Here is a 115,278-nt window from a genome sequence, read left to right on the forward strand (position 1 = left end):
TAGTAAAGTAGCAATTGAGATAAATAAAGTTGCAATAACAAGAAATAAAGATGCAAATGTGAGATAAAATCCTGCATTTGCGAGATACATGGCCAAAGTTGCAATTACGAGAAATAAATTTGCAATTGTTAGATTTGTAAAGCTGTAATTACGAGAGAAAAAAGGAAACACGAGATAAAAACTCGTAATTGCAAGATATATTGTCGATAAAGTCGCAATTATGAGAATTACATTTTCAGTTGCAAGATATAAATTCACAATTCTGAAAAATATCACAATTGCGAGAAAAATTAGCAATTTCTAGAAATGAAGTTACAGTTGAGATATATAAAGTTGCAATAACAAGAAAAAAGTGGCAATTGCGAGATATATAAAGTTGCAAATACGAGAAATATAGTTGCAATTGTGAGATATATAGATGCAATTACAAGAAATAAAGTCGCAATTACGAAAAAAGTTGAAAATGTCAGATGTAAACTCACTATCGCAAGATATATGGCTAAAGTCGCAATTATGAGAGATACATTTTCAATTGCAAGATATAAAGTCACAATTATAAAAAAATAGTCACAATTGTGAAAACAAAATGCAATTACTATAAATAAAGTTGCAATTAAGATATATATAGTTGCAATAACAAGAAAAAAGTGGCAATTGCGAGATATATAAAGTTGCAAATATGAGAAATAAAGTTGCAAATGTGAGATATGTAAAGCTGCAATTACGAGAAATAAAAATGCAAACAGGAGATATAAACTCATAATTGCAAGATATATAATCGCTAAAGTCACATTTATGAGAAATACATTTTCAGTTGCAAGCTATAGTCACAATTCTAAAATAAATGTCACTTTTGCAAGATATAAAGTCACAATTATGAGAGAGAGCCTCAAATGCGATAAGAAAATTACTAGAAATAAAGTTGCAATTGAGATATAAAGTTGCAATTACGAGAAATATAGTTGCAATTGCAAGATATATAAAGTTGCAAACGTGAGATATAATCCTGCAATTGTGAGATATATAAAGTTGCAATTACGAGAAATACATTTGCAATTGCAAGACATGTTAAGTTGCAATTGCAAGATATATAAGTTGGAATAATGAGAAAATAAAGTTACAAATGCGAGATATAATCCTGGAATTGCGAGATACATGGCCAAAATTTTATAATAAGGAGAAATAAAGTAGCAATTGAGAGATATAAAGTTGCAGTTACAAAAAATAAAGTTGCAAGTGTGAGATAAAGTTGCAATTACGATAAATACGTTTGCAAATGCGAGATGTAAACTTGCTATTGCGAGAAATATGGTTAAAGTTGCAATTACTAGAAATAAAGTTGCAATTGCCAGATATATAAAGTTGCAAATGCTAGATATAATCCCGCAATTGTGAGAGACATGGCCAAAGTTGGAATTCCGAGATATAAATTTGCAATTGCGAGAAATGTAAAGTTGTGATTGCGAGTGTGATGAGGAGGAGGGCGGGGCCGTGACTACGCACGCCCGGCCCCCAATCGGGCTTATCAGCCGAGGGGAGGGATAAATACAGCCGGATGCGGCAGTTCGGGAGAGAGAGAGCCACACGCATCTACCGTGTGTGTTAATGTTTGTGTCTTTTCAAGTTTTCATTAAACATTATTTTGACTGTTCAGCCAGTTCCCGCCTACTCCTTGCCCATTTTATCAGTGTTACATTGGTGCCGAAACCCGGGAAGGAGGAGGGATACACTGTCGTGGAGTCCTCGCCACTACCATCCGCCCAAAGGAGCAGCCGCCGGACGCGAGGGGAGGAGGGGCTCGCTGCCGTCCGCCTGGAGTGGTGGAGCCGCTGCCAGGGGCGGAGGGGCTCGCTACTGGCTGCCAGAACGCAGAGGGGCATTCCATCCGCCAGGGTTCGGAGGACTCGCTCCGGTCCACCCGGGGAGGAGAGGCTGTCAACCACCAGAGGGTGGAGGAGTGGTCGAGGACCAGGCGATGGCGTGTCGGGGAACCGGCGGGCAATTTTCTCTCTCTCTCTCTCTCTCTCTCTCTCTCTCACTGCCACTCCACCTTGCCCTTTCCCTCTCCTCTTTTTTTTTTCCCTCTCCTTGTCCCCCTCCCAGCTCAAGAGAGGCAGGGAAAAGCCTGCCGGCAGGCACAGCCAGAAGGGCGACGCAAAAAAACACCCATAGAATTACATTGAAGGTGGGACCCGAGCTATTTCTAGAGACCAGAATATCATAGAGTCTTGACTTAAGGGTGAACTCTTTTTACTGTAAGCAGTAAACACCTTGCAACCACCCAGAACACCCCTGTGGCGGCAGGTTTTGCACTGGCAAGCGCCACTCACATTTTCTTAAGAAAAGGGGAAAATCTATATAATTTAATTGATGGACAGGGCAATATTATCTTCACTTTGTCTACAGCAGCATAAAATGATAATTCCAAGAAAATCCAGCCTTGAAGCAACATGTTTGATCTTTTAGCGTGTCTCAACAACCACCAAAGAAGATCAGATATAATGAGCGAATGAACCACAAATAGAATTTTCATTTATAGAATGTTTATCAAACATCTGAATTCCTTGGCGATAAACAACACAATGCTGTACGATTGTTCTCTAAAAACTCACCAGTCTGGCACCAAACTCTACATTCACCCCAAGTTATAAGATAATGTGTTAGAGAAGAGCTTTTGAATTGTACAGCATTCAGCAGCATTTATCTGCCCTGAGGGTAAACAACAAAGCTTGGTGTAATCGGAGGAAACAAGTGCGACACATTGACACCATGTTAGCCTGAGGAACATATGGAAGACATCTTTCATGACACATAGTTAGCCATACTAACACTGAGTCATTGTGTAGACTGTCTTCATTGCAAATGGTGCAGTCTCTAGTTCTAAGGAAATGATTCAATGCCGGCAGACCCCACCATGTTTATCTTTTCTGGGAAATAAAAACTAGGAACAAAGCACTGGGATGGTGATTGTTATAACAGCAAGGGAGGTTTTTCCTTAAACACAAGACCAGACACATGTGGACTTTTGTTACTAGCAATAGCATTTCAGAATTGAGCCTTATTTGGGGAATATACCCATTAGAAGTTGCATAATGGTGACATAATAGATCAATAAATAATATGTCAAATGTTTCTCCTAGGAATAAATGACAAACAAATGAGATCATTTTTCATAGCTCAGATCATTTTCTCACAACAGGGTGAGTAAATTGACAGAATTTTTATTTTTTGGTGAACTGTCCCTATACATTCAGTCTAATTTTCAGTTCAACCACCACCCCCATTGTTTTATCGAATATCTCGGCCTCTGAGTGGACTACAAGCTCAATCTAGGTGTCATTAGAAAGCTGAGATCACATTTCATCATTAATAGTCGATAACATATATTACTGGTAATTTGTTTAGCATGCTTTTCCCGCAGGACTGCATATTTTGTTCTGGACATCTAAGATACAACATTGGATTATTCACACAAGCAAGCTCACAGACAAGGTAAAAGCTGATATAAAGTTTTTAGCTATTTAAGGCTTACAGCAGCAGTTATCGGTGCATAAAGAGATGTTTGTATTTGATGTCTTACAAATATCATATTTCACTTTGTGATTCTTTTGAAAAAAAAAAATTAAACTGTCATATTATTGCAACAAAATAAACTATACAGTCACATTCCAGAGACAGAGAGCTCTCATTTGATATATGATTTGTCTATTTAAGTGCTATTTTAAAGACTTTTATATTGATAGTAATATTTCTACCACATAACCACTAGGTAGCGCTTATTTTGTTATTTTATTTCAGAAGTGCTGGTTATCTATGCAAAGTTCAGATTCTAAGCTTTTAAACTATACCACATATGCCTGACTTATGTACAAGTGGACTTGAGCATTTTAAACGTAAACATTTTTTGTAATATAGCGCCACCTTTTGGACCCGCCGGCGGGTCCACAGAGTTGAAGAGGTTGGCAAAAGTCTCCAACTGAGAGATTAAATATATCTCATTGGTGATTTCTCTTTTCTATGGGTATTTAATAGATTATTTGTGTTTAGCAATGGTGTGTAGTGTCCACTTACCCTGAGTTCGTCACCAATTCGCATTCAGGACAAGTCCCTTGTGAGCGAAATTATATTTGTTCCTGTACTGGATTGTGCATGTGACATTTGTGAGTCTATATGTTTTTCTCTATGGGTGTATTTGTCTGTGTGTTGTCCTCTTTGCTAATGGTAGGATTTCTGGGCAGACGACTTAGTTTCGTCCATTTAAACTATGGTGGTGGAGAACATCTTAGGTTTTCCTGGGTAGGGGGATGTTCTTATTTTGACCTCTCCATTTTGGGGGTACGGTGGAGGTCGCTGGGTTTTATTTGAAGGAGGTCTGTAGTTTTCCAGTTGCCCTTTGTGATTTTCGGGTTTGACTTTATCTGTTCGGTGTGGAAGGCAGGTGCCGTTGGCCGTGCTCTTTATCTTTTGCATTTCTGAGTTCTGTTTACCATTCCTGTCTTTATCCTCAACGGTAGCCAATCGCTGCTGATTAGGGGACAGATTCACATGGTTTCTCATTGGCGGAGGACTGTTAGTGTGAACTACATCCACAGAAACAGGGCTGTGTGTGATAGAGGAAGAGGAAGTGCTTGTTTTAGTATCATTGTGCACTCCATTCCTCTGCAACACTTCCTGTTCATTATTTGAGTTGTGAACTAAAGCCACATCACTAGTCCGACTGCTGTTGTGTCCATTGGATGGACTTGGTTCCCCTTCACTAAGGTCGATGTTGGACGTCAGAATATCGATCTGTTGGACTACCTACACAGACACAGAGTCTTATGTTAAATTAAATGAATAGTTTGCCAAAAAAAACATTAAAATTCTTGCTTTGTTTTGGAGGGAATGATGTAGACAAGTTGATGACACAAGCAATAAGTTTGAACAAAAAAGCTTTGCTGAAAGACAGATGTTTCGTCATTCATTAACTAAAAGAGCAGAAAGCCCAGCACCCAGTTTTGAGATGCTTTTATTAAAGTTGATGTTTTTTTAAAGGAATAGTGTGCCCAAAAATAAAATTTCTCTCATTTAAAATAGTAAAAAAGGTCTTAAATATTGATCTGTTTCTCACCCACACCTATCACTTCTGAAGATATGGATTAAACCACAGGAGTTGTATGGATTACTTTTATATGCTTTTTTGAGCTTCAAGGTTTTGGAACGCTTTGACTTGCATTGTATGGACTTACTGAGCTGAGATAGTGTTTTAAAAATCTTCGTTTGTGTTCAGCAGAAGAAAGAAAGTCATACATTTCTGGGATGGCATGAGGGTGAGTAAATGGGCAAACTATTCCTTTAAATTTGACTAAGAGATAGTACAATGAAACATGTCACCTTTAAAGTTTGTCATAACCAGTCTTCACAGGTCAACAGAAATTTCTGGCAAAGAAAAATATATCCACTGACATTATCCACTTTTTGCATAGCTGTCATTTACAAGACTTCCAGTGGGGGCCTTGATGCATCCATTGATATCTAAATAATTCAATTTATGTGTTTTGTCCAGCACAGTCCATTATTACTAATGTCAATCTACATTTTTTAAACTCTCTTCAGATATTGATTTAAAGATCTCTACACACTTTTTAATGACCCTTTCCCTTTCAGAACATATAATATTGCTCTCCACATGAACATTTCCAATTCCACTAAATGAACATGCAATTTCATTTTTCTCAGATGTGTATTTTGGGTCAGCGTTGTTGGGTTCTGGAGGGATTCGGCAGATGCTTGCTTTAGCTGTTTGTCAAAATGGATTTATTGCGAAGATGTTTGCTAAGAACACACAGATATTATATTTCAACTTTCCAATCCAGAATCTCCCTCTTTAGAGTCCCAACATTTATTAAAATCCCATCTCAAATACATGAAACCCCAAATCACTGACAAACCTTGTTATATTAAAGTTTCCTTATGTCTCATTTGTTTATACCTCCTCAAATAGAAAAGTACAGCACCAAGAAAACTCATTTACCCAGTGGGCAGCACTGTTGTCAATTAGCCTTAATTTTAGATCTTGGTTTACAACAAACACTACTGGGTTATTGCATGTCAAATCAACCAAATTTCAGAAACTTCCCAGGCTGAAATTTGAACACTTTTCTTAAGAAAGAAACATACATTATAATGAAAGCCAAAATATTAAATGCCGTGGATTAACATTTACTGAGAAATCCATTATTTTGTAGAGGGGGTTAATATGATCATTTCCGCCTATGATTTTGGAGCAAAACTACAGGTAAATTTTTTTTTACAAATACCCTTAGAAAGGTGGCAAGGTCATTATTTTGGTTATACACAGAGATAGGTAGGTCTATTACTCAAATCAGTTGACTTCAGCACCCCTTGTGTCATTATAAGCCAATGGTGAGAGTCCAAAAATGGGAAAAAGCTCTTTTTTTTAGTTGTTTTTCCAAAGTTGGGGTGCTTATAACCCCAGAAGTATTAAAGATATCTAAATATCCTTTTATATTCTGGTTTAGAACAAACTTTTATTTTCGTATCTTAATTTTCAAGGCCCAATATGGTTAAATCCCAGAGATAAGAGGCTCTCAATGTGACTCCATTCATATGGTCAGTAAAAATAATTATCCAAAACTACATTTTGAGCTCCAGTTGAGTTGACATGGAATGATGTAATTTGACGCGTTTAGCGTTTCAGAATCTCATCTGACCATCCTCACCTCTTTCATCTCCAACTGGACCTGTTTGAGACCACCCAGCACGTCCTCGAGCTCGGTAACCACTTGCTTGATCTGTTCTCGTACTGTTCCTTGGCTTTTCCTCTGGTTGCTATGGTTCTCCGGACCTCCGCCCACCTCAGATGTCCCTGTTTCCCGCTCTGGTTTGTTTACCTTCAGTGTGGGCCCATGAGCCCTGGAGCACTCTACTTTGCTTGGGGGCACCTCTGTTGGGAAAAAAGCTGCCTGACCAGAGTTTGGTCCATTATAGTGAGCCTTATCTGGTCTCGATTGTCTACTGGTCTCAGGAGAGTTAAAACCATGGCGCTCGTCGTGATGCTGGAAAGACACTTGTCTCCTTGGACAATGTCCGTTGTATGTGGATAACTTAATGTTGTCCCATTGGGGCTGCTGTTGTTCCGAGACATACAATCTGTCCCTGTAGTGACCTCTGACCTTCAGGTGTGGCGGAACATGGCTTCCATTGAATTGGTGCGGCGGCAACTCCGGGTAATACCACCGTTGGACGCACCCGCATTCTTGTCGTATCTCACGCACACTCGCGCAAGAGGTGTGCGGAGAGTCCAACGGCCAGTCCCACCAGGAGAGGCATGGATGCCGAATGTCCTCGATGTAAACCTGGCGTGGCGGAGACATGCCGCGAGATCCTGTCCTCTCCGATCTGTTGTCAGCAATCCCCATCTCCTTCAGGAACGGGGCTGTCCGCTGAGCTACGCCAGGCTCCATACGCAGACATGATCTGTTCGCGGGGCCCCGTGTGTGTTGGGGCCCCTTCTGCAAGCAGAGGTGACAGGAAGCTGGTTGGAATGAAAGTCTTGCTGCCGTGTTCTCAGAGTGCATACCAGTCTGAAAACCGCCTGTCCAAAACAACTGGTTTTTATTCTCGTCGTCTCTCCACCTAGGCCATCCACAACGCCTGCTTTTCTCATCTGCGCAACTCTAGTCTAGTCATTTCTCACACATACTGTCTCTCACTTTGACTTCCCCTCTTCAACTTTTTATTCTCCCTCTGAATCACCTCCCCCTTCCTTCCTCTTACTCCAACTTACCCTTGTTTTCCTACTTCTCCTTCTTGTTCTTCTCGAACGCAGCTTGTTGCCCTTTCTTCAACGGTGGGCCTCAACTTCTCCCTCCCTCCTGTTCTTTTTTCTCTCTCCAACTCTCCTTCTAATTATTGTGCTCACTTGCAGGCTTTACTGTATCACTCTTTCTTACTTCACTCTTTCTCCTCCACTATACCTTTCTTAAAACCCTTCTTCCAAGCTCTGTTTTTCCCACTGCATTGAAGAATTTCTCTTCTGACTCAACTCACACTTTCCCAAACTCCTAACACTTCCTCTCTACACCTCTCTCTCGCGCTCTCTCAGGGTCGGGGCTCGTAAAGTGTTGACAGACGCGGCGGCTCCATGTGATTCCCGATCTTTCCCTCAGATGTTGCGCCTGGCTGCCACACTGCAATTAAATACAGGCAGGATTCCACGCCGCCTCAGATGGGGTGGAGAGAGCGAGAGACAAACGGGTAGAGAGTAGGTGGGGTTGTAGACGTTGCTGAAGCAGACAGGAGCTAACATGAGCCAGAGATGGATCGGTAGGGAGAGAGAGAGAGACAGAGAGAGGTGGGGAGGAGTGAGAGAGAGGCTCTGGCTCAAAAAAAGGGGGATTTTCAGCATAACTCGTTTCCCGCAAGCCCACGTGAGTATGTGTGTTTGGGAAAATTGAAAGCACGCACCTTTTTTTCGTGTGAATCAGCATGCTTGTGCATTCGCTTATCTGATTAAAGTCAGCTGAGATACATGCACAGTGTTTGTCATTTTTGGTGTCTTGTGACAAGTTTAATGAACAACAAACAGCTCGGTTTTGGGCTTTTAACTTTTATTTTCCCAACTAAAAATTCCTGTTGCAAAGCAAAATCACAAATTAGATCTTTTTAATATCTCAATTTCTTTTTCCTGGACAGCCATAGAGAGCAAATGGAAACTTTCAATATGGAGATCTCAGTATGAGCTCAAACATTTCTCGGCAAAATCAGTGGAAATGTCCATTGTGTGGCGCTAAAAGCGAGTTAAATGTTCTCTCAAACAGATGAGGTTTTTAAGGTTGATACTCTATCGAGTTTTAAATCAACAAAACCGACCTCCCTACCCTAAACCTAAAAGCAAATGTGAGATGAAAAACACAATTGCCATTGCCAGTTGCCACAGTCATTTTGTGGTGCTTCTATGAAACTTTCGGCTCATGTGTGGACTCGTGTGCTCTTCAGGACTTGTACGCCAGACTTGTGCAACGCTCTCAGTTGAGCTACCATGCAATTTGATCGCATTCGAACATGCTTGTAAATGTAGTTGGTTATGGAATGAAAATGTTAAAATTAGTCATGTGCTATGGTAAAAGTGTTTAGATGTCATAAGATAGCATTGTGTGAAGAACAGGCCGAAAAGTAAGTGTTTATGAACTTTTTGTTTTTGTTGTTGTAGCACCTCTAGTGTACATTTCACCAGCAAACGAGCCACGTAAAAATAATTTTGCAAAATGTAGGTATAGCAACGTGATTATATGAAACCAGGTTGATTTTTATTTCTCCTGAAACAACAATGATACTTGTATCTGAGAACTCCACATCTTCTGAGCGATGACAGAGCAACCGCTAAGCAATATAATTTTCCTCTTGGTTCCGCTGATGTTGGTTTGGAGACAATACGCTGTGAATGCCACAAAGATAAACAGGGCCGTACCGAGTAATTCTGACCAGCTGTCTCGACTGTAAAGCAGGCGATGTACAACAGTGTAAGCATTTCCTCACATTCATGGATTATGTCACATTCGTTGTGTCTTGAAATAGCTTCGTTAAATAGAGTATAAAGAACCACATGCAGAAATCACTGCAAACCTCAGTCTAAAGATCCTAAAGGAATGTGTACAGGATTCCTATTGGAAAATAGTACAAGCAGAGTTCTTCTAAAGATTATACAAAATCCAATAGGACATAGTAAAGTCAAATACTGTAAGAATAATAAAAACAAATGTGTAGGAATTTCAGTTAATCTAGGAGAATCTCATTTAATCCCATTAGGATCCTTTAAGATTGGGTTCATGATAGAAATTCCAGTAGGAATCCTGTACACATTCCTTTCGTATTCTTGACTAGAAAAGGTGTGTGTGTGTGTGTGTGTGTGTGAGAGAGAGAGAGAGAGAGCAGGTTTAAGTGGTTACGAGGACTTTTTTTAGGTTACAAACTGGTAATTACAAGGGTATTATGCTATAAATGTGGTTTATGAGGACATTTCTAGTGTCCCCATAATTCAAATCACTTAAAAAACATACTAAACAATGTTTTATTGAAAATGTTTTTTGTGAGGGTTAGGTTTAGGGGTAGGGTTAGGGTTAGGGGATATAATCTATAGTTTGTACAGTATAAAAATCATTATGTCTGTGAAGAGTCCTCATAAGGATAGCTAAACCAACATGTGTGTGTGTGTGGTGTGTGTGTGTGTGTGTGTGTGTGTGTGTGTGTGTGTGTGTGTGATTTCTTAAAATATCCCCAGAACTGACCCAAAAATGAAAATTCAGTTATTATTTACAGTACTCACCCTCATGTTGTTCCAAATCCGCATGACTTTCTTTCTTATGTGAAAACTCAAAAGGAGATGTGAAAGCAGAAAGTTCGAGCTGCTCTTTTCCATACTCTCCTGAGACCTGAGTGTGACTGCTGTGTGCATGCTCCATTTCACTTTTTGATCTGTAACTAGTAGCACATAATAAACATCCAAAAAAATGATAATATTCTGGAGGAAATAATTGTCCTAAAAATGTAGGTCCACATCGGGAATAAGTTGAAATCTTAAATAATACCAAGCTACAGAAAGTCCGAATTTTTTTTCATCAAATAGTTTATTATGTTTCCAGGAGTGTTGGTTATTCATGTTTTTAGACGTTACAGACATTACATCAGAAATTATCATAATTAATTCTGATACTAAGTAATGTCCAGCATCATCCAATCACTGTCAATCATGTTAAAATAAAATGATACATGATAAATTCTGAATCTATGTACTGATTATCATTGTCACATGTCTGTCAAACATGTTGAGTGATCCAAACATCATCTGCAGCCTGAAACTGAACTTTTGGTCAGATTTTAGGATTTAATGCACTTAGCTGCATAGAGAGATATAGGATGCTCCCTTGCTCCCTATTTAGTGAATGACTTAACCTCCAGTGTGCTGTCTGTCAAATTTAGTCCTGCTGTTGTGGCTTGTTCCACTGGCCATTATAATTATAAGTGTTGCTGATATTTCACAGAATTATGTTCCTATGGAAACCATCTATTGGGGAAAGAATACGTGATGAGTGGTTTTGTGTGCTGTGTCGATATCCTCCTCTGTCCATTCAGGTACTTTGACCAAAAGAATGTCAGCAAGAAAGGCCAATTAGAGAAAGTGTCCTTCTGTCACTGAAAATAATGAATCATTCTGAGAACTGCATTTTGTTTTTGCTTCAGTGAAAGCACTAGAACAGCCATTATTTGCAGTGGTCTGACCCCGCGGATAACATGCTGTACATTTACATGTTCTCACTCCCAACGTGTCACATACTGTATACTGAGGTTTATATATTTATTTATTTGGTACATTTGAAGAGGGATGATGGAAGAACAGGTTGGACTATCTTTTAACCCTCCTATTGTGTTCAAAATCTGAATACACCTTTTGCATTTGCAGGTCAGTTTTGACCCGGTAAAATTCAATCTTATAAATCATTCATAACCAGATGGTTTTCAGCAAAAACTATATTGTAAGTCATTAATAGGCTCTTAACTGTTCATACATGTAAAAAGAGTGATTTTTTTTTATATTTATTGATATTTATTTTTAAAAATAATAACATAATTGACATTTCAAAATATACATTAACTACAACAAAACCAGTGTGATTCATGTGAAGACACAGGGGTGCCGGAATCAGGGGGGCTGGGGGGATAACACCCCCAAACAGATGTACCTCATTAATTATGCAATGACAACAGTCAATAGCAAGTCCTCAAGCATAAACAACAACAGACGTTAAAGTATATTACTGAGATGTAGTGCCATTTTGCCCTATGCATCAAGAAAAGTGAAAAAATGCAGACGTCTGATCAGTCCATAACCCCTGCTCTACAAATGTCCCGGAAGGGTGAGGGCGCGCTGGCTGTCACTGCCATTCTGTGTTTTTTGTAGACCCGTGTTGAACCATATGTTCCGGTATACAAAAGTCCATTATGTAAGTGGTTATAACTTTCATGATATAACTTATATGATAGTCGTAGAATGATCATATACTGTTTGCACAATGTTATCAAGATTAACAAGTAAAATAACTGTGTTTTAAAACCTATGTTGGTTTCGTGTTATTCTTCTTTCAAGAGGGAAATTTGTCTTAATTCACAGTAAGACAAGATTGATATCGAAGATAAGTCATAAAGTCAGCAGAATTAGACAAAGTAGGATAATGAACAAATATTGCTTTGTATCCTATTATGGGGATGAGGAAATAACTTTAACCCTTACCTCTTCAAGTCACACAATATCGAATGCAATAAGCTGCTTTAAAAAAGGGATAAAACACAGGGCATATTGTGCTTGTGTAACCTTGTTGAATGTCACTTTTTTAATGAGATAAACACTGACAGAGACAAATAAAGATTTTTGATGAAAATTTCAGAGGTGCTTGTCGCCACAAAGCTGGAATTGTCCTTACAAATTTCCCATGCTATAGTGTTCCGTGATGTTTCAACAGCATTGCTAGGTTGTTTCTAAGCGGTTGCTAAAGTGTTGCAATTGGTTATTAGTTTGTTGCATGGAAGTTGCTTATATCTAGAGACCAGAATAACAACATGCTAGTATTGAGTAGCTACATGCTAAAACATGCTAGCATTACCTAGCAACATGCTAACAACATGCTAAAAATGCCTAGCAACATGCTAGCAACACCTAGCTTCATGCTAAACATGCTAGCAACATGCTAGCAATTCCTGGCTACATGCTAAAACATGCTAACAATGCCTAGCAACATGCTACCATCACCTAGCTACATGCTAAACATGATAACAACATGCTAGCAATGCCTGGCTACATGCTAAAACATGCTAACCATGCCTAGTAACATGCTAGCATCACCTAAGTACATGCTAAAACATGCTAGTAACCTACTAGCAATGTCTAGCCACTTGCTAAAACATCTTAGCAGTGCCTAGCTACATCCTAGCTATGCCTAGCTACCTGCCAGAAACACCTATTTGCATGCTAAAAAATCTATCTATCAATCTGTAAAACTCCAAGCTTTTAAACTTTTTTTCAACATTCAGACAAGGCTTTTTCATTTTCTCATATTTTGTATTTTAAATAGGTAACGCCGTTACATGTATGCCGTTACTCCCGAATCCTGAATATATCTACAGACCAGAATTATAAAAAAAATAATAAAAAAAACAAGGCTCTTTTGACTTGGGCTAGTAAGTAAACATCTAGCAACCACCAAAAACACCTTAGCAACTACACAGTAATGTGTTAGACACCACTCAGAACATCTTAGCAACTACATAGCAACGCCCTGGCAACCTCTCAGAACACCATAGCAACCACATAGCAACATATTAGAAACCACCCAGAACACCCTAGCAACCATTTAACCTCCTGAGACCCAAACGTGACTGCTGTGTGCATTTTCCATTCCCCTTTTTGATTTGTAAAAAGTAGCACCTAATCAACAAGTAAAAAAAAAAAAAAAACACGTGGACAGCGGGACTAAGTTGTGAAATTTTAAATAATACCAAGCTCAAGAAGATATATGTTTCCAGGAGTGTTGGTTATTCATGTTTTTGAGATGTTACAGACAATACATCAGAAATTATCATAATTAATTCTGATTGAAAGTAATGTCCAGCATCATCCAATCACTGTCAACCATGTTAAAATAAAATTATAGATTATAAATTCTGAATCTATGTACTGATTATCATTATCACATGTCTGTCAAACATGTTGAGTGATCCAAACATCATCTGCAGCCTGAAACTGAACTTTTGGTCAGATTTTAGGATTTAATGCACTTAGCTGCATGGAGAGCTATAGGATGCTCCCTTGCTCCCTATTTAGTGAATGACTTAACCTCCAGTGTGCTGTCTGTCTGCACTGGTCTCAGAACAGTTTGAAATGCTTCTTATTTTCATCCTAACCCCATATAAAGCCTCTGAAAGCAAATTTTTTCAGTTTTTAGGTGAACTCATTGATTCTCAATGTGATATACACTGTGAATATAGGACAGTCCACGAATGTGGTCATTGTGTTTAACAGTGTGGCATTTCACAATAAATCACTCAAATGTTTAAAATGACATATCATTAAGTTTCTTACCAGATGTAGTTTTATTGGCATTTCTTCCAAAGACAAACTCCGCTGTGGTCTGTGCCATGTTGTTGTATCACATGACTCCGTACGCTGAAAGTTTAACCCTTTACTGACAGCACAGAGTCCCCTGAACTGAGATCAGTCAGTTAAATGAAATTAAATTATGCGGTGCGTATAGCGAAGCCGGGGTCGCAAGAGGATAACAAAGTTCTTGAAACCACTCAAAACATCTTAGCAACTGCATAGTGGCACCATGAAAATCACCTAGAACATCCGAGCAACCACATACAGTGCTGGGTAGTAATGGATTACATGTAATCTGAATGACATAATCAGACTACAAAAATCAGGTACATGTAACTGGACTAAGTTACATTTTAAAATACTCAAAATTGGACTACAGTTACTTTTTATAGATTACATGATTACATATTAACAAGGCAACGGCAGTAAATTGTTATTGATCATTTTCATATCAATATGACAATATCATCATATTCTTACCCCGAAGCACAATAGTCTGACAGATGAACATTTTGAGCATGTTCATCTGTTGGTTTACGTTACAACAGTAGATGGGTTAGTAAGGGTTAAGTAAATGTGTCAGAGTTTTGAGCTGTTACCTTTGACCTAGCAATGTCATTGTGTCTAAGGGTACACAATTGTTCAACTTCAAAATGTGCAGCAGTATGGAACAAAGCCCATCACTCTTCTGTTGCTGCTGATGAAGTGGAGTCCACTGCATGAAACTTGACACAATCGTTCCTTGTGTGACTCAGTGGAACTCTGCTGTTTAAAATATTCTGCTCTTTTAGAATATTCTTGCTGTTCAAAAGATAACATCTCGAACCTCAGCTTTAGAATAGCCAATGGACTATCAGTAAGCAGTAAGGGTTAAAAGTGTTTCAGTGTTTTTAGAGGAAATCTTTGACCTAGGCAACATTGTTGCTGTTGATTTTATGGTCGAGTTTGAATCCAGGGTGTGCTGAGTGACTCCAGCCAGGTCTCCTATGCAACCAAATTGGTCCGGTTGCTAGGGAAGGTAGAGTCAAATGGGGTAACCTCCTCGTGGTCGCTATAATGTGGTTCACCCTCAGTGGGGCGCATGGTGAGTTGTGCGTGGATGCCACGGAGAATAACATGAAGCCTCCATACTCACTATGTCTCCGAGGTAACGTGCTCAACATGCCACGTGATAAGATGCGTGGATTGACGGTCTCAGACGTGGAGGCAACTCGTTCTCCGCCACCCGGACTAAGGCGTGTCACTACGCCACCACGATGACTTAGAGCGCATTGGGAATTGAGCATTCCAAATTGGGGAGAAAAAGGGGAGAAAATCGAGAAGAAAAAAAAATATATTATCCTACTCAAATGCATGTGGCATAAAATAAAATAGCATTAGGTTGAAAGTAATCCAAAAGTCATCGATTTAGATTACCCCAAAAATGTAATCTATGAGATTACGTTACTGATTCCTTTTTTTGTCATGTAATTTGTAATCACCACCTGATTACAATTCACAAGTAATCTGCCCAGCACTGACCACATAGCAACATGCTAGAAACTACTCAGAACATCTAAGCAACTACTGTACATAGCAGTGCCCTGGCAACCACCCTTAACATCATAGCAACCACAATGTTTCTGAAACCACTCAGAACATCCTAGCATTGTGGCACAGGAACATTTTCACTAAATAATACATTAGATTTCAGTTTGTTTCTCACCAAATCTTATCGTATGCTTTCATAACAATCATGAGTCTCATGGAATAATTTATTAGACTTCTGAATTAAACTTTTGTGTTCTTTTGAAGCTTGAAGAGGTGGTCACCATGAGCACAACATTTCTTCACAATCCCTTTGTGTTAAGAAAAAAAAGAAAGTCATATAGGGTTACAACCAAGGGCGTAGATTTGGCTTGAACATTGCAAGGGGGTTACCTCTCTCCATCCCCTCTGGAATCTACTCCACTGGTTACAACAACACAGGGGTGAGTAAACAATGACTGAATTTTCATTTTTGGATGATCCTTTAAGCACATAATGCACTGAGCATCAGAGCTCCTGCCAGCATTTCTGAACATTTCAGCTTATTTATCACAGCAAATCTGTTCCTTACCTCTGGTGGAATTCTCCCCAAAATGTGTATAGGCAGGAAAACCAAATATAATGGTGTTGATCTCCCCCTGTTGGACAAAGAACATATTATACAGAGCTTTAAAGGGGCAGGGTAATTTTCAAAAAGGCCAAATGCTTGTTTTCTCTAGCAGTGGAGTAAATTGAAAGTATACATTATTCATATTAGCACCATATTGGATTTTTGACAGGGATGAAAACAAGGCTTCAATACAAGTTATGCTCAATCGGCAGCATTTGTAGCATAATGCTAATTACCACAAAAATGTATTTTGACTTGTCCCTCCTTTTCTTTCAAAAAAAGCTAAAATCTGGGTTACAGTGAAGCACTTACAATGGAAGTCAATGGGCCCAAATCTGTAAACATTAGATGCAAGACATGAACAATATGTGTGTTAACATGATTTAAGTGTGATAAAATCACTTACTAACATTTCTGTGTAAAGCTAAAGCCAATTTGACAACTTTGTTGCCATTACGATGTAATATCAATAAACCCTAAAATTACGATTTAAACAACTTTACAGCTCAAATAATACAGAAGAATGAATTCACTTCGCCCCATTGACTTTCATTGTAAGTGCTTCACTTTATATTTTTGTAGTCATCAACATTATGCCAAAAATGCTGCTGATTGAACTTAACTTTTATTAAACCACAAATATTCCTTTAAATTATATTATCAGCTTATTCAATAGTAATGTTACAGTTTTGTAACCATTTTGATGCCATACCATATTCTACCTTTAGATGGCACAGTTTCATACTTACATGCTGAAGTGTGAGTTAATTCCCACCCCCATTTTGTTCTAAATCTGTATGACTTTCTTTCTATCCACAGAACACAAAAGGAAATGTTTGGCACAATGTTAGGGACTGACAGCCTCACTTACCAACTTAGATTGCATCTGTCTGCCATTCAATGAAATTGAATGGTGATTCGGGCTAACATTCCGCCTAAAATATGCTTTTGATCTCCACAGAAGAAGGCCATACAGGTTTGGAATAACTGGGGGGTGAGCAAATGATGACAGAATTTGGGTGAACTATCCCCTTAAGTCAATTTCCCCAATGTATAATGGGCAACAACCTTCTCTACAAAACGCCAAGGCTACTTCTTAAAGAAGTAGGCAATTCAAATAGGACGTGCTTTGTATGTATCTACTTGGAAAGCTACAAAATTACCAATAAACACAGTTATGTCAATTGAACAGGTTTTAATGATGCTTCATCGCACTGGAAACATATAAAGGCGGCACACAACACGTGACAGGTGAAAAGTTTACATCACAACACACATAAATTCCACAGAACATAAAAGAAGACATAGTGAATAGTTGTATATAAAATAGATACAGTCATTGATTAATAAGTGCTTATTGTCAAATAAGGCCTTAGACATGAAGCGTACATGCATGACATCTTTGTTGTGTTTGGTAGCACTCATGTTGAGCTTGTCTCGGGCATGCAAAGGCAAAATACAGCTGCAATGAGATCAAATTATGACGCACAGCTGCAGTTGTCTTCCAATGCAATTGGGCACACTTTAAGTCCATTTGCTACAAAATGTTGTAAACATGTTATACCATTCGTCTTCTTTTTATATTTTACATCAGCACCTGAAGTGTCCTTTACAACAGTCCAAAAGAGAATGACTGGTCACTGGAAGGGTGGTTTAGACCTCCATACATCAGTAAATGGGAAGATGACATGATATGTCAAGAGGTGTTTCCTGCTGAATGGCATGATTAAAATGAATGCAGCTTTGAATAATATTTGAAAATAATGAAGAAAATAATTTCAAATGAATAATAAATTAATAATATGTTCTATGATAAAAACAAGGCAAAGAACGATCAAGCCTGGCGTTTTGCCAAGCAATGCACGGACTTAGCCAATCGGCTACTACGTTATCACAGACCAGTGGAGGGATACAAACAATGAATCGTTCCTGCGCCGTTTTTTCCAAATATCAGAGCTCTTGAAATTGAAACGCCACTTGTCCTAGCAAATTAGTCGAACGGAACAGAGCACAAAAGCCTGGTTCCAGAAGTAAAAATCCCATTCATTTATCCCATAGACTAATTGATTTTCAACGATAACTTATAAACCTTTAAAGACAGACCTACCGTGAGCTACGAGGTTGTTCATCGATGGTATATGCTTCAGTAGAAGCCACCTGTCTGCGTTATTTCAACTTCATGATAGCGGAATTCACGGTAAACAACTACATTACCCATGGTACAGCAGAGAAAGATCCACCAATCAGAGAACCGCGGGCAACAAAATCCAGGAAACGTGCCTCAGAGCGACCACGGGCTCCCATGACGCACTGTGAATGACGTAATCATGTCGGTCTCCCTTATATATTTGTACATATCTGAATATTTTGTAATAAATGTGAAATATATTGTTTCTATGCTTATAATCAACAACCTAAAATCAATAGTTTTGTATATTCCCATCGTTTTTATTCAATGACATCATTCGCAATGCTTCATGGGATTGTAGTCCGTGCCCTCATGAAAGACGGTAAGTGCACAGTCTTGTATCTTTGTCTTTAAATCTGATTTTCAAATACTTTTTTGCCTCAAAACAAAGTTTGTGTTGTTGCGATTCACGTCGGAGCTGGTTGGTTTGGTTCATGGCTCACAACTCTTTTATGAAGGATATTCTAAAAAGTCTATGGAAGAAATGAATGGGGAAAATACTTCCAGAACCAAGACGGCTGAAAAGGTGGGCGGGCTTAGTATTCCACTAGATGGCAGTAAATAGCAATTTTAGCCGTTCTGGAACTTCCACAAGACTGAGCCCTTAAATTGGACACGCCCCCTCTTTCCAAAACATCGCCCTCAAAAGATAGCGTTGAGACGTTATTGAACATAGAGCAGCATTGCTCTTCTCACAGTTGTCAAACACAAAAGTAGTTTAATAGCGCTCTCAGCTGACAACTGTTATGAATCTGAATATGGTAGTAAATCTGAATGATCCGCTCACAACTTGATCAACAGGCAGAAAGCACAGCAAAAACTTCAGACTGGCTGATCATAGAGTGTGACCGCGGATGCTTGTTTGATATCTGATATCTCTGATTTTTCAGTGATATGTTTCACAGATATCTTAAAATGTTTTTAAATATAGACACGTTTTTAAAACGGAGATTCCCGGTCAAAACACACGATATAATAACGGCTATAATGTGAAACACCGGTTCACCTGCAGGGACTATATCGTCTAGCGGAAGGATTGTGTATAATGAATTTGCTGGATAAACTCAGTGTTGGGTAAGTTACTCTAAAAAAGTAATTAATTACTAACTACTAATTACATCTTCTACAGTGTAGAATTAGATTACTGTACTAACTACTTTCTAAAACCCTGATCAACCTCGACCAGATGAAAAATACAAGGACAGACATGAAACTGTTCTTTTAATTCTTTCAAATAAATCATATCAAATCAAATAAATTATTCATGAACTGGCCAAAGAATTTAAAGGGGCAGCGTGAAATTAAAAAAACATAAGATTTTAAATATAAAATTGTTTTATATAGAATTGTTCTATAGTCTATACAGTATTTAACGCAATTACATCAGAAGTAACTGTAATTAAATTACTGGAAAATTAAAGAGTAATCCCTTACTTTACTTTTTTCACTGAAAAAGTATTTTAATTACAGTAATTAATTACTTAGTAATGCATTACACCCAACACTGCTCATAACTTATTAATTAGTTTGTAATTTGTGTTGAAAAACCTACATGTCAACCATCCAAATACTGATGTCTAGAGATAGGTGTTCTCTAATAAGCTTGAACTTGATTAGGCAGTAATTGGCACCCGTTATTGACATGGTTCATCACTCTCTGTTTTAACTGTGCCACTTGTTCTCTCAGCACACTGGCCGTGGACGCCAGCTCCGTGTTTTGTGTCTTCAGGCTCTTTACTTTGTCTTCCAGTCGTGATATCCGCTCCAGTTTCCTCTTGCGGCATTTGGAAGCGGCGATCCGGTTGCGCAGTTTCTTCCTCTCGGCTTTAATGCGCTCTTGCGTGTCCATATCAATGGGGGAGAGCGGCGGACTGTCGCCGAAGCTCTGCATGTCCGGCACGGTCTGCGGTTCGTCCTTGGGCGGCTGCTGCTGCTGTTGCGCGGCCATGGGGTGCGCGGGCGGCGGCGGTGGGAAGGGAATGGTGTCCGTGGAATAGTTCACGCTGGTACTTCCATACGCGCTCAAGTTCGTGTACACGGGGAGATCCGTGGGCAGAGCGAGGGTGGCGCCGGTGGTGAGTCTGTTGAGCGTCGGGGGAACGCACGGTCCTCCGTTTAGCTGGTTCTGCTTGTGGAGATCCTCCAGTGCTTTGACGAAACCCTCTGCGAACTCCTGCTCGTCGCTCACCGACTTCGGGTAGACGAACCTGGAGGTCGGCGTGGTGGTCACCATCCCATTGGACTGGATGATCAGCCTCTCCAGCTCTGGAGAAGCCAGCTTTAGGAGACCCAAGTCGGGTGAATTAAGTATTCCCTCGGCATCCCGCAAGTCTGGCTTTAGACTGGAGCTGTTCTGGTCGTCGAGGTTTAAGCTCATGTCTTTCTTCATCATTATGGTTGATATTCCTTGGATAGTTTTCTTCCTCTTCTGGATAGAAGCTTGTTCCCATACTACACCCTATGGAAGGATGAGCTGGGTTTGGTGTCCGAAAGACCCATTCTTTCGCGCAAAAGTATTCTTTTTTTTTTTTCACCCTTGTACTGTTATACAACGTAGTATCTTCACTTGATCGATGTATGTTATTGTTGTTTATTAAAACATCCCTGTTGTTTCTTCGCCAGGCGCGTAAAATGTTATCTATGGGCGTCAATACGCATTTGCAAGTTTTCTATTCCTAAAAATTCCATTATGTCACTCCAGAGCGCTCAGATTGGTCAAAGATGACGTTTTCTTCCGGTTTCATTTGCATAAGGGGCGGTGCTCGCCGCTGTCGCCATGGTTACACCGAGTAAACGGTAAACAGTACGGTGCATTGTGGGTTGATGTCATAGAAAGCGTAGAGCACGCGAGGGTGGGGACAGAAACAGGGCTGTCTGGTAGAATATGTTCCCTTATTTTTGAACATGTGAACGTCTGTGGTTGTTTGATACAATGTTTGCACTCTTTTCCACTTTTTATATAATTGAACTGCATTGTAAGACATAATGTAGGCATGTAAAGTGAAAGATCCACTTTTATCATGGTGGGTGGGATATGTGTCAGCAAAAATCTGACTTAAAAAACTCTGGTGCATTTTTGGGCTGCCGCCCACAATATTTCACACTCAAATTTAAAAGCTCACCATTCACACATACTGTGGACTAATTGCAAAAAATTGATCAAATTTTTCAGAGAACCCCCCCCCCCCCCCCCCAAATAAAATTAAAAAGACTGTTCATTAATATTATTCATAAATAATGTTGTATATGTTTATAATCTTATGATAAACAGAATTTTTTTTGGGGAAAAAAAAAAAAGTTTTTTTTTGTCCTAAGTTTGTAAACATTTAATTCTGGTTCTGTTCACTCTACCTCACTTTGAAAAGTTTCATTTTATTCCACTAGATGGCAGTAAGCACTAGAAAAAAGATTTTTTTCTCCATCACAATATACAGATCTGAAATGTAGGTGGCACTCTAACGCATTTTAGCTCTCACAGATGTGCTCGTCCATAGACATTCAGTCTAATTTTCAGTTCAAGCACCACCCTTGTTGTTTCATTGAATATCTCGGCCTCTGAGTGGACTAGAAGCTCAATCTAGGTGTCATTAAAAAGCTAGGATCCTCCCCATTTTATCATAGTCTAAAACATTTTTCTGATGATTTATTTTGCCATCTTTTCCTTCTGGATGGCATATTTTGTTCTGGACATCTAAGATATAACATTTGATTATTCAGCCAAGCAAAAAATGGCTCACTTTTTAGAGAACTTCCTAAGGTAAAAGCAGATATAAATTTTTTGGCTATTTGGGGCTTACAGCAGCAGTTATCGGAGCATTAAAGAGATGTTTGTATTTGATGACTTACAGAAATCATATTTCACTTTGTGATTCTTTTGAAAATCTTTTGAACTGTGGTATTAGGGGAGCAAAATTAACTGCACAGTCATATTCCTGAGAATGAGATCTTTCATTTGCTATATGACTTGTCCATTTACTGTAGGTGCTACATGAAGGACTTTAATTTTGATGTAAATATTTCTACCCCATGATCTCTAGGGGCGCTAATTTTCAATGCGAATGATTTGAAGCCTTATTTTGTTATTTTATGTAACATAAATGCAGAAGTGATGGTTAACTCTGACAAGTTCAGATTCTAAGCTTTCAAATGATACCTCATATGCCTGACTTATGTATACGAGGACTTTAACGTTTTAAGCGTAAACTTTTTTCACAATATAGCAAGTTTAAGGGGTTAAATTTTACTTAATTATATGATATACACAGATATGCATTGCTACAATACTGTATTTTTCTCTCTGGTATTATGCAATACAGCTGTACAGTATAAATTTAGATAGTTTAATACACAAACCCAGTTTGCACTCTCATGTACATAAGTTTTTTGTTTATTATTGTTATCTACTTGTGTACATACAGTATAGGCTATTATACAGTATGTAAGTGCTGTAAGTCCTTGTGAGCACACATGGGTCTTTCTGATTTTGATTTCGCTCTGAACTGGTTCACCCTTAGATGTGAAAGAAGATATTTGGAACTATTTGCATTGATATGCATGATTGACAAATGTAAAAAATGTAACTTAAAAAAACAACTAAAATGGGTGATCAAAATTACACTCTCAATATGAGATGAAATGTAGTTTTGTTAGTGTAGCCTATCTATTTTGCAGGTCATGTTTTTTGTTTGGATATCCCCCCAAAAAAAATTTTCTTTGAGCATATAGTGTTAGTGACCATTTGTTTATTATTTATCTTTTACTGCAAAATATTGTGTATATATTGTATACAAAATATAAACAATACCTACTTGAAACTACAGTTATTATAAAACATTTTGCATATGTCTGTAATATGCCATTTTATTTTTTATTTTTGACCTTTCAAATAAAACCTTTGAATGGGACATAACTGTATTCAGAACACTTAATCCTCAGGGGTGTGATGATGCTTTGAAGTTAAATTGAATTAATTCATGAATTGATTTAGTTGCTTTGGCAAGCTGTCTGATTTCTATTAATAACTCCTCAGGCAAAATGGCACAGAGAGAATATATACACACATTTAAATGGGAGGTGATGACGTCTGTAGACGTCTGCATCAGAGAATAGAAACAGCATCATCCGTTGCTATGGCAACACTGACATGGGGTCTGACGCAGAGGCAGGTGAATGAAGCGGGGTGATGATGAACAGAGCTGCAGCAGATGCAGCGCGTGAGTGGGTGGATGAAGACAGCGATTTTGTTGTAATTTTTGGAAATTGCAGTCTATCACAGGAGGAGAAAAACAAGAGTGCAACAGACGGTTATCCCACACAGGAAACCATTACAATTTTAGCCAAAAATATATGCTTAGGATGATGCAGTTCCCTTATACTTAGCTTTTAGTTGTTGTTTTTTTTTTTTTTTCTTGTATTCAGATTATGATTCCTATTATTCTGTATTGTCTGACAACAAAGTCAAACACATTTAATTCATGTAACATGAATTTGACCAGTCGAGCCCTTTGATTCTTGGTAAAATACATAATTTTCTTCAGCATTTAAATGTCACTTTGTATAATCGCATTTGGATTATCTCAATTGTTAGTCACTTTGAATAAAAGCAAATGAATAAACATCATAAATGTAAAAGTGTGAATGGTTAAAAAAAAATAATAATAATTTTGCCATTAAAATATCAGTTTTTCCGGAGCAAACATTTATCCAACAGGGCAATCTAAAACACTTTATTATAGTTAGTCAAAACATATAAGTATGATGTTGTTACAAGTCATTGAGTTTTGCATTCAGATTGATTCATATTATTCAAATCTACTACATAATCTTATTGTAAATAGATAGATAGACAGACAGACAAATAGATAGACAGACAGACAGACAGATAGATAGATAGATACACAGACAGACAAATAGATAGACAGACTGACAGGACAGATAGATAGACAGATAGATAGACAGACAGACAGACAGATAGATAGATAGATAGATAGATAGATAGACAGACAGACAGAGAGACAGACAGACAGACAGATAGATAGATAGATAGATAGATAGATAGATAGATAGATTGACAGACAGACAGACAGATAGATAGATAGATAGATAGATAGATAGATAGATAGATAGATAGATAGATAGATGTTTTAGCATGCAGATATGTGTTTCTGGCAGGTAGCTAGGCGCTGCTAATATGTATTAGCAAGTGGCTAGGCATTGCTAGTAGGTTATTAGCATGTTTTAGCATGTAGCTAGGTGATGCTAGCATGTTACTAGGCATTGTTAGCATGTTTTAGCATGTAGCCAAGCATTGCTAGCATGTTAAGCATGTGTTGCTAGTATGTTGCTAGGCATTGTTAGCATGTTTTAGCATGTTGCTAGGTAATGCTAGCATGTTTTAGCATGTAGCTACTCAATACTAGCATGTTATTATTCTGGTCTCTAGATATAAGCAACTGCCATGCAACAATCTAACAACCAATTGCAACACTTTAGCAACCGCATAGATAGACAGATAGACAGACAGACAGACAGACAGATAGATAGATAGATAGATAGATAGATAGATAGATAGATAGATAGATAGATAGATAGATTGACAGACAGACAGACAGACAGACAGACAGAGTGACAGACAGAGAGAGTGAGTGAGTGAGTGAGTGAGTGGGTGACTGGCAGACAGACAGACTGATTGATAGAATGATAGATAGATAGACAGACAGACAGATAGGTAGACAGACAGGCAGACAGGCAGATAGATAGATAGATAGATAGATAGATAGATAGACAGACAGACAGGCAGACAGACAGGCAGATAGATAGATAGATAGATAGATAGATGCTCCAAATATCACATAAAGGCAGCACAAAAGTAATCTAAACGACTCCAGTGATTACATCCATGTCTTCAGAAGTTATTTGATAGGTGTGGGTGAGAAACACAACAAATTTTATTTTCATTCTGAAAGTGAAAGCGGAAGCGGAGATTTATATTAAAAAAGGACCTTAATTTGCATTGTGGTGACCTACAGAGCTGAGATTCTTCAGCAGAAGATAGAAAGCCAAACACATCTTGGATGAGAGTGAGGAAATAATGAGAGGATTTTTAATTTCAGGCGAACCATTCCTTTAAACATGTGAATGTGTCTCCACCTCATTTCCTGTGTTTAGCATGACTCATAGATATACACCTGTTTAGGGCTGCTAGGAAGAGTGCTAATTAAGTTTGAGCACCACAATGGGACATCATTCTTTAAGTATACAGGCCCCAGACTAGCTTACAATAACAGGTCTGAACCAGATCTCAGCTATGGGTGTTGGCACACATGTCGAAACCACCATATGCTCTACAACAAACCAGCATGCATAGAAATAAAAACAGCCTGCCAAGAACAAGGACAGGTCATATTCCACTGCATAAAGAAAATGAAGTCTATTATTTAGGACTATATATATATATATTACAAATATAATCACTAAATCAGCATACATTTAAGGCAGTCTCCACATGATATTTAGGCAGAAATAAGAATGTGAATTGTATTTATTCAGAGAAAGAGGATAAGAGTTACCATCACCAGAGCAGCAAGTGTCGCCAATGAGCACTTTCACATCTGATCTCAGTTTAAACATGAGAGGAAGAGCAATACAGGAAGAATCCTGGGACATGTTGTGTTTATGTCAGTGGACTCGATCGTGTTTAGATCTCATCTGATGAAAGATTGTCACATTCCTGATTGAAGCTCATAACAGCAGTGATGGACCACAAGAAGACTGTTGTTGTGACAGGTAAACAGTGTGAAGTCTGAATATTACAAGACAAAGAATGTTTTGTTGACTCTTATGTGAGTCATAGCACTTAAGAGACTTTTTAATCTTGTGAAAGCTGTCTGTGTAGTCAGAATAATGTAACAATTGTCATGTCGCACAACCGATTAATGTTAGAAATTAAAAGCAAACCTACATGGGAGTAAATACAGCTGCCATATAGGTTTGTCTCGAACCAGTAAGTACCAAGGAAGTAGCGTGTGTTTTTGGACAGGGAACTGTGGTAAAAACACCTATATTTGGTCATTTACCATGGCATTACCATGTGTTTGGGGGGCATGTACCATGGTACTCACTTTTTTAAACACTTGCCATAGTAATACCATGAGAAACATGTTTTTCTCGAACTACCAGAAAGGGTAGAAAAGTACCATGATGGTATTAGTAATTTATTTATTTATTTATTTATTTATTTATTTATTTATTTATTTTATTTTTAGAACATGATAACATGGTAATACCATGGATTTCTGGACATTTACCATTGTACTACAATTATTATTATTATATTATTACTGTAGAAGATATTGGCATCTCATTCCACCACTATACCTGGTTTTTCATTTAATCTATTTTTTTTTCAAGATTTATTAAATGTATATAGATATATAGAAAAGAATAGCTATCCATCATCCTAGAGATTAAAATGATTAGTTCTCCTCCACACTTGGTTTTATATATAATACACAATTGTCTAAAATTTGTCTCATCTGATCACATGTGAGAGTTACTGATTACACTCGGTTTAAAGTGTGATATATCTTAGACTCTGGACTACAGCGACTTCTCTGAGTTTAAAGGGTGTAAAAGAGATAAGTAAAGGAGAAATGTACTGTCAGCTGTTTTTTTTGTTTTTTTTTTTTGTTTGCTAAATAAACCCTGACAGGGTGATTGGACACAAAAAATAGGAGTCTTGTATTGCCCTTAAGGGGTTTATTTTGGAATAACATCCAACTTACTGTATATTATCTCGCTTATTACGTAGCTACTTACCAAAGAAATAAATCATAATAGACATTTATTATTGATTTGAGTGTAAATTAGAGACTAGGGATGCATTGATATAAAACGTTTTGACCGATACCGATTTAAACAAAAAACTAGTAGTTAGATACTAGATACCGATATTTTTCCAATTAGCTTATTTTGTCATCAGATCACGGTTTTACTTAGAAATGCTTAAAAAATATATATATAAAAAGGTATAAAAGCTTTTTTTTTACTGTTCTAACAATATATAATTCCTGGAGGTAGACCGATATAATGGTTTTACCTATAAATTGGTGCCGATAGTTGCTTTTTGGAACTATCGGTTATCGGCGTTTCGTCATTTCAAAATAAGAGTCCCTGGTGCGTTTTAGGGATACACCGATACCAATTTTCCTCTGTATCTCAGTATCGGCCGATACCGATCCCGATCCGATACCAGTGCTGTTTTTTTATAATCAGTTTAGAATATCTATACCTCACTGTGTGGAACTAATTGGAGGTACTCTAATTGGAGGTAATGTAGCAGCAAAATTTACATTAATTCTTCAGTAGAAAAGAAGCCAGATTTCTTTGCACCATTTTTTCAACTTGTATCTGGAATTTTAAAGGATTTAAAAGATCTCTCTTTTTTTTTTTTTTTTTTTTCATTTAGTTGTAAGATATCAGTCCAATTTTTATTCAGTTATTTTTTTGGAGTCCATTAAACAAAAATATTGTTCTAATTTGTAAACAAAGAATAATTATGATAATAATAAACTATTATTATTATTATTATTATTATTGACCTTTAGAATTTTAAAATACAACAGTAACATATTTCAGTCATGCACATTTAACTTTAAAACCCTCACGCTTGGAGGCCTGGGTAGCTCAGTGAGTAAAGACGCTGACTATCACACCTGGAGCCACGAGTTCGAATCCAGGGCGTGCTGAGTGACTCCAGTCATGTCTCCTAAGCAACCAAATTGGCCCGGTTGCTAGGGAGGGTAGAGTTACATGGGGTAACCTCCTCGTGGTCGCTATAATGTGGTTTTCGCTCTCGGTGGGGCGCGTGGTGAGTTGTGCGTGGATGCCGCGGAGAATAGCGTGGGACTCGGTTATGAAAATAACCATGAGCTCTGAGGGCTGAAAACAGCCGCGACCGCCTCACCAGCCTATTATGAGCTATACAGCGCGTGTTATGTATGTGTCAACAGAGCAGCGCCATTCACTAAAATGCGCTGCGCATGCATACTGTGTATTTACTTATTAAACACAGCCTTTTGCAATTCACAAAGCTATCGCATGTCTTCAAGTGCCTTTGAATAAACTGCATGAGTCATATGGACTACTTTAGGCTAATGGTGCTTTTATGTCATTTTTTGAGCTTGACAGTAACGAACATGAATAACACACAGTGTCGTATTTGTATCGTGCTCATTGGACCGTTACCCGATCCATCTGAAAACATCAGTATCGGAGCCGAGACTGTTCCATGTATCGGATTGGTGCATCCCTAGTATTTTCGAGCTTGTTTATACTTAAAAGTCCCCTTTATGCACTAAATCGTAATTTTTTTCTGGTTATTTTGGGGATTTTGGTTGAACAAAAAAAACTGCATCTGGGATTTTATTCATTTTGGACTCTGTGTCTTTTCCAGCAAGTAAAGAAAGTATTTTTTATTGTTATTTTTTTTTGATGTTCTATAAATTGATTTTAAAACCTATCGTCTGAATAATCGGTTATCGGCCTTTCCCAGCACTTTAATTATCGGTATCGGCAAAATCCACTGTTGGTCGACCTCTAATAATTTCCGATATAAATAATTTCCGATATCTCAGAAGTCAAAGTCTGCAGGTTTCAAAGCATTTGAATGGTTTCCTTCATAACCTATAGGTAAGTTCCGCTTTCACAACTGTCATGTCCATTTATGGCATTTTTTCTGCATTAACATGAGAACGAGAAAGAATAAAAATGCAATATAACATGTTCTCAGGAGTGCCAACCTTTCTACATATTGTGGCTATTATTATTTCTGGATTGTGCATTTAAATTCAGAGAGTTTTTACAAGATGTGTTACTAATTAATTATAAATAAACCATTTGTTTTACATATCGCATTTTCATGCTTATTACTGATATGTCGTTGGTTTTAATTTGGTCAATAATTGGCCAATATTTACATATATATATCGTTGTCACGATACCAAAATGTAAGTTTTTTTAAGTAGGACCCTTTGAAATCAGTTTTATTTGTTCAGTTTTCCATTTTTTCTCAGTTTTCCATTCCATGTTTTAAAGTTTAATAAATTTCATCATCAAAATAGTTTCTAATCAAATTAATAATAAAACTTGAATCAAATAAAAATAGAACAAAATTACCATTGCATATTTTTATCAAAGGTTTTTAACTTAATTAAAAGGATAGTTCACCCAAAAATGTAAATTCAGTCATTGTTTACTCACCCCTGTGTTGTTATAACCCTATATGTTTCTTTCTTTTTCTGAACACAAAGGGAGAAATTGTGAACAAATGTTGTGCTCAGTGATGTCATACAATGGCAGTTTATGGTGACCACCTCTTCAAGCTTCAAAAGAACACAAAAGTATAATTCAGAAGTCTAATAAATTATTAATGAGACTCATGATTGTTATGAAAGCATACGATAAGATTTGGAGAGAAACAAACTGAAATCGAATGTATTATTTAGTGAAAATGTTCACTGACTGTTGATCTCCTGTGTGCGTTCATGATAGGACACGAGAGCAACAGTTCACACTGCCCCCTCGTGACATTGGGGCGTTCAAGTGAAAACGCGTTTCGTTTATCTAAAAACAGGTCCTCCGCAGCAATAATGACAACAGAACACAACACAGCTGCACACAAAACAGAGAACAGAACTTACTAAACATGTCTGAAGAGTTTGTAGCCCAAGAATTGATGCATTTCTATGCCCAGCCTTATTTTTTTGAACCGGAGTACTCAATCAAAAAGAGAGATTTAGTAGGCAGGAATGTCTGTCACCTCTTCTCCATTCTGAACCAGTGAGTATTTGTGACAGACCTGAAGAGAGTGAGACCTTTGCAAAAACATTTGGTAGGTGAAACATTCTCGGCCAAAATCAAGTAGTTTTAACTGGCTCATGCTAGCTTTAATAAACTGTTATGAGAAAGTTTTTGGACCATTGCCAGTTCACAGTGGACGGAATTTCCCACACGATGCCGATCAATAGAATGTACCGTCGCTCGTCACGGCTGGTTATGACAAAAACTCTGATGAACATAGAAAATATACCTTTTATCACATGTCGTTTGCCGTCAGGTTAGGACACGGTGTGACTGTGGTGTCCTGTAGCCTCCTCTGTGTTTCTGTTTGATTTCAGAGTACTCCGTTCAATAAAATAAGTCTGGGCATAGAAATGCATCAATTCTTGGACTACAAACTCTTCAGACATGTTTAGTAAGTTCTGTTCTCAGTTTTGTGTGCAGCTGTGTTGTGTTCTGTTGTCACTATCGCTGTGGAGGACCTGTTTTTAGATAAACAAACGAGTTTTCGCTTGAATGCACCAAAGTCACAAGGGGGCTGCATGAACTTTTGCTCTCGTGCCCTGTCATGAATGCACACAGGATATCAACGTCCAGTGAACATTTTCACTAAATAATACATTCGATTTCAGTTTGTTTCTCACCAAATCTTATCGTATGCTTTCATAACATGGAGTAGTGGTGGTGTAGTGGGCTAAAGCACATAACTGGTAATCAGAAGGTTGCTGGTTCAATCCCCACAGGCATCACCATCGTGTCCTTGAGCAAGACACTTAACTCCAGGTTGCTCCAGGGGGATTGTCGCTGTAATAAGTGCACTGTAAGTCGCTTTGGATAAAAGCATCTGCTAAATGCATAAATGTAAATGTAAAAATAACAATCGTGAGTCTCATGGAATAATTTATTAGACTTCTGAATTATACTTTTGTGTTCTTTTGAAGTTTGAAGAGGTGGTCACCATAAACTGCCATTGTATGACATCATTGAGCACAACATTTGTTCACAATTTCTCCCTTTGTGTTCAGAAAAAGTAAGAAAGTCATATAGGGTTATAACAACACAGGGGTGAGTAAACAATGACTGAATTTTCATTTTTGGGTGAACTAATCCTTTAATGAAGTGCTTCAGTAAAGATCCTTAAAACATAATTGTAAAAGAGGAGGCGAGAAGCAGCTTTCCTTGTTAAGGTAAGGATTTATTTTTCCCTCTTCGCAGCACAAATTTACAGTTTCACTTTAAGCACTAAGTTAAAGAACTATCACACACTGCTTCACAAATAAACTCTCATTACTAAAAATCTTTGCTCTGGCTTGGCTCTGTCATGTCCAGTCTCTCTCCAACTTCAAGCTCCGGAAGAGTTGACGACTTTCCTCCGGAGTGCAACCAACCCGTTGCAAGATGGCTCTTTTTAAATCTCCGTAGGCCAGGAGGCTCGTCGCTGGCAGTTGTTGAGCCGCGAGCTGGGCTTCCCCGGACAATAGTGGGATCAGTCGGGCTGCCCATTGGCCGAGCGGTCAGCCCCAGATCTCGGCAGTCCGCTCAAACAAATCCAGGAAGGCCTCAGGGTCGTCTGCCGCCCCCATTTTCTGTAATACTGGCGGGGGTAACGGCGTGGGAGTGTCTGGGGTCGCGGCTGAGGACGCCTCCTGGCTGAGGAGGCTCCGGATCGCCTGCCGGTCCTCGGCTTGAGCATGCAGGAGCTTGACAAACCGGCGGTCTTGATCTTGTCGGAGCTCAAGTAGCGTCTGTTGGTGGCTCTGATGTAGGCTGGCTGAGGGCTTGGAGGATCTCCGCCAACTGGGAGGACTCTACGGGACGACCTCCATCCATCTTCGACCCAAACTTCAATCCCGTGTTTCGGCACCAGTGTAAAAGAGGAGGCGAGAACCGGCTTGACAACTTAAATAATAATTTAATAAACAACTTAAACAAACACACAACCAAAAACCACACAGTACAGCTGCCTGCAATTCTCTCTCTCTCGAACTGTCGTCCCCGGCCACCTTTATCCCTCGCGCGCCCAATCAGGCTGATTAGGGACCGGGTGTGTCTCATTCCAGCCCGGCCCCGCCCTCCTCGGCTCTACAATAATTTAACCACAACATTGGTTTTATGAGAGCATCACTTTATGATGGAAAACATTGATGAAAAGTCCTATTCAGTACAGCAGCACTCTTGCTTGTGAGATATTTCTTAAATATAATTATTATTATTGTTACAGTAAATACTACATTCTTCTGTCTTCATTTTTTGAATTGAACTTTTATTTTGACAAAGACTTTTCTGTTCTGTGTTTTTGTTGGTAGTTTCACGCCTCTGGTTAAGACATTGGTCCAGTGTGATTATTAAAGCGCAAAATGTTGCGATTTAATTATATAAGTAAATATATAGTCTGCAGATGCTTTACAGTAAATCTGCACTCTTCTTTCATCTACTATGTTTATAAAATGTGGTGTTTTGATCAGTCTGATCAGATCAGCTTATACAGCGGTTTCACACGTTCACTGAAGCGTGCAGCACATGCAGACTTTATTTATTTAATTAAATCAGTGGGATAATAATCACACGGTTTAATAATCACACTAGGACACATCACTATTGCAGTTTGATTCATGGTCCATTTTAGTGTAAAAGAAGTAATGGCACATGCTCATAAGCGTGTGAGCATTTGAAAGCAGCCGTCTGTCAGTCAGACCGAATTGATTTGTTGTTCTGTACTACCGGTATTGCAGAAAAACTGGTGTCGTTACATCTTTTTTATTTTAGTATAGACTTGGTAGCAAAGTATGGGTACTTTTGACATCACTACAAGAGGCATGAAGGTATATAGCACATCTTTGTAGGAAATTGTTTGCCTGGGACAATGGTTAATTATACATTTTAATGGCCAATCAGACAGACAGCTGTGTAATAACAAACATATACACTACAGCTGCCAGGAAGTTTTCTATGAATATGAATTTATTTGTGTTTCCTCGTGTTTCTTCAGGTTTTGAGCCTTTTGGTGACCATACTGTTAATGCCAGCTGGGTGGCAGTACAGGTATGAGATTTGAACCTAACTGTTATCAGAGACCAACTGTGAACTTATTGTTTGCTCTCATCAAATTCTTCCAAGAGCAAATAATCTCAGCTATGCTGTCCACACTAGTTGTATAGCTCTGTACTCTTACTGCATGTCAACAACTGACTCATTTGTGTCCATTTGTGCTTATTTTAGAAGAACAATCTGAACTCCAGTGAGTCTCTTGAGCTATAACAGAGCAACCTCTGAGCAATTACCTTTTTCCCCTGGTAAATTTAGGAGCTGGAGAAACTGGGTTTGGGTGACGATATAAACCTTCATGTTGCTGAAGTTCCAGTGGAGTATCAGGCGGTCCAGAGTCTTCTGCCGACTCTATGGAAACAGCACCTCCCACAAGTAGCGTAACAATACATATCTCCGCAAAGAGATATTGTTACATGTTTCTAAAATCTTTTGGGAAACTTTAGTGCAAGTTGAACCATTTGTATCAATGTTGTAAATCTGAAAGCTGAAATGTGTCATTTTTATTTGGAACATCTGATGTATTTCTTAATTTTCTATTCTAGACCTAGTTATACGTATAATGGCATAAAATATAAGTTGATGTTGATTTAATTTTATGGGTAACACCTTGTCTACACCGGGCGCGTCCATTGACGTCTTGAGGTGGTCTACGGTGAACATTTTAAATGACGTGCAGAAAGCACAGACCAATCTTCTGTGAGCTCGAGAAAACTTCAGCAAGGGTTAAACATGGAAAATAACCTTTAATTTCAACTGACATTCACTGGTATAAACATATACGTATTATATAATTAATATTGTAATGTTTCTGTTGCTAAAGCTGCGTAAACGTGGTTAGAAACAAAATATTATTTAAATAAGTAGACCAGAAACAGTACGAGCAGGCTTTAAAGGTGCACTCAGTCATTTTTTCCTCATTTAAAAAGTTTAACTCCTTAAGACAAGAATTGTAATTTTGTAATATATGTAAGACATCATGAGCACTCACATTATAATATAGACTCCAGCCATGTCAGTAACCTTATAAAAGCTGTTTTATTCTACATGGAGAGGGTCCGCACATGGGGGCGGCCATGTTAGAATCACATGACCAGCCGAATACTACTCATTTAATCTCAGTAACCGTCCTGTTATTGGACACTTTCACTCATTGATTAAAGTAATCATGGCTGACTGTGAATACTCAATTTCTACAATAACATCTAAAACTGAAAACTAATGATTTTAAATGATGCTGCATCCACGCCACTAGGTGTCAGTGTAAGTCCAAGATGACACAAAGACAACAGTTACTGAGTGCACCTTAAATGTAGCAGTCAGATGTTATTAAAATATATGACAAACAAAATTAATAGCAAAAATATGAAAACGTATTATATTTGGTATGTATAATCATTTTATTTTAGATGGATGGGATGATAAAGTTTCTGGAGTTGCTCTGCAGCGCTTCAGCAATAGAACGGGTCATCCGTTTACTGTCGGCGCAGCGTGACGTGACGCACCGCACGGACACTTCCAGTGTAGACAGCTTTATTAATTATAATGGGATCTATTTGCATTTGACAAGATGCCGACGACACTGGCTTTAATATATCACGATATATTATTGAAATTTTATTCTATTAAATGTTAGAATACAAATGTATAAATAAATTAAATAATAATCAATTATAATATAAACCATTTAATATAATTTAAAGTATAATGTTGTATCTTATCATTTATCAATATAAAATCTTGATAAATTTGATTACATAAAAAAATGTATTCAAATTTGTTTTTATTCTTTTTGTTTTTCTAAAGTTAGTGGTCCATGTTGGAGTTTCTGGAATGGCCACCACGGTAACGCTTGAACAGTGTGGTCATAACAACGGTTACATGCGCCTGGACAACTGCAGGTTTTGTCCTGAATCCCGGTGCTGTATGGAGGGAGGGCCGGACTGCATTCATTCTGTTATAAACATGGACACTGTGTGTGAGAGGGTCAACGCCTCTGAACTCGGGGTCACTGTGTCTGTGTCAAAGGATGCTGGAAGGCATGAATGTTTATGTGATTTATATGCTCTCACTGGATTTTTATAGATATATAGTGGGCCTAAAAGTATTTGGACACTGAGGCTGCACTTAAAAATGTCTGGATATCGTTACATTAGATATGAAAATATGACAAGTGGCATTTATTTTAAAGAAAATTGCACAAGGACACTTTTCAAGGAAAACATCTGAGAAAAAGAACGGACTTCATACATCCACTAAAAATCACCAAGATACTAGTTGATTAAAATTCAAAAAGCGCCCAGAAAAGTGAAGTGTCATTTGCATTGCAGCTGCCACTTGCTTTGATATTTTGTATCCAATGACATTTTAAAAAGTGATGTGAGCATCCAAATACTTAAATTCTTCTAGATTAGTTCACCCCAAAATGTAAATTCTGTCATTGTTTACTCACCCCTGTGTTGTTATAACCTTATATGACTTTCTTTCATTTTCTGAACACAAAGGGAGAAATTGTTAAAAATGTTGTGCTCAGTGATGTCATACAATGGCAGTTTATGGTGACCACCTCTTCAAACTTCAAAAGAACACAAAAGTATAATTCAGAAGTCTAATAAATTATTCCATGAGACTCATGATTGTTATGAAAGCATACGATAAGATTTGGTGAGAAACAAACTGAAATCTAATGTATTATTTATAGACTGATGTTCACTGGCCGTTGTTCTCATGTGTGTGTTCATGATAGGACACAAGAGCAAAAGTTCATGCAGCCCCCTCGTGACATTGGGCCGTTCAAGCGAAAACTTGTTTTGTTTATCTAAAAACAGGTCCAACACAGCGATAGTGACAACAGAACACAACACAGCTGCACACAAAACTGAGAACAGAACTTATTAAACATGTCTGAAGAGTTTGTAGTTGAAGAATTGATGCATTTCTATGCCCAGCCTTATTTTTTTTAACGGAATATTCGGAAATCAAACAGAAACATAGAGGAGGCTACAGGACACCACAGTCACACCGTGTCCTAATCTGACAGCAAACGACATGTGATGAAAGGTATCTTTTCTATGGTAATCAGAGTTTTTGTCCTAACCAGCAGTGATGAGCGACGGTACATTCTATCGATCGCTTGTTTTCTATTTTTGGCATTGCGCAGCTAACTCTGTCCGCTGTGATCTGGCACTGGTCCAAAAAATAAAAAATAAGGCTGGGCATAGAAATGCATCAATTCTTGGACTACAAACTCTTCAGACATGTTTAGTAAGTTCTGTTCTCTGTTTTGTGTGCAGCTGTGTTGTGTTCTGTTGTCACTATCGCTATGTTGGACCTGTTTTTAAATAAACAAAACAAGTTTTCGCTTGAACGCACCAATGTCACGAGGGGGCAGTGTGAACTGTTGCTCTCGTGTCCTATCATGAACACACACATGAGAACAACGGCCAGTGAACATCAGTCTATAAATAATACATTAGATTTCAGTTTGTTTCTTACCAAATCTTATCATATGCTTTCATAACAATCATGAGTCTCATGGAATAATTTATTAGACTTCTGAATTATACTTTTGTGTCCTTTTGAAGCTTGAAGAGGTGGTCACCATAAACTGCTATTATATGACATCATTGAGCACAACATTTTTTTCCACAGTTTTTCATTTGTGTTGAAAAAAAAGAAAGAAAGTCAAATAGAGTTATAACAACACAGGGGTGAGTAAACAATGACTGAATTTTCATTTTTGGGTGAACTAATCATTTAAGTGTCAATGTATTCTTTATGTAGAACTCTCATTCGTCTTTCCCCAGATATCTATGTGACTATACCTACTACACATCGCTGTCCCTGGGTGATGGCAGATCTGCATTTGTCCATGTTCCTCCCCTGGGGAATCCTTACAGCGCAGTAGAGCTCGCTCGTGCCCTCAGGGCCGTCGTCCTGGAGATGCTGGAACTGATGGAGCACAACAATGGGAGGAAACACTGCCTGCACGACCAATGAGAGCACAGGGGCGGGCCTCAGATGGCTCACTCACTCGTCGTGTAGCATTGGTTTGAATTCAGAGCTTCGTACATATTCAAAGACATCAGTGTCTTGACTTCTGTGCTACATACTTAAAGGAGCATTTAGCTGGTTTGAGGTGCAACCTGTATGCTAAACTCAACTCTGCAGCTGTGCTTGAATAGGAAAGAAATCACTTTTATGGGGTATACTTGAAAAATGTCAAGATAAAAAAAGTCAGAATTTGGATGCATTGTTCTAATGTAAAAATACTCCTAAAATTGCACTTGTTGGTCTTTCATCATCCTTTTAAAATGAAAATTCTGTAATTTACTTTAGAGGTCGACCGATAGTGGAATTTGTCGATACAGATAACTAAATTATTTTTTTCTTAGTCTTTCCTTAATGTGGCGGGCACAGACATGGAGACTACAAGAGTCCAAAATGAATAAAATCCCACACTGCAAAAAAACGATTTGTTGGCTCAACAACCATAACATATCAAAATAAATAGCTTCTACTCAAAAACGTACAAATGTATCACATTTTTAGCATTACTTTATTTGCATGAGCGTGGACAACACAAAATATAAATGATAAGTTGAACTTAGAGTGATATATAAAGTAAATGAATTGTTGTGTGTACCTTGAACTGTTTCATCTTAAAAATCCGTAAAATTAAAATTTTTAAGTACTACTCCGAAAATTTAGATATGGAACTGAGGTTGTTGCACTTAAATAATTTAGGCATGTTTGTTTTATCAAAAAGAACTTATGTGGCATTTCATTTGGAACAAAAGGATTTTGAATATTGTAAATTAGCGGTCGACTGATATGTTGCTAGGCATTGCTAGCATGTTTTAGCATGTAGCTAGGCATTGCTAGCATGCTTTAGCATTTTGCTAGGCATTGCTTGCATGTTTTAGCATGTAGCTAGGCATTGCTTGCATGTTTTAGCATGTAGCTAGGCATTACTAATATGTTGCTAGTGTTATTAGCGTGTTGGTACCATGTTTTAGCATTTTGCTAGGTGTTACTAATATGTTGCTAGTATGTTTTAGCATGTTGCTAGGCATTGCTAGCATGTTTTAACATGTAGCTAGGCATTGCTAGCATGTTACTATGTGTTTCTAGCATGTAAGTCTTGTCTGAAAGTTACAAAAATAAGTTTAAAAGCTTGGAGTTTTACAGACCAACAGATAGAACAACAGACAGATGATAGATAGATGATAGATTAGCATTGCTAACATGTCGCTAGGCATTGTTAGCATGTTTTAACATGTAGCTAGGCATTGCTAGCATGTTGTAGCATGTTTCTAGCATGTTTCTAGGCATTGTAAGCATATTTTAGCATGTAGCTAGGTGTTACTAGCATGTTGGTACCATGTTTTAACATTTTGCTAGGTGTTACTAATATGTTGCTAGCATGTTTTAGCATGTTGCTAGGCATTGCTAGCATGTTTTAGCATGTTGCTAGGCATTGCTGGCATGTTTTAGCATGTAGCTAGGCCTTGCTGGCATGTTTTAGCATGTAGCTAGGCCTTGCTGGCATGTTTTAGCATGTGGCTAGGCATTGCTGGCATGTTTTAGCACGTAGCTAGGCATTAGTAGCATGTTACTAAGTGTTTCTAGCATGTAAGTGTCTAAAATTTTGGTCTCAGAAGAAGTCAGAATAATAATACATTTATTTAGTAGAACAGTATGTTGGCTTTTTCAAGCCAACATAATAATAAAAATTAAAAAAACATAACTATCGCCATCTATACTTGTAGATAACTGATAGTTCCAAAAAGCAACTGTCGGCACCGAGTAATAGGTAAAACTGATATATTGGTCGACCTCTAATTTACCATATTCAAAATCCTGTTGTTCCAAACTTGTATGACTTTATTTCTTTCGGGATACATAAATGTGAATTTTTAAAGAATATTTTTTTCCTTGTAATGAAAGTGAGTATGGACTGGAGCTGTCACTTCATTCACTTTCATTATATGGAATAGAGCAGACAGGATATTCTTCAAACATTTTGTGTTACACAGAAGAAAGTAAGTCTTACAGGTTTGGAACAACACAAGGGTGAGTAAATGGTGACAGAATTTTCATTTTGGGTGAACTATTCCTTAAAGAAATCATAAATTATACCAGTAAATTTAGTACCAGTGTTTTCTATTGTTTTCTATATACATAATTCACTCGGTCAGGCATTTCTGTGGTATAAAGTGTTTCAAATGTGGTTCCCTCATCTGCAGTTTTCAAATATACCCCAAAAACTTTGCACAGTTTTTACTCTCAAAAGACCAAAAGGTTTTATTTGTAAAGGAGACCTGAAATTAAAGGGATAGTTCACCCAGAAATGAAAATTCTCTCATAATTTACTCACCCTCAAGCCATCCCAGATGTGTATGACTTTCTTTGCTTCTGCTGAACACAAATGAAGAGTTTCAGAAGAATATCTCAGCTCTGTAGGTCAGTACAATGCAAGTGAATGGTGACCAAAACTTGAAGCTCCAAAAAGCATATAAAGGCAGCATAAAACTCCTTTTTCAATATAAATCTTGTCATTGCAGTCTCTAAGCTCTTGACGCATTCGTAGAGCACTAGATGGCGCTAGGAATTGTAATCGAGCTTGAAATCATGATCGTTAAGAAGACTGTTGATGTCAAGATTTAGAGTAAAAAAGGAGAATTATGCTGCCTTTATGTGCTTTTTGAAGCTTCAAAGTTTTGGTCACCTTCAGAGCTGAGATATTCTTCTAAAAATCTTCGTTTGTGTTCTGCAGAATAAAGAAAATCATACACATCTGGGATGGCATGAGGGTGAGGAAATGATGAGAGAATGTTCATTTTTGGGTGAACTATCCCTTTAAGAAATTAAAGTGTGTGATTTTATAGTGGAAGTAATGATCTGCCTGTTGGACCATGTTAAAAAGAGATGATAACTATGGTTGTCTGGAAGTGCCAAAGTGCGTATATAAGATCACTACCATTAAAAACTATTAGCCGTATCTAGTCTAGAGGTAGACCGATATATCGGTTTTACTGATTAATCAGTGCCGATAGTTGATTTTTGGAACTGTCGATATCTGCTAATCTATGTCTATAGTTGCAGATAGTTTGTTCATCATTTCAAAATAAGAGTCCCCGTTGTGTTTTGGGCTTGTTTGCACTAAATCTTCATTTTTTCTGGTTATTATTTGGAATTTGGTTGAACAAAAAAAATGCATATGGGATTTTATTCATTTTGGACTCTTTGTCTTTGCCCGCCATAGTAAAGAAAGAATAAGAAGATTTTTTGACATTGTATAAATCGAATTAAAAAACTATCATCCAATTGATCGGTTATCGGCCTTTCCCCACTACCTTAGTTATCGGTATCGGCAAAATCCACTATCGGTCGACCCCTAATCTAGTCTAAATATGGTTGTCATCGTTTCATGGAATTCATGCAAAGGATCGCATACAAACACAAAGACACTTAAAACCTCACGCCTTTATGAGTAACTCAAGGTCTACTTTTACTATCAGTGCTAACTGTCAAGACATCCAAGGTGCTGTTATTCTCCACCAGCTATTCAGGTTTGCTTTTGCTTATTATACGAAACATGAAATTGTGAGATGATTATAAAGTGATGTCTGTTTTTTCTCGGATGACATTGTTCCAGAGTTCGTCCTTATATTTCATTCATACTTTCTGTGAAAAACTGGAAATTTGGGCTGTGAATTACAATAACTCTTTTAACTGTCAATGAACAGTTAATATGATATTATATTATATATTTTGAGCTTTTTGACAGTTTTTACTGGAATTGTACAGTTATAAACACTATGGACCAAACTGATGATGCTGTGAACCTTGATGTTGCCTAAAACACAATCTTTTCAGGATCACATCATTATCACTGATCCTTTTCATTGTATTAAATGTTTTGACAGTATCCAGTTGCAGTTACGGTGCGTTCAACTCAATGATGTGCACATATTCATTGGAAACAGTTGCAGATTGTCTTTGGTTTGTCTCCTCTTTCCACTGTGTTTTTACAAACTTGTCAATAAATAATTCCTGCCTTATTTAGTTGTATGTTTTTTTATGTAACCATGCTAATTTGGCAGTATTTTAAAATGATCTCCAGTTTATAACTGTGTTAATATTTGACAAATAACATGGACCAAGGAACTTTTTTAAAATAAAGATTTTAGGTTCAAATGTGTAAGGGCAAGTGTATATTATAAATGCTGTAACTGGTCGCAGTTTCATAACTTTTTGCTTTCTTACAATTTACCAAAATATTCCTGCATGTGGTGTGATATAGTAAATAGCAAATATTGCCTACCATGTAGTCGCTCAATTAATATGAGGTCAAAAACTTAATTTTAATTATTGAAGAATTAGAAAATTTGGTTTAAACTAGTCTTAGATTAATTTTAGTATGGTACACTGAGGGTAATTTCATGTCAACTACCCATATACACTGAAAAAAATGATTTTGTGGTGAAGTAAATATAGCAGAAAAGATTAAAGGTGCTGTAAGCGATTTCAGCCGTTCTACTTCCACAAGATTGAGCCACTGGATTAGACACGCCCCCTCTTTCCAAAACCCCGCCCTCCAAAGTTACCAAATGAGCTTTTTTGAGACCGACATCGTGCAGAAACAGTTGTCAAAAACAACAGTAGCAAAACAGCGCCCTCAACTGACAACTGTTATGAACCACATGGCATAAAAATGGCATTAAGCCTCAATAATTCGCTGTAGAGTTGGGGTACTCGAGTTCGGACTCGAGTCTGAGTCACGAGTCCAATTTGAATGGACTTGGACTTGTCACGGACTTGGGTGGATTTTAACTCGGACTTGACTCGGACTCGAGCCTTTCGGATTTGGGATTTTTTTCAGAGTCCGGCCGAGTCCATGGCATTTGTGATGAAATGAAAAACAAATTTAACATAGGGTGACCATACGTCCTCTTTTCCCCAGACATGTCCTCTTTTTCAGACCTGAAAAAAGCGTCCGGCCGGGATTTCAAAATTGCCTCTAAATGTCCCGGATTTAGCTTTGTCTTCATATTGATGTATGTGTGTGCGGGAAAGAGATCGCCATTCGCCAGACGTGCTCTGCCGCTCTCATCCAGAAACATCAATAACGTAAGTACATTTTTAAAAGTATGTTCCCCAACTCTGCAAATTATTAAATAGAACACATTTTATCAGACTCACGCTTACTACGTAAAGTCATTTCTAACTGAAGATGTTGACTATATCGAGACAAAATTACTACGTATCAGCTACATATTTAAAATTATATGACGGATGAAATAGACAATGATGGAAATTGTACAACTCAGTCCATCGCATATTTGTAGCGCAGCCTCTGTGTGTTTCCTGTAAAGCTGGCAATTGCGTTTCAATGGCAAACAAGTCCAAATACAATGAAGAACACAAGTGAGGGGAGAAGTCTCTATTCACCTATTATCCATACTAAATATAATGTGAAAAGAAACGTCAGCCTAAGGTGATCTTGAATTTGTTCAACAGGATACCAATCAACTGTTTGTTTTTTGTTTTTTTTTGCATTAATATTGACAAATTGTTTTTCTTAGTTGTGAAGGTTAAAATAAGCTTAAAATATTAATGTTGAGTTTATGGTTACAATTTGAATTCAGATTCATGAACAGATTCATTCGGACTCGGCCTGTTACGGACTCAGTCTTGAGTCCGACTCGGCCCCTTTTGGACTCGATTGTTTAAAGACTTGGACTTGACTCGGACTCGACTAAGGTGGAAAAAAGTAAATTCTACACTTGTACTCAGTTCAAACATAAAAATTAATGCACTATCTTATAAATATTATTTACAGTATGATTGGTTGTATCTTTACAATGCACCATCATGTTTCAATCCTAAAGTAGAAAGCTAATCTGAGTAAATTTCACAGGTAAATAAAAAGTTTTCTACTCAAAATTACCTGTTCATGATCAAAAAAATTATCAGTTGTTTGTGACCGTTATCGTGTTTTATGCTCTAAGTATTGAGGTCTGTGTGCGCAGGTCTGTATCTTGTTTCTATCACTAAATGCAAATTGATGTTGTTTAATAAACTACATGCATTAAGCTTTCCTGTGGAAGGCTTCGGTATGTCATGTGGTACTGCATGATGAAACAAGTCTTTATAAGTTTATAAGTTCAAAAAGTGAAATGTTTTAATAAAATGTTAATTTAAATGTTACTAAGCTTATTTCAGTACCTTGTAGATCTGATTGTAAGTAAAATTACGGTATTAACTGAAATGTTTAAGTTACTCGTTTTAATCAATAATATGTGATGAAGTTAAAAGTGCTGTAAGCGATTTTTCATGGAAAGTTATGCAAAAAAATTCACACTCCCTGAAAGATATTAATGAAATAAGTGTGGTGAGATATCTCACCGGTCTCTGTGACAGCTCTAGACTCTGTAAACAGAAAAAAAAAAATGTGTCCGCGGGCCACAGACAATGACGCTTTCCGCCTGTCAATCATTTTGTGCGTTCTCATAGTATTGTAGTTGCAACGAATTATTGAGGCTTAATGCCATTTTTATGCCATGTTGCTCACAATAGTTGCCAGCTGAGGGCGCTGTTTTGCTGCTGTTGTTTTTAACAACCGTTTCTGCTCGATGTCGGTCTCAATAAAGCTCATTTGGTATCTTTGGAGTGCGGGGTTTTGGAAAGAGGGGGCGTGGCTAATTCAACAGCTTGTTTACAGCACTTTTAAGTAGATTTTACGTAATTTTATACCATTACGATTTACTTAGAAAAACTGAGTGAAAAACTTGCGAAATAAAAATTTAGTAAATGTAACTAGTATTGTTTTTTTCAGAGTATACCATGGTAAGGAATAATTATCATATTTGTGTACTGTGATATTTACATGTACTTCAAAGAATAACCGTGGTATTACCATGGTACATGTCCAAAAAATATTGTAGCACAGTGCAATGGTACTTTATAGTAGCACCTTCCTATTTTGTAGTGTGCATAGTATGTTATGTAAATAACTTTTCAAAGGTTCACTGACAAGTAAGGTTGTCTTCTCATGTCATGGTTGTTAATTGATATTTACCCAGATACTTCACACAGAGTCTTGTGGGTCTGTTTTATGATTTTTGTCACATGAAAACAAATTTCTACCTACATGTTGATTTCACCAGATGACTTTGATTTGATGGACATTTTTTTTTTCTTTCAAATATTAATCATATTATAAAATAAAATCGTTGCACTACATTAAAAAAAAATTAATAATAATTAAAGATTTTCCAGCACAACTCATGCCAACATTTCTTTTTTATTTCAGATTTAATGAGACTTTCAATTGTTTTACTGTCTCTGGGCTGTTACACCACATGACGTTTTATTTTAACCCCCTAAAAAAAAAAAAAAGAAAAAGCAAAATAACTTTGAACTCAGTAATTGAAAACATGTTCATCATAGAAGAGGTGTATTCAAGTCATTGTGTGAATTGCATTTGTAATGTATTTTGAATAATTTATTAGACGCTGACAAAAAATATTACACCAAAACCAAATTTGGTTTATTTTGAAAAAATACTTATTTAAACACACCTCAAAACAGGAATTATTTTAATTAATAGAACCCCTAAAGTGGACTGCTTTTTAAAAACAGCTAAATGTGTACAGTAGCTCTCTCTTCCTGTCCAATACTTGCGTACACGTCAGCGCCTTTGTGCGCTCTACGTCCGTTACGTTCGCCCATGACGTCACGCGCGTCGCTCGCTCGAGTGGGAGTCGAATCTTCTGCGGAATCGTTTGCTTTTATTTCTGCACGAGCCTTCGCGTGCCGTTTCTTCCGCTTCAAACCAAAACAAACGTCGCTCGGTTCATTTCCCGCATCTCTGAGGGATTATTCGGTGTTTTCTGAGGAAAGGCGGCGAAAAAGGTCAAGGAAAATATGAGTGTTGAGGCGTATGGGCCGAGCTCACAGACGCTCACCTTCCTGGACACGGAGGAAACGGAGCTGCTCGGGGCCGACACGCAGGGCTCGGAGTTCGAGTTCACCGACTTCACGCTTCCCAGTCAAACCCAGACGCAGGGCCAGACTCAAAGCCAGCTGGACAATCAGGTACAGAAACACATAAAACCACACAAACTAGCGCTCTGTCATGCCGCCTGGACGCGTTTGATTCAAAATATGGCGAGCTAGCAGGAGTTAGCCGCGCGGTAGTGTTAGCAACACAGAGCAGGCCTTGTGTGTATGTGTGTGTGTGTGAGAGAGAGAGAGAGAGAGAGAGAGAGAGAGAGAGTGTGTGTGTGTGTGTTTGTGTGTTTATGAGAGTGTGTGTTTGTGAGTGTGACTGTTTGTGTGAGTGTGTGTATGTGTGTGTGTGTGATAGAGAGAGTGAGTGAGTGAGTGTGTGTGTAAATGTGAGTGTGACTGTAAGTGTATATATATATATGAGTGAGAGTGTGTGTAAATGTGAGTGTGACTGTAAGTGTATGTGTGTGTGTGTGTGTGAGTGTGTAAATGTGGGTGAGAGTGTGTAAATGTGTGTATGTGAGTATTTATGAGAGTGTGTGTTTATGTGAGTATTTATGAGAGTGTGTGTTTGTGAGATTGAGTGTGTGTGTAAATGTGAGTGTGACTGTAAGTGTATATATATATATGAGTGAGAGTGTGTGTAAATGTGAGTGTGACTGTAAGTGTATGTGTGTGTGTGTGTGTGAGTGTGTAAATGTGGGTGAGAGTGTGTAAATGTGTGTATGTGAGTATTTATGAGAGTGTGTGTTTATGTGAGTATTTATGAGAGTGTGTGTTTATGTGAGTATTTATGAGAGTGTGTGTTTGTGAGATTGAGTGTGTGTGTAAATGTGAGAGTGTGTGTGTATGTGAGTATTTATGAGTGTGTGAGTGAGTGTTTGTGTAAATGTGAGTGTGACTAAGTGTATATGTATGTGAGTGAGAGTGTGTGTAAATGTGAGTGTGACTGTAAGTGTATATGTATGTGAGTGAGAGTGTGTGTAAATGTGAGTGAGAGTGTGTAAATGTGTGTGTATGAGTGTGACTGTGTGAGAGTGTGTGTATGTGAGTGTGACTGTGACTGTGAGAGTGTGTGTCTGTATATGTGAGTGAGAGTGTGTGTGACTGTGTATGTGTTTGTGAGAGTGTGTGTAAGTGTGAGAGTGTGACTGTGTGAGTTTATATTTGTGTGTGTATGTGAGAGTGTGTGTATGTGAGTGTGACTGAGAGTGTGTGTAAATGTGAGAGTGTGAGTGTATATGTTTGTGTGTGTGTTTGTGTGTATATATATATGTGAGTGTGAGTGTGTGTGTTTATATGTGAGTGTGTAAATGTGTGTATGTGAGAGTGTGTGTGAGAAAGAGTGTGTGTGTTTGTTTTAATCACAGATGTATAGGCTGCAGAGTTGTGTTCACAGTGAACTGCTCTGTGGAAATAAAGCGAACTGAACTCAAAACACCTCCTGAGCTGAGATGTCTGAGGTCATTTGCAGCACTCATAGACAATACTGTTCTTGCAAAAAAAAAAATTCGGAAGACAGAAACAAAGAAAGAGTGAGAACCTTTTACATGCGTGTGTTCCACGAGACTGCACGCCTCCGTACAAACAGCATGTTATACATGTGCATAGACGGCTTTTCTGTCATCTGTTCTTAATAATATAATACATTGTGTTTCTTCAAGCGCGTGTCTGTGTGTCTATGGGTAAATTATTTTTAATATTAATTTGATAATAATAATAGCCTAATAATAATAAAAATATATTAATGGGAAAACGAGCCAAATATCATCTTGACATCGTCAAAGGCATCAGCTATTGATCACTCTGACCATCTTTGATCCCTGAGATCATCGTCTGTCGGCACAACCCTAGTATATACTATAGGAAATTGTTTGAAGTCTTATTTGAGCCTTGTCAAAGAGATGAGGTGTATCAGAGGGCTTGTTTTTGTAAGTTAGCTGCTGCTTCCAGATCTTTGTGTATTTTTAGAGGGACTTTTGTGAGCTGCATGAGGCTTAAGGAAGAAATATGGTATATCAGGGCTTGTTTGTTTGTGAATTAGCTGCTACTTTCAGGTGTTTTAATTGTGTGTTTGTTTTCAGAAGATTTTTTTTGTTTCAGCCTTTTAAATAGTGTTATATCAGATTATTTTTGTAGCTATTTCAGATGCAGCTTCCAGGTGCTTGTATGTTTTTAGAGGAACTTGATGAACTGAATAATATTCTGCCTTCAAATTTAGGCTTGAGGAAGAGATGTAATTTCAGAAGAAATTATTTTGTGAGTTAGCTATTGCTTGCAGGTGTTTTTGTGGATTTGCTTGATGCGTTTGTTAAGAGGGCTTGTCTTCCTGTTTTCTGCAGGCGCAAGTTGCAGGTCTTTGTGTTGTGAGGTTAAATGTGCACTGGATCGAAATGTAGGGTTGTTTTCATTCTCATGCTGTTGGGTGGCTGAAATAAGACATTTTTCTCCTGTAAATGTACTTGAGGGTTGGTGTTGAGGTGGAATGTTGTGTGTGCAGGTGAACGGGCCTGATGGAGTTCTGCCAAACGGAGAGGATGCAGTGGTGAAGACCAGTCAACTTCTGGCCGAGCTGAACTTTGAAGAAGATGAGGAAGATACTTACTACACTAAAGACCTGCCAGTGCACGCCTGCAGGTACTGATGACACACCTGTCACAAATACAGCATCTCACTGCTAGAATTAACCCTTGTGTCGTTTCTTTTTGTGCTAAGACATTTTGTGTTCCCGGTCAAAAATGACCGGCCCACTAAGATTGTGTGTGTGTGCATGCACATGTCCGAAGTCTTTGTGTGTGCAAACACACATCCACATATGTGCTCATCTAAAGGATTAGGATGCTATAAACAATTCATATTTCTGTATTTTGTTGTCTAATCCATTCATTTCCAATGGCTGGTCATTTTTGACCGGGAACACAACAAGTGTAACAAAGTGAAATAAAACCAAATAAATGTAAAGAAAATGGTCCAATTTTCTGGGGTGTTTTACCATATGTGAACAAAATCAAGGAATTTTAAGTAAAAAAAAAAAAAAAAAGTACAAAAATCGTAAGAAAAAAGTAATCTGGGTCAAAATGCCTGGAACCCAACATAAGGGTTAAAGGGGTCATGACGTACTCCTTTTATATAATTTTATTATCTTCCCTGAGGTCCACTGACAATGTTAATAAAGTGTTTTTGTTTTGTTTTTTGCACCAAAACAGTCACGATTTAGTAATATATGATCAATTTCCACTCTGTGTCTGGCCCTCTGTCGGAAACACTTTGTTTTGGCCTAAGCGACTTCTTAAAACTTCAACGTAAATGCCCACTGTTATGATTGGCTAACATCGTGCAGCCCCTCGAATGTAGCCATGTTTGAAACTCAATCGGAAGAGAACGAACAAGCTCCAAAATATTATAGAACTACATTTCAGGGTTTACACACAACGCACATCCAACACATTGCATCCGAATATATTAAACTGTTCATCTCAAGCACAACTGTTAACACTCAGCACCATAAACTATCAAACAGTCATGACATTTGAAATATTCATAAATGAAACTGGTTACTTACGGTTTTGCGATCGGGTCCAATAGTGTTTTTAACTGCCCCATCCTTCAATAACAGTTCCTTTGTAATGCTTGAATCGTATTATAACTAAGCCGGAAAAAAACGCACATACATAGTCCAGAGCATAGTGCACTAGACTCACAAGCATACAGTATCATCCTGCATGGAAGCACACGTCGCCGGAAATGCATCAAATAGGTCAAAGACTTCCATCTAGTGCATGTTAAATACACCAACAATTAAAAAAAATATATTTTTATTATTAAGAATTATTAAAAAAGTGTGTATGTATGTGTGTGTGTGTGTGTGTATATATATATATATATATATATATATATATAAATTTTATTTAAGGATAGTGATCATATGAAGCCATTTATTATCACATAGTTGTTTGGCTCCTTTTTAAATCATAATGATAACAGAAATCACCCAAATGGCCCTGATCAAAAGTTTACATACCCTTGAATGTTTGGCCTTGTTACAGACACACAAGGTGACACACACAGGTTTAAATGACAATTAAAGGTTAATTTCCCACACCTGTGGCTTTTTAAATTGCAATTAGTGTCTGTGTATAAATAGTCAATGAGTTTGTTAGCTCTCACATGGATGCACTGAGCAGGCTAGATACTGAGCCATGGGGAGCAGAAAAGAACTGTCAAAAGACCTGCGTAACAAGGTAATGGAACTTTATAAAGATGGAAAAGGATATAAAAAGATATCCAAAGCCTTGAAAATGCCAGTCAGTACTGTTCAATCACTTATTAAGAAGTGGAAAATTCAGGGATCTCTTGATACCAAGCCAAGGTCAGGTAGACCAAGAAAGATTTAATGTTCGGGATGCAAAGAAAAACCCACAGGTAACCTCAGGAGAAATACAGGCTGCTCTGGAAAAAGATGGTGTGGTTGTTTCAAGGAGCACAATACGACGGTACTTGAACAAAAATGAGCTGCATGGTCAAGTTGCCAGAAAGTAGCCTTTACTGCGCCAATGCCACAAAAAATCCCGGTTACAATATGCCCGACAACACCTTGACACACCTCACAGCTTCTGGCACACTGTAATTTGGAGTGACGAGACCAAAATCGAGCTTTATGGTCACAACCATAAGCGCTATGTTTGGAGAGGGGTCAACAAGTATTGTGCTCCTTGAAACAACCACACCATCTTTTTCCAGAGCAGGTAAATTCCATTACCTTGTTACGCAGGTCTTTTGACATTTCTTTTCTGCTCCCCATGGCTCAGTATCTAGCCTGCTCAGTGCATCCATGTGAGAGCTAACAAACTCATTGACTATTTATACACAGGCACTAATTGCAATTTAAAAAGCCACAGGTGTGGGAAATTAACCTTTGCCATTTCAACCTGTGTGTGTCACCTTGTGTGTCTGTAACAAGGCCAAACATTCAAGGGTAAATTTCACAATTTCTGCCAGGGTATGCAAACTTTTGAGCACAACAATTTATATATATATATATATATATATATATATATATATATATATATATATATCACACACACACAGTGCTGTGGAAAAGTATTTGCCCCATCCTGATTTCTTCTGTTTTTGTGTATATCTCATAATAAATTGTTTCAAATATTCAAACAAAATCTAACATAAAACAAAGGCATTCTGAGTAAACACAAAATACAGTTTTTAAATGATAATGTTATTTATTGAAGCAAAAAGTTATCCAGTACCAACTGGGCCTGTGTGAAAAAGTTTTTGCTCTTAGTTTCTAAATCCCCAAATCTATGAAACTGCATTCTTTATGGGGTTCAGCTGGATTAGACACACCCAGACCTGATTACTGCCAGCCCTGTTCAATCAAATCAACACATAAATACAACTTTTTCAGCAGCATGAAGTTGGCTAAAAGGTCTCACCCAGTAGGGCACTATGCCAAGGTTGAAAGAAATTCCAGAAATGAGGAAAAAAGGTGATTGAAATACATCAGTCTGGGAAGGGTTGCAAAGAACCACAGTGAGAGCCATTATCTCCAAATGGAGAAAACTTGGCACAGTAGTGAACCTTCCCAGAATTGGCCGACCTTCCAAAATTCCTCCAAGAGCACAGCGACGACTCATCCAGGAAGTCACAAAAAAGCCAAGGACAACATCCAAGGAACTGCAGGCCTCTCTCGCATCACTAAAGATCACTGTTCATGACTCCACTATCAGAAAGACACTGGCCAAAAATGCCATCCATGGAAGAGTGGCGAGGCGGAAACCACTGCTAACCTAGAAGAACATTAAGGCTCATCTGAATTTTGCCAAAACACACCTTGATGATCCTCAAACCTTTTGGGAGAATGTTCTGTGGACTGATGAGTTGAAAGTGGAACTGTTTGGAAGGCAGGGGTCCCGTTACATCTGGCAGTAAATCAAACACTGAATTCCACAAAAAGAACATCATACCTACAGTCAAGCATGGTGGTGATAGTGTGATGGGGTTGGGAAGCTTTGCTGCTTCAGGGCGACTTGCAATAATTGAGGGAAACATGAATTCTGCTCTCTACCAGAAAATCCTAAAGGAGAACGTCCGGTCATCACTCCATGAGTTGAAGCTCAAGTGCAACTGGATTATGCAGCAAGATAATGATCCAAAGCACAGGAGTAAGTCCACCTCTGAATGGCTCAAAAGAAGCAAAATTAAAGTTTTGGAGTGGCCTAATCAAAGTCCAAAATCTCCCCATTGAGATGCTGTGGCAGGACCTTAAACAGGCAGTTCATGCTCTCAAACCCTCCAGTGTGGCTAGATGTTTAGGGGTTAAACTTTCATCCTCCACAATATTAATCTGCAGGTAGACTGTGGCAATTGTGATTCGCACCAGGGCGGCAACGCCAGCGTCAAGCACCGCTTTGAACTTGCCATGAAAAGCGCTCGCAGACAAAAGCGTCTTATTCTGCGTTTTGGTGATAGGTAAGACTTATGTGGTAATTAAAATGTGCCTTACATAGGCTGAAAAATACTTTATTTCTGTCACAAGTCCCATCTGGGCTTGTTTTTTACATCAAATAGCGCTAAGAGCTCCTTTCTCCATAATTTGATCACTGACATGGAAGCTTCAGGATTTGTTTATTTATCGAGATAACCACCTCTATCATAGGAGAGAGCGTAACAGTCAACTAGCGTGTTATGACCATATTTTAGAGCTCCTTTGTTAAAACAGTACCGCCCATAAAATGTCTATGGGACCACCGCGTTATGGTATTTTATGCTGAGCTTGTAGGCTTATCTTGGGAGAAGGGCTCTGGCACTGTTATGTGTTTGCGGCGTGTGCGTCAGTGTAATGACTCCAGGCGGACACATTACAAATGTTCCGCCCTTCACACCAGTGTTTATGTTGTATTAACGGGAAATGCGTTAATTGCGATTACGAAAAATTAACGCGTTAAACTTTTTAAATTAATTGCATGTGTTAACGCGTTAATTCTGACAGCTCTAAAAATTGCATAACGTGAATGGATTGTTCATCTTTTCATTTCAAGAGAGTAATATTACAACCTGTTGTATTTTGCCCAATATTACAATAAATATCTTCTAATATTACCATTATTTGCTCAAGTTTAATATTTTCTCCATAATTAATCAGCACAGCTAAATACATTTCCTGAAAGAGTAATAGTGTGAAACGGCAGTGTAAATGCGGTCAACACATCTATTGACATCGCTTATCCAGTGTGAATTGACGATTGACATTACAGACGTCCGCTGTAAAATGTCCTGAGAAGTAAACTAAACTAATAATTTCTAAACTTAATAATTTTGTAATTGACAAGTGTTTTTTGTGTGTGTGTGTGTGTGTGTTTTAGTGTTGTCACGGTACCAAAATTTCAATAGTCGGTACCGATACCAGTGAAATTTCACGGTTCTCGATACCAATTCTGATACCACAGAAATATGATAATTGATAAACGGTTCACTACATGGCTCAGTGTGATCGTTTAAGCACAAATGCTGTGATTTAATTATATAAATTATATAAAAATATTCAGAGTGGATTAGTGCTCTGTTCTGTCATCTCTCATACAACACGAATGAATGCTGGAGTTTCCAGTGTGTGAGCGGTCTGCTTCACACATTCATTTAAAGTTCATACAGATCAAACGCAGACTAAGATTGCTGCATTTCACGGTTTACTAATCACACTAGGACATATCACGATTTTAATGTAATAAGTTGTGCATTTCAGTGTAAAAGGAGGAACAGAGCTCACGCTCATAAGCGTGTGAGCATTTGAAAGCAGTCGTTTGTCAGTAAGACAGTGTGCGGGTCCGAATTAAGTCGGTGCTCGGTACTGTAGAATCACTGGTATTGTTACATCTTTTTTATTTTAGTGCCGACTTTGTATCGAAGTACCGTACTTTTGACAACACTAGTGTGTTTATTTTATTTATTTTATTTATTAAATGTTATTTTTTTCAATCCTAAGACCAAGGAGTCTGCCTTTTTTATTTGAATTTATTTATTTATTCCCAAATAGCAAAAAATTTAATTTCAGGCCCAGAATTCTATTGGCACTTTTACACTGCACGTTACGGTTCGACTCGACTCTGCTCGCTTTACTTTTCTGAGCTTGCTTTCCCACTGCAGTTTAGTGCAGCCTCAACGTGGGTGGGATTATAGGCTGATCGTCATAGTTGCGTCGACCCATCCAGCATTCCTTGGATCCACTCCTCGGCTACTAACGAGAGGAACATCTGCACCTCGTTTATTGACCTCGGCATGGTTTTGCGCACAGCCATTTCTTTTTACAATTCGAAAGTCACGTGAACAAATGATACTGCTATCGCTGTTGCTAACTTTAAAACTAGCAGGCTGATGTCCCGTGTCGCAAATCCAGTGATGCTGGTAGGGACTATTCTCTCTGAACAATCAGTGATCTGCAGGGTTGTGACATCACATTTAGTATCGGCTCGGCTTGCTTGGAACCTCGACTGAGGTGGTACTAAAAAAAGTACCAGGTACTGTCCACAGTGGAAAACCCCCAAAAAGTGAGCAGAGTCGAGCCGTACCGTGCAGTGGAAAAGATCCATATTAAACACAAGTAAGAATTTGAGATGTGCTGGAAATGACTTCTACACTTTCTAGAAGTCTACATTACTGAAAGTGCCGGAAGTTGAAGAAACACCCAAATATACTAGCAAAATGACTGTGCTGTTTTCTCATCTGTTTTTTCAGCTATTGTGGCATTCATGACCCAGCGTGTGTGGTCTATTGCAACACCAGCAAGAAATGGTTCTGCAACGGCCGTGGAAACACCTCTGGCAGGTGAGTCAGAAACTTTCAACAAAAATTAGATAGTTCATGTTGTTAAGTGTGAACTAATACTATTTTTTTTTTTTTTTTTTTAATTTGTCTCCTCTCCACATTTGTCTTTCCAGTCATATTGTGAACCACTTGGTGAGGGCCAAATGTAAGGAGGTGACCCTGCATAAAGACGGCCCACTGGGCGAGACCGTTCTGGAGTGCTATAACTGCGGATGCCGCAACGTCTTCCTGCTTGGCTTCATCCCGGCTAAAGCCGATTCTGTAGTTGTGCTTCTGTGCAGGTAAAGTCCACCTTTATATGTAGATTTCTTACCATTTACCCCATTTCAGAAATGAAAAGTATGTCATTGTTTACTCATTCTTATGATGTTCCAAACCCATATGACTTTCTTTCTTCTTTGTAACACAAAATTAGATGTAAGGCAGCAAATTAGGGCCTAATTGAATCATTTACCAGCATATCTGAACTGGGTTATTATAGTTTTGGATTTCTTTTATTAGGGGGCCAAGAACCGAAGGTGCTGGAACCATATTTTATTTGTTAGGGTTTTCTTCTTCTGTCCTAAAAGTATCAGGGTGTCAGAGACCGTAAGTCGTAGAGATCCCAAACTTGGCAGGATGGTTCCAAATGCGCACCGCTACTCGCACACACCTCCATATGACTCTAGTTGGCGCTATAATAAGTATTTGCGTTTTCGCTAATAACTCTGGAACCATAAGGGCTAGAATCAAGATTACTTGAGTCAAGCACCACAAAGCGTGTATTTCCGATCATTTCTGTCTATAAAAATGTACTTTCATTTCTGTCTATATAACCTACTTTTTCAAACTCCTCCTAGGCCGTTTGTCCGATTCGCTCAACAATTTGTATACATCATCTACAGACCATCCTGACAAAGTTATCAAAATAATTTTGATACGTCAAATCGTTCTGGAGATATTAGCGATACAGTTTCATCAGTAGAATGCAGTTTGATTCATTGATCAATATCTACTCAATGCAAAGTCCAAACGTAACGAAACTCACTACACATCGTCAACGAGCCATATTGAGGATGCACACAAGTTCTGCCCATAGGAGGCGCTACAACTAAAAAACTTTAAAAACTCCGCAGTCGTTTGATCGACAAAGTTCAAATTAGATATGCACCTTCTTTGGTTCATGTGCTTACATATCGATAACATAAGATGCGTCCCAAACCACACACTTCTGCACTGTTTTACGTCATTTTGAAGTGTAAGTAGTGCGAGTAGTATGTTTACACAGAAAATGCAACAAAAAGAAGTGTACTACGAGTACCCGGATGATGCACTTTAACTGTCAAAAATGAGTGTGGAATGTTGGACTCTTCGTGCACTCAGCGCACATGGCTTGCCGTATATAGCAGAAGGGGTGGAATTACCGGCAGCAATGGTGATCTGGCAAAACAATCGTAAATAATGGAGAATATGACAACTAGTGAAACTTCTGTGAAGACAGCACCTTACAAAAGTGAGTTAAATGCTTTACCATCATACCATGCTGTGTGAATATCATATTATTGAGATAAGTGTTGAACTGAGGGTGGATAGCATGCTAAAGCTAGCGGCAACATAACGCTTGGGTTTGAAACGTCACTTCCGGCAGCTGTTAAATGGCGGATTTAACATCCATCTAGAGACCCTCCTGACAAAAAGTTATCAAAAGTAATTAGTTTGGAAGATATAAGCAAATACGTTTTTGGGTGTGGCCTATAATGACTAATTGGCTTGTATAGTCTCACTATACAGTGACATTTTTCCTCCCCAATTTGGAATGCCCAATTCCCAATGCGCTCTAAGTCCTCGTGATGGCGTAGTGACTCAATCCGGGTGTCGAAGGACGAATCTCAGTTGCCTCCGCGTCTGAGACCGTCAATCCGCGCATCTTATCATATGGCTTGTTGAGCGCGTTACCGCGTAGACGTAGTGTGTGTGAAGGCCCATGCTATTCTCCGCAGCATCCACGCACAACTCACCACGCGCCCCACCGAGAGCGAGAACCACATTTTAGTGCCCACGAGAAGGTTATCCCATGTGACTCTACCCTCCCTAGCAACCGGGCCAATTTGGTTGCTTAGGAGACCTGGCTGGAGTCACTCAGAACACCCTGGATTCGAACTCGCGACTCCAGGTGTGGTAGTCAGCGTCAATACTCACTAAGCTACCCAGGCCCCCTACAGTGACATTTTAATGTTTAATTAAAGTGGATTGTAAATATTAAAATTTTATAATATACTGTTTATCACAAACTTAATTCAAGGTCGTTTTTATTATTTTATTTTATTTTAAAGTTAAGAAATTATTTGTTTAGTTTCAGTTTTTCCTTATCTCAGTTTTTATTATTTTGTTAACGATAATAACACAGCATCTGAATTGATGCTTTTTTTGTATAAATAAAAATAAATTCATAGAGGAGATTAAAATGATATTTATAAAAAAATAATAATATATATTTTTTAATAATAAATAAAAAAATAATAAGCATGCTTATTCCAGAGGTCAGATGTCTAGTCTATTTATTTTACAAGGTTATTTTATGGCTTTTAAACTATTAATATTAAACCTCAAAACTCTTTTGTATGAGCAGTGGAACATGTGTTGCAAAGTCCCTTACTTTGCCTGCATTTTCATTTTCACACAGTGAAACTGGGTGTGAGATAAACAAACTGGGATTGTATTGGGGGTTTTTTAAAGCAGGGATGAAGTTATTTTAAATAAAATGATATAAATGATATTAAAATATATAATTTTAAGACTCCTTAACTGGTTTTAAGAAGTTCTGGAATTGTTTATAAAACAAATCACACAGAAGCAAAGACAGAACTATGAAACCGCATCAATCGCAAGTATATTTGTAGTCAGTGTTGTAGTGTGGTACTGGTTTTATCAGTAGTCTTCAACTATCATTTTTGCTTGTTATCAAGCTCATGCACTGCCTCTGTCTCATGTGTGTTTGTGTGTGTTTAGGCAGCCATGTGCGAGTCAGAGCAGTCTGAAGGACATTAATTGGGACAGCTCTCAGTGGCAGCCCCTGATTCAGGACCGCTGTTTCCTGTCCTGGCTGGTAAAGATCCCGTCTGAGCAGGAGCAGCTGAGAGCCCGTCAGATCACCGCTCAGCAGATCAACAAACTTGAGGAGCTCTGGAAGGTACTGAACTTCTATGATGATGAACATGTTTTAAAAAGATTTCTGGTGGTATGGTGAAAAAAGTCATTTGGAATAATTATTTTATTACTATTTCTAAAGCAGCAAAACAATTTTGTTTTGAACAATTATATTTGAAAAAATAAAAATAAAAAAATTTGAGAGGACCCATTTAGACAGTGTGTGAAAAGTTTAAAAAAAAATTCAGATATTTGGTGATTTTTATGAAATAACCCTAAGGAAACTTCTTGATATTCGTGACTTAAAAATTCATGATATATGTAAAAAAAAAAAAAAAAAAAAAATATATATATATATATATATATAAATATACAGTGCATCCGGAAAGTATTCACAGCGCTTCACTTTTTCCACATTTGTTATGTTACAGCCTTATTCCAAAATGGATTCAATTCATTATTTTCCTTAAAATTCTACAAACAATACCCCATAATGACAGCATGAAAGAAGTTTGTTTGAAATCTTTGCAAATTTATTAAAAATAAAAAACGAAAAAAATCACATGTACGTAAGTATTCACAGCCTTTGCTCAATACTTTGTTGAAGCACCTTTGGCACCAATTACAGCCTCAAGTCTTTTTGAGTATGATGCTACAAGTTTGGCACACCTATTTTTGGGCAGTTTCTCCCATTCTTCTTTGCAGGACCTCTCAAGCTCCATCAGGTTGGATGGGGAGCGTCGGTGCACAGCCATTTTCAGATCTCTCCAGAGATGTTCAATCGGGTTCAAGTCTGGGCTCTGGCTGGGCCACTCAAGGACATTCACAGAGTTGTCCCGTAGCCACTCCTTTGTTATCTTGGCTGTGTGCTTAGGGTCGTTGTCCTGTTGGAAGATGAACCTTCGCCCCAGTCTGAGGTCCAGAGCGCTCTGGAGCAGGTTTTCATCAAGGATGTCTCTGTACATTGCTGCATTCATCTTTCCCTCGATCCTGACTAGTCTCCCAGTTCCTGCCGCTGAAAAACATCCCCACAGCATGATGCTGCCACCACCATGCTTCACTGTAGGGATGGTATTGGCCAGGTGATGAGCGGTGCCTGGTTTCCTCCAGACATGACACTTGCCATTCAGGCCAAAGAGTTCAATCTTTGTTTCTCATGGTCTGAGAGTCCTTGAGGTGCCTTTTGGCAAACTCCAGGCGGGCTGTCATGTGCCTTTTACTGAGGAGTGGCTTCCGTCTGGCCACTCTACCATACAGGCCTGATTGGTGGAGTGCTGCAGAGATGGTTGTTCTTCTGGAAGGTTCTCCTCTCTCCACAGAGAAATGCTGGAGCTCTGTCAGAGTGACCATCGGGTTCTTGGTCACCTCCCTGACTAAGGCCCTTCTCCCCCGATCACTCAGTTTGGCCAGACGGCCAGCTCTAGGAAGAGTCCTGGTGGTTCCAAACTTCTTCCATTTATGGATGATGGAGGCCACTGTGCTCACTGGGACCTTCAATGCTGCAGAAATTTTTCTGTACCGTTCCATAGATCTGTGCCTCGATACAATCCTGTCTCGGAGGTCTACAGACAATTCCTTGGACTTCATGGCTTGGTTTGTGCTCTGACATGCACTGTTAACTGTGGGACCTTATATAGACAGGTGTGTGCCTTTCCAAATCATGTCCAATCAACTGAATTTACCACAGGTGGACTCTAATCAAGTTGTAGTGAGCTCAATTTTGAGTGTCATGGCAAAGACTGTGAATACTTACAGTATGTACATGTGATTTTTTTCGTTTTTTATTTTTAATAAATTTGCAAAGATTTCAAACAAACTTCTTTCACGTTGTCATTATGGGGTATTGTTTGTAGAATTTTGAGAAAAATAATGAATTTAATCCATTTTGGAATAAGGCTGTAACATAACAAAATGTGGAAAAAGTGAAGCGCTGTGAATACCTTACGGATGCACTGTGTATATATATATATATATATATATACAGGTGCATCTCAATAAATTAGAATGTTGTGGAAAAGTTCATTTATTTCAGTAATTCAACTCAAATTGTGAAACTCGTGTATTAAATAAATTCAATGCACACAGACTGAAGTAGTTTAAGTCTTTGGTTCTTTTAATTATGATGACTTTGGCTCACATTTAACAAAAACCCACCAATTCACTATCTCAACAAATTAGAATACATCATAAGACCAATAAAAAAAAACATTTTTTGTGAATTGTTGGCCTTCTGGAAAGTATGTTCATTTACTGTATATGTACTCAATACTTGGTAGGGGCTCCTTTTGCTTTAATTACTGCCTCAATTCGGCGTGGCATGGAGGTGATCAGTTTGTTGCACTGCTGAGGTGGTATGGAAGCCCAGGTTTCTTTGACAGTGGCCTTCAGCTCATCTGCATTTTTTGGTCTCTTGTTTCTCATTTTCCTCTTGACAATACCCCATAGATTCTCTATGGGGTTCAGGTCTGGTGAGTTTGCTGGCCAGTCAAGCACACCAACACCATGGTCATTTAACCAACTTTTGGTGCTTTTGGCAGTGTGGGCAGGTGCCAAATCCTGCTGGAAAATGAAATCAGCATCTTTAAAAAGCTGGTCAGCAGAAGGAAGCATGAAGTGCTCCAAAATTTCTTGGTAAATGGGTGCAGTGACTTTGGTTTTCAAAAAACACAATGGACCAACACCAGCAGATGACATTGCACCCCAAATCATCACAGACTGTGGAACCTTAACACTGGACTTCAAGCAACTTGGGCTATGAGCTTCTCCACCCTTCCTCCAGACTCTAGGACCTTGGTTTCCAAATGAAATACAAAACTTGCTCTCATCTGAAAAGAAGACTTTGGACCACTGGGCAACAGTCCAGTTCTTCTTCTCCTTAGCCCAGGTAAGACGCCTCTGACGTTGTCTGTGGTTCAGGAGTGGCTTAACAAGAGGAATACGACAACTGTAGCCAAATTCCTTGACATGTCTGTGTGTGGTGGCTCTTGATGCCTTGACCCCAGCCTCAGTCCATTCCTTGTGAAGTTCACCCAAATTCTTGAATCGATTTTGCTTGACTATCATAAGGCTGCGGTTCTCTCGGTTGGTTGTGCATCTTTTTCTTCCACACTTTTTCCTTCCACTCAACTTTCTGTTAACATGCTTGGATATAGCACTCTGTGAACAGCCAGCTTCTTTGGCAATGAATGTTTGTGGCTTACCCTCCTTGTGAAGGGTGTCAGTGATTGTCTTCTGGACAACTGTCAGATCAGCAGTCTTCCCCATGATTGTGTAGCCTAGTGAACCAAACTGAGAGACCATTTTGAAGGCTCAGGAAACCTTTGCAGGTGTTTTGAGTTGATTAGCTGATTGGCATGTCACCATATTCTAATTTGTTGAGATAGTGAATTGGTGGGTTTTTGTTAAATGTGAGCCAAAATCATCACAATTAAAAGAACCAAAGACTTAAACTACTTCAGTCTGTGTGCATTGAATTTATTTAATACACGAGTTTCACAATTTGAGTTGAATTACTGAAATAAATGAACTTTTCTACGACATTCTAATTTATTGAGATGCACCTGTGTGTGTGTATATATATATATATATATATATATATATATATAATACATACACACACACACACACACACACACAGTTGAAGTCTGAAGTTTACATACACCTTAGCCAAATACATTTAAACTCTGTTTTTCCCAATTCCTGACATTTAATCGTAGAAATCATTCCCTGTCTTAGGTCAGTTAGGATCACTACTTTATTTTAAGAATGTGAAATGTCAGAATAATAGTAGAGAGAATGATTTATTTCAGCTTTTATTTCTTTCATCACATTCCCAGTGAGTCAGAAGTTTACATACACTTTGTTAGTATTTGGTAGCATTGCCTTTAAATTGTTTATCTTGGGTCAAATGTTTTGGGTAGCCTTCCACAAGCTTCTCACAATAAGTTGCTGGAATTTTGTCCCATTCCTCCAGACAGAACTGGTGTAACTGAGTCAGGTTTGTAGGCCTCCTTGCTCGCACATGCTTTTTCAGTTCTGCCCACAAATCTTCTATCGCACTGAGGTCAGGGCTTTGTGATGGCCACTCCAATACCTTGACTTTGTTGTCCTTAAGCCATTTTGCCACAACTTTGGAGGTTGGGGTTATTGTCCATTTGGAAGACCCATTTGTGACCGAGCTTTAACTTCCTGGCTGAGTCTTGAGATGTTGCTTCAATATATCCACATAATTTTCCTTCCTCATGATGCCATCTATTTTGTGAAGTGCACCAGTCCCTCCTGCAGCAAAGCACCCCCACAACATGATGCTGCCACCCCCATGCTTCACGGTTGGGATGGTGTTCTTCGGCTTACAAGCCTCACCCTTTTTCCTCCAAGCATAACGATGGTCATTATGGCCAAACAGTTCAATTTTTGTTTCATCAGACCAGAGGACATTTCTCCAAAAAGTAAGATCTTTGTCCCCATGTGCACTTGCAAACTGTAGTCTGGCTTTTTTTATGGCAGTTTTGGAGCAGTGGCTTCTTCCTTACTGAGCAGCCTTTCAGGTTTTGTTGATATAGGACTCGTTTTACTGTGGATATAGATACTTGTCTACCTGTTTCCTCCAGCATCTTCACAAGGTCGTTTGCTGTTGTTCTGGGATTGATTTGCACTTTTCACACCAAACTACGTTCATCTCTAGGAGACAGGATGCATCTCCTTCCTGAGCGATATGATGGCTGCGTGGTCCCATGGTGTTTATACTTGCGTACTATTGTTTGTACAGATGAACATGGTACCATCGGGCATTTGAATATTGCTCCCAAGGATGAACCAGACCTGTGGAGGCCCACAAATGTTTGTTTCTGAGGTCTTGTCTGATTTCTTTTGATTTTCCCATGATGCCAAGCAAAGAGGCACTGAGTTTGAAGGTAGGCCTTAAAATACATCTACAGGTACACCTCCAATTCAGTACACCTCCTATCAGAAGCTAATTGTCTCAAGGCTTGACATAATTTTCTGGAATTTTCCAAGCTGCCTAAAGGCACAGTTAACTTTGTTTATGTAAACTTCTGACCCACTGGAATTGTGATATGATCAGTTAAAAGTGAAACAATTTGTCTGTAAACAATTGTTGGAATAATACTTGTCATGTGTGAAGTCCTAAATGACTTGCCAGAACTATAGTTTGCCAATATTATATCTGTGGATTGGTTAAAAAATTATTTTGAATGACTTCAACCTAAGTGTATGTAAACTTCAGACTTCAACTGTAAATATACTGTGTGTGTGTGTGTGTGTGTGTGTGTATGTGTATGTGTATGTACATACACTACCGGTCAAAAGTTTTGAAACACTTACTCATTCTTTATTAAAAAAATTTCTTCACATTTTAGAATAATAGTAATGTCATCAAAACTATGGAATAACATAAATGGAACTATGGGAATTATGTTGTGACTAAACAAAATCCAAAATAAATCAAAACTGTGTAATATTTTAGCATCTTCAAAGTAGTCACCCTTTGTCTAGAATTTGCAGACATGTACTCTTGACATTTTCTCAACCAACGTCTTGAGGTATCACCCTGGGATGCTTTTTAAACAGTATTGAAGGAGTTCCTATCAATTTCAAAAACATTATTTTTTTTTGTTAAATTTTAGTTTTGTAATGAAATAAATTAATATGTTGGTACAATTATATTTTTGTCTACAAAACTAATTTCAAACATTTAAGCATACGCCTTCAGATCAAAAAATTTTTAAGATCATGAGAAACATTTCAGTCAAGTGTTGCAAACTTTTGACTGGTTGTGTGTGTGTGTGTGTGTGTATATATATATATATATATATATATATAAATAAAATAATATATCTTTTTTTTTACATGGAAAAATATTTGAAACCTTTTTTTGTGTTCAGTTAAGTGAAGGTGCAATGGAAGTATTTATTTATTTTATGGGTATAGTGCTTTCAACGTCAGTGTTTTTCTAACATTTATGAAACCAGCATCGACACAAAGATTACATTTCTACAAATTTTTTAAATATTTCTCATCTCGGACAACTTTGTGTTAATGCCCCATATATCTTGAAGATTGTGCATCTGCACTGAAATGGCTTTAAAGAGTGAATTGAAAGTTGATTGAAAATATTTAAAGCACGTAAATAAAAAATATAGCAAGCAAAACACAGTAAAAATGTACTTAAAAATACATTTTAAACACCTAATGTTTTCTACCAAATGAACACACAAATGCAGGGCTCCAGACTGCGACTAAATGGTCGCATTTTGCAACAGTTTTTCCCGCCGGTGCGACTAAGTTCTGTTACACATCGCACTGGTGTGATTAGTGTTGGCCAACTCTCCCTCTTTCTCTCTCTCCGTTTATGCGCTGCCTATTTCTATTAAGTGTTATCAAATGCGGAATGAAACCGTTCAATCCTCTACCCGGTCCAATTATCAGCACAGCTCAATGGACAGAGCAGTGTGATCACAGAACAGGTGTGTTCACCCGCAGTGCGTAAATAATTGCAGCACTGCCAGAACCAGTGAGAAGCACAATGTGAGCACTGGTCTCGAGCTCTTGGGGCACACCACTGATCATTACAGCACTGCCTGCGGGAACCAGTGAAGCTCGGCATGAGTCGCAGAAAACATTTGAAATCAGCACAATTCTCAGGTGCAGACCTCTGTGAAAACTCTCGGTGAGTAAAGTAGTTTAAAACCACAAAACGACCTGACATTCAAAAGAGTAGGCTAATGACAACAGATATAAACAAGACTTTTCACACATCAGCACCCTTAGAGAATTACCATATATTTGCTATAGTAACTAACTGTATTAGCTAGTATTTTAGACAGAAATAGATTCATAATATCATTTATAATGGGCTACGTTAGGGAGTGTTTAGAGAACTGTTTTTCATTACAAAAATGCCATAGTTTGTTTTAAAATAAAATCATGTTACATCAAACCATGGTATTAAAGATGTCCTTTGTTTTACCTTGGGTTACCGTGGTCTTGTTAACCACTTTTAAAACTATAAAAAAACTATGGTAAATTTTCATAAGGGCAAATGCAAAATATAATCATGGGCTTTAAAGCCTGGACCTTTGTGATTTATGGACAAAGTTAGTTTTCCTTCTGTGTAAAAATCTGTTCTCTTCAAATGCTCTATGATTGTAGAAAAATATAATTGGTTTTGTTTGCCTTCAAATTTCCAAGAATCAACAAAAACCTGATGAAAGGAGTCCCAATTTAGTCGCACTGTCAGAATAATTTAGCCCTATATAAATTAGGTGTATGTTATAGATGACCCTCTTGTTGTTAATACCAGAAAATTAACATCTGGAATGCGTCCTAACTCAACATCAGTGCCTTGCTGTCGAATGAGCATTTCAGTGGGGCAAAGTATTCAATATTATTGGTAACTAGGGTTGCGCGGTATACCCGTAATGTGCCAAAAATTTTTAAATGGTACGATATCATCTTGTTAATTTCGATACCATATTATTATTATTTTTTTTTTTTTGTGGATTTTTCCCCTTTTTCTCCCAATTCCCAATGTGCTTTTTAAGTTCTCGTGGTCGCGTAGTGACTTGCCTCAGTCCGGGTGGCGGAGGATGGATCTCAGTTGCCTCCGCATCCGAGACCATCAACCCGCGCATCTTATCACGTGGCTTGTTGATTGCATTGCCATGGAGACATAGCGCATGTGGAGGCTTCACGCCATCCACCGCAGCAACAATGCTCAACTCACCACACGCCCCACTGAGAACGAACCACATTATAGCGACCACGAGGAGGTTACCTCATGTGACTCTACCCTCCCTAGCAACCGGGCCAATTTGGTTGCTTAGGGGACCTGGCTGGAGTCACTCAGCAACAAAGTATGCTGCAGTTAGCAAAATGTAATGTGAGAGTTTTGAGATTAAATCAAAGACCATAAGAAAATTATAAAAAAAAAAAAAAAAAAAAGTCTCGATATGGCTAAGTGTGATCATTAAACATCAGAAGGATGTAATTTAATGAAATAATATAGTCAAATGTGTGCCACAGAACGAATGAGAGGCTCCACTCTGCTCTGTCATCTCCTCCACACACACACAAGCAGGCCTGCACACAAACGCAACACACACTACTAATGCTTGATTTTCATGCAGTGTGTCCAATAGTATCCATCTGCAGAGCCGCAGAGCAGTGTGTTTAGTGTATAATCGGCTGTGAACACTCAAATTACCGTTTTCACCATTGCAGCTCGGAAATTTCAGCTCGCGAGTCACGGAAAGCTTGATATAACGAACCCTTCAGAAACAGGAAGAACTTCAAAGGTATTTCAAAATAAAAGTCCCTCTGAAATAAGAGCTCAATTCAACCGCTTGATATTGAAGATATTACTACTGTATAAAAGTGTAATATTCAAAGTAGTCGCAATAATACTTATAATAACATTAATATATTATTAAATGTTTATGTTATTAGTATTATTATTATGTGTAAGCAATACCACTGAATATCAGCATGTTGTGATTCAGCCATGGCAGACTTTTGCCTCAGGTAATCAGATTGTTTTCATTTAATGTTGTCATTAATACTGTAAAGCTCTGTTGTGCATCTTTTTTTATTTTTACCAGAAATAATATATATATTATTGTTGAAATATTATTATTGGCTCTGTATTGTTGAAAATTAGTATATTTTCATTTGATTAAAACTGTACAGTATGTATATGATTAAACACAATTTGATCATAACATTTAATTAAAACATTTAACATGGAATACAGAAAAATTAAAAAAGGCATAATTTATATCTATAAGACTTTATGCTGTTCTTTTAGTCAAGTAATTTTCTGTGTAGTATCATCAAAAATCTGAGGGGTTTTTTTTCCCTCTCTTTTTTTACATTTGTAAAGTATTGACTTAGTATCAATACTGAGGTACCAGGGCTGGTATCGTATCGAAACCATAATTTTGGTATCTGAGCAACCCTATTGGTAATTGTAATAAAATAATAATGTCACTTTTATTATTAGTTTCTGTCTTTAAACTTTTCATTTTATAGTCTTCTTAAAATTATATTAAATATTTTTTATTTATACACCAAAATAATATAACAAAAAAAGAATAAAAATCAACATGTTAATATTTTTAACCTGATTTGTATTTTACTGGAGCATTATAATGCATGTAAAATGCCACACGGGGACTGTGAACATTTTCAATTAAATTAGTTTCGACAGTTTAAAAGCATGTGAAATTGTGGAAATAAATTAAGCTTCTTAAATCTATTTTTCCTACTAAAGTTTAAATGAAAGACACTATAAAATGTTTTAATGTCTTTATGGTCACATATTTGTGAGTTAATTAGTCTAATGACATGGTCCTCTTTAGGAAACCTAATGGCCAAACAAAAAGCACATTAGAAGCACTGCAGTATTAACACGGTTGTTTAATTTTATTTCACCAAGAAAGGCATTGCAAATGTATGATAAATATTCAGTATCTCCAAGCATAAGGTGTTTTGCTGTTCAATTGTTTATCAAGTGGTCAGTGTATTTGTAGGTAAAGAAGAATTTAACCTAGTTTACAGTCTTAATGTTTTCTCTCTTATGTCTCATGTTTGCAGGAAAACCCGACAGCAACCCTGGAGGATTTGGAGAAACCTGGAGTGGATGAGGAACCTCAGCATGTTCTACTTCGCTATGAAGATGCATACCAGTACCAGAACATTTTTGGCCCACTCGTGAAACTAGAGGCTGACTACGACAAGAAACTCAAAGAGTCCCAAGTATGAAATTAGTCAAATATGTCTTTGGTTAACTACTAATTAGAGAAGCATCAGTGATATTACTCATGTAAAAGTTATATGATTTTAATGTAAATGTGTCACTTCTGGTAAAACATTTGGTGCACAAAAGGTGCTTTCATTTTTCATTTCCTGCTTGGACTATTTTTAAATACAGAATCACTTCAAATGGGGCTTTTCCACTGCACGGTACGGCAGCCGATACTAAACGTGACCTCAAAACCCCAGTATCATTTGTTCAAGCGACTTTCGAATTGTAAAAAGAAATGGATGTGGGCAAAACCACACCGTGGTCAATAAACGAGGTGCAGATGTTCCTCTCGTTAGTAGCCGAGGAGAGGATCCAACGAGAGCTGGATGGGTCGATGCAACTATGACGATCAGCCTATAATCCCACCCACGTTGAGGCTGCACTAAACTGCAGTGGGAAAGCAAGCTCAGAAAAGTAAAGCGAGCAGAGTCGAGTTGAGTCGAACCGTAACGTGCAGTGGAAAAGTGCCATAATATGCCCCATCCTGAAAATAATGGTTTCTCTCTGAATTTCTCCCTTGTTCTTGTTCAGACTCAAGACAATATAACAGTAAGGTGGGACTTGGGACTGAATAAAAAGCGGATAGCTTATTTCACTCTGCCCAAGACGGATTCAGGTGGTAATATTTACTTTCAACATCTTCTATGTCTACCAGTGGTTCATACCCATCCCATTCCTAACACCGTGTCCCATGCATCCCTCATCGATGTATGCACGGACCTGTCCACCCGAGTGTGTGTGTCTGTGTGCGTGCTCATGTATTTGTGGTGTTGTACTGTGTATGTGATGGATATATGGCTATGTTTTTGATATTGGAATATAAATCACCACAGAGTTTGTCTGATGGTGTCTCGTGTGTGTGATGTTTATCAGACATGCGACTGATGCAGGGAGATGAGATCTGTTTGCGCTATAAAGGAGACTTGGCTCCACTCTGGAAAGGCATTGGACACGTCATCAAAGTTCCAGACAGTATCCTTTCACAGCTAATGTGTTGCTCTTGCCTTTAATGTGTCACTTCTGGTTTCATGTTGTCTTGAAAAACTTTTTAGACCTTTTGGGATATTTTAATTTGTAATGCACAACTTAAAGTATGTAGGATGCTGTAGTGTGGTTGATTCTTTAACACAGATTTTCTTAGATTATGGAGATGAGATTGCTATTGAGCTGCGCAGCAGTGCAGGCGCACCTGTGGAGGTGCCACATAACTTCCAGGTGGATTTTGTCTGGAAATCCACATCTTTTGACCGGTTAGTGCGAGTTCATTTTCTGCCATCAGTCAATTCAAGGTCAAACATTTGTGAGATCATTTTTTGCCACATTAATTCTAGCAAGGCTGATAAAAAATAAGATTCAAAAAATTATGTACCAAGGGAATGTTGATGACAAAACGGGCAGTTTGGAAAAGATCTTTTCATCTGAATAATTGATGATTTGGGGGCCTGGGTAGCTCAGTGGTAAAAGACACTGGCTACCACCCCTGGAGTCGCTAGTTCAAATCCCAGGGCATGCTGAGTGACTCCAGCCAGGTCTCCTAAGCAACCAAATTGGCCCAGTTGCTAGGGAGGGTAGAGTCACATGGGGTAACCTCCTCGTGGTCGCTATAATGTGGTTCGCTCTCGGTGGGGCGCGTGGTGAGTTGAGCGTGGATGCCGCGGTGAATGGCGTGAAGCCTCCACACGCGCTATGTCTCCGTGGCAACTCGCTCAACAAGCCACATGATAAGATGCGCAGGTTGATGGTCTCAGACGCGGAGGCAACTGGGATTCGTCGTCCGCCACCCGGATTGAGGCGAATCACAACACCACCACGAGGACTTAAAAGTGCATTCTCCAAATTGTGGAGAAAAGGGAAGAAAAAAATAAAAATAATAATTTGAGTTGGGTTTCCAGTGGCTGTGGTAAGATTAACCCTAACAACCTTCTGTTTAGTATCAGATTGCAAAAGTTTGAAGTCCTTACTGAATAAAATTCCAATTTAAAAAGGTTTACTGAAAAGCTACAATATTTTATCATACTGTTTGAAGACCGCACAGACATTTAACCAGTTTTGTTTGTTTTGCTGAATTTCTGGGATGCTTATTTTATTAATTAAACCCATTGTACACTATATAAAAAAATGTTTGTTTATCCTGTTATGTAGAATGCAGAGTGCCCTGAAGACGTTTGCTGTTGACGAGACCTCCGTATCTGGTTACATCTATCATAAGTTGTTGGGTCACGAAGTGGAGGATGTTATCATTAAATGCCAGCTGCCCAAACGCTTCACTGCACAGGGTCTGCCAGATCTCAACCACTCACAGGTACAGAAATGTCCATACGTTGCTTATCTTGTCTGATCGAGCTCTTCGTTGTTTTAATTCTGAAGTTCAATGTTTTGGTTGTGTTGTAGGTCTATGCTGTGAAGACGGTACTCCAGAGACCTCTTAGTCTAATCCAAGGACCTCCAGGAACTGGCAAGACTGTCACCTCTGCCACCATTGTCTACCATCTGGCCAGACAGGGCAATGGGTAAGACACGCCCCTTCGTGACCATATTAGGCATGAACACCACAGAGGTGTACCACAAGTGGATTCGACAATGTTTAGTCAACTTGAATTGGTTTTGCTGTGAAAAACAGGATATTGAACAAGACAAAATGATACAAGACAACATGTAAAACAAAGGGTTCGCACAAGATCCTTAAAGTGCTTGAATTTAGCTTTTAGAAATTTAAGTTCTGGAATACCTCTGACTACCACCCCTGGAGTCGCGAGTTCGAATCCAGGGCATGCTGAGTGACTCCAGCCAGGTCTCCTAAGCAACCAAATTGGCCCGGTTGCTAGGGAGGGTAGAGTCACATGGGGTAACCTCCTCGTGGTCGCGATTAGTGGTTCTCGCTCTCAATGGGGCACGTGGTGAGTTGTGCGTGGATCGTGGAGAGTAGCATGAGCCTCCACATGCTGTGAGTCTCCGCGGTGTCATGCACAACGAGTCACGTGATAAGATGCACGGATTGACGGTCTCAGAAGTGGAGGCATCTGAGACTCGTCCTTTGCCACCCGGATTGAGGTAACCGCACCACCACGAGGACCTACTAAGTAGTGGGAATTGGGCATTACAAATTGGGAGAAAAGGGGATAAAAAAGCGCAGTCAGCGCAAGTTAGAAATTCCCAAATAAAAATGCGTTTTCAACAACGAGCTGAAAGAACCACATCCATTATTTTTTTCGTGACACGTGAAAATGTACACGAGATGTTTTCTGTCACTATGAATGTTCATTTTCCAACAACCACAGAAGTAAATCAGACAATGTCACATCCACTACACTGCACTTTTTTCAGAGTAGAAGCACTTAAATGTTTAGATTTGTATTTTTAATTTTAGGTTCCAATATTGTGAATTTTGTGTTAAAATTTGTTCCTGGCATGACAAGTCATTTCATAATTACACATGCAATATGACATCATGGATAGAATAGGCTGCATGGAATTAAAACATTTAATATACATTTTCACAAACTACTATATGTAAATAGTTAAGTGCAGAAGTTTGCATTCCCCTTTTGTTTTATGTTTTCACACCCCTTTCAGAATGCATACAAATATAAGAGATACAAGATCATATTTTTTATGTAGTATGCCCTTCAGAAGCTTCATTACACAACATTTACTCTAATTTACACAAATCGTCCTGTTCAAAAGTTTGCATCCCCTTGGCTCTTGTTTTTTTTTTTTTTTTTTGCCTTCTTGAGCATCAAAGTTTGCACCTTTTAAAATAGTTGTGTATGAGTCCCTCAATTGTCCTTAGTGTGAAAAGCTGGATGTCAGTATTATATCGCCACTGTAGAACTCAAATGTGCAGAAGATGCTGGGAAACCAAAAAATGTACAGTAGTTGTGGGATTTTTCTTAAAAGTGGGCAGCTTCACTGCTCAGGACAAAGAAGGGACTCATCAAGAAAGCAACACACCATATTAAGAACCAAGGGAAAGTAAACTTTTGAATAGGATAATTTGTGTACATTCAGTTTATATTTATATTATATGTCTTATGGAATATATGTGAGTATCTGTTATGTCAAATAGCTTCTTCAGGGCAGTAATAAAAAACAAAATGCAATTTTTATGATCACTCTTATTTTTTTAAACGATAATATCACTATTCCACCCCACAGCTCATCATTAATAAGATAAACAATTTCATTACATCATGTTAATTGATCAAATTTAGAATTTATTTTTTAAAAGCTAAAATGTGTTAATAATAATGATGACAATTTCTAAATATAAAAATATTCACATACTAGACATAGTGTTAATTTTCCTGGCCGATTACCTCCTATACATTTGTTAATGGTCCATTCATGCCATGTCGGAATTACTTTAATTTCAAGTTTCCGACTTGCAAATGTTGTATATGTCACTCGTAATACAAGTTGTGAACTCTGAATTATTTGAAAGCTCTGAGTTTGTACTTCTGTGAAGTCTTTAAATATGAAAAATTGATGCTGGAAAAAGTACTTGAAAGTCCTTGTTTTTCATTCAATAATGCGTGTATAAACATTCAGATGTGTTATAAATGACTTCACAGCTCATTCTATGAGTAGAACTCATGCAAGATCTGTACAAGAAGCTGTTTTAACCACTCTATGATTCAAAGTAATATATATGCAGTAGATATTGTGTAATTTGTCATGTTTACATTCTGCATTCATGGCGCTAACACGCTATACGCGGCTATAATATGTACCAATTACACTCTGCTATTGTAATTTATGATGACACTGATACTACTGCAAAGATGGGTGTATAAAAGAGTGTTATGAGAAGCCTTTTATTTTGTCACACTTTAAACATTTGCACATATACAGTGAAATTCATTATTTATTTATTTATTTATTTATTTCACATATCCCAGCTAAGCTGGGGTCAGAGCGCAGGGTCAGCCATGATATGGCGCCTCTAGAGCAGATAGGGTCAAGGGTCTTGCTCAAGGGAATTAATTAATGGACAGAATACAGATAAAAAATGATAAAAGGAATGCCGGTGTATATAGTGGGGTGTAACAATTCACTTGTTTTCTCACTGCATCAATTACTAATCCTGCCAATTCATATGCATCGATCTTGAAAAATTATTTTTGAATCTACATTCGTTAATGTTGGTCAGTAATCGATTTTAAAATGAATCTCGATTCAGCAATCTTTAGCACGCGGCTTCAATCTCTAGCGCATCCCAGAGTGCGTGCCCTCACAGCTCTCCCCACACAGATGTGCACTGCACTCTTCCATCGCCCTTCACGGGATCGCTCCTACTCTCCGTTCTATCTGTAACTCTAACTTCAACTTTTTCTGAGCAGCTTTCCTAGTCTTTCAAGCACCTTATGTCTGATATCTCCTCCGGATGGCCACTGTCTCACAAGCAAATGACCGCTCGCAATAGCATTGTTGCGACTCAAAGGGCTCAAATCTTTTGAATCAGCTGCCAACTCGCTGCGTGGCCACTATATGGTCTGAAATTAAGGGGAGCTTGGGGCAAAAATGGCATTACAAATCATAAACATTTTCTATGTTTTATTTGTAACCTGTGGTATAGTTGATGTTGATGTATTTTTAGGGTAAAATGTAATACATTCTAAGACTTATTTAATTGACATTTTGACATAAACGGATTAAGATTAAGTTTTAAATTGTTCGAAAAATAATTATGCCTTCATAAAGGTAATTGATGCCCCTGAAAATCAAATACAGGGGCAAATATTGACCCTAAATGTAAAAGTTAATTTCTGGGTGGCCTGGGTAGCTCAGCAAGTAAAGACGCTGACTACCACACCTGCAGTCGCGAGTTCAAATCCAAGGCATGCTGAGTGACTCCAGTCAGGCTTCCTAAGCAACCAATTGGCCCGGTTGCTAGGGTGGATAGTCACGTTGGGTTAACCTTCTCGTGGTCGCTATAATGTGGTTCGCTCTCGGTGGGGTGCGTGGTGAGTTGTGCGTTGATGCTGCGGAGAATAGCGTGAAGCCTCCACACGCGCTAGGTCTCCGCGGTAACGCGCTCAACAAGATTCGTCCTCCGCCACCACGAGGACCTTTTGAATCAAATCGATTTGCTTTCAACCCAAAGATTCACACCACTAATACTGTAGATGTGTGACTGCACATGAGTGAAGCAGCAAATCAAAACAGAGTGAATAGATTTGATTCCTTTTGTGGACTGATTAAACAAAAAAATAACATGACATGTTATTGGAAAATGTCTCAACGCGAACGATATTAAAGATGTAGTTAAGTTTGCACCAGCTTGCTAAATACTCTGCACGCCGGTGTGTTCATGTTGACTGATCATAACTGACAGAACAACGTAACCGGAATATGGCCTTAAAGTAGGTGGAGCTTTAGGTCACACCTACCGATGATGTGGACCAATGGCAGTAAGGTGTTCAGGTGCCAGTAAGAAGTTTTCCTGAAAGTTCGCACTGGCGAGCTAAAACAAACCGCCAAAGCGAACTCAAAATCTCCTTCATTTTGTACAGATTTTGTTCGAAATGATGTCACACCCATTTCGTTTGAAGTATACCGAGGCCTTTGTTTAAGAGGCGGAGCAAGTAATTACATATTCACTTAAGATTACGAAGACAAACACTTTTCTTCAGAATAACGTGTACTGTAAGTAGTGTTACTTTTGATTTCACATTGACGTTGATTCTGTGCACATAATATTTTTTATATTTTTTTAGTCATATCAGATTATATAATTATTTTCTCATCTGTACACAGGGTCCAGAAATAACACAGAGAATCAGTAGGTCTACCAAAAGAAAGCTCAGTGGTGTTTTATGATGGGTGTTACGAATGTTGTAAGAATGTGTGTGTGTAAGAATTCATGAATATCCACTGGTAAATGATCAGTTGAAATATTGAGAAGTTGATAATCTGAACTTTTAAGAGATATAAATTGTTAAAGGTCTGGACATGTTTATAAAGATAGTAAGCTGCCTATTTTTTAACTATTGCAAAATAAAAATCAGTGCCCTGTCAGAAAGTTTTCAGGGATTTTGCAGATACCGATTACTAAATTGGTGTAAAAGGCTGATAACCAGGTTAATCGGCTGATAGTTTTAAAAATCAATTTATAGAAGGTTTAAAAAAATTCTTAAACTGTTTTGGAAATCGCTCCCTTTTTCACTCATTCACTGTTTCCTATATAGTGGATGTCAGTGAGTGCACCATATCAGGGATATCAATCATAATGATCAAAATAATAATACTGCTAAAAACTACCAACAAGAATAAAAACATTTGAAAAAGCATACATCATTGTATTTATTATTTTTTAGCATCTTTTTTTGATTTTCTCCCCTTTTCTCCCCATTTGGAATGCCCAATTCCCAATGCGCTCTAAGTCCTCGTGGTGGCGTAGTAACTCGCCTCAATCCGGGTGGCGGAGGACGAATCTCAGTTGCCTCCGCATCTGAGACCGTCAGTCCGCGCATCTTACCACATGGCTTGTTGAGCGCATTACTGTGGAGACCTAGCGCGTGTGGGGGCTTCACGCTATTCTCCGCAGCATCCACGCACAATTCACCACACGCACCATCGAGAGCGAAAACCACACATTATTGCGACCACGAGGAGGTAAACCTAATGTGACTCTACCCTCCCTAGCAACCAGTCCAATTGGTTGCCTGACTGGAGTCACTCAGCACGCCCTGGATTCGAACTTGCGACTCCAGGTGTGGTAGTCAGCGTCTTTACTTGCTGGGCTACCCAGGCCCTGTTTTTTAGCATCTTAACGCTCTCCCATCTAAACTGGGCAGCATTTCTGAGCGCCAAGAGAGATGGCATGTGCGCATAGCCTCAAGTTATTTATAACAACATCCGTTGATTATTAAACGAATTCCAGATGAGGTATGGTGGATGGTCATGAAAATGCAATAAACTGCTTTAATTTATTGGTGATTATTTCAAATGCCACGCTCAAAGGTCATTTTTCGAATTTTTTAAATAATCAGATTTTTGGGAGTAATCAGCGTATTGGTGTACATGTAAATGGGCTCAATGATTAAAGATTTAGATACAGCAAATCCTGAAGTTGTTGTTTTTATTTCACCTCTGCAGGCTGCTATTATACTGTAGAATGAAGCCATTCTAACTGTAGATCCTCCAACGCTGGCCACAGAAGGACTATCGGCAACTTTTTGCACAGATTAACTTGTAAAACCAATATATATATCGGTCTACGTTTATTTTAGGGTAGGAGTGGAAGTATGACCAAAGTCATGGTATTAGTAATTTTATATAACAGTAATAGTATATTACAACAGAGTTTTTTATTTGAAATTCAATGTAAAAGGGTTTATGTATTAACCATGTGAAAAAACCTATTTTTGGATAATCCAGTAATACTTTGAGAAAAGTCACCGTTTGGATTTAAATAAGCAGATACTTAAGAGCCTATGATTGGATCATTATTGCAGTGATTAATATGTTTCAGCCAGCAGCAATTCTTTTAACCCTCACTGATGCAGTGTGCGGCTTCTCATTTCTTAAACAACCATGTCGCAAGACGTATCCCGTGGTCATGGAAAAGATGTTACTTTGTTTCAGAAAGGGCAAATTATTGACCTGCATCAAGCAAAGAAAACATCTAAGGAGATTTCTGAAATCACTGGAATTGTGTTAAGAGCTGTCCAACGCATTATTAAAACCTGGAAGGACAGTGGTGAACCGTCAGCTTCGCAGAAGAAATGTGGTCGAAAAAAATCTTGAATGATCGGAGATCACTAAAATGCTTAGTCACATTATATTAATCAACAGTAGAAATCACGGCTATGTTAAATAGTGAAAGTAAGAGCATTTCCACATGCACAATGCAATGAAAACTTACAGGATTGGGACTAAACAGATGTGTGGCCACAAGAAAGACACTTATTAGTGAGGCTAATTGGGAAAAACGACTTTAATTTGCTGTGGAGCATAAAGTTTAGACTGTGGAGCAATGGAAAAAGGTCATGTGGTCTGATGAGTCCAGATTTACCCTATTCCAAAGCGATGGGTGCATCAGGGAAGCGCGTGAAGTGATGCACCCATCATGCATAGTGCCCTCTGTACAAGCCTCTGGAGGCAGTGTTATGATCTGGGGTTGCTTCAGTTGGTCAGGTCTAGGCTCAGCAAAGTTATGCGTCAATAAAATGAAGTCAGTCGAGTACCTGAATGTACTGAATGACCAGGTTATCCCATCAATGGATTTTTTCTTCCCTGATGGCACGGGCATATTCCAGGACGACGATGCCAAGATTCATTGGGCTCCAGTTGTGAAAGAGTGATTCAGGGAGCACGAGGAATCATTTTCACCACAGAGTCCTGACCTTAACCCCATTGAAAGTCTTTGGGATGTGCTGGAGAAGACTGTATGGAGTGGTTCGACTCTCCCATCATCGATACAAGATCTTGGCCAAAAATTAATTCAAAATAAATGTTGAGACGTTGCATAAGGCTGTCAAAACAATGCCACGAAGAATGTGGGCCATAATTAAAGCTAAAGGCGGTCCAACTGAATGTTAGAGTATGCGACTTTTTTTGGCCAGGCAGTGTAGTCCTGTTTTCTTTTGATCCTGTTTGTGCACAGTGTCATATCTGATATTGGTTAAAGCTGCTTTCTGAGTTTGTCTTTGGTTTCTCCATCTCTCTCATGGTTTAGTCCAGTGCTGGTTTGTGCTCCGAGTAACATCGCTGTGGACCAGCTGACGGAGAAGATCCATCAGACGGGACTGAAGGTGGTTCGTCTGTGCGCTAAGAGTCGTGAGGCCATCGACTCACCTGTGTCGTTCTTGGCTCTGCACAATCAGATCCGCAACATGGACAGGTGCAGACTTTTCACTTAAAGTTTTGAGGTTCCATTTCAGTTAGGATGCTGCATCAGAAGGGTGCTGCCTATGTAGACGGTTCTAATGTCTCTCTTCTGCAGCATGCCAGAGTTGCAGAAACTGCAGCAGCTGAAGGACGAGACCGGCGAGCTGTCGTCCTCTGATGAGAAACGCTACCGAGCTCTGAAACGAACGGCTGAGAGAGAGCTGCTCATGGTATGTCTGACTCCACAACACAGACACGAATGCTTTTTTCCTCGCAAATAGCATGCACACTCAATGTGCTGTAAAAAGCAGGATTTCCTGTTTTGTACAAATCATCCATCAGCCCAATCCAAGATAGCACAATGTTGTGCCCTACAACGATCTCATTCTTTCTCTCTCTTTCTCAGAATGCGGACGTGATCTGCTGCACGTGTGTGGGTGCAGGCGACCCCCGACTTGCTAAAATGCAGTTCCGATCCATTCTCATCGATGAGAGCACGCAGGCCACGGAGCCCGAGTGCATGGTGCCAGTGGTGCTTGGGGCCAAACAGGTACGAGGCAGGAACGTTCACATCTTGACTCCAGTGGTTTAATCCATGTTTTCTGAAGCGATAAGATAGGTCGGTTAGCGTTAGGGTAGGTGTCCTTTTTTACTATAAATGTCCGCTTTCACTTTCACATTCTTTTTTTTTTTTGTGTTGCGATTCGCATTATTCATGCATATCGCCACCTACTGGACAGAGAGGAGAATTTAAAGTAAAAATGACTTAAATATTGACCTGTTTCTCACCCACACCTATCGTATTGCTTCTTAAGTCATGGATTTAAGCACTGGCGTAGGGTTGCTCCGATACCAAAATTTTGGCTTCGGTACGATACCGGCCCTGGTACCTCGGTATCGATACTAACTTAGGCAACAAATTAAAAAAAAAGAAGAAAAAACATTACACAGAAAATTACTTGACTAAAAGAACTGCATTTTCATTTTAAATTTTCTGTATTCCATGTTAAATGTTCTAATTAAATGTTATGATCAAATTGTGTTTAATCAAATACATACTGTACATCTTTAATCAAATGAAAATATACTAATTTTCACCACGCAAAGACGTGTATACCACGCAACCCTACACAGGAGTCGTATGGATTACTTATATGCTGCATTTGTGCTCTAGATACTCTTGTATTTAAGTGTAAATGTTCTGTCTTCATTTACTAACTGTCCTGTCCACTCTCTTTGAAAGCTGATTTTGGTTGGTGATCACTGTCAGCTGGGTCCAGTGGTGATGTGTAAGAAAGCAGCTAAAGCGGGTCTGTCTCAGTCTCTGTTTGAGCGTCTGGTGGTTCTGGGCATCAGACCAATCCGTCTGCAGGTGCAGTACCGCATGCACCCCGCGCTCAGCGCTTTCCCTTCCAACATCTTCTACGAAGGATCTCTGCAGAACGGAGTCACAGCCAGTACGCAATCACAGCTCAACTCTATTTTATTAAAGATGTGTGGTTACGAGCCCGTGATGGCCAGGGGTTGGTTGTATAAATTGGATTGTGTGTTGGAAGTGTTTGTGTGCTATGTTAAAGCAGTTGTTCTGATGTTCTGCAGCTGATCGCATCAAGAAAGGTTTTGACTTCCAGTGGCCTCAGCCAGATAAGCCCATGTTCTTCTACGTGACTCAAGGCCAGGAGGAGATCGCAAGCTCTGGCACCTCCTATCTCAACAGGTACCATTTCTAGCAATGTATTATTATAGATCAATGACAATATCGTTATATGACGGTATTATAAATGTTTACATTATCAGCTTTGTGCTGATTAGAATGATTTAGAGGCAGATAGCATCAACACTCATTCAAACTTTTTCTATACAAGTTTTTCTAAAGTACTAATGTATAGTGGTCGACCAATATGAGTTTTTTTAATGGCCGATGCCGATATCCAGAGAGCAGGGTGGCCGATAGGCGATACAATGTCGATATATACCACAATTTAATATAGTAAATAACATAAACTAGCAGTTTCTTCTGATTTCTGTTTAGTCATCAAATGTTAGTAATTTATTTGCACATGAAGAAATTGTTAATATATCAGGATGAAGGAAATAACAGTACACAAAGTAGTCCAGCAACTGTAGATGGCATGTCCACGTTAGCAATCGCATTTTCTCCAAAAATACAGAATCAAACCAACTGTACATACAGTGCATAGTGAATAAGACATTTACTTATAGCACACGTGAAGCACTTTTACCTTGAAGTTGCACCAGAGACTATTTAGCAGAGATGGGCCACTTCTATTAAAATTAATGGGAGAAATTAGAACGCCCAACTGCAGCCAACGGTGAGCGGATGTAGATAGGAAGTCCTGCCTTACAGGTAAAAGAGCCAATCACCTTTTAGATACAGACATCGCCTGTCAATCAACTTGAGAGCTAGCTATAAAAGCATAATCTGAGGTAAAGAAGCACAATTTATGATAGCAGTGTTGTCAGATTTTACTGCTGATTTGAAATATGTTCTTTGATCATAATCTTGACCAACCGTTTTGGAGATTTGGGTCTTTCCCCATTCAAGTAGATAGGAGCTGCACTGGCATGACTGGAAATAGCCTCCCGAGAGCGTTCCAAACATGGCTGACAGCGGACTGACTTGCAAAGTGACAGGGAACTTCTGAGGAGAGGCTGACAGAACACGTGCTTTAGAGGCCCCCAATTGCTTGCAATTTTAAGTTTCAACCACAGATGTCGCTAGACAGCACAAAGTTACTAGTGCAGCTTTAAATAAAAACACTGCATTTATCAGCAGATTATGAGGAAAAACTCACAATTATCATGTTTGTCTACATTGAAGTCATTTTAATTTGATTAAGACTTTTCACAATGCACATCGTTTCAAAGCATCTTTGTAGAAAATAATAAATAAAAATAAACGTAAATAAAACTACATGTTTGATGTACCGTAGCACTGGGACATGACTCTCAACTCACCTATGTAGACTAGTTGCTCATTTTTCCTGTGAGCACTCAGCGCCGCCTCTCCAGGTAGGAAACTGTTTCGCAGCTCTCGATGCGTTGCTTAGTTTTAATCACACTTGCGTATTTATTTATGTATCGTACGATACATATGATATTGAATCGAAAGTGTTGTATCAAACATTACTATATTTTTTTTACACCCCTATACTGTATTTTATTTATTTTTTTCTCCTCGTGGTGGCGTAGTTCAATCTGGGTGGTGGAGGACGAATCTCAGTTGCCTCCACGCCTGAGACCGTCAATCCGCGCATCTTATCACGTGGCTTGTTGAGCGCGTTACCACGCAGACACAGCACGTGTGGAGGCTTAACGCTGTTCTCTGCGGCATCCACACACAACTCACCACGCGCCCCACCGAGAGCGAGAACCACATTATAGCGACCACGAGGAGGTTATCCCATGTGACTCTACCCTCCCTAGCAACCGGGCCAATTTGGTTGCTTAGGAGACCTGGCTGGAGTCACTCAGCACGCCCTGGATTCAAACTCGTGACTCCAGGGGTGGTAGTCAGCGTCAATACTCGCTGAGATACCCAGCGCCCCCATACTGTAAATACCATACTGTATTTAAGAATCTGTGATGCTCTGTTATGCATCACTTTATTTGACAAAAACAACTCGCATGTTTTGGTGTGGATTGTGCTGGTTCTGTATAAAAGCACTTCATTTGATAAAAATAATACAATATTATGTTGAAAATTAATTGGTCTATTTTCATTTGATTTAAAGTTTAATGAATTCATTTATTTAAACACAATTCTGATGCTAAAATTGAAATAAACAGTTCAGAAAACAAAGAAAACAGGTATAAGTATCGGCAAGTACAGAAAAGGGGGTATCGGTACTTGTACTCGTTCTCGAAAAATGGTATCGGGACATCCCTAGTTATATGTATTATATTGGTGAATGTGTATTTTAAAAAATGCACAAATGAACAACAAATGTACCCTCAACAAAACAATGTAATATTATATGGGAACAAACATTAAGTAAAATATTTCAATTTAAGGGTTTTTCTTAGGGCACTTAAGAAGGGTTAAGTGTGTAAATTAGGGCACTGTGGATTTCTTGTTAAAACTTAATTTTATTTAATTTGTCTAGCAATGTATGTCCAACAGTGTGTGTACATGCACCAAAGGAATTGTATGTTATTTTTGTCCCAGCACAATGTCATTTCAAGCATGTCTCAAATTCTGTATGGAGGCTAATTGAATTCTGTAGTGGAAATGACGCTGATGGAAATGGTTTTTGACATAAAATTGCAGACTGATTTGTATGGCTAAGGCTAATTTCATAGCTAACATTTTATGTAATCTAAATACACACAATTAATATTTTTTTTGGAAAAAGGACAGCTTGATTGGAAATTACAGCTAATAAAAATACTCACAAGCAGTGATATTTCCCTTGATTCGTCTTTGTTTCAAACCCCACTTGTCTCATATTTCATCTCAAGTATGCTCTTTACTGACACTTTTATCAACTTGGTTAACAAGTACACTAAATTTTGGTAAGGGTTACTCTATATTTCTTTTCATTGTACATTTGCTCCTGCTTTCAGGACTGAAGCTTCTAACGTGGAGAAGATCACCACACGACTGCTGAAGGCCGGAGCCAAACCCGATCAGATTGGCATCATCACACCGTACGAGGGCCAGCGCTCTTACCTGGTGCAGTACATGCAGTTCAGCGGCTCCCTACACACCAAACTCTACCAGGTACAAACACTGTTGAAAAATCCCAACAGCCCGAGCTGTTGAATCAAAATCATCCCTCACTGTGCGTTTGTATTGGTCTTTCTGTGCCTCTACAGGAAGTGGAGATTGCCAGCGTGGACGCCTTCCAGGGCAGAGAGAAAGACTTCATCATTCTGTCTTGCGTCAGAGCTAATGAACACCAGGGAATCGGCTTCCTCAATGACCCACGCCGTCTCAACGTGGCCCTTACCAGAGCCAGGTAACATCAACATTACCTGCAGATCTTCTCACCTACTGTCAACTGATGTAAATTACTGTATGATTCATCCAACCCATGTATAAGGCTGCATTATGTCGATCTGTATTTAGCAAATAAATATCTACAATGTATCATTTTAACTTATCAGACTAATTTTGTTATTTTTGAATTTAAAATATAAAACATATATTACGTTACCATAGGCTATTACTATTATAATAATGATAATTTTCCAACATGCAAATGGAGACTAAAGAGTAAACTGGTTCAAGAACCATTTCTGGGGCTGTACCGAATTATGACACACATGACAATTCACCTGTAGTCCCAGTGTCATTGCATGTTATTTGCATATGCATCCTGAGATAGTCTGAGAATCCTATGCAGCGTTCTAGACTACACTATTCATACAAACTGCTCCCAGATGGCTGACAAGTGAGAGCTCATCATTTGCGCGTATTCTGTGAGACACGGTCACGCTGCGCGCGTGGGTGCCAAAGCGCAAATGAACTTCTGAACAAAAAAGCAAATCAGACACCCGCATCGCTGGCATTTCTTACGTCTGTTCTTCAAAATAGACTCAGGTGTGTTTCCTCAAGCACACGTCTTTGTGTCTAGCGGTATTTCTTGTCAACAGTGGTGGTAAAAATGTGCAAAATTACTCACCCACGAATCCCCTGGATGTCAGACTATAAATATTGCGGGGGCGCGACATGTAGTTTATGACATCCAACAGCTTGACCAGGTTCCCGCGGATCCTTAAAATGTCATAAGTCTTAAATAATACAACAAAAGTCTCAATTATCATTTAAAGAGGTCTTAAATTTGGGGGAGGAAAGAAAGGAATCCTGATATGACCTAATGTGACAATCAGACTTCAAAAGAATACAACTCTTGTAGCTTCTAATTTGTATTTATTTATATAATTGTACATAAACTAATTTTAATGTGAGATATATATATATATATATATAAATATATGCGTGTGTGTGTGCATGGAAAACATTTCTTGAGTATTTTAAACTTGCATATAGCCTACCCTGTTTTACTGATAAGCAATGGTCAGGTCATGTTGAATGTGTGCCCCTGCCTGTTTATTAAGAGTCTGTGATACATGATTTATTCTGAGATTGTGTGGGTTTGTTTTGGTATGTGGATACAGTATTAATTTTATTTGTTCAGGTCTTAAAAAGTCTTACATTTGATTTTAAAAACTCTGCAGCATCCCTGTTTGATAAGCCTTTTTACAGGTAAACGTTTTACTAAAGCAGTGTCAGACAGAATCTGCAGAGTAACTCCTGACATATACTCTCCACAACACCTTTCAAATAAACTTTTAGATTATACATAATAACAGGAACATTGATCACAGCAGAGGATATTGATGTCCAACAGTGAACAAGCGGTGCTTGATGCATTAAGATAAACATGTTTTTTTATTAAATAAAAAATCAGGGAGACTATTTTAAAATCGCTTGGCTCAAGAATCGTGATTTGTAACAGAATAGATTTTTTTCCCAGCCCTAGTGCTTAACATTTTACAGTATCACTCTGAAATGACCCTAAAGGGTTTAATTTGCGATAATGTCCGGCTGACTAGATTTTTCCTCTTATTACACAGCTACTTCCCAAATACATAAATGGACATAAAATATTGATTTGAGTTTAACTTTTTTTATTATTTGAGAAGAGCGCGGAGTGGAACAAGAGACATTAAACTAGCACAGCTATGTAGTAAAAAATCGGTCGCCTCAGACAACAGTCAAATGTACAGTTTTGCAGTAATTATACACAAATATTTGATCGCAGAATGCTGTGATTGACCAATTAAAATCATGAAGAGCTGTCTAATAAGCCCTGATATGCTGATATCAATATGGTGACTGAATATATTGTGTATCTCTTTCTGCAGGTATGGTGTGATCATTGTGGGCAATCCTAAAGCTCTGTCTAAACAACCTCTGTGGAACCACCTGCTCAACTACTATAAAGAGCAGAAAGTTCTGGTGGAGGGGCCTCTGAATAACCTGAGAGAGAGTCTCATGCAGTTCAGCAAACCACGCAAGCTCGTCAATACCATCAACCCTGTGAGTATAAAACACACAAAGATCTACATATCAGGGCTTTTCCTGGGTCTTCATTGGAGCTTACATATCCAGATGTCCACATGCACAAAGTTGGTCAGATTACATAATTGCAATTAATAATTTGTGGACTGTATATATATATATATATATATATATATATATATATATATATATATATATACACACACACCGATCAGCCACAACATTAAAAGCACCTGCCTAATATTGTGTAGATCCCCCTCGTGCTGCCAAAACAGCATTAATCCGCATCTCAGAATAACATTCAGAGATGATATTCTTCTCATCACAATTGTACAGAGTGGTTATCTGAGTTACCATAGACTTTGTCAGTTCAAACCAGCCTGCTCATTCTCTGTTGACCTCTCTCATCAACAAGGTGTTTCCGTCCACAGAACTGCTGCTCACTGGATGTTTTTTGTTTTTGGCACCATTCTGAGTCAATTCTAGAGACTGTTGTGTGTGAAAATCCCAGAAATATTCAAACCAGCCCATCTGACACCAACAATCATTCATGTGTTTATCTAATCAGCCAATCGTGTGGCAGCAGTGCATAAAATCATGCAGATACGGGTCAGGAGCTTTAGTTAATGTTCACATCAACCATCAGAATGGGGAAAAATGTGATCTCAGTGATCTGGACCGTGGCATGATTGTTGGTGCCAGATGGGCTGGTTTGAGTATTTCTGGGATTTTCACACACAACAGTCTCTAGAATTTATTCAGAATGGTGCCAAAAGCAAAAAACATCCAGTGAGCGACAATTCTGTGTATGGAAACGTCTTGTTGATGAGGGAGGTCAACAGAGAATGGCCAGACTGGTTTGAACTGACAAAGTCTACTGTAACTCAGATAACCACTCTGTACAATTGTGATGAGAAGAATATCATCTCTGAATGCTATTCTGAGATGCGGATTAGTGCTGTTTTGGCGGCACAAGGGGGACCTACATAATATTAGGCAGGTGGTTCTAATGTTGTGGCTGATCTATATGTATATATATCGTTTCTCAGTCACAAGGGCTTCTATGCCCCCATCTGAATGTAACAAAATATAACAATTATTTGAATGTAAAAATTAAATGCTGTCATTATTCTTCAAAACGAACAGATGAACTTTTGATGATCTCTATAAAATATTTTAATATTTTGGTAGAAGATGCCTCAGACACTGCTTTGACTATCTCTAGGCCCCCAGTGCAGTTCTGCATAGACTTAACATTTTACAATACCACCCTGAAATCACCCTAAAGGGATATCAGCATATCAGGGATTATTAGACAGCTCTTCCTGATTCCAATTGGTCAATCACGATTTAACGCTTTAAAACCAGCATACTTTGACTTCTGAAATATCAGTACGATATCCAATAATGCTGCATGATTGATTGAATTAAGATTGAAATCGCAATATGGCCTTGCGCGATTACTAAACCTGCATTTTAAAATATATTCTGCATTCAGCGCTTTACTCAATGCTTTGTGAGCAAGTGGCACCCTCTAGCGGTCTGGATGGCATTATCCATTACTATAATACAGAATTTAAAAGGGGATTTTGTTCCTTTTGGTTAAAATGTTTTACTTTTTCACGATGTGGTTGACATTTCCATGGAAATGCCCATCACATGCATAGTATGAACATGTTAAATGTAAGTTATGTTGTTTTGAACTACAAAAACAGAAGTGCAAAAATGTTTGAGGTATCAAGCATGTTATCATATTTAGTTATTTTTTGTATCTTTATCTTCTGTTTATCTATCATTGTGGTTCTCTTTAAAATTTTGGCATGTCATGTATTCAACAGATTCAATCCATGTTTAATGGAAAAGTATTTGTTGTTAGAACAGTAAAAAAGCCTTTGTACCCCTTTTAAAGCATAATTCCAAAGTAAAATCAGTGATCTGATGACAAAATGAGGTAAGTGGCAAAATATCGGTATCGGCCGATAGTTGTTTTTTTTTGTTTATTTAATCGGTATTGGTATTGGCCCAAAATTGTCATATTGGTGCATCCCTATTCAGAACCTAAAATGTTTTTGTTTTGTCACTCTGCATAATTAATTCTTTGGCAGTAATTCTGTTTGACTGACAGATTTTGACTGTTAACAAGGTTTTAATGCTAAATAGCCACTAATTGAAATACTAGCAGATGCTGTCATTAACACAACTGTCTATCTTACAAATCTTGGACAAAAGTTACTTCTACTTGCTATTACTGGCTAGTCAGTGGCTGTCACATAAGAGATCATATCAGAGTCTTTGCATTTCTGACCTTTTAAAACATTTAAATGATCACTTACATTGAAACGACAAGTTCTGAGATGATCTGGGCGAGAAAGAAAAGCAAGAAATATTAAATATACATTCATTTATGAAAATTTGCTTGGGAGGCTGCCAGAAAACTTTAAATGCAGGAAAAACTAAGCAAATACATCCTTTTCAAAATCCTTTTCTTAACGGAGGAAATGTGTTTTTACAGGGAGCTCGTTTCATGAGTACCGCCATGTATGACGCAAGAGAGGCCATGATTCCTGGATCTGTGTATGATCGCAGCAGCACTGGTAAGCCAACATGCACACATCATTGACCATGTCTTAAACATACTACATGCTCAGCAGTCCTCTGTTAATGAACTAGTTCTCATTTAGTTTAAACTAAACATTCAAACTAAACTTCTGCATTGTGATTCCATTGTTTCAATAACTATATGAAAAATACTTCTATGTATATTTAGTGTGGTGTGTAAAGCACAGGATACATTTCAACAAATCATTCTGCATCTAATTCATAACTGTTTTTATTGGCTCTTTTTACAGGACGTCCATCTAATATGTACTTCCAGACCCATGATCAGGTTGGAATGATCGGGACCGGGCCAAACCCAATGGGCTCCATGAACATACCGATCCCATTCAACCTGGTCATGCCGCCCATGCCTCCGCCCAGTTACTTGGGTCAGGTGAATGGACCGGCTACTGGTAAGAGAAAACCCCAGTCACATACAATGCACTTTTCACTTGTAAAGAGTTTATATCATTGACAACTAAATTTTCTAATTGCTCTTTTAAAAGAAGAGTTTGTACTGTATAGACATGATGTAAATTTAGAATGCAAAACTTGCTTTCCAGTTCACCCAGACCATTTATAGAAACTAAACTACAAAAACGACTCATTCAGAAATCAGCTGTTACCATATGACCATCTACATTTATATTTCAAGGCATGTCGAGTGACTATCGAAAAGGCGATTGGCCACCCCTGGAGTCGCGAGTTCAAATCCAGGGTGTGCTGAGTGACTCCAGCCAGGTCTCCTAAGCAACCAAATTGGCCCGGTTGCTAGGGAGGGTAGAGTCACATGGGGTAACCTCCTCGTGGTCGCTATAATGTGGTTCTCGCTCTCAGTGGGGCGTGTGGTGAGTTGTGCGCGGATGCCGCGGAGAATAGCGTGAAGCCTCCACACGCACTAGGTCTCCGCGGTAATGCACTCAACAAGCCACATGGTAAGATGCGTGGATTGACGGTCTCGGACACAGAGGCAACTGGGATTCGTCCTCCAGCACCCGAATTGGGCATTCCAAATTGGGGAGAGAAAAAAAGGCGATTGGCTTTTTTGACTATAAGGTGGGATAACAGCCGCCATATTTGGAATTACAATTTCTTCCATTCACATTTATATGATTGGGCTGTCTCCTTATTTTGTCTCAGTTAGAGGTTAGCCAGTCATAAGAGGTAATTCATAAATACGTGTTCAAGATACGGTAACAAAAACAGCCTGTTTAATTCTAAGGGTCAAAGAGAGGGTTGAAATGTTCATGAAAGCTACATTAAGATGTTTATAGTGCAAGAAATAAAATAACAATAATATACAGTGGTGTAAAAAAGTGTTTGCCCCCTTCCTGATTTCTTATTTTTTTGCATGTTTGTCACACTTAAATGTTTCAGATCATCAAACAAGTTTAAATATTAGTCAGAGATAACACAATTAAACACAAAATGCAGTTTTTAAATGAAGGTTGTTATTATTAAGGGAAAACAAAATCCAAACCTACATGGCCCTGTGTGAAAAAGTGTTTGCCCCACCTGTTAAAACATAACTGTGGTTTATCACACCTGAGTTCAATTTCTCTAGCCACACCCAGGCCTGATTACTGCCACACCTGTTCTCAATAAAGAAATCACTTAAATAGGACCTGCCTGACAAAGTGAAGTAGACCAAAAGATCTTCAAAAGCTAGACATCATGTCGAGATCCAAAGAAATTCAGGAACAAATGAGAAAGAAAGTAATTGAGATCTATCAGTATGGAAAAGGTTATAAAGCCATTTCTAAAGCTTTGGGACTCCAAAGAACCACAGTGAGAGCCATTATCCACAAATGGCGAAAACATGGAACAGTGGTGAACCTTCCCAGGAGTGGCCGGCCGACCAAAATTACCCCAAGAGCGCAGCGACGACTCATCCAAGAGGTCACAAAAGACCCCACAGCAACATCCAAAGAACTGCAGGCCTCACTTGCCTCAGTTAAGGTCAGTGTTCATGACTCCACCATAAGAAAGAGACTGGGCAAAAATGGCCTGCATGGCAGAGTTCCAAGACGAAAACCACTGTTGAGCAAAAAGAACATTAAGGCTCGTCTCATTTTTGCCAGAAAACATCTTGATGATCCCCAAGACTTTTGGGAAAATACTCTGTGGACTGACGAGACAAAAGTTGAACTTTTTGGAAGGTGTGTGTCCCATTACATCTGGCGTAAAAGTAACACCGCATTTCAGAAAAAGAACATCATACCAACAGTAAAATATGGTGGTGGTAGTGTGATGGTCTGGGGCTGTTTTGCTGCTTCAGGACCTGGAAGACTTGCTGTGATAAATGGAACCATGAATTCTGCTGTCTACCAAAAAATCCTGAAGGAGAATATCCGGCCATCTGTTCGTGACCTCAAGCTGAAGCGAACTTGGGTTCTGCAGCAGGACAATGATCCAAAACACACCAGCAAGTCCACCTCTGAATGGCTGAAGAAAAACAAAATGAAGACTTTGGAGTGGCCTAGTCAAAGTCCTGACCTGAATCCTATTGAGATGCTGTGGCATGACCTTAAAAAGGCAGTTCATGCTCGAAAGCCCTCCAATGTGGCTGAATTACAACAATTCTGCAAAGATGAGTGGGCCAGAATTCCTCCACAGCGCTGTAAAAGACTCATTGCAAGTTATCGCAAACGCTTGATTGCAGTTGTTGCTGCTAAGGGTGGCCCAACCAGTTATTAGGTTTAGGGGGCAATCACTTTTTCACACAGGGCCATGTAGGTTTGGATTTTCTTTTCCCTTAATAATAACAACCTTCATTTAAAAACTGCATTTTGTGTTTACTTGTGTTATCTTTGACTAATATTTAAACTTGTTTGATGATCTGAAACATTTAAGTGTGACAAACATGCAAAAAAATAAGAAATCAGGAAGGGGGCAAACACTTTTTTACACCACTATATATATATATATATATATATATATATATATATATATATATATATATATATATATATATATACAAGCTCTGGAAACAATTAAGAGACCACTGCAAAATGATCAGTTTCTCTTGATTTACTATTTATAGGTATGTGTTTGAGTAAAATTAACATTTTTGTTTTATTCTATAAAGTACTGACAACATTTCTCCCAAATTCCAAATAAAACTATTGTCATTTAGAGCATTTATTTGCAGAAAATGACAACTGGTCAAAATAACAAAAGAGATGCTGTGTTTTCAGACCTCGAATAATGCAAAGAAAACAAGTTCATATTCATTTTTAAACAACACAATACTAATGTTTTAACTTAGGAAGAGTTCAGAAATCAATATTTGGTGGAATAACCCTGATTTTCAATCACAGCTTTCATGCGTCTTGACATGCTCTCTACCAGTCTTTCACTTTGTTGTTGGGTGTAATTGAATGCAAGCACGTGTTCTCACCTTGTGCTGTCTGCTGTCAGTAAGTGTGGTTTGTTCTCTGTATAAGCTGCTCATTGCCTGTACAGCTGGAGTTTCGCTTGCTGCCCCCTGGAGAAAACAGGCGGTACTTCAAGCTTGAATTGCTTATATGGAAGGAATATTATGGTCCGGGGACATGATTAATTGCATTCATTTTTGTAACGCATTATTTTTTAAATAATTAATTGCACTGAATTAATGCGTTAAATGGACAGCCCTAATATACATTTTTCTAAAATGTAACAAACTAAACTAATATAATGTTTCAGAAGTGTTAATTATGGCCCCTAAAATTATATCAACTACTTTCAGGGATCCCACAGTTGGAAACCTGAAAATGTCAGGGAATTTCCATGTATAGATAAGTCACGGAAATTAATAAAACCTTAACAAAAACGTGGATGAGTCATGGAAATTTCTATAGAATTTTCCTTTTCCTAAAGGAATGTCAGCGGTGAGATTTTGCTCTTGTGAAGAGTAAGACTTGAAAGCAAACCACTGTGATTTCTGTTTTGTGAACGAACCATTTTTTGATTCAGTAAATAGGTCAAAACACTTCACAAATCAGTTTGAATGATTAATTAGTGAATTGGTCAAAATCAAAATTTAATCTGTATCTAACAATCCCAAATGACTGAAAAAGAATGACGTTAGCGATCACTATATTTACTCAAAATGTCACACACAGCTACCTTTGAAAAAAATAAAAATAAAAAATTTGATTTTCTGTGTAAATGTTAGAAAGCGTTTTCTCCTGGTTTTTGTGTAGTCATCCCATTTAAGTCATTTGTTTGCACATAAAAAATTGTTAATATATTAGGAAGAAGGAAATAACAGTACATACAGCAGTCCAACAACCACTGACGTTATGTGTGCATTAGCAATCGCATTTTCTTACAAAAGACCAATCCAGCGAGTAGCAGTCTAATGACCACTTCTAGTTTAATTGGCCCAGATTGTCTTCTTGAAGTGTCACGGACTGACTGTCATGCAACATTCGTGAGTCAGAGGATTACAGTTTTGATCCAGGCTGAAAGAATATGTGCATCAGAGAAGATATATGAGCGCTCCAAAGGAAGAGAATGCTGGACTTGCGCAACGTTTTGTGAGTTTCGATAAATACATCAGTTTATACAAGACATCTGCATATTTGCAGACATTATTTGATAGATATTTGCCTTTTTATCAGTAGAAAAGACAGTTACAGGGAACTGTTGAGGAGTTCAATATTATGAGCCCATACGTGTCTGTCTCGGCTCTAATATGCAGGACAGTTTAACTGAGACGTACGCCGGTCGATTATTGTAGTAACACGATGGCACGTTACAACAAAATTAACTGTGATTGGTCATTCAGATGTCTCAGATGGCTCCTTTAAATGCAATTATCAGTGCCTTCGTGGCTTGAGAAACGAATTGGCCAATCAGGAAATGGTATCTGCTGATGTCGATAATTAAAAATACCAAATATCAGCCGATATATCGGTGGACCACTAATCAACATAGTCTCTCTCCTGCTGTCTGCAGGTCGTGGTGCTCCTAAAGGCAAGACTGGGGGTCGTGGAGGTCGTCAGAGGAACCGTGGCCCAGGTAACCATGGCAGTGGGCAGGCCAACATGCCGAACAGTCAGGCCAGTCAGGATCTGGTGTCTCAGCCCTTCTCTCAGGGTCCTCTGACCCAAGGCTACATCACCATGAGCCAACCGTCACAGATGAGCCAGCCTGGACTATCTCAACCTGAACTTTCACAGGTAAACACACTTCTACATGTCAACACTGCTCCCTCATACACACACTTTTCCACTGTGGAACAGTTTTCAATTCTGTGATCTAGGGTACATTATTATTAGGGTGAGTCTGTGCTGACCTTTAAAAACCAGCAATGAAAATAAGAAGTAAATTAGAAAGATTCACAAATTACAAGAAAAACTTCTTCCTACTCATTTTTAAAAAGGTTAGAATTGAGTAACACCATAGCGGATTGTCTCAGATTATTGGGGTGCTTTCTATTGCCTAATCTTTTAAAAATATAATCAAATACATCTTCACTGTTTTGATAAATGTATGGAAGACAAAGGGTTTATGGGCCATTTTACGATTTTGCAAAGTGTTGCAAACCATGTCTGACCCATAAAACCTTTGTCTTCCACCAATGTTGTTATTGTCAGGAGCTGTAATGGGTAAGTTATGTGTTATGGTATCATGTTGTGTACCGGGTTGGGAAGGTTACTTTTAAAATGTATTCCACTACAGATTACAGAATACATGCTGTAAAATTTAAGTAATTCTGTTAGATTACTCATCACCAGAAACATAATACTACTTCTGTACTGGTAGAATTTGTTCACGTGTTTTTGATTATAAACAAGTGAAAAATGTGAAACAAATCTGCTAGTAGAGTAAAACAAAATGTAAAGTGCATGTTCTTAACAGAATTTACACCGATCAGCCACAACATTAGAACCCCCTGCCTAATATTGTGTAGATCCCCCTTGTGCCGCCAAAACAGCACCAACCCGCATCTCAGAACAGCATTCAGAGATGATATTCTTCTCACCACAGTTGTACAGAGTGGTTATCTGAGTTACCGAAGACTTTGTCAGTTCAAACCAGTCTGCTCATTCTCTGTTGACCTCTCTCATCAACAAGACGTTTCCATACACAGAACTGCCACTCACTGGATGTTTTTTGTTTTTGGCACCATTCTGAGTAAATTCTAGAGACTGTTGTGTGTGAAAATCCCAGAAATACTCAAACCAGCCCATCTGGCACCAACAATCATGCCACGGTCCAAATCACTGAGATCACATTTTTCCCCATTCTGATGGTTGATGTGAACATTAACTGAAGCTCCTGACCCGTATCTGCATGATTTTATGCACTGCACTGCTGCCACATGATTGGCTGATTAGACAATCCATGGATGATTGATGGTGCCAGACCAACAAATAATATTCTGTGATACATGATTTATTTTGAGATTGTTGGTTTGTTTTGGATGGGGATACAGTATTAATCTGATTTGTTCAGGTCTTGAAAAAGGTCTTAAAAAGTCTTAAATTGAATTTTAAAAACTCTGCAGCAGCCCTGTTTAATCTGTCTGAGCGTTTCTAACTCAATTATCGTTGCTATAGATCCTCAATGGCGTCAGATCCACATTTTCACTCATAACAGTATGAGAGCGCCCTCTGTCTGCTCATATGAAGAATACATCATGATGTTTACCCGCTGTTCAAACGCTTCTCGGATCGCTTCATTTATATGTATAAATGTTTTCCATCTGAAAGGACTAAATATTAAATGAAACAAATGACAATAAAATGTAATCTCTTCAGTAATCAAAATACTTTTTGAATGTAATTGTATTCTAATTACCAATGATTTAAATTGTAACTGTAGTGGAATACAGTTACTTCAGTATTTTAAATACGTAATCCCGTTACATGTATTCCGTTACTCTCCAACACTGATTGTGTATATGCTGTATTAATACATTTTGTTCTGTTTTGTGTCTCCTTGTGAAACAGGACAGTTATCTGGGTGATGAGTTCAAATCGCAGATGGATGTGGCGCTCTCTCAGGATTCCACCTACCAGGGTGAACGGGCATACCAACATGGAGGAGTGACTGGACTCTCACAGTACTAGAGTGTAAGACAACACACACACATTAAGGCCTTGTTCACAACAAGAGTGATGCAAACCATAACAAATTTGCACCAAAACTACTTTTTCATCAGGGAATATATTCCACTAAAAAAACTTCAAAATGTCTTGAAAATGCCTGTTTTGGTGAGGTATTAATGTACACAGTCATTTAACATGTACTTGAAGTGTAAATGCAGCCTGATAGACCTGCTGCTGTCTAGTGTGTTGTTAATATTAAAGGAATAGTTCACCCAAAAAATTTAAATTCTCTCATCATTTACTTGCCCTCATGCCATCCCAGGTGTGTATGAGGTTCTTTCTTCATCAGAACACATTTGAAGAAAAATAGGAAAATATCTCAGCTCAGTAGGTCCTTAAAATGCAACTGGATGGTGATCCGACCTTTTCAAGCTCCAAAAACAGCAGACAGTCAGCATAAACGTCATCCATACGACTCCACTGGTTAAATGAATGTCTTCTAAAGCGAATTGATCGCATCACCATCGTATCACCATCCACTTGCATTTTAAGGACCTACTAAGCTGAGATATTTTCCTATTTTTCTTCGTGTTTTTTTGAAAGTAAGTCATATATTCATCTGGGATGGCATGATGATGAGTAAATGATAAGAGAATTTTCATTTTTGGGTGAACTGTCCTTTTAAGGTCTTTGCACACTAAACCCAAATTTTCGCCACAATTTCCTCCACGATTAACATTTTGAATAAAAACAATGGATTCCTGTGAAGCCATTCACACCTGGAATGAACATTCCAGTGTGCTGAGAAAGCAGGGTTTTTTTTTTTACGGTGAGTGTGTCGATTTTATTTTATTTTTTCTTCGCCCGGTGATGAAATGCCCTGACCAATAAAATATGAGCTTTGGAGCATGTGTCAGGATCCGCTGCAGTTACCAAAACAAGAGCAACTGGTGGCGCTAAATGTCTTAAATCAAATGTCTTAAAAACTGAAAAATAAAAAACAATTCTCATGGGTTCTCTTAACATGTAAATTACAGTGCATCCGGAAAGTATTCACAGCGCTTCACTTTTTCCACATTTTGTTATGTTACAGCCTTATTCCAAAATGGTTTAAATTCATTATTTTCCTCAGAATTCTACAAACAATACCCCATAATGACAACGTGAAAGAAGTTTGTTTGAAATCTTTGCAAATTTATTAAAAATAAAAAACGAAAAAAATCACATGTACATAAGTATTCACAGCCTTTGCTCAATACTTTGTTGAAGCACCTTTGGCACCAATTACAGCCTCAAGTCTTTTTGAGTGTGATGCTACAAGCTTGGCACACCTATTTTTGGGCAGTTTCTCCCATTCTTCTTTGCAGGACCTCTCAAGCTCCATCAGGTTGGATGGGGAGCGTCGGTGCACAGCCATTTTCAGATCTCTCCAGAGATGTTCAATCGGGTTCAAGTCTGGGCTCTGGCTGGATCACTCAAGGACATTCACAGAGTTGTCCCGGAGCCACTCCTTTGTTATCTTGGCTGTGTGCTTAGGGTCGTTGTCCTGTTGGAAGATGAACCTTCGCCCCAGTCTGAGGTCCAGAGCACTCTGGAGCAGGTTTTCATCAAGGATGTCTCTGTACATTGCTGCATTCATCTTTCCCTCGATCCTGACTAGTCTCCCAGTTCCTGCTGCTGAAAAACATCCCCACAGCATGATGCTGCCACCACCATGCTTCACTGTAGGGATGGTATTGGCCAGGTGATGAGCGTTGCCTGGTTTCCTCCAGACATGATGCTTGCCATTCAGGCCAAAGAGTTCAATCTTTGTTTCTCATGGTCTGAGAGTCCTTCAGGTGCCTTTTGGCAAACTCCAGGCGGGCTGTCATGTGCCTTTTGCTGAGGAGTGGCTTCCGTCTGGTCACTCTACCATACAGGCCTGATTGGTGGAGTGCTGCAGATATGGTTGTTCTTCTGGAAGGTTCTCCTCTCTCCACAGAGAAATGCTGGAGCTCTGTCAGAGTGACCATCAGGTTCTTGGTCACCTCCCTGACTAAGGCCTTTCTCCCCCGATCGCTCAGTTTGGCCGGGCGGCCAGCTCTAGGAAGAGTCCTGGTGGTTCCAAACTTCTTCCATTTACGGATGATGGAGGCCACTGTGCTCATTGGGACCTTCAATGCTGCAGACATTTTTCCGTACCCTTCCCCAGATCTGTGCCTCGATACAATCCTGTCGCGGAGGTCTACAGACAATTCCTTGGACTTCATGGCTTGGTTTGTGCTCTGACATGCAATGTTAACTGTGGGACCGTATATAGACAGGTGTGTGCCTTTCCAAATCATGTCCAGTCAACTGAATTTACCACAGGTGGACTCCAATCAAGTTGTAGAAACATCTCAAGGATGATCAGTGGAAACAGGATGCACCTGAGCTCAATTTTGAGTGTCATGGCAAAGGCTGTGAATACTGATGTACATGTGATGTTTTTTTTTCTTTTTTTTTTTTTTTTCTTCACATGTACAAACAAACTTCTTTCACGTTGTCATTATGGGGTATTGTTGTAGAATTTTTTAAGGAAAATAATGAATTGAATCCATTTTGGAATAAGGCTGTAACATAAGTGGAAAAATGAAGCACTGTGAATACTTTCCAGATGCACTGTTTATTACTGCATCACTGCCTTGCATCCCCTCTAAAATCTGATATAATGGCGGTCACATACCGGACGAGAAGTGCCACGCCCCATTGCAGATAGGACACGGTACAGGTGTCACACACAGGGCACGTCAATGCGGTTCAGGTGGCAGACAGTACACACAAAAGTTACTAAGGTTTTTCCCTTTTACAAGAATGAACAAAGTGACGTTGATCAGTTTACAGCTTAGTGTATGAAACTGCTGTAACTTCACAAACTGTACAATTAGAAATGGCTGTAAAACCTATAGCATTGAACAGATCTTTTATTCAAGCTGTCAAACCACAAAAGACATACTTGTAACTGAAAATACATTGTAAAAGCTGTATGAAAGAAACATACACAATATATCATCCAGTGATGGCTAGAGTAAATAATCTATGTCCTTTGATAATGATTTGGGTCCAATTTAAAGGTGCACTCAGACATTTTCCTCATTAAAAGCATTTAACTCCTGAAGACATGAATTATAATATAGACTCCAGTCATATCTTATAAAATCGGTTTTATTCTACATGGAGAGGGTCCACACATGGGGACGTGTTAGAATCACATGACCAGCCGAATACTATTCGCTTAATCTCAGTAACCGTCCTGTTATTGGACACTTTCACTCACTGATTAAAGTAATCATGACTGACTGTGAATCCTAAATTTCTACAATAACATCTGAAACTGAAAACTATTCATTTTAAATGAAGCTGCATCCAAGCCGCTAGGTGTCAGTGTAAGTCCAAGACGACACAAATACAAAAGTTACTGATTGTACCTTTAATGAACATCAACCAAATGATTAACAAGTAGATATACAAGGAAATAAGATACAATCAGTTCTAGGGCTGGGCGATATGCAAGATATATGTTCACAATATTTTTATAAAAAAATATCACAATATATGATTACATCGTCAGCACCCTGGCCGAGGGATCGGTGAAAATTCTTGCTTTATTGATTTTGCTTTAACCCTTGTGCGACCTTTGGGACATTTTTGTCTTTTTAATTTTAATTTTTTCGATCATTTTGGCTGTGTTAATGCCAACGGCATAAATTTTGCCAGAGGTGTGTATTTTTGGGGGAATGTTGATATTTAAACCTCAGTTCCTATAATACATCTATAATACACTGTGTACACACAATAGTTACACTCAGGATCTTCAGGACAAAAATGTCCCCATTGAAACCCATTAAAACTGCAATGGTTGATCCCAGTGCCATTAAAGCATAAAATCATGAATTCTATGATATTATGCTTTCATTCCAGAGCCCTGGCTTCAACATTGACATTTTTTATATTTTCCACCAGATGGCGCCATTTTTCTCATGTTTAGCCTATGGAGCAAATACAAGCTTTTCCCCTATTTTCTGTTTGCTGCATTATAGAGCACTGCAGGCCAATTGAATAAATGATGCAGCTAAAATTGTGTGTGTGTGTGTTGGTATGGATGTCAGAGTGTGTTTTGTATGTATGTATTGAGAAATTTGTGTGTGTAAAAACAAAAAAAAACAAACAAAAAACAAAACAATAGTGGCATTATATAAACAAACTGGCATTTAAAAGGTTAAAATCCTGAAAATGAATGAATATTTGGTAGTTATGATCAGGACTGATGTTGGTTAAAAAAATAACTCATTGAAAGTGGAAAATAATATGAATATACAGTGGTGTGAAAAAGTGTTTGCCCCCTTCCTGATTTCTTATTTTTTTGCATGTTTGTCACACTTAAATGTTTCAGATCATCAAACAAGTTTAAATATTAGTCAAAGATAACACAAGTAAACACAAAATGCAGTTTTTAAATGAAGGTTGTTATTATTAAGGGAAAACAAAATCCAAACCTACATGGCCCTGTGTGAAAAAGTGATTGCCCCCTAAACCCAATAACTGGTTGGGCCACCCTTAGCAGCAACAACTGCAATCAAGCGTTTGCGATAACTTGCAATGAGTCTTTTACAGCGCTGTGGAGGAATTTTGGCCCACTCATCTTTGCAGAATTGTTGTAATTCAGCCACATTGGAGGGTTTTCGAGCATGAACTGCCTTTTTAAGGTCTTGCCACAGCATCTCAATAGGATTCAGGTCAGGACTTTGACTAGGCCACTCCAAAGTCTTCATTATGTTTTTCTTCAGCCATTCAGAGGTGGACTTGCTGGTGTGTTTTGGATCATTGTCCTGCTGCAGAACCCAAGTTCGCTTCAGCTTGAGGTCACGAACAGATGGCCGGACATTCTCCTTCAGGATTTTTTGGTAGACAGCAGAATTCATGGTTCCATTTATCACAGCAAGTCTTCCAGGTCCTGAAGCAGCAAAACAGCCCCAGACCATCACACTACCACCACCATATTTTACTGTTGGTATGATGTTCTTTTTCTGAAATGCGGTGTTACTTTTACACTAGATGGCCATGTAGGTTTGGATTTTGTTTTCCCTTAATAATAACAACCTTCATTTAAAAACTGCATTTTGTGTTTACTTGTGTTATCTTTGACTAATATTTAAACTTGTTTGATGATCTGAAACATTTAAGTGTGACAAACATGCAAAAAAATAAGAAATCAGGAAGGGGCAAACACTTTTTCACACCACTGTATAATATTATTATGGCAGTTTTTTGACGCGGACATTTTTGTCCTCTAAGGACCTCTGAGTAACTTTTTTAAATTGATGCACAAAGGTTAATAATTAAATTAATTTATTGAAAGACATAAAACTTGAACCAAATATATTTCTAAATTCAAATTGCACATCAAACAAAACGAAAGAGCAATTAAAAAAAACGTAGTGGTCAAACAAATTTTAATCACCACCTATTTGTAGCATTTGCCATCACGTAAGTATCCGTCTACAACAGGTGGAAGATTACTACTACAAATTAAGATCTAAAGACAATTATAAATGTAAACAAAATAATAATGATGATTATAATAATAATTGAAATATAAATTAATTTTAGGTATGAGGGGGAACTTGTTTAGGTTGTATACATGTAACCGGTCCTGCTCGATCCGCTAGTGTGCCTCTTGAGGCCAGGGGCCAGATTCACGAAAATGTTCTTAAGAAAAAGATTAAGAAAGTTCTTAGGATAAATTATAAGAAGTTCTTAAGAACGTTCCTAAGTGCAATTCTTGAAAAATTCTTAAGTTCTCAAATGTTTTCTTAAAGGTGCTATATGTAATATTTTTACTGTACTAAATCATAAAATGACCATAATATGTCATTAGAGAATTAGGAAACATGCTAAGTTGAAATACTGGCTTCTCCGATAACAATGCTACAGCCAGTATATTCTACTTTGACGTTTCCATTCCGGGCCGGAATTTCTGTTTATGTTTTGTCCTGTGTGATCCCGCCCACTGCCCACTCACCAATAGTATTTCGACACCTCCGGGTTGCCAGATGTGAACAAGTTTGCAGGCAAACACAGCGTGCTGCAGCCATGGAAGCCAGCAAACGAACTGGATCATAGATAACATATTCCACCTGACCTAAAAAATGGACATTTATATTTTTGTTGAGAATTTGAATGCTGCTCATGTTTTTTCTTAAGAACAATCTTAAGAAAAAAGATAAGAATTTTCTTAAATTTTTTCGGGAATACAAAATATTCATAACTTTTTTTTCTTAAGCTGGAAATTAAGAAGAGAATGGTAGTTAAGAAGAAATTTCTTCTTAAGAAAGTTTCGTGAATCCGGCTCCAGGGGAGTGAGGTGTTACACATACTGCACAGCTATTACGTACCAGCTGGCTCCTGTTACACTCGCCCCCCTAAACCTCACTTCCATCCGGGTCACGGCACCACTGTAACCGGTCCTGCATGACCAGCTCCAAGCGGGATTCAAACCGGTGTCAGACGGCATGGGAGGAGGGCACGCTAACGAGGAGGATGAAGGCTACAGCCTCTAGCGTCAGTTGCTAGTGTGGCTCTTGAGGCCAGAGGAGTGAGATTTTACACATACCGCACAGCTATTACATACTAGCTGGCTTCCGTTACATACACAAGTAAAGGCTATAAAGTGAATCTGCACTGTTGCATTCACAAAAATGTTAAGTGCGAACAGTTTTCAGACGACTGAAACAGAAAAGAGTGATAACTCCTTACATGCACGTGTTCCACGCCTCTGAACAAACAGCGCATCAGACAGCTTTTCTTTCGTCTGTTCTTCAAAATATAATAAAGTGTGTTTCTTCAGGTGTGTCTGTGTCTAACAGCATTTCTTGTCATGTGTCATTCCGAGACGTCTTACAGTTAGCCTGCCACAGTGGTAGGGTAGATTACAAAATTACAGTATGCGTGGCAGTTACATATAATCAGTATTGTTCCAATTGATAACATGTTTTAACCGTTGATATTAGGGATGCTTCGATCGATCGACCACCGATCGGTATCGGCCGATATTCACGTCATATGACTCGATAGGTAATTTGTCAGATAGCATAAACTGATCGCTCATGCTGCAAAAGACCCACTGCTCCATTAAGACTTCAGCAACACTGTTATGACATCACAAAGTGAATACTGGCATAGTGTTGTAAGACAACAAACTTGATTCAGCAGTTAAGAACAATGCATTAGGAGAGGTATGGCGAATTTGAAAAGTTTGTGTGCTGTACTGTTAATGTGGCATTTCACACACAACAAGGTAAAGGGAAAACAGTGCGAGCTGTGAAAGGTCGTTATTATCGTTCATAGCTTCTCAGTCTCCACCAAGCATAGGCATCTCAGTAATAACGCAAGTTACATGATGTAATTTAGGGCTGCAACAACGAATCGATTATTATCGATAATGAAAATCATCGACAACAAATTGAATTAGCGATTAGTTGAGTATTTGCGCCGAGCTCAGAGAAGCTCCGTCAGTGACGTCACTTTATAGCCCAATGAAAAATGAGTTGCATGATAACGCGTTTGAAAAACGACGGAGACTAGTTGAAGCGGAACAAACATGACCCAAGATGCACAACGCACGAGAGCACTTTATAAACACTTCAAAGAACATCAAAAGCATACAGTTTATAGTGGAGCGGTTGCTGCGTCAGGTGCATTGAAAGAGGGCTTGTGCTGTTTCATGCGCTTAAAGGAATGTTCAATACAAGTTAAGCTCAGTCAACAGCATTTGTGGCATAATTTTGATTACCACAAAAATGACTTTAGACTCGTTCCTCCTTTAAAAAAAAAATAAAAAAATCGAGGTTACAGTGAGGTGCTGACAATGTAAGTCAATGGGAACAATAAAAGTCTCTTTTGGAGTGTTTACACACAGAAATTTAAAGCTTATAATTTTATAAAAGCGTGCTTCTGTTAAAACTTGTGTAATATTTGAGCTGTAAAGTCGTTTAAATCATAATTTTTACAGGCGTTTTAGGGTTTGTTGACATTGCATCATGGTAACGAAGTTATAAAACTGGATATAACTTTACACAGAAAAGGTTTATAAGTGATTTTATCAAACTAAAATCATGTCTATACACATCCTCTGTCTTGTGGTTATACTTTTGAAACAGTGTGTATTTTAATGTTAACAAATTGGCCCCTGTTCACTTCCATTTTAAGTGCCTCACTGTAACCTCGATTTTAGCTTTTTTTGTTTTTTAAAGAAAAGGAGGAACGAGTTGAAATCATTGTTTTTGCTAATCAGCATTATGCCACAAATGCTTTGGATTGTTCTTAGCTTGTATTAAACCCGGAACATTCCTTTAAGACTTGTTTTTCTCCAGCGCATAACTTACATTTGACTGCTATTTGATTTGTAATGTATAAATGTTATGAATTCAAAATCATGTGCGTATTTCCATTTTGCAAAAACTTTACCACGCGCGAGTCTCCATTCAACTTTACCAAGCATGCGAGCGTGCACATCCACGTCAATCAAACCGATTGCAACATTATACTGAATATAATGTATAATAATCCTAAGGGTCCTGATATTTGATAATCTTGATAATGCCAAATGCAATGTCTGTTTTCACCAGTACATTTATACTATGGCAAACATTATTTTACTGGATAAGCATACACTATCATTAAAAGTGTTCTGTCAAAAAGAATAGTTTAGAAACGTGTCATGAGTGACTATACTTTTTAAAACTTACAATATGAATTTTAACCCTCCTAAACTGTTCAGAAATGGTCAACACCTTGGCTGTTTGCGGTCATTTTTGACCGGATACAATAAAGGTGTACCCCCACTTTTTTTTTTTTAAATGAACTGTTATAACACTAACTTCCCTGTAGTAGTAACACTAACATTATGCACTTCTTTTGGTATTTTATGTTATTTAGATCTTATTTACATGTAAATATCTACATTTTACCATAATTTGCATATGCAAATAAGCACATTTTTGAAACTTCACTACGGTAAAAAATGACACTTTTATAAGTTTAAACATGCAGAAAATGTGTGAATGAGTCATGTATTGGGGGCAGATTGTTGCTATCTGATTTTTAAAATAATTAAAATAACATGACTTGAAAATTATAATGTGACAATAATGGCAACTTTATGGCTGCAGTGTTTTCATGCATCCATGTGCTGTGTTGTAATATTATTTTTGCATTTGGTGTCACAAAGAGAAGACATAGAATAAGCATTTTGTTATCAATAATTAATTTGAAATATTAAAAATTCATAACAATGTGTACCAAACAGGAAATGGTCATATTTGAACAGTATAAACAGATTCTCTGTTTCCATAGCAAAAAGATGCAGTGTTTTGTCAGCATATACACTGGGGTCAGATTCAGATTTTTTGGTCTCTTCTTTTTTTCTTCTCGTGTGTGTGTGCGCGCGCGCTCATGTATGTGTGTGCATTCTGTATTCTGGCTGTGCCATAGTCTCACCCATTCATTTCTCTCTCTCCCTCTCTTTGTGTTTTTGTGTGTGGGTGTGTGAGAGACTGTGTGTGTGCATTCTGGCTGTATCATTTCTCTCTGTGTTTGTAAGTGTGTGTGGGGGTATGTATGTTTTGCACTCTGTATATTTTATAATCTCACCCCTTAATTTCTGTGTGTGTTTGTTCATCATTGTGGCTGATATGTAGATTGAAATCAACACATATATAAAAAAAACAAATTCCCATTCATTTCCTATGGTCGGTCAATTTTGACCGCGAACAGCCAAGGTGTAACGTTTGTTTTTTTGACCACTTAGACTCATCGAATTAACTTAGTTTTTTGTTTGTATGTTTAGATCGCAAGTCTGAATAAAGTCACCAAGTCTTGAACCACTCAGATTGAGGAAATAATATTTATAAAAAAATGAATATTGGTCAAAAATGACCGAACAGCCTAGGAGGTTTAAATACTTAAAATGTATGTAATCAGTAATGTAATGATGTCTTTTTCAGCTGGGCAGAATTATTAATATATAATTTGTGGTGTCATTTTGCCCTCTGCTTGGCTGTCATTTTGCCCTCTGCTTGGGTGTTTTTTTTTTTTTTTTTTTTTTTGTCCCACTCCATCCCTGATGGATCATTTTACTCTTTATTGAATAGTACTTTTTGTTAAGCTTTACAAGGAAAGGAACCGTTTTGCATATGTCCTGAAAGAAATAATAATATTAATTTTGTGTGTTCTTAATGATTTGTGTTGAATTTGTGATGAATTGTGTGTGGGCTTTGTACAAAGTTTTGTAAGAGTATAGAATTATGTAGTAGGATTCAGTATCGTAAATTGAACCAAATACTCGTAAATCTTTATAATTTCATTTCTTTTCTTTTTTAACGCATTTTAATAAAATACAGGAAATAAAAATGTCGTTTTTTTTTTAAAATCAGATTAATCGAAAAAAATAATCAAAGATTAATGAATTATCAAAATAATTGTTAGTTGCAGCCCTAGTGTAATTGAAACATTTATTAAAATCTCCCAATTAAACAGCATTAACAATAGTAGCACCTGTAGAGTCCAGAAACATGCGCTCTTTCTCCCCTTTCCTTTCGTCTCTTGCCCTCATGAGAGAGCGCCTGTTCCCCCTCATTAAAGTTCAAGCAACAACAAGTGGAAAATTAACTATTCATACAATCATCCAACTAAATGATAAGGCAGGGAAGGAATTTATAAATATAATAGTTCTTTATACATTAAGATACCACAATATAATGTATTAAATATAATGCAAAAATGAAATGAGGAATAATAATAATTATATAAAATGCTGGGGGGTCTGGGTATCTCAGCGAGTATTGACGCTGACCATCACCCCTGGAGTCGCGAGTTCGAATCTAGGACGTGCTGAGTGGCTCCAGCCAGGTCTCCTAAGCAACCAAATTGGCCTGGTTGCTAGGGAGGGTAGAGTCACATGGGGTAACCTCCTCGTGGTTGCGATTAGTGGTTCTCGCTCTCAATGGGGCACGTGGTGAGTTGTGCGTGGATCGCAGAGAGTATCATGAACCTCCACATGCTGTGAGTCTCCGCGGTGTCATGCACAACGAGCCACGTGATAAGATGCGCGGATTGATGGTCTCAGAAGCGGAGGCAACTGAGACTTGTACTCCACCACCCGGTTTGAGGTGAGTAACCGTGCCACCACGAGGACTTACTAAGTAGTGGGAATTGGGCATTCCAAATTGGGGAGAAAAGGGATTAAAAAAAAATAATAATTATATAAAATAATGACAATGAATCTATAACCAAAAATGTCACGTTAAGTTTAATTGCACATATGGGTTATCAGTTTGTCTTCAGTTTGACACTAAGCTTAACCTTTTATAGGGCTATGTATCTTAGTATATACAATAATTTGTTAACCTTTACTTTTTTCCGTTCATCGACAATTCGTTTCGCCTTAACGCGTCACCTCTGGGGTGCAAAGGCCTTTATGGCGCCTCAAACTCGGATGACCTTCTTCAGTTTGAACGTGCCTTGATGGTGTCTGACAAATGATATTAATCTCATGTCTATCTGGAATGAAATTCAGAACAATTAACAAACTTCTGTTCACAAAGTGTTCAAAAAATTACCTATGCAATGTTGCTTGGTCCACAGGGGTCTGTTCATAGTTTAGTTGTAACATCTTGTCGCAGTGAAAACTCGAACCAGTTGCAAGTTGACCTTTAATAGACCACATATACTCAAAGAAATATATGTGTTGAGTTGGTGTAAATTGCATATTTCTTATTGACTAAATGGTCTTGGTGTAAGAACAAAGCTGACGCTGGTGTTTTGTTCCTTTGTCCCGGCAGGTTGTTGGAACGGGAGCTAGGCCTGTGCTGAGCTTAGTTCATCAGCATTTTAAATATGGGTAAATATAAAAAAAAGAACAAACATGGATGCCCGTTTACCACTGTTACAACTGAAGCACCATGGTGTGAGAGCAACAGGAGAGAATCAAACCAATCACAAGAGGGAGTGAAGCTGGACAGGACGAAAGAGAACGTGTGAGAATGGAGGGACAATCCACCATTCGTTGACGACGGGGAGGAGAGGAGAGACGCAGTGTTCAGGAGGAGACCAAACTCGAGATCTTCCATCTGCAACTCCGCAACGTGGAGGGTGGCGGCTCCTGGAGTGCAGGGGGGCCCTTCCCAGCGTCCTCTCTCTCGCCTGGCTGCAGACGCCAGCCTCGGGCCTTGCCCTGCCAACCAGAGACGGAGCGAATAGATGAAGTTCTCTTAAAACTACCTGCAAAAACCATGCTTGCTCTGTCGTCTCCACGAGCTGAGAGAGGGGGTGATGTATTTACAGTAATTATAAACGCTTTTCAAGCAACTGTTTTTTTGGGAAAAGAAAAATGTCCCCTCAAAGTTGACATCTAACATTCAGGTTCTGTCACTGAACATGTTTGAGAGAACGGATCCGTGCGGTTTTGCGTTTAGTTTTCAAGCCGGGGTGCTAGGACGCTCTGAAGACGGATTCAACTTTGAGGAAAGTTTTTTGCCATGAAGTCCGGGAGGGTAGAGATTCCCAAACGGAGAGACTGTCACATCCAAGTTGCTCTTTGCGAAGAGGCTCTCCTCTAGATGATTTAAAAAGGATAAAGGGGTAGTTTAAACAAATGGCTTTGGGATTTTGTTCTTTTAAATGTTTGTCTCTGGACAGCTGACATGGAAGGGGCCGCGAGATCTGTCCTTTCTTAATTTTCCTCTTTGTTTTTTTCTTCAAGTAGAATAAAAGCAGTGATGTAGAACTGCTCCATTAGATTTGGCTTCTTAATAAAAACAAATCCCAATAAAAATCTCCCTAATTGACTCGCCAACTCGCACAGATCGTGCATTGGCTAGTCTAAAAGAGCCAAATGCAGGTTTTAAAAGTGACACTTCGGTTTAAAAGATCGACTAAACCCGTAGTGAAATCCGTTTGTGTCATCTTGCCAAATTATTATTAGTTAAACAATTGTCTTCATTCAAAATCAGAATGACCGACTGCATCATATTATTGTTATACACATACAAATGCCTGAATCGCGTGATGAATTGTGCCTCGCGGAAAGCGATTGCAGCGCCTAAATGTAGGACCGCCAGGTGAGATTCTCACTGTTTTTGCGTCTGACTGTAGGAGGCGCTGTTGTGCGCTCTTGCATTATGATGATGTCAATGAAATTGGGCGGTAACACTCCGCCCCAAAAGAGAGTATTTGTGTTTGTGTGTGTTTCCAAAAAGCCCTCCCTCATTATCATTTGTGTTCGATAATAGTTTTTCTTTGTTTTCCCCCTCACCTTCTTAGTAACTCATATTTTAGACGTTCATGTAACCTCTCTCTCGGTGTGGAAATTGCTCCTAATTTCAAATTTTTTGGTTTCGAAGGACCCACTAAGAGTTTTATGGCAGCTTTTAACATCTATTTCCACCTATGCCAGTCGCCTCAACTTTATACTTTTACTTTGGAGTGTTTATAATTGCTGTTACTCCATATTTACCGACTTTTTGATATGTACTGAAGTACCACCACTCTCGTTTTATAGCACTAAGCAAAGATTCGTTTTTATTCACACAATTATTTGCTTTCTCCTTTTCTTTGCCCACAAGACAATCATGATCTGTTCATGACGGTTGTGAAGGTCGAATAAAACAAAAAGTAGCTGTTTAGACATTCTGAGCATGTACGCGTTCTTTTTGGTGATAGGTGTTCCCGATTTTTTTCATTTATATCATTTATAATTAACTCTTAGTGAACTCAGTCTAAAATTGCTTTATTGAGCATTCTTAGTTCTTAATAAAAATCTGAGTTTAGTTCACTTTACACACGTCAATTGTAAATATCTGTTAATATCGTAACACCAGCCAAATTGTTGCCCATTATAATGACAATAAAATTATGTAATTCTAACATTCAAAACATTGGTCAAGGTGATCTGTAGTGATGTATTCTGGTTATCAAGACTATGATATGTGTGCCTGAGTTCACATTTCATTGTGAGATTCTGCAGGCTAAAGTTGCATTTGAATAACAAACTTGACTTTGTACAATAAATTAATAAAACTTGCAATGAAGAGGAACACTGGAAAAATAAAACCTGTTAAGGCGTCAGGATATGAAGTATGATCCAGGATTGTTTTGTTTTGTGGAAAGAATGATCACCCCCACAGTATGTGCTTCTTGTAATGTTACAAATAAATGTTGCTTTCTTTCATCCAAAAGAGTCTTGATTGCTTGATTTAATGAGTGTTGTTTTAATGTACAGTTGCTAGAAAAAGTATGTGAACCCTTTAGAATTAGCTGGTTTTCTGCATTGATTGCTCATAAAATGTGATCTCATCTTCATCAAAGTCACAAATATAGACAAACACAATGTGCTTAAGATAACAACACACAAACAATTATAATCTTTCATGTCTTCATTGAACACATCCCATTAAACATTCACAGTGCTGTGGTAAAAGTAAGTGAACCCTTGGATTTTATAACTGGTCGATCATCCTTTGATAGCAATAACCTCAACCAAGCATTTCCTGTAGCTGCGGATTAGACCTGCACAACGTTCAGAAGGAATTTTGGATCATTCTTCCTTACAGAACTACTTCAGCTCAGACATATTCTTATGATGTCTGGTGTGAACGTCTCTCTTGAGGTCATTCCACAGCATCTCTATTGGGTTAAGGTCTGGGCTCTGACTGGGACACTCCAAAAGATGGATCTTTTTCTCAAATCATTCTGTAGTGGATTTACTTTGATGTTTAGGGTCATTGTCCTGCTGCATCACTCAACTTCAGCTGGCGCACAGACACCCTGACATTATCCTGTAGGATATCTTGATAAACTTGGGAATTCATTTTTCCCTTGATGATGGCAAGCAGTCCAGGCCCCGAAGAAGCAAAGCAGCCCCAAATCATGATGCTCCCTCCACCGTACTTCACCGTTGGGATGATGTTTTCATGTTGGTATGTGGTGCCCTTTTTACACCATGTGTAGTGCTGTGTGTTCTTCCTAAATAATTCAACCTTAGATTCATCAGTCCACAAAACATTTTCCCAGTAGTGTTGTGGAGTGTCAAAATGGTCTTTGGCAAACTTCCGGCGTGCAGCAATGTTTTTATTTATGTTTTTATTAGCAGCGACTTCCTTCGTGGTGTCCTGCCATGGACACCATGCCTGTTTAAGGTTTCCGTATATTAGACTCAGAAATCTTAACCAGTTCCAATGATTCCTTCAAGTCTTTATCTGTCACTTTTGGGTTCTTCTTTACCTCATTGAGCATTCTGCGGTGTGCCCTTTGAGTCATCTCATCTGATCTGGATGGCCACTTCTAGTGAGAGTACCTACAGTACTAAATCGTCTCCATTTATATACAGTTTGTCTAACTGTGGACAGATGAATATCTAAGCTCTTCCAGATATCTTTGTGACCCTTTCCAGCTTCATGCAAAGCAACAATTCTTGATCGTAGGTCTTCTGAGATCTCTTTATTGTGAGGGATGGCCCACATCAGCAGATGCTTCTTGTGAATAGCAAACTCAAAATATTTGAGTGCTTTTTATAAGTCAAAGTATCTCTAACCCACACCTCCAATCTCGTTTCATTAATTGGATGCAAGGTTTGCCAGCTCCTGACTCTAATTAGCATTTGTTGACATCAATATACTAGGGGTTCACATACTTTTTCCAGCCTTCACTGTGAACGTTAGAATGATGTATTCAATATGTACAAGAACAACACAATAATTTGTGTTATTAGTTAAAATCTGGTTTGATCATCATCTAAGTTACAATAATGAACAAACACAATCTGTTTTAAGACAAGTTTAAACATAAATGCAGGTAATTCCAAAGGGTTAACATACACTTTCTTGCCACTGTACAAACAATAACAATGAAACATCAATGGGTGTGTCTTTAACTTTGGGCACTTTTAGCACTGTGGATGTCTAGAAACTAAGTAGTCAAAACATTTTTCACACTAATCACTAATTCATTACATTTCTAACAATGTCCAACAGTGTACATGCAACACAGGAGATTTATGCCATTTTTGTCATGAAATTTCCCACCATAGTGTCATTTCCAGCACAATTCTGTCATTTGACATTTTTAACCTTTTTCAAATAAAATGACCGACTCCTTTTTCTTGCTAAGGCTAATTTCATAGCTAACATTTTATGTATCCTAAATGCTCAATATGTTTTCACTTTTTACATAATTTGGCAAAATTACAGCTTGATTGGAAATGACACCCAATAAAAATATTCTGCTCACAAATTATATTTACCTTGAATCATTCTCGTATTTCATCACAAGCGTGCTCTTCACTGACACTTTTGTTCACTTGGTTAACAAGTACACTAACATTTGGAGAAACTTTTTTAAGGGCAAAGTTGTTTGGTGTGGTGGAAATGACATCACAACTGTGGGACAGTCGTAATTAAAAAAACAAAAAAAACCTGACAAATCATTTTCACGCAATTAATATTAAAATTGTTTATTTCACTCTTTGTTTAGATTTTCATAGTTTTAAACATGTAATAATTTATATTTTTATAGTTGATTTTCATAGTTTAATACTGAAAGTCTGGGTCTGGGAAAAGGCTTAAACATACAACAACAAAAAATAAATTGGTTTGTTTTATTAAAAATCAATCTCTGGGACAAGAAAGTGCCCGAAGTTAAAGAAGCAACTGAATATTGAACAAGTTGACTTTTAATTTGTATGTTATGTTGAACATTTTTATGTCTACTCAGTTTTAAGTTTGCAAATACAGTATGTTTTTGAACTTGTATCATGTCCTAGAATAGATTATACAAAATACATCGGTTTCTTTTTCCATAACCTGAGATCTGTGCTGGTCTCCACTTTATAAATTGAACTGAAATTGAGCAGTTTTCACTTGCACAATAAATGCATACAAAAGAGTTGGAAGGCCTTTCAATCTTATTTTGTACTGTTGGTTTTAAGAAATGTTTACCAGCCATTTGTTTGATTTATATAATCACTGATTTGTTGTCAATGACCTTATCTTCTCTAAAGATCAATAAGAGTGAAGACAGTGAATAAACATGCTGCAGTACAACAGGGACTTGGATTACAATTAGATTACAGTAGAAATACATGTAGCTAGACATTAAGATTATATTTTTCTTTAAAATCAGCTTGTAGTAATTTCAGAATCTGCCTTTCACAGTAATGAAGCAACACTGGTGTAGATCATATACAATTACGGAGGCATTTTCTGCAATCATACATTAAACCTACTGTGCTATTTTAATTTATTGTCTTTCTCGTTTCATTCAGAGTCACACTAAATAAATGCAAAATGAATTTACCATTAGTTGACAGGCTCTTTTGTCAGTAGTGTTACACCTATATGGGTCATTGACAAATAAGGTTGTCCGAGGTGATACAAATTTGAACTATTTTAAAAATCTAGTTTAAACCACGTGTCAGGTTTTTAGACATGTAATCTTTAAGTTCATATTGTTTTTACAAATGTTTGAAAAACATTTATAGCATTTTCTAAAAATATATATTTTTTTATTTAATGACTTTATTTAATGACATGTGGTGTAACCGTTAAGTAAAAGGTATTCAAATAGTTTCCTTGCACCTTAAATACATAAGAGTGTACACAACTCGATTAATAAAAAAATATATATATAAATATGCACCAAATTACCTGAGCCAAATGAGCATTTTTATAAAAATGTCAAAATATTTATATTTAATGATATGACAAAATAATGACCTTCGTCTTCGCCTCCCTTCTCGAAGCCTTCCACGGCCCGTCTCAAAGTTGTATGATCTGCCACATATGCTGCCACTGATGTCGGTGCGTAGGTGCATGAAAACCCTACCTCAAAAATTGTCTGCACCCACGCCTGCCACAGCCAATGAGCTAGAAGCCTCGTCCGTCCCAGAGCCAGCGTTGTCAACTTTGGCCATCCGGAGGAGAAGGAGAAGAAAAGTTTCTGTTCCCAAGTCTCTTCCCATGCCCACGACCACGGAGGTCGTTCCCGAGTCTCTTCCCATGTTCGCGACCACGGAGGTCGTTTCCCATTCATCCAGGACTCTTTGTCTCGAGCCTGCCATGGCTCCGCCTTCCACGGCTTCACCCCCAGAGCCTGCCATGTCTCCGCCTCCCACGGCTCCGCCCTCAGAGCCTGCCACGGCTCCACCCTCAGAGCCTGCTACGGCTCCGCCTTCCACAGCTCCGCCCCCAGAGCCTGCCATGGCTCTGCCTTCCACGGCTCCACCCCCAGAGCCTGCCACGGCTCCGCCCCCAGAGCCTATTCCTCCAGCGGCTCCGCCCGCTCCCCAGAGACTATTCCTCCTGTGGCTCCGCCCGCTCCCCCAGAGACGACTCCTACAGCGACTCCGCCGCCTGATCCTGTCTTGGCCCTGCGGCTGCCTCCCAGGCCTCCTGACCCTGTCTCGGCCCTGCGGCCACCTCCCAGGCCTCCTGACCCTGTCTCGGCCCTGCGGCCACCTCCCAGGCCTCCTGACCCTGTCTCGGCCCTGCGGCCACCTCCCAGGCCTCCTGACCCTGTCTCGGCCCTGCGGCCTCCTCCCAGGATTCCTGACCCTGTCTCGGCCCTGCGGCCTCCTCCCAGGATTCCTGATCCTGTCTCGGCCCTGCGGCTGCCTCCCAGGACTCCTGACCCAGTCCCCACCTTGAGGTCATCTTCTTGGTCTCCTGGCCGTCCGCCTGATCTGCTCTGGTCTCCTGGCCATCCACCTGATCTGCTCTGGTCTCCCTGGTCTCCTGGCCATCCACCTGATCTGCTCTGGTCTCCCTGGTCTCCTGACCATCCGCCTGATCTGCTCTGGTCTGCTTGGTCTCCTGGCCGTCTGCCTGATCTGCTCTGGTCTCCCTGGTCTCCTGGCTGTCCGCCTGATCTACTCTGGTCTCCTTGGTCTCCTGGCCGTCCGCCTGATCTGCTCTGGTCTCCCTGGTCTCCTGGCCGTCCGCCTGATCTGCTCTGGTCTCCCTGGTCTCCTGGCCGTCCACCTGATCTGCTCTGGTCTCCTGGCCGCCCGCCTGATCTGCTGTGGTCTACTTGGTCTTCCGAGCCTGTAGCGTCACCCTGGCTCTCCATCCCTCTGGCTCCGCCTTGGTTCCAAGACCCCCTGACTTTGCCTTGTTCCTCTGCTCCCCTTGCGCCCCCCTGAACTACCTGTTTTCCCCCACACCCCATGGACAATTTGTTTTTTTGTTTCGTTTTTGGAGTGTCTGGAATCCGCTCCTTAAAAGGGGGGGCTCTATCACGTATTCTGTGTTTTTACTTAGACTTTTATTTTGAAATTCTTGTTTAGTTCCCCGTTCCTGTTTCCTGTTAATTTTGTAGTCCTTTTGTAGTTTCTTTTCATGATTGGTTTTCCCCTGGTGTTCCTCGTTTCCTTGTTTGCCCATTTGTATTTAAGCCCTTGTTTCCCCTGCTTTCTTTGTCAGTCTTCAGTGTTGTCATGTTCTGTGCCTGGTTTCCCGTGTTTTGTTTCATTTTATTCTAAGTACTTTGTTTATCTTTGGTTTCCATTAAAAGCTGCATTTAGATCCTCATTCCTTGCCTGCCTCCACACAGTGTCATGTCATTTAACCATATATATATATATATGTATGTGTGTGTGTGTGTGTGTGCATGATATATATGCATGTTATGTATACAACATACATATAAATTACTACAAATAACCATTAACTGAAAGAAAAATATTTTCCATAAAGCTTTTATTTTGCCATAATTCCTCTAACATTAAAAAAAAATTGCCATTATTTGTTAATATTTAAATTAATTTAGCTCATCCAGAATAATGTTAAATACTATTTTTAAATATACAGTGTATATATAAACTTTACAAAACAGTACTGTGGTACTACCATGGTACAGGGATGGTTTCAGTAATATCGTGGTACCACATGATTCCTTGGTACACCAAGGTACTTAGAAATACCATATCCAAAAAAAAATATTATACTTCATGTAAAAAAAACCAAAAAAAACATGTGGGATTACATTAGTTCAGCATATACAGGTGCATCTCAATAAATTAGAATGTCGTGGAAAAGTTCATTTATTTCAGTAATTCAACTCAAATTGTGAAACTCGTGTATTAAATAAATTCAATGCACACAGACTGAAGTAGTTTAAGTCTTTGGTTCTTTTAACTGTGATGATTTTGGCTCACATTTAACAAAAACCCACCAATTCACTATCTCAAAAAATTAGAATATGGTGACATGCCAATCAGCTAATCAACTCAAAACACCTGCAAAGGTTTCCTGAGCCTTCAAAATGGTCTCTCAGTTTGGTTGACTAGGCTACACAATCATGGGGAAGACTGCTGATCTGACAGTTGTCCAGAAGACAATCACTGACACCCTTCACAAGGAGGGTAAGCCACAAACATTCATTGCCAAAGAAGCTGGCTGTTCACAGAATGCTGTATCCAAGCATGTTAACAGAAAGTTGAGTGGAAGGAAAAAGTGTGGAAGAAAAAGATGCACAACCAACCGAGAGAACCGCAGCCTTATGATTGTCAAGCAAAATCGATTCAAGAATTTGGGTGAACTTCACAAGGACTTCACAAGGAATGGACTGAGGCTGGGGTCAAGGCATCAAGAGCCACCACACAGAGACATGTCAAGGAATTTGGCTACAGTTGTCGTATTCCTCTTGTTAAGCCACTCCTGAACCACAGACAACGTCAGAGGCGTCTTACCTGGGCTAAGGAGAAGAACTGGACTGTTGCCCAGTGGTCCAAAGTCTTCTTTTCAGATGAGAGCAAGTTTTGTATTTCATTTGGAAACCAAGGTCCTAGAGTCTGGAGGAAGGGTGGAGAAGCTCATAGCCCAAGTTGCTTGAAGTCCAGTGTTAAGTTTCCACAGTCTGTGATGATTTGGGGTGCAATGTCATCTGCTGGTGTTGGTCCATTGTGTTCTTTGAAAACCAAAGTCACTGCACCCGTTTACCAAGAAATTTTGGAGCACTTCAGGCTTCCTTCTGCTGACCAGCTTTTTAAAGATGCTGATTTCATTTTCCAGCAGGATTTGGCACCTGCCCACACTGCCAAAAGCACCAAAAGTTGGTTAAATGACCATGGTGTTGGTGTGCTTGACTGGCCAGCAAACTCACCAGACCTGAACCCCATAGAGAATCTATGGGGTATTGTCAAGAGGAAAATGAGAAACAAGAGACCAAAAAATGCAGATGAGCTGAAGGCCACTGTCAAAGAAACCTGGGCTTCCATACCACCTCAGCAGTGCCACAAACTGATCACCTCCATGCCACGCCGAATTGAGGCAGTAATTAAAGCAAAAGGAGCCCCTACCAAGTATTGAGTACATATACAGTAAATGAACATACTTTCCAGAAGGCCAACAATTCACTAAAAATGTTTTTTTTTATTGGTCTTATGATGTATTCTAATTTTTTGAGATAGTGAATTGGTGGGTTTTTGTTAAATGTGAGCCAAAATCATCACAATTAAAAGAACCAAAGACTTAAACTACTTCAGTCTGTGTGCATTGAATTTATTTAATACACGAGTTTCA

The 115,278-nt window shown here is 38.6% G+C and overlaps 3 protein-coding genes and 1 pseudogene across 4 annotated transcripts in view; 2 read left to right on the forward strand and 2 right to left on the reverse strand.

The window, feature by feature from the left end:
• LOC127442680 (uncharacterized) overlaps window positions 1-8,350 on the reverse strand; it is an 18,582-nt gene extending 10,232 nt beyond the window's left edge. Inside the window, exons 1-2 of the mRNA XM_051700879.1 lie at window positions 6,723-8,350; window positions 4,072-4,800 (exon numbers count right to left, since the gene is read on the reverse strand). Of these exons, the coding sequence (XP_051556839.1) occupies window positions 4,258-4,800; window positions 6,723-7,580 (1,401 nt within the window). The 5' untranslated portion in view covers window positions 7,581-8,350 and the 3' untranslated portion in view covers window positions 4,072-4,257. The remainder of the gene's footprint in view (window positions 1-4,071; window positions 4,801-6,722) is intronic.
• A 9,095-nt stretch (window positions 8,351-17,445) lies between these two features.
• Window positions 17,446-21,644, reverse strand: LOC127442689 (transcription factor JunD-like; annotated as a pseudogene).
• A 4,451-nt stretch (window positions 21,645-26,095) lies between these two features.
• pgpep1 (pyroglutamyl-peptidase I) lies at window positions 26,096-41,426 on the forward strand. The gene is made up of 5 exons (XM_051700891.1): window positions 26,096-26,262; window positions 33,305-33,357; window positions 33,619-33,735; window positions 35,167-35,399; window positions 37,167-41,426. Exons 1-5 carry the CDS (start codon window positions 26,232-26,234, stop codon window positions 37,357-37,359), a joined length of 627 nt encoding a protein of 208 aa, XP_051556851.1. The 5' UTR covers window positions 26,096-26,231; the 3' UTR covers window positions 37,360-41,426.
• A 3,684-nt stretch (window positions 41,427-45,110) lies between these two features.
• Window positions 45,111-107,940, forward strand: LOC127442678 (regulator of nonsense transcripts 1-like). 2 transcript variants are annotated; one of them, XM_051700875.1, is made up of 24 exons: window positions 45,111-45,465; window positions 47,879-48,015; window positions 54,127-54,216; window positions 54,330-54,497; window positions 57,205-57,385; window positions 66,955-67,116; window positions 67,697-67,784; window positions 68,039-68,137; window positions 68,307-68,415; window positions 69,308-69,467; window positions 69,557-69,675; window positions 76,845-77,009; window positions 77,112-77,226; window positions 77,403-77,546; window positions 78,240-78,453; window positions 78,596-78,713; window positions 81,584-81,740; window positions 81,836-81,978; window positions 83,891-84,065; window positions 86,560-86,641; window positions 86,897-87,058; window positions 91,590-91,813; window positions 93,590-93,712; window positions 105,547-107,940. In XM_051700875.1, exons 1-23 carry the CDS (start codon window positions 45,295-45,297, stop codon window positions 93,707-93,709), a joined length of 3,303 nt encoding a protein of 1,100 aa, XP_051556835.1. In that variant the 5' UTR covers window positions 45,111-45,294; the 3' UTR covers window positions 93,710-93,712; window positions 105,547-107,940. The 2 variants fall into 2 exon arrangements, with proteins under 2 accessions (XP_051556835.1, XP_051556836.1); XM_051700876.1 differs by having other exon boundaries at window positions 67,697-67,781.
• Window positions 107,941-115,278: the final 7,338 nt, after the last annotated feature.

This window comes from Myxocyprinus asiaticus, chromosome 6 (genome assembly GCF_019703515.2).
Source record: "Myxocyprinus asiaticus isolate MX2 ecotype Aquarium Trade chromosome 6, UBuf_Myxa_2, whole genome shotgun sequence".
Lineage (NCBI taxonomy): Eukaryota > Metazoa > Chordata > Actinopteri > Cypriniformes > Catostomidae > Myxocyprinus > Myxocyprinus asiaticus.

What these genes read in the sequence shown, in the direction of transcription:
- pgpep1 (XM_051700891.1), top strand. Translation starts at nt 26,232, where the DNA reads ATGGACCACAAGAAGACTGTTGTTGTGACAG. An exon ending in GAAGACTGTTGTTGTGACAG is followed by an intron (nt 26,263 to 33,304) that starts GTAAACAGTGTG and finishes GTGTTTCTTCAG; the next exon opens with GTTTTGAGCCTTTTGGTGAC. An exon ending in GGAAACAGCACCTCCCACAA is followed by an intron (nt 33,736 to 35,166) that starts GTAGCGTAACAA and finishes GTTTTTCTAAAG; the next exon opens with TTAGTGGTCCATGTTGGAGT.
- LOC127442678 (XM_051700875.1), top strand. Translation starts at nt 45,295, where the DNA reads ATGAGTGTTGAGGCGTATGGGCCGAGCTCACAGACGCTCACCTTCCTG. An exon ending in CGTCATCAAAGTTCCAGACA is followed by an intron (nt 68,138 to 68,306) that starts GTATCCTTTCAC and finishes AGATTTTCTTAG; the next exon opens with ATTATGGAGATGAGATTGCT. An exon ending in GGTGAATGGACCGGCTACTG is followed by an intron (nt 87,059 to 91,589) that starts GTAAGAGAAAAC and finishes TGCTGTCTGCAG; the next exon opens with GTCGTGGTGCTCCTAAAGGC.